Below are 144179 nucleotides of genomic sequence, written 5' to 3' on the forward strand. Positions count from 1 at the left end.
CCATCGTCACAGCCACCCACCTTTGGAGCACCAATGGTCAAGGAAATAATTTCTCTTTTACAGTGACAACAAACCCACAGTCCACATTATCAACAAAGGATGCTCTTTCTTCCCCCTCATCATGCAACTTCTTTGATGTCTAATTTGGATCTCAGTCTCTTGCAATTTCATAATTCAAGCCCACCATCTTCCTGGTACCCATAATAACACTGCTGATGCTTTTTCTTGTCTACAGATGTCCCATTTCCACCAACTGGTCCCTTCAGCATCTCTATCCCCTCTGCAAACCCCACCTTTCCAACTAGCCCATACCATCACTCAACCTCTGCCATGTTTAACACTGGGCATGATAAAGCTTTCTTTAAATTTTTCTCTTCTCTTCCTCCAAACATATGGTTGCTTGGTGAAAAAAAAAATTGGATTCTTCTGACCATAAAATTTGGTTGAAGAAATAATCAGGCTTCTTCAAATATTCAGTGGAAAACTCTTTTGTGTATTGGTTTTAGCAAAAGGTTTGCATCTTGGTTTTCACCCATGGACATTCATCTTGTTATGGCATCATTGAATTGTTAATTTGTGAATTTCTTGATCATATTCTCTCAATTCTTGTGTTAAATCTTCTGCAGTAATCTAAGGATTTTGCCAGGCTGCTCGAGCGATTATTTTTTCAGATTTTGCAAAAAAATTTCTTTGTCTTCCACACCTGGAGCTACACTGAACAAAAATATAAATGCAACATGTAAAGTGTTGGTCCCCTGTTTCATGAGCTGAAATAAAAGTTCCCAGAAATTTTCCATACGCACAAAAAGCTTATTTGTCTCAAATTTTGTGCACAAATTTGTTAACATCCCTGTTAGTAAGCATTTCTCCTTTGCCAAGATAATCCATCCTCCTGACAGGTGTGGCATATCAAAAAGCTGATTAAACAGAATTGTCATTACACAGGTGCACCTTGTGCTGGGGACAATAAAAAGCCACTCTAAAATGTGAAGTTTTGTCACACAACACAATGCCACAGATGTCTCAAGTTTTGAGGGAGCGTGCAATTGGTATGCGGACTGCAGGAACGTCCACCAGAGCTGTTGCCAGAGAATTGAATGTTCATTTCTCTACCATAAGCCGCCTCCAACGTCGTTTTAGAGAGTTTGGCAGTATGTCTAACCTGCCTCACAACCACAGACCATGTGTAACTACGCCAGCCCAGGACCTCCACATCTGGCTTCTTCACCTGCGGGATCGTCTGAGACCAGCCACTCGGACAGCTGATGAAACTTTGGGTTTACACAACCAAATAATTTCTGCACAAACTTTCAGAAACCATTTCAGGGAAGCTCATCTGTGTGCTCTTGGTCCTCACCAGGGTTTTGACCTGACTGCAGTTCGCCATCTTAACCGACTTCAATGGGCAAATGCTCACCTTCGATGGCCACTGGCACACTGGAGAAGTGTGCTCTTCACGGATGAATCCCAGTTTCAACTGTACCGGGCAGTTGGCAGACAACGTGTATGGTGTCAAGTGGGAGATCGGTTTGCTGATGTCAACGTTGTGAACAGAGTGCCCCATGGTGGTGGTGGGGTTATGGTATGGGCAGACATAAGCTACGGACAACTAACACAATTGCATTTTATTGATAGCAATTTGAATGCACAGAGACACCGGCATGAGATCCTGAGGCCCATTGTCGTGCCATTCATCTGCCGCCATCACCCCATGTTTCAGCATGATAATGCATGGCCACATGGTGCAAGGATCTGCACACAATTCTGGGAAGCTGAAAATGTCCAAGTTCTTCCATGGCCTGCATACTCACCAGACATGTCACCAATTGAGCATGTTTGGGATGCTCTGGATCGACATGTACGACAGCATGTTCCAGTTCCCGCCAATGTCCTCGCACAGCCATTGAGGAGGAGTGGGACAACATTCCACAGGCCACAATCAACACCCTGATCAACTCTATGCAAAGGAGATGTGTTGCGCTGCATGAGGCAAATGGTAGTCACACCAGATACTGACTGGTTTTCTGATCCACGCCCCTAACTTTTTTTTAAGGTATCTGTGACCATCCATAGATTAAGGCCTAATGAATTTATTTCAATTGACTGATTTCTTATATGAACTGTAACTCAGTAAAATCTTTGAAATTGTTGCATGTTACTTTTATATTTTTGTTTAGTATAGTTGCAGTAGTTCCTTTTCTCCTGTGTTTGTCAATAATAGCCCACTGTTGCAAAGTGCTCTGCCCCTGTGTTATTTGTTTGTGTTGTATGTTACGTGTAATGTGTTAACGTTGGTGTATAGTCATTGGTACACAGGATATAAACGGGTCTGTGTAATACGAGTGGTTTAAAATGTATATTTGTATTTAAGCAAAAGGACAGCACTTTACGTGCAGGTAAAATGTAATAATATGTGAGCATGGGGAATTGCACTTAATTAATTCACGTGCAGTTGTACCGAGACTCCAATTGAATGATTGATTAGCAATCGAGTCTCAGTACAGCTGCATAAAAGCATCATGTTTTCTCTCACTCTGGGTTGTGTGTTCGGTGAGTGGAGAACGGGATTGGATATGGAGGTAATAATAATAGTTAAAAAATAATATCAGCTCACCGTGTTTGTCTGTGTAGTCCGTTTTCACACACTACACGTAACATACAACACAAATAAATAACCCAGAGGCGGGGCACTTTGAAAATTGGTTTTCAAACATGATAATTGTCAATAATTAGCAACAAATGGGTTTCAAAATTATTTTTTGCATAGAAATCACTTTGTGTTTTTTCAATTTTTTTTAAACAAAATACTGTGTTTGCGACTGTGTGTGTGTGTGTGTGTGTGTGTGTGTATATATATATATATATATATATATATATATATTATATATATATATATATATATATATATATACTGATGCACAATGAAAATGCAACAGTCTAAGTTTTACATCAGTAGCTCATTAGGCACATATATATAATGTTATTTATATTTTAAATATAGAAGTAAAAATAATAGTAAGCAGATAGGTTTGTTTATTGTTTGTGTAGCATTGTTCCTTGGGATAACAAAATACTGAGCTGAAGTCATGTAATTTCATAAAAATGCCACATGCTCATTATTTGGTATTTGAGTTGTTAAAATTTCCCAAATTAGTTGATTAAGAATCTGTATAATTATCCATTAGAAGGGCATGATTTTAGTTAACGCAAGAACAGGGATTACAATTGCACGACTTCAAGAAAACAATGTTTTTTGCCGTGGCCAGCTTTTTCTCCTGACCGGAGTCCAACAGAACATCTGTGCAACCAAATCACCAGTGCCACCCACAGAAGAAAATAGTGACCAGCTAACCTTCACCAGCTGGCTGAAGCTGCACAGGAAGAGTGGCGGAACATCCCACAACAGTCTATCCAGAGGATGATTAGGTCCATGCATCAGCGCTGCCAGGACTGTTACGCCACCTTTAGCACAAATAACTGCAACCAAACACTTCTTGTAGTTATTGATCAGTCTCTCACAGCACCTTGGAGGAATTCTGGCCCACTCCTTCATGCAGAACTACTTCAACTCAATGACATTTGTGGGTTTTTGAGCATAAACTGCTCGTTTCAGGCCCTGCCACAACAGGGGTTTAGGTCTGGACTTTGACTAGGCCATTTCAAAACTTTAAATTTCTTGTTCTTCAACCATTCTGATGTAGACTTGCTTGTGTTTCGGATCATTGTCTTGCTGCATGAACCAGCTGCGCTTCAGCTTCAGCTCACGGACAGATGGCCTGACATTCTCCTGTAGAATTCTGCTCTGTACCAGGTCCTGATGCAGCAAAGCATCCCCAAATCATGACACTACCACCACCATGCTTGACCGTTGGTATGAGGTTCTTATTGTGGAATGCAGTGTTTGGTTTTTGTCAGACATAACGGGGCCCGTGTTGGTCAAAAATTTCCACTTTTGACTTATCTGTCCATAGAACATTGTTCTAGAACTCTTTAGGATCATCAAGGTGTTTTTGGCAAACTTGAGACGAGCATTTATAGTCTTTTTAGTGAGCAGTGGTTTCTGCCTTGCTACTCTGCCATGAATCACATTTTTTCTGATGGTGGAGTCATGAACACTGACCTTAACCGAGGCGAGAGAGGACTCTAGATCCCTGGATGTTGTTCTAGGGTTCTTTGTGACTTCCTGGAAGATTTTACGCCTTGCTCTTGGAGACATTTTGGCAGGACGGCCACTCCTGGGAAGATTCACTACTGTCCTAAACTATCTCCATTTGGACAATATGGCTCTGTGGTTTGATGGCGCCCCAGAGCCTTAGAAATGTCTTTGTAATCCTTTACAGACTGATAAGCATCAACAATATTTTTCCGTAGGTCTTCAGGAAATTCTTTTGATCGTGGCATGATGTGCCTCTAGAACCTGTGTGATGACAACTTCAATATGATGGTAAGGGCCAAAGTTAGTCAAATTTATATTGGGCAGGGCTGGCCCAAATCAGGCCTGATTGTTAACCAAAGTATTCAAACAGCTGACTCTAATTATCCATTTAATTGGGTTGCGTTAACTAGGGGGGGCAATAACTTTTTCACATCCATGTCTGTCTGTTAATAACATGTTAATAGTAAGCAGCGGAAATGTTTTCAATTCTTTGTCGTGTTAGCTTGACCGTGTCAAGGAAATTCATGGTTAAATTAATTTTAATACAAGCATTTTCCAGATTTTTAATTCACACTATTGTCTGTGTGTTATGCTGTGGGGAATGAGTTGTTACTTCAAAGCTGATTAGATAAGGCAGAGAACACAAACTGTATTAACTCTTTGAAGCTCGCCTTCCAAAACGCTATCTGATTGATTGTCTCCTAAGGTGTCATAAAACTTTCCAAGTGACAATGCAGTTGCACCATGATTGTGTTAAAAGTTAGTTAAAATGCTTTAACAATCATTTTTAATTACATAACTTGTGGGCACAAGTTTCACAGTTATTTTAAGTTTCCCAATAAACCTGAAGGTTTACTGTGTTTTAAATGAATATTATAAACTAATAACTATTTAAAAATATTATTATTTGATTGTATTATGATGTGTTGTATATTCTTGTAATCATAATTGTGTGTAGAAAATGAAACTGAAATTCGTATGCTTCTCCAATGAATGTAACTAAAGTTATATTGAATAGGAGGTTTAAATAATAAATGTAAAATCCTTTGATAACGAAATAGGCAGATACATTCCATTTCTAACACACCCGGTTTGTGTGACAAGCAACTGTCTCTCAAATACTGTAAACCAATGGAAGGACCGACAAGGATTTGTTTACAGTACAATGGAATGCCAATACAGAGTGTTATTTAAACTTGAAACAAGGATTTTCACTTTCTTAGCTGGTCTCTCTTCTCTCTGGATGCTCTGGATTTGCGCTCTTTCTTCAAAACATCTAATCGCTCAACTCATTAAACTCTGAAGTTCTTCAACAAAGACGCAATAATAATTTAGATTGTAGGTTTATTTTTGTTTTCTAACAAACACACATTTGCAAGTATCAGATACTTGAACGCAGTTAATAAGGGCAACACAAGAAAAGTGGATTTAGGATTTACTGGTTACATTACTGGTTACATGACAGTGTGTGAAGCTTTGGAAATACTACAAGGCTGTAAATCTACCTCTTTCAGTAGATGTCCTTATTTGACAGTCAAACAGAATCTGCCTGGAGATAGTTCATTGTAATTCTACAAACACTAAACTACAACTACGACTACTAATAGTATTCAAAAGGCAAGCACTGCAAGTATACCATATTAAACATATATTGGCAAAGGGATACCTTGATGTATGTAGCCTTTCCTTGCTGCTGAATTCTACAATAGCATTTCATAATATTTTGCTTTATTAATGTAAGATGCACATTCCCTCTGATCCTTCAGCCTAGTTGAGGAAAGGGCTGCCACCTCTAGGCTTTCAATATGAGATCTTCAATGGCCAGCTGGGACAATAGGGCGTTCTTTTGGCACAGGATGGCTTGAAAAATGTAATTTCTGGAAAACACTTCGTATTTATTTAAATTTGCCAGTTGAAAATATTTTCTATACACAAAATATTCATTTGACGTTTGTCTACAGCTCGTTAATTTGAAGACGCCCTTCTTGGATAATAAACAATGTACAGTGTCTTCTATACGAGTGTCTGTTAGAATAGGGCCACAGCTTTGCCACTATGATACAAAACGTGATACAAAACGTGACTGTGTTCAGCATTCATAAATATATTGTATTTCTTTAAAATGTACAGATTTGGTGACATAAGTGGACATCAAAATGTTTTTTTAATAAACAATAAAGTACAGTTTCAACGTGTGTCAAGCCGATTTCCCGCTCCTCTCAGCAGTGAAGGTGTGTTGGAGGGAGGGTCTTGCCTCTTTCTCGGCCTCACGGTTTCTTGGCTCTCTTATCCAAGGCCAGTTGCAGTGCCTGCAGTAGGGTGTCCTTGTTATTTAGCACGTTGTACTGGTTCAGCTCCACCAGTCTGCTGTACTGCTGCTTAGAGTAGGTGAAATTGCTGGTGCAATAGGGAGAGTCCGAGCACTCCACCACAAAATCACCCCAGTCCTTCTCTTCCGGGGTCACCCTTGGGACACCTGTAAAACAAACGAGACACTGTCATTCATCTTGCTTTACCATGGCTGACATGGTTAGCCCTTTTATTTATCTAGAAATATATATTGTTTTATATGATAAAGACTCGGTATAAATTAAAGCGGTATGTTAAATCAGGAGCTGCAGCATTCACCTTAGCTGTTTCATGCTAGGTCTGTATCATTACAGTTCGATATTCATTTCCTGAAAGGAAAATAAATGATGTCTGGCTGTCGCTGTGTGTGATGGGAGTGCTTGCAACGTGTGTGTAGAGTGAGGAGCTCAGAGTGAGTGAGGGGTTTTCACCCGTTATTTTCTCTTTTTCTTCCTTTATTTCTTATGTGTTAGGTTTTGTTAAAACAAAAAAAGGTTTAACAGTTGGGTGTTTTATAATTTTCAGCCGTGATGGCCAAAGTCGGGGGAATTCCGAGGGGTTCAGTTCCTAACTTTGAAAATATAACACAGAGAAATGGCATAAAAGTTGTAGTGGATGTGTCTGTTCCGGTTGAGAAATGTGTGGTTGAACCTGGAAAAGTAATTGGGTGTGAGAATATCAAGTCTGCATTGCGTATGAATAAGGTTGTTGGGGTATTTCTGAGTAATTAAGTTTCGGAAATGGTTCAGCAGGGTTTGGTTATTGACGGAGTGTTGGTGTCTGTTCTGCCTCTTGCGAGTCCTGCCAGGAAAATAACAATTTCAAATATACCACCTTTTCTGGACTCATAGAGAGAGAGCTAAGCCATCATGGTCAAATAATGTCAAGCATTACAATGATTCCTCTGCGTTGCAAATCGCCGGATTTAAAGCACGTCGCTTCTTTCAGAAGACATTTATATATGCTTCTGAATGACCTGACTGGAGAGTTAAATGAAGCGTTTAGGTTTCAGGTGGACGGTAGCGAATACGTAGTGTTTGCTTCTTCTGATTTAATGAAATGTTTTAAATGTGGCCGTAAAGGGCATATTGCAAAGAACTGCAAGATTGTAGGATAAATTGAAAGCGAGGTGGAAGAAGCCATTGAGGTGAGAGAGAGCGCAGCTGAACTGGAGAGCTAGGTTGCTGGTCCTTCGGATCACAGCGCTGTAGATGGAGGAGCGGAGCGAGAGGCTGAAAAGTTCCAACCTGGTTTGGTTGAGTCTGGTGAGGTAGATGGGGAGAGTAAGCTGCAGGAATCATCTGAAATAGACAGGAAGACAGGAGAAGCTGTGATTGAGGCTGAGGCTGGAGGGATACCTGTGGTAGCTGACGGACAGGGTAGTGAGGGGAGAAAAGGAGATGGAAGTGGGTGAGCTCAAATTCCCAAAAGGAAAAAGAAAAATTAGACACAGTTTTGCAGCAAAACGCAGCCTCGTTTCTGAGGATGGAGTCAGTCAGGCTGGTGAATCAGTGAGCGAGCTACCTGTGAGAGTGGATTGTGCTCAAACATACAGCACATCGGTCAGTGGTGGCGATTTTAGTGAAGACGAGGGCAGTGATACTGACTCATCGATTAGCTCTGACATGTCGGTGTGGCAGGGTGATTGCCCTGCACAATGGTAAATTAGTGTTTGTGTGTTTATATGTGGGAATGGGTTTATTTTGTGTCGTTTTGGGAGTTGATTTGTTTGATTGAATTATTGTTTACAGACGGGTGCTCGATTGAGACTTGCTGCCTGCTATGTGTGGTTGAAGGGAAGGGCAGCAAGTGATTGGCTGTGCTGGTCCTCAATCAGCAGGTGTGCGGGTCTTGACCGAGTGTCCGTCAGGTTAAAAACATCCGTGGGAGATAACTCGGGGCTGCTGCAAGGCCTGCCGTTTTCATGGCACCTTTTGATTTATAGTTTGTTGTATTGTGTTTTATTTTGCACAGTTTGCTGTATTAGTCCTCTGTGCGTTACCATCGCTGGTAATGTCACATGACCACCTTTATTTTACTTTTGTTTTCTGTTTGTGAATAAATCTTGCGCGCCTGTGCCGGCGTTTCAACACCATGTCTGTCTCTCTGTATGCTTGAACAGCAGCTACCCACACGCGTGACACGAGCAAGACTCTGTCACAGTTGGCTGGTCAACAAGTGAGAGGGGGGTATAGTGCTGAAAGCATTCAGGCATTTCTGAGCTCCACTAAAGGGAAAAGAGATTGAAGTGATTGAGTATTTCCCTGATTTAAAATTGTTTTTAAGTTCGGCAGAGCAAATTAGGCATAATGCAGCTGTACTGGGAATGGAGCAAAGAGAAAGAGATCAATAAAAAATATAATAAGCAAATTTTGTGCCTCTCTAAAAAAGTAATGATGGATAAGTCTACACAAGCATTATTTATTTTTTATGTGTGCATTTTTATTGGTGTTTGTAAATTCCAGCGTATCTCTCTGTGGAAGGGAAGACCCCGTTCTACAATAAACACTGTGCAGGGCTGCTCGCCCTGTTACATACCCCCCCCCCCCCCCTTGTGCAAAGCACACATGGCCATAATGGCCACCTCCCCCCTCAGTCTCAATGTCCTGGAAGAGGGGTCTGGAGTAATCATGGGGGTGGCCAAGGTGGGATGTCCTCCTCCTCCCATGTCTTCCTGGCTGGTAGCTCCCTCTTCCGGGGCTTCAGCCACTGTTCCTCCTGCCACGAAAGTGCGGCTGGGGGCGCTGGTCTCCTGACCTCCCCCCCTTCTCTGGCAGCGAAACTGCTGCAGTGGGAGCAGGTCTCCTGACGTCCCCCACAATCTCCGGCAGCGAAACTGCTGCTGGGGTTGGTGGTCTCCAGACCTCCTCCCCCTTCTTCGTGGCCGGCAGCTCCCCTTGGTGGGGTTCCTGCCACAGTACTTCCTGCTGCGATGCGGAGCAACAGGCAGCCCCCGGCGATGCGTAGCGGCTGGCAACCCCAGGTGACGCAGTCCCAGCGACCCCAGGCGACGCTGAGCGGCAGGCAACCCCAGGTGACGCTGAGCGGCTGGCAACCCCAGGCGACGCTGAGCGGCTGGCAACCCCAGGCGATGCTGAGGCATCCTTGGGCGAAGCGTGGCAGGCATCCCCGGACGAAGCGTGGCAGGCCTCCCTGGGCGAAGCGAGGCAGGGAATCAGGACAAGCTGGGGTACGGGTGATGTCCCTCTTTTCGGCCACTGCGGCCGGGCGGTTCTTCCCTGTGCTTCCCTCAGCAGCCTATACAAGGGCTGCTGAGGACTGCCAGCATCTAGTCCTGGTCCTTCTGGTGCAGGGAGAGGCAGCTCCTGCTCCTCTCCCCCTGATGACGATGGAGACAGAGGCAACTCCAGCTCCTCTCCTTATGATGGTGGGGGAAGTGACAACAGCAGGCATTCACCCTCTGCTGGTGGACGGGGACGTGATACCAGCAGGCATTCAACCTCTGCTGGTGGGGGAAGTGATACCAGCAGGCATTCAACCTCTGCTGATGGGGGAAGTGATACCAGCAGGCACTCACCCTCTGCTGGTGGACGGGGACGTGATACCAGCCGGCATTCACCCTCTGCTGGAGGACGGGGACCCAGTAGCCATTCACCCTCTGCTGGTGGACGGGGACCCAGCAGCCATTCACCCTCTGCTGGTGGAGGAGGCAGAGGCAGCTCCTGCTGCTCTGCGCCTGCCGATGGAGCGCGGAGGGACCCCTTGGTGGAAACGAGCAAGCCAACCACCTCTGACGGCGTCGATTGTTTGAAAGCGAGACCGTTGCCCCACCACTCCCGCCCTGGTCGTTCGTGAGAGGGGGGGAGACGACCACCCTTACTCGTATGGTCGGACAGGCATAGCCAGCATTGCCTCGCTCTGGAGGGAGGGGATAGTTGAGTGTACCGTGCCCCCACTCCCCGCAGAGGTAGAACACTGTGGTCACCCCCAAAGTGTGGAGGAAGGCTTCCCAGCTGCTCTCCTCTGGTGGCTGTGGTGGAAGTTGGGGTACGGGTGATGTCCCTCTTTTAGGCCACTGCGGCTGGGCGGTTCTTCCCCGTGCTTCCCTCAGCAGCCTATACAAGGGCTGCTGAGGACCGCCAGCATCTAGTCCTGGTCCTTCTGGTGCAGGGAGAGGCAGCTCCTGCTCCTCTCCCCCTGATGGCGATGGAGGCAGAGGCAGCTCCAGTTCCTCTCCTTGTGATGGTGGGGGAAGTGATACCAGCAGGCATTCACCCTCTGCTGGTGGGGGAAGTGATAGCAGCAGGCACTCACCCTCTGCTGGTGGACGGGGACCCAGCAGGCATTCACCCTCTGCTGGTGGCGGAGGCAGAGGCATTTCCTGCTGCTCTGACCCTGCCGGTGGAGGTGGCGGAGGAAGAGGCAGCTCCTGCTGCTCTGCGCCTGCCGGTGGAGGTGGCGGAGGCAGAGGCAGCTCCCGCTGCTCTCCTCTTGATGGCAAAGGCGGCAGGGGCTCCTCCCCTTCTGGCGGCGAAGGTGGCAGGGGCTCCTCCCCTTCTGGCGGCGAAGGCGGCAGGGGCTCCTCCCCTTCTGGCGGCGAAGGCAGCAGGGGCTCCTCCCCTTCTGGCGGCGAAGGCGGAACCAGCAGCCATGCTCCTTCTGCTGGTGGAGACGGCCGCAGCAGGTCCACTTTCTCTGCTGTGGGTGGTGGAGGCGGGACCAGCAAGCACTCTCCCTCTGCTGGTGGGGATGGGCACAGCAGGCATTCCTCTGGAGGGAGGGGGCAGTTGAGTGTACTGTGCCCCCACTCTCCGCAGAGGTAGAACTCTGTGGTCACTCCCAAAGTGTGGAGGAAGGCTTCCCAGCTGCTCTCCTCTGGTGGCTGTAGTGGGACCAGCAGACACTCTTCTCTTGCGGGTGCTGGCTTGGGCTGTGGCTGTTCGGACTCCTCCCTCTTAGGTGTTGGCTGGGTTTGGTCCCTCACCCAGAACCACTCTGCCGCATCCCCAACGAGGCCCTGGTTCCAGGCTTCCTCATACTGGGGGTCACCGTAAGGGCAGTCCTCCCGGACGTGCCCAAACTCACCACAGGCACCACACATAGGAGCCCCTTCCATTCTCCACTGCTCCTGTTCGGCTGCCCAGTCCGGGGATCCAAATTGCGTTGGAACCCGAGACCACCACCTCTTGCCCAGCTGTTCTGGCTGCTGCCGCTTGTGCTGCTGCTTGCAGCTTTTTCTTCCCATCCTTCTTTCCTTCACTCCAAAAAATAACGATTAATTTAAAAAAACAAACAAACTGAAGTACCCCTCTGCAGTACCTCTTCTGGCCTGAGTTCAGGAGGCGCTGGTGATCCCACACTGGACACCATGTGAGGCAGGAAATGGCTTTGCGGGGACCCAGACCAGAAGAAAGCACAACCAGAACAGAGGTACGGTGCAGTGGCGCATGCGCCATTTTATTAATTAACAAAAAAATAAATAAAATATTTGAACAAAAATTAACACTTGCTCGCAGCAGAAATAAAACAATTAAACAGAATAAATCATGAACACAAAATAAATGCTAAGGTCTGGCTGGGCAGTAGCCTTCACGGATCCTTATTCTTTTTAAATCTCTCTTGCCTCTCGCTCTCCCGTTCTCCACTTCTGAACACTCCTTTTCTAACATGGAGAGAGCTGCAGGTATTTATACAGGTGACCATCTCCCGATTAGCAATAAATTAATCACTTAATTCAGGAGATGGCCACCTTCTGCACGGGTTTTATATAAAGGTGGATGGGGCTTCCCATCCACACTGCAAAATAAAACGCAAGGCAGTTCGCCGTCATTTATAAACAAATACATTTTTAAAACAATAACACAAAAATGCACGGCTGCGCCGTCATACAAAATAATAAACAAATACAAAATAACACAGGGGCGGAGGGGAAGACCCCGTTCTACAATAAACACTGTGCAGGGCTGCTCGCCCTGTTACACTCTCCTTTAAACCCTAAAATGCAGACTCTAATTATAGGAACACTAAATATTAATGGCGGTAGAGATGGTGCAAAGAGAGCAGCTCTGTTTGAATATTTAAATTAAAAGAAAGTTAATGTTGCCTTGCTCCAGGAGACCCACAAAGATGACAATAATAAATCTGAATGGATTCAGGATTGGGAAGGGGGGGTTATTTTTAGTCATGGGACGAATTTTAGTGCTGGAGTTGCCATATTATTTGCAAAATGGTTTAAGTATGACTCTATCAATGTGAATGAGATCATTAAAGGGTGCTTGTTAAAAGTGCAAGTATCTGTAGAAGGTAGAAATTTAGTATTTGTTAATATTTATGCACCAAACGATGGGAGCGAGAGGGTGCTGTTTTTTCAGACTCTCAATGGAGTTATTGCCCAGAGTCAGGCTGAAGAGGTGGTTTTATTAGCTAATGATTTTAACTGTACAGTTGACAACAAGCTAGACAGAAATGGCCCAGAGCCTCACCCCAGGTCAATTAAGGAGCTGGTTACTGTTCTAACAGCACAGGATATGGAGGATGTGTGGAGAGTAATGAATCCTAATGTGAAGCAGTATACCTGGGCTAAGGGGAGTGATAGGAATATCTGTTTAGCTCGACTAGATACATTTTATGTTTTTAAGCATCAATTAAATAATTTTTCTGAATCTACTATTCACCCCACAGGTCTATCTGATCATAGTTTGGTCAGTTTGAATATAATTATCCCTATTGCACGTGCCCATCTTATTGGCATTTTAATACTAAACAAAAAAATAGTCATTTTTTAAAAATGTTTTAGATTCTTTTGGGAAAGGTGGAGGAGGCAGAAAAAAGTGTTTTTATCTATCAATAAGGCAATGGTGGGACGTAAGTAAAATTCAGACCCAACTGTTTTGTCAACAGTACACTATGAATGCTACAAAGAGCATTAGTGAGGCAATGAGAGAGCTGGAGGAGGAGATTACTGAACTCCATAATGGATTGGAAGCTACATATAGTGACAGGCTTTATCAAGTCCTGAAGCTCAAAAAGAGGAGTTTGGCTGAGTTGTTGGACTCACGGGTACAGGGAGCGCTGGTACGTTCACAGTTTTTAAAACTTTCTCAGATGGATGCTCCAACTCAATATTTTTTTGCATTGGAAAAGAAAGTAGCTCAGAATAAGACAATACACTGCCTTAGAACAGCAAATGGTTAGTTGCTGTGTGAGCCTCCGGCTATCAGGGAGCATACTGTGGGTTTCTTTTCACAGCTGTATAAGGCGGAGGATGTGGATGGATCTGAGGGAACTGAGCAGTTCCTCCAGGGGCTAACACAGGTTCCAGAAGAAGAGAAAGAGAAGCTGGAGAGTGCACTGACGTTGCAAAAACTTTCTAATGCTCTGGAAAGGCTCAACACAGGCAAAACACCTGGAATCGATGGAATACCTGTTGCGTTTTATAAGACCTTCTGGTCTGAGGTGGGAAGTGACATTTTGTAAGTGATGGAGGAATGCATTGTGGAAAATGAACTGCCACTGAGCTGCTGGGGTGCAATACTGACTTTGCTGCCGAAGAAAGGGGACTTGTTATTAAGAACTGGAGACCTGTAAGTATTCTTTGCACTGACTATAAAATCTTGTTAAAGGCACTGACAAATAGACTAAGCAGAGTAATGGGCACTATTGTGCATTCAGATCAAACGTACTGTGTACCTGGCCAAACAATATTTGATAATATATTTTTAGTGCGGGACTTAATAGTTGCCTCCAAGCTCTTTGGTTTTAAAGCTGGTTTGCTTTCTCTTGATCAAGAGAACGCTTTTGACCGGGTAGACCACCGGTATCTTTTTGATGTTATTAGGTTATTCGGCTTTGGTCCCATGTTTCTGGAAAAAATTAAGTTGCTCACAGTAGCATTTTTAGTGTACTTAAAATAAATGGTGTATTATGTTCTCCTTTTAAAGTTCAAAGGGTAATTCGCCAGGGTTGTTCCCTATCAAAAATGTTATACTCTCTGTCATTTGAACCACTGATGGTAAAATTGAGAAAGATATTGAATGGGTTGTCTATCCCTACTGTGACAATGGAGCCTGTTAAGGTGGTGGCTTACGCTGATGATCTTGCTATCTTAGTAACAAATAAGAGACATTCACATCATAGTGGAGAGCTTGAGGGTATTTGAAAGAGTGTCCTCAGCTCGGGTAAATTGGGACAAAAGTAATGCCTTTTTAATTGGAGAGTGGGAGGGCAGCAGACCACCAGATTTACCACCAAGGCTTAAATGGAATAGGGAGGTTTTCCAAGCCTGGAAAACTGCAGAATCACTAGCAAGTGAGCTGGGTGTGAAGTCAGTGCATGTGATGGAGGGTTAGTGCAGCTTAAAGCTGTTTTGCCTGAAGAAGGGTTGCAGAAGTTGAGGCAATTTTTCCTAGGAAAAAGCCAAAAGTTTGCAGAAGGGTATAAGGTTCAGTTTGGGGGGGATACAAAAAAAAAAATGTATCGGACGTGTGATTTGTTTAGTGAATTGTGTCCGAGTTTTACTCAAATTATTTTTATTTTTGGGGTGAAGAACACTATAAAGGAAATAAAAATCTGTGTCAATTGGCAAATTTTCTACTGGGCTAGGCAAAAATGGCAATTCTGAAAAGTAGGAAAAACAAAATGAATGGAGTTTTAACTGATGCGGTAGTACCTATTTTTAAAGTGTTGGTAACCTCAAGGATTAAAGTTGATTTTACTTTTTATAAATTGGTGCACCAGCTAGAAATGTTTCAGACAATTTGGGCAATTGGGGAGGTGGTGTGTTTGGTGGAAGATAATAAATTAAGAATGTGTTTGTAAAGATTGTAATAGAGAGTTTTGTATGGACATCTGTGCTATTTATTAATTTTGTACTGTTAATATTGATTGATTGAAATAAAGGATATTTAAAAAATATCTATCTTAAAATCCCCATTCATAAAAAACTTGTGCAGAAGGTGACCATCTCCCAAATTAATTCATTGATTAATTGTTGCTAATCAGGAGATGGTCACCTGTATAAAAGCTGCAGCTGTCTGCATCAGGAGGAGAGTATCAGAGGAGCGAAGTAAGTCTGTGAAAGAGGTAGTAAACTAGAGTAAACAATTACTATACATGCTGGTTTATACACCAGCATGATACTTGTTTGTTATTTGCTTGTTTATTTGTTTGGCCAACACACATTTTATTTTGCAGCATTTGGTGTTTTGCTTAAACTGTTCTTTTTATTGTTTATTTAATAAAACGCTGAGCGCCGTTGTGCTTCAATTTCATCCGCCAGTCATTGTTTGGAGTCTGTGTTTCTGGTCTGATGTCACCCCTGCAAAGCCATCCTGTTCACAGTTCCTCTTTGGTGTCTATGCCTTAGGAAGACAGACAGTGGGAATGGGAAAGATATACAAACCTGACACACACAGGCGGTGTCTGATCCCTGTGCCGATGTAGAGTGCAGGCTGTAGGTGGAACCTTAGCTTGATTTTAGAACCCTTACTGTACCTGGGGCCTTGAACTTCCTGAAGGACTGGTTGATGAGAGGGAAGTGCAGCACTATGGGGATCTTGGGGTTCTCCGTGTCTGTGAAGATGTAACACTCCTTGGGGTTCTTCAGGTCCTCCTCACTCAGGGTGATCGGAGGGAAGGGAATGCTGCGCTCACTACAGTACTGCTGCGTCAGCTTCAGCACCTGGGGGGTGTCACAGAGGGGAGGCTTAGCCTTGGAAGGAGCCCATGCCCCAATCCTTCCACAGATACACCATGATTCAAATTTACAGTCACCCACCTCCACCCTGCAAAAGCTTATTAGTGAATACATCTGACAACTTCACAAGTTTGACTCACGTCAAAGTGTCCTCCCCAGGAGTAGTCGAAAGACAGGATAAGGTCCACCTCCCTGGCGGCGTGCAGGACGAGTGGGAAGGCAGAATTGATGGAGAGGCCGCTGTCCACCAAGTTCAGAACGGGCTCGGAGGGGGTCAGCTTGCTGGGGAAGGTGTCTGGGTGAGAATCTGAAAGCCAGAGCAGAGTGGATCTCATCATAGCAGAACAAGAACATACATGATAGTAGGCCGGAATGTCATGAAGTAAGTAGGCAAGATAAATGCAACATTACATAATCAAATACAATATAATAAATAAGAACCAACAGTTTAGTGAATGAAAGGCATAAGAAGTCAAATTTGGGTCATGCCGTGTCAAATCAACCAGAGCTTCCCACCACAGGACTTTGATTTTGCTTACATGCTGTGTAGTGGAAGATACAGGTCAGGTAAGAAAACAAACCAAATATTTAAGCTCAATGTTAAACGAGGCAGTCTTCCCAGCGACAGCGAGTGGGAGAAGTACAGGCGTGGAAAAGTACAGAGCAGTTTAGAAGCAGTAAGGAGAAATTGCATCTTGAATTGCTTTAATCAGAAAACACAGGACATTGGGGAAACACAGCAGCAGCTCAAAGTCAAAACAGCTGCGTGTGTTTTTCTGATAACAATCAAGCTGAAACTCGGAGCAGCTGATTCAAATTCAGCGCCGTTCTGAGACACTGGCGAGGGGAGGAGCCAACAGCACAGCAGAACAACGCAGTTAAACGAGGCAGTCTTCCCAGCGACAGCGAGTGGGAGAAGTACAGGCGTGGAAAAGTACAGAGCAGTTTAGAAGCAGTTTGAAAGCAGGTTGACAGCTGCAGAAGAAACTAAACTTCAAAAAAAAAAACCTCAACATGGTCTTCAAGCCAGTAATCTGTGACACCTGCTTGATGTGGGAAATCCGAGAAAACCCAGCAGAGCTAAACCAAGTGTGCGTAAAGTGCCGCGCGATCCAGGATTTGCATAAACTAGTAAGTATGCTAGAAATGGAGCTGGAAGAAGTGAGACAGCAACAGGATCTTGAGGAACTGGCACACCCACAATTCATGGAAGTCTGCATCACCCCTAACAGACTGAAAGCCACCAGGGAGATAGAAGGTCAGAACAGCTGGGTTCAGGTAGGCAGAAGCAGGGAAAAAAAGAAACTTCCTCAAACACAACCACCAGAAATCAAAACAACCAACAGATTTGAGTCACTTCAGAATTTTGATGAGCAGAACCAACAACAAGAGAATGAAAGGAACAACATCCAGGACCCTACTGACAGTGGTGACCAGACAGCAAAAAGAAGAGAGGTCATGATTTTGGAGCCACCATATTGAGAAACACAGCAAGTTCAATACGCAGTTTGGACCCCCTTACTACAACAGTGTGCTGCCTTCCGGGAGCCTCAGTCAAGCACATTACTGAGAACGTGGACAGGCTCCTAGAACGAACAGGAGACGACCCGGTAGTAGTCGTCCACATCGGTACAAACAACATTGGAAGAGACAGACCAAAATCCCTGCAAAACAAATTCAGAGAGCTAGGAAGGAAATTAAAAGAGAAAACCAAAACTGTGGTATTTTCTGGTACACTACCGGCACCTTGCAAAGGACCATATGGACAGCTGGAAATAATCAAAACGCATGGCTGAAGACGTGGTGCACACGGGAAGGCTTCACCTATCTTGATCATTAGACCACATTCTACAACAAGGACTATCTGTATAGACGGGATGGACTGCACTTAAATAACAAGGGAACCAGTCTACTTGGAGAAAAAATCCTCGAGCAGGTTCAGAAGCATTTAAACTAGAAAGGGGGGAGAAATCAACAAAAAAACAGAAGGGAGACCGCATCAAAACAAGGACAACAACTCAGGTAAGACAACCATTAAATGTATTTATCTAAATGCTAGAAGTATCAGAAACAAAATTCTAGAACTTGAAGCTACTGCACTAACAAGTAACTATGATGTGATAGGTGTTACTGAAACTTGGTTGTGTGAGAGTGATGGGGACGAATATAATATTTGTGGGTATACACTGTATAGGAAAGACAGGCAGGACAGAAGAGGAGGAGGGGTAGCGCTATACATAAGAAACAGTTTTGAAGCCCAGGTGTTAAACCTGGACAAAGAAAATAAAGCCGAATCAATATGGGTCAGAATAACAGACAAAAATTCAAAGGGCATAATAATAGGAGCATGCTATAGACATCCAGATTCAGATGGTGAGCAAAATAATCTGTTATACAATGACATTAGAAATATGTGTGTAGCAAAGGAGAGGCCATACTAATGGGGGATTTCAACTTCCCCCATATAAAATGGGAAAACCCTGTGGGTAGCACGAAGGATGAAATTGAAATGGTGGAAATGACAAATGCCTGCTTCCTAACACAATTTGTCAAGGCACCGACTAGAGGGGAGGCATGCCTTGATTTAGTCTTTTCAAATAACGAAGACAGAATAACTAAAACAGAGGTCAGAGAACCACTAGCAAACTCAGACCACAACATGGTCTCATTTGAAGTGTTTTTTAAAACCCCAAAAGTAAAGACTAAACTAAGGTTTACAATTTTAGAAAAGCAAACTATGAAGGTATGAAACAGAGACTAACAGAAGTAGATTGGAGTAAAATAGAGAAAACACCCACAGAAGAAGGATGGTTGTTCTTCAAAAATGTAGTACTAGAGGCGCAAAACAATTATATCCCTAAAGTAGACAAATCTAAATGTAAAACTAAATTGCCAAAATGCTTTAATAGATCAATTTAAAAAAATACTCAGCGAAAAAAGGCACTTTACAGAGCATTACAAAAGGACCAAAAAGAAAGTACGCAGAAAGAGTACACGGAACTGCAAACGCAAGTCAAAAAAGAAGTTAGAAAGGCCAAGAGAGAAATAGAAATGAACATTGCTAAGGGAACTAAAACCAATTCCAAAATGTTTTTCCAATATTACAACAGCAAGAGAACATTCAAAGAGGAGATTAAATGTTTAAGAGATACAAATGGCAAAATCGTAGATGAAGAAAAAAAATAGCAAATATATTAAATGATTACTTTTCACAAGTTTTTACAAAGGAGGATACAGACAACATGCCCCACATGTCATCCAGTTCCTATCCAGTTTTAAATAACTTTAGCATAACTGAGGCAGAAGTGTTAAAGGGACTAGGAGCTCTTAAAATAAACAAATCCCCTGGGCCGGATGAGATCCTCCCAGTAGTACTCAAAGAAATGAAAGAAGTAATTTACAAACCGCTAACCAAGATCGTGCAGCAGTCTCTTGACACAGGGGTGGTACCGACAGACTGGAAAATTGCAAACATAATACCGATCCACAAAAAGGGAAACAAAACTGAACCAATTAACTACAGGCCAGTAAGCCTGACTTCTATTATATGCAAACTTATGGAAACTATAATAAGATCTAAAATGGAAAATTACCTATGGTAACAGCATCCTGGGAGACAGTCAACATGGTTTTAGGAAAGGGAGATCGTGTCTAACTAACTTGCTTGAGTTTTTTGAGGATGCAACATCCATAATGGATAATTGCAAAGCATATGACATGGTTTATTTAGATTTCCAGAAAGCTTTTGACAAAGTCCCGCACAAAAGATTAATTCTCAAACTGAACGCAGTTGGGATTCAAGGAAACTGGAGCTGGAAATAATAAATCAAAACCAATGGTTGAAGACGTGGTGCACACGGGAAGGCTTCACCTATCTTGATCATTGGACCACTTTCTACAACGAGGACTATCTGTATAGACGGGATGGACTGCATTTAAATAACAAGGGAACTAGTCTACTCGGAGAAAAGATCCTCGAGCAGGTTCGGAAGCATTTAAACTAGAAAGGAAGGGGGGAGAAATCAACAAAAAAACAGAAGGGAGACCGCATCAAAACAAGAACAACAACTCAGGTAAGACAACCATTAAATGTATTTATCTAAATGCTAGAAGTATCAGAAACAAAATTCTAGAACTTGAAGCTACTGCACTAACAGGTAACTATGATGTGATAGGTGTTACAGAAACGTGGTTATCTGAGAGTGATGGGGACGAATATAATATTTGTGGGTATACACTGTATAGGAAAGACAGGCAGGACAGAAGAGGAGGAGGGGTAGCGCTATACATAAGAAACAGTCTTGAAGCCCAGGGGTTAAACCTGGACAAAGAAAATAAAACCGAATCAATATGGGTCAGAATAACAGACAAAAATTCAAAAGCCATAATAATAGGAGCATGCTATAGACCGCCAGATTCAGACGGTGAGCACAATAATCTGTTATACAATGACATTAGAAATGTGTGTAGCAAAGGAGAAGCCATACTAATGGGGGATTTCAACTTCCCCCAAATAAAATGGGAAAACCCGGTGGGTAGCGCGAAGGATGAAATAGAAATGGTGGAAATGACAAATGACTGCTTCCTAACACAATTTGTCAAGGCACCCACTAGAGGGGAGGCATGCCTTGATTTAGTCTTTTCAAATAACGAAGATAGAATAACTAAAACAGAGGTCAGAGAACCACTGGCAAACTCAGACCACAACATGGTCTCATTTGAAGTGTTTTTTAAATCCTCAAAAGTAAAGACTAAAGCTAAGGTTTACAATTTTAGAAAAGCAAACTATGAATGTATGAAAAAGAGACTAACAGAAGTAGATTGGAGTAAAATAGAGAAAACACCCACAGAAGAAGGATGGTTGTTCTTCAAAAACGTAGTACTAGAGGCGCAAAACAATTATATCCCTAAAGTAGACAAATCTAAATGTAAAACTAAATTGCCAAAATGGTTTAATAGATCAATTAAAAAAAATATTCAGCGAAAAAAGGCACTTTACAGAGCATTAAAAAAGGACCAAAAAGAAAGTACGCAGAAAGAGTACACAGAACTGCAAATGCAAGTCAAAAAGGAAGTTAGAAAGGCCAAGAGAGAAATAGAAATGAACATTGCTAAGGGAGCTAAAACCAATTCCAAAATGTTTTTCCAATATTACAACAGCAAGAGAACATTCAAAGAGGAGATTAAATGTTTAAGAGATACAAATGGCAAAATCGTAGAGGAAGAAAAAAAAATAGCAAATATGTTAAATGATTACTTTTCACAAGTTTTTACAAAGGAAGATACTGACAACATGCCCCACATGTCATCCAGTTCCTATCCAGTTTTAAATAACTTTAGCATAACTGAGGCAGAAGTGTTAAAGGGACTAGGAGCTCTTAAAATAAACAAATCCCCTGGGCCGGATGAGATCCTCCCAGTAGTACTCAAAGAAATGAAAGAAGTAATTTACAAACCGCTAACCAAGATCATGCAGCAGTCTCTTGACACAGGGGTGGTACCGACAGACTGGAAAATTGCAAACGTAATACCGATCCACAAAAAGGGAAACAAAACTGAACCAGGTAACTACAGACCAGTAAGCCTGACTTCTATTATATGCAAACTTATGGAAACTATAATAAGAGCCAAAATGGAAAATTACCTATATGGTAACAGGGTACTGGGAGACAGTCAACATGGTTTTAGGAAAGGGAGATCGTGCCTAACTAACTTGCTTGATTTTTTTGAGGATGCAACATCGATAATGGATAATTGCAAAGCATATGACATGGTTTATTTAGATTTCCAGAAAGCTTTTGACAAAGTCCCGCACAAAAGATTAATTCTCAAACTGAACGCAGTTGGGATTCAAGGAAACACATGTACATGGATTAGGGAGTGGTTAACATGTAGAAAACAGAAAGTACTGATTAGAGGAAAAACCTCAGAATGGAGTGTGGTAACCAGCGGTGTACCACAGGGATCAGTATTAGGTCCTCTGCTATTCCTAATCTACATTAATGATTTAGATTCTGGTATAGTAAGCAAACTTGTTAAATTTGCAGACGACACAAAAGTAGGAGGAGTGGCAAACACTGTTGCAGCAGCAAAGGTCATTCAAAATGATCTAGACAAGATTCAGAACTGGGCAGATACATGGCAAATGACATTTAATAGAGAAAAGTGTAAGGTACTGCACGCAGGAAATAAAAATGTACATTATAAATATCATATGGGAGATATTGAAATTGGAGAAGGAATCTATGAAAAAGACCTAGGAGTTTTTGTTGACTCAGAAATGTCTTCATCTAGGCAATGTGGGGAAGCTATAAAAAAGGCTAACAAGATACTCGGATACATTGTGAAAAGTGTTGAATTTAAATCAAGGGAAGTAATGTTAAAACTGTACAATGCACTAGTAAGACCTCATCTTGAATATTGTGTGCAGTTCTGGTCACCTCGCTATAAAAAAGATATTGCTGCTCTAGAAAGAGTGCAAAGAAGAGCGACCAGAATTATTCCGGGCTTAAAAGGCATGTCATATGCAGACAGGCTAAAAGAATTGAATCTGTTCAGTCTTGAACAAAGAAGACTACGTGGCGACCTAATTCAAGCATTCAAAATTCTAAAAGGTATTGACAGTGTCGACGCAAGGGACTTTTTCAGCCTGAAAAAAGAAACAAGGACCAGGGGTCACAAATGGAGTTTAGAAAAAGGGGCATTCAGAACAGAAAATAGGAGACACTTTTTTACACAGAGAATTGTGAGGGTCTGGAATCAACTCCCCAGTAATGTTGTTGAAGCTGACACCCTGGGATCCTTCAAGAAGCTGCTTGATGAGATTTTGGGATCAATAAGCTACTAACAACCAAACGAGCAAGATGGGCCGAATGGCCTCCTCTCGTTTGTAAACTTTCTTATGTTCTTATGTTCTTATGAAACACATGTACATGGATTAGGGAGTGTTTAACATGTAGAAAACAGAAAGTACTGATTAGAGGAGAAACCTCAGAATGGAGTGTGGTAACCAGTGGTGTACCACAGGGATCAGTATTAGGTCCTCTGCTATTCCTAATCTACATTAATGAGTTACATTCTGGTATAGTAAGCAAACTTGTTAAATTTGCAGACGACACAAAAATAGGAGGAGTGGCAAACACTGTTGCAGCAGCAAAGGTCATTCAAAATGATCTAGACAAGATTCAGAACTGGGCAGACACATGGCAAATGACATTTAATAGAGAAAAGTGTAAGGTACTGCACGCAGGAAATAAAAATGTACATTATAAATATCATATGGGAGATACTGAAATTGGAGAAGGAATCTATGAAAAAGACCTAGGAGTTTTTGTTGACTCAGAAATGTCTTCATCTAGACAATGTGGGGAAGCTATAAAAAAGGCTAACAAGATGCTCGGATACATTGTGAAAAGTGTTGAATTTAAATCAAGGAAAGTAATGTTAAAACTGTACAATGCACTAGTAAGACCTCATCTTGAATATTGTGTGCAGTTCTGGTCACCTCGCTATAAAAAAGATATTGCTGCTCTAGAAAGAGTGCAAAGAAGAGCGACCAGAATTATTCCGGGCTTAAAAGGCATGTCATATGCAGACAGGCTAAAAGAATTGAATCTGTTAAGTCTTGAACAAAGAAGACTACGTGGCAACCTAATTCAAGCATTCAAAATTCTAAAAGGTATTGACAGTGTCGACCCAAGGGACTTTTTCAGCCTGAAAAAAGAAACAAGGACCAGGGGTCACAAATGGAGATTAGACAAAGGGGCATTCAGAACAGAAAATAGGAGGCACTTTTTTACACAGAGAATTGTGAGGGTCTGGAATCAACTCCCCAGTAATGTTGTTGAAGCTGACACCCTGGGATCCTTCAAGAAGCTGCTTGATGAGACTCTGGGATCAATAAGCTACTAACAACCAAACAAGCAAGATGGGCCGAATGGCCTCCTCTCGTTTGTAAACTTTCTTATGTTCTAAGATTTGGAGACACACCCCATTTTGTAGGGGTCGGGGGTGGGGGGTGATGGGTAAGTCATACTAGAAACGCATGTCATTTTGGAGTGATTTTGAGAATCTAAAAATGATATTTAGAATGTCATTAGCCCTATGAATGCTTCTGTACAGATAGCAGGGAGGTCTTCTGTAGAATTCATGCACAATAAGTAACACCGCTTTAGTATTTCTGTGTTGCTGGGGGCCTTAAAATTGAAAAAGTGCATGTTCCTTCTAAAGTAGATTACATATCACTTTCAAATTGCTTAGGTGTGCTCATAATTTAACTAACTTTCTGTATGCAGCTCTGCTACTGTCTACCTACTTTAGCATCTGATTTAATGACCCCACAAAAAGGCTTCTGTACGAGCGGTTGGCATGTAATATTTTAATCATGTCAATAAACTCTGAGCTTAAACCCATACGATCCAACACCAACCAAAGATAACCCCATTCCAAGCAACCAAAGACCTTCTTTGCATCAAGCACAGGGAGCAGCAATGTGTATAATATGAAGTAGGCGATGAACATTATCAGATGCCAGACGGATCCTAATGGACTGAACTATACTGGTCACATAGGCCTCGAGACGGCATGACAGAACCACAGCATATACTTCAGTGTCTGAATTTATCAGAGCTAGGGGACGATAACTTGAGCTGAGAGTAGAATCTTTATTTTTTTTTAGTAAAGAGAAATAATAGCGGTATTCACGTCTCTATGAAAAGAGTCTCTATCTGTGGCAGTTTACATCATATTAAGCATGCGAGGACCCAATTGAGCTCAAAGGGTTAAACATTATTCAGGTGGAACACTGTCAATGCCCTGGGGATTTCCCCTTGCTCATACTCTGTAATGCTTCTTATAGTTCAATGGGGAGGACCCAAGCTCTGCAGAGTCATTGGATGGCATGACATTTAGAGATTTTGGGGAAAACATTTCCTTATCAAAGCAAATATCGGACCTGTACAGGTCACAGTAAAAGGAACAGAAAGTGAAATTTATTTGGGAGAGATCCGTTATATTATCTGTGTGGATTTAAAAGCTAAAATAAAAGCACTCATTTTTACGCAATCTCAGAGCAAGTAAATGGGAAGGTCTGCTACCGTTAAAGTAATAATGTTGTCTCAACCTATGCATAACAAACTCGGCCTGCTGTCTGAGCAGTGAATGAAGTCCTCTTTTAATAAGGCTGCGATAAGCACAGAGGATCAGAAAGTATTCAGATAACTTCAATAACAAATTGGTTTACACAACAAAAAAAGTTTGAATCGAAGACCAAAGGGGTATACACTGAAATAAAAGCCACCTTTATCGGAAATTATGGATTTTAAGTAAGATATCCTCCCTGTTTCTCCCCCAAAACTATTAACGTACCTTTAGTCTTATCAATGGAAGAGGAGGCCATTACGTAAAAATATATATTAGCGAGTCTGGAGACGTCATGTTACAAAAATCCAATACGGTTAGAGCTAAATATTTTTAAAAAGCTAGATATTTACCTTAGCTTTGTGTCGTGAAATGATAAGAACACAATAGGGCACAGCCAAGATACCATAGAGAAAGATTGAACTAATGCTGAACAATAAAGAGAGGAAATCCAAAGAAAAAAGTTCCTTTTTCTTTTTCTTTTTCCATCTTTCCTTACTTTCATCTTTAAAAATAAAAACAACAATTCAAGTCCAAAACAGTCCAAATTAGCAATGACCTCATGACAGTAACAGGTGGCCCCCGATGTCATAAGCAGATTTCCACCAAGTGAAAGGACCCAAGGACCGGGAGATTGATCGGCAGGGCTGAACTTCTTCATTGCATCAAGCCTCGCCAGCAGGAGAGGGAGAAAGACCTGGGATGGGTCCGGAAGGTTAAGAGTAACCCAGGAAGACCTGGGCGTCACCTGGTGACTGGAACAGGTGAACCACAGAGTTGTGGTTGACCTTAAGAGTTGCAAGATAAATTAGAAATGCCTGCAGACCACGGGAACTGGAAAAAATTAGAGATTGAGAAAAGGCCCTGTGGTGCTGAGCTGCAAAGTTGCTATAATCCGGGAAGAGTTTAAGTTCCTAGTGCACTCCATCCCAGACAAGGTAGGAAACCACAATGGGAGTGATTTGGTCAGAAAATGTCTGCTCCCTCAGTTCCCTCTCTCAGACAGGCAAAGGTTACTGCATTGGTTTCTATCTTCCATATCCGCCATTTTAGATTCAAATCGGTTGACCTTGGTCTCATTAGCTATTATTAGCTTTTCGGGTGAGACGTTGCTGTAAGTGACTCTGCAACTGATGCATAGTTCACACACCCTAGTCTCATATTTTGTAAAGCGTTTTGTGATGGTTGTCCACTATGAAAGGCACTATATTATTATTATTATTATTATTATTATTAAGCTTGAATCACACGTTAACCCTTTAAGGACCGGGATCGTATTAACACAATCACACTGAAGAGGGCTTCTAGGACCGTGATCGTGTAAACACGATAAAAAAAAGCACTTCATTTTGATGACTTACACGGCACCGCACTTTGCAGTACAGGCTTGAAACACAGATCAATGGATAGGGGAGGGGCTGATGATGACTTACTGATATTTTGTGTGACATCATGAGAGGGGCATTTAGTGTTTAAAGGCCAGAGACAGTTTAAAGCAGCCCGGCACAGACAAAAGCAGAAACAAAACATTACAGGAACTTGTTTAGAGCCAATTAAAAAATGAAACACTGTAAATCTGATGTATTTGACTCAATTATATTAACACATGTATTCTGTCTCATGTGTTTTAATATATGTTTTTACAACATTTATAAATATCAAAAAAGAAGTGGATATAAGCAGATACTATTTCATGAACTAAATGGTAAATCAGGTTCATGTTTATTCTTTATCACTGATAATAATGGAATGAATAACTATTTTATTTATAAATATTTATTTTGAGAAAATTAAATCGAGAGTAGGGTCCATTATTGCTTAAGACCCTGAGAACAATCATGTATTGTCATTGCAATCACTCAAGTGAATCAATGTCTTGTAATTTGCCCAAACAACATTTTCAGGAAGTACTTAATTGTAGGTCCCTTGGGTCACAGAATAATGTGTTTATATACATGTATCTCTATGCAGAATACACCTAAAAAAAACACACAACAAAAGTAGTGAAACAGTTTGTATGGTTCTGAAGTACTTCATAATGTTCCCCAGAGTTCTGAAAAGGACACCAAGATGCTACTGTAAAAAATAGATTTTTAGTGATTTTTTACAGGAAAAGAGTCAACTTTCTGTCGGTTGTATCCAAGTTAAATTAGTACTACAGGTACTATCTAGCACAGCCACCTTGCTTCAAGCAACCAGCTGCTTATTTTTTTAAACAGTTATAATTTTTGACCTGAATAGGAACATTTCCTTTCTTTAATAAAATTAATTCCTGGATGGGGCAAACAACATAACAATGAACGTGCTGTGGCAATTATTAAAGAATGCCAGATGCCCTTGAGAGTTTTGGGACTGTTTCTAATCGATTTCCATCTCTGTATAACTTGACAAAGCTTTGCCTTACACTTCCAACCAATTCAGTGGATGCAGACATGAAGTCTCAATGAATGGGCAAGTCTAAACAAAACAGACAGACAGAGAATGCGGCAGCAACTGCAGAGGGATGCTGCATGCTTGCCTTTAACAAATGACAGCACTCCACTTTAATAAGGAAGCAAGTACCACAACTTTTAGGCTTTTACAGTGCTCTGAACTATTATCTACTTTGGTTTATTTAATGTTTAACCAGGTCCAGGAAATGTCCGCAAAATCCTAATTTTATTCCATAACTTACCCACAAACATATGTAAATTCTCCGCGATCAGTAGACCCCCACTTATAAGGCATCAATCACATTTTAAGAAGGAGGAGATCTAACTGTTTCCCTGACAGAGACCCTGCAGCCTGTAGCTTTCAGACAGTGCACACTTCAAGCAGCCAGTATGAAGAGGAAATACGACTGTACCTGTGTCCGTCATGAACTCATGGCTGGTGTGGTACTTGCTGTGCAGGTTGAGGCCATGCAGGAAGTTGTGGCTCTGGCAGGAGCTGAAGCGGGAGTTTAAGAGCTTGTCGAAGAGATAAGATATGGGGCTGGATGGAGTGACCACTTGAGTGAGCAGGCCATCGGAGCTTGGGGTCTTTGAGCTCTTCTTGATGTCATCTGCGGAGCGGGTGGAGTGCGTCAGTGAGGGTGAGATAGAGCAATGATCTCATTACAACTGTGAAGGAACAGTGAAGCCATCTCCTACCTGGTACCTACCCATCAGTTTTTACCATATACTGTGTTTTAAAACTAGCACAAGTTCCCCAGACTGCTCCCATTTACCTGCCAGTTCAACACCATCTTCCTTGTTGTTGAGCCACTCCGGCTTCTTCCCAGTCACCTCCTTCCAGATCTCATCCAGGCTGGCAGCAAACGCACTGCCCCACATTCCTGGGGAGACCAACAAAACCTATGCTTTATATTCCGCTGAATACTTTCTTTAAAAAAATGATTCCCACTGTGTTTCTGCATGGTGGGTTTGAAGGTTAAGGATCACTTGATGCTTGACTGAAGGACTGAATTCTACGACCCAATACACGTACTCCCTTAAGCCCATGAAACACGAGGCAACTTATGTGCAACGTTTTCTGGTAATATATAAACTTGTTGTATGGTGTACATGTTTAAGCAGTTATCAGCATGTTGATAAAGCTGCAATATCTGAACAATCTATATTTCAGCCTCATAATCAAAACTGGTCAAATATCCATAACAAGCTGTTGCTTTAAAAGTTGCCTGAAAGTCTGAAATGGTGTTCCGCTGTTACTGGGCTATACTGTAGCTATGCCTGACCTAGCAGATTCCCACGCTGTTACTGGGCTATACTGTAGCTATGCCTGACCTAGCCCTTCCCATGCTGTTCATTCTGCAGGATGCTCACCCAGCAGGTAGCTGATGCGAGGTTCTGCCATCCTCTTGATCAGGTGGCCCTTGTTGAACTGGCTTCTAAAATCCTCAGTGCGGACAAAGGCTCCGTACTTGGAGAAACCCGCCTCGTAGGGAGTGAACTCACACCATTCTGGGAAACAGAGGGAGAGAGACTGCTGTTAAAGGGACATCCTTCACACCAGCACACACTAACCCCATTCAGACAAGGCAGACAGAAGCACACTTTTGTACCGTCAGTCACGCCCCCTTTGGTTAATGAGTGCAACCGTTTCTCCTCCAATGTGCGGCTGCCACATTGCTTCCCTTTTGGGGCGATGACTTGGTGTACGGTGGCTCCACCCCCTTTCAAGATGGCAGACTTCCAACTTTCCCTGGAATGAATTGTCAGACCAACCAGTCCGGGGCCATCTGTTCCCTTTACACAGCGTCCTCACAGGTCGAGAGGGAGATTTATAACCAAGATTCATTCTTTCTCTGTCACAAGCACACCTTATTTCAGGTATTACTGCACTTCCTTGGTTATTTTTTTTAATACCTTCTTTCCTGTCATTAACCAACCAGCTGGTATACAATGGTAAAAACACAGCAAATAGCAGTAAAGCACTGAACACAGACAATAAAAAACACAGCAAAGAGCAGTAAAGCACTGAATACAGACAATAAAAAGCATTAGAAACATACTGATAAACTATGGTGAACGCATGGCAAACAGAAAGATTACTGTGCTGTGCTACTATTGTAAGAAGCATGCAAACAAATGCATACATACATACTGTGGCAGGGAAACCCTGCTGCTGTAAACAGTGTGTGTGTGGGAATGTAAGGTTGGCAGGGTTGGTGTATTTGTGTGTGTGTGTGTGTGTGTGTGTGTGTGTGTGTGTGTCTGTCTGTCTAATAAATAATATTAGTGGTATCAAATATATATGTTTATTGGTATAGCGTAGAATAGACAATTGTATTGAACAGAGTCGCATCACTCTGGGCTGCAGTGAGATTGACAGAATTGAGCACCAGACAATATATTCACTTTAGTTTTGCAGATTCCAAAACACACCCCTTTAAATGATCTCATTTATGACCCCTCCTTCCTATACCTGTGTACTCGTGGCAAGTTTCCAAGCCTCACACACATCCCTTTATTTCACCAATACCACAGACAGGCAAGCAAGGCCCCTCACATTCCTTTGAATCTTATCTCTGAGATTCTCCCATCCCCCATGCAACAAACATAGCAGAGCTCAAAATACCACACCCAGATTCTGTTCAATGCAACAGAAAATAACATATTATAAAATAATAATTAGTTCCAGTACAAAAACTTTTACAAAATTCCTACAGCACCTCTGTTTATTTGTGTCTGTTTTTGTGTATTGTGTGCAACAGATTTTCTTGTCTCCGAGTCTCATTATTGATGCTATCCTGCTACACCTATACTCCCAGACATTTTCAGCACCCCCCTCACACACTGAACTCCCACCTGCAAATTCTTTGGCATTGAGGTCTGTCTTCACATTGATCCCAGCGTAGATTGGCAAAGGGTTCTGTCCACACGCTACGGCCTTCTTCTGGTCACTCAGTCGGGCTGGTTTCTCCTGGAAAGGATGAATGAGGTTTCACTAGGATGGCTTGAGAGAGGGGCTGGTTCTGACATTCAAACTCAGCACAAAATCTAAATCCAAACATACATTATTATTTTTTTTAAACAATTAGTTTGATTTTTTGCTTTGGAAACTATTTTAGAATCGGGAAACTCCTAGTATATAATATACAATAGGCCATGATATTGATTTATAAAATGGCTTGGACAAATTAAGTGTTGTGACTGGCTGAAGAAAATCACATGCCGTGCGGTAATAATTGTCTTACCGCATGGCTATGACATCATAGACAAACTTACCTGATCTATTAATATTACTACGCCTTAATAGTAACAATGATCTAAACAGTGTTTCTGTGGGTAAAAATGTCAACATACAACTGAAACAGCATTTAAATCACTCAATCTTTTTTTTTTCATCTTCGTCACTAAGAATTACAGAAAAATGGTAAAATATACTGTGGTATTTATTTAGTCAAAGAACAGAACAAAGAAAACTCAGAGGCAAGCAACAGTAGTAGATCTATTCAAAAGCCATCTGAGAAATCACCGCGCAAGTCTCACTCAGCATGTTTATATATAATATATATATATATATATATATATATATATATATATATATATATATATATATATATATATATGCATGCAGCAGCGGCATCTACTTATTAAACTAAATAGTGCCTTATAAAATTGATTGGCGAGTATGCAATATTTAAACTCAACACAACAGAAACATCTCACCATTACTCTCTGATTTCAGAAACATATTTAAAACAAAATTAAAATCTCTCCTGCTCTCAGCTGACACAGTCGTTGGACTTTTAAACAACGTCGGGTTCAGTATAGAATTCTATTGTACTCGCCGTGGACGGGAAGGACTGGGGCACTGCCAAACTGACACAGGAGCCATTTAGACCACATATCATCTAATGCTGGTTTACAATCTCGGGAAATTACGCCGGTTATTGGCATCGGTGTGAAAACAGCCTAAGAAATTATTGGTCAGCTTCTCTTGAAGACCGCAAAGCCTGAAAAGGATTATTTCCTACAAAAAAAACAAAAAAAACAAACCAAAAAAAAAAAAAACCAAAAAAACCCAACAACTCAGAAGCCCCTCCCTCGAATGCCAGTGCGTTGCAGTGTTTGGCTGTTCCGTGAATAATCCCTCAGATGTGGGAAATCAGTCTGTTTTCAATTCACAAGTTTAATCTCGAAAATGTTACTATAAATGGCAATGTTCAATCTAATGTTTATGGCAAACAAAAAAAAAAAGGGACTATTTTTTCTCTGTGGAAGGATACATATGTTTGTTATTTTTTTCCTTAAAAAAGCAGTTTGTGAAATTATTTTCAAAACATTTTTTAGCCATTTTATAAGCAAAATAACCCACTTCAGGGTGTATGGCAAGACAATTCCTACTGTACTTCCTGGGTGGTGCGGTAAGAATTGTTTTCCCGGACACCCCATCGTGGTTTAATTCTTACGTAAAATAGCCATCCGAAATGCCTTTTTGTATCAGATGGAAATTGCATCACATTCAAATTAGCTATGCTGCTCAAATATTATTATTTAACTATAAATTACACATACACGTTCAATTACAGTGAATCAATATATTATAAATCTTTAAACTTAAGGGGAACTTATCAATCAGAAAATCAAAACGGGACTGTGGCAGCGCAGAGCTCTACCCTTTATAAATTGGCAGGGATGGGGTTAAATTCCCTTACCTGCCTGGGTTTATTGTGTTCAGGTGACTGGGGTTGATTGGAGTAATTAACAATCAATCAGCACCGAGCCACCTGACATAAAAGGAGGCCTCAGCTTCCCATTAGAGAGAGAAGGGAGCTGAGAAAGCAAGCCGGTGTTTGTATTTGCTGTTTTTGGTTTTGTGGTTTTTTTGAATTCTCATCCAGTGAAGGCATCGCCCAGCCTGGAAACTTTTATTTTTGTAAGTCTTGTTTTGTGTCTTTCTATTTGTGTTTAATCCCTTAAAAAGTATAATTTTTTTGAATCTCAGTCTGTCTCTGGGCCTCTATCCACTCGCCAGCCTGTCACAGGGACATTTTCGGTTAAACATTTAGTATTTTATAATTTACGATTTTTACTTCCGTTTGCTGTTTAAACATTTAAAAATCTTTACTGTTTTAACTGCAAGGAAGAAGCCCACCTGTCTGTACAGGAAGAACTCAACAACAAGGCCCCAAAAATCTGTGAGGGAGACGTTCTGTTCCTCTGCCTGCATCCTGCGCAGCTCCTCTGTGTAGTAGCTAAGCCGACTCAAGGAGTACGCAGACATCTTCTCACCCGAAGTGCTGATAAGCGCCTTGGCGATCGGGCCTGATAGGGACTCACAGCTCCAATCAGCATTCTCATACAGCGCCGACATGCACCTGCAGCGACACAAACACATCCAAAAAAAAACCAGTGTCTGAAACAGGGACCAGGTGATGCCATGTCTCACCAGAGACCCCAGGTGATGCCATGTCTCTCCTGCCTAAAACTTCTTGGTTCACATCTGAATGACAAGCGCTTGATTTGGCCTGTTGAGTTCAGTGAGACATACAGATGGATGGATTCGATAAACGGACAGATGCCTGCATATATCTGATACTCTAAATAACTTAAACTAACTAACATGAATCCTATATAAAGATTATAATATAAGGAACAACGTGAAGCTTAATGTACATACCTATTAACCCAGTGGAGCGTAACGTTTGGGTGTAAATGGCTAGTATTCATTCCCGGAAGCAGCATATAAATAGATAGCTGTATGTTGTGGTGTAGTTATCTGTTTGTGTGCTGCTTTTGTTTTTTGTGAACAGTAAAATGCAAGTTTTAATAAGTAATTTGCAGTGGTCATGTTCTTATTGTTATATGATAAATGTGCAACCAAGACATCTCTAAAAGGTCTACCATTAAACTACAAGCTACTGCCAACAGCGATACAAGTATTTGGATCTTTATTGAACCTTTTTTAAAATTTATAAATTGCCTTGGTTTGCACCACTAATAACAAGCGCTGTGGTGCTCTTTATGCCTTTTAGGTTTGAACGAAGGTACTGTTTAAAGTCAATTTTACAACCAGCTCAAAAGAGGTATGTGGCAGTGTCCCCCGCCCATGTGTGTGTTATGTGTGGTGTTGCGTGTGGTGTGTTAATGTTGGTGTATAGGTATTTGATTTAGTTAAGAACATAAGAAAGTTTACAAACGAGAGGAGGCCATTCGGCCCATCTTGCTCGTTTGGTTGTTAGTAGCTTATTGATCCCAAAATCTCATCAAGCAGCTTCTTGAAGGATCCCAGGGTGTCAGCTTCAACAACATTACTGGGGAGTTGATTCCAGACCCTCACAATTCTCTATGTAAAAAAGTGTCTCCTATTTTCTGTTCTGAATGCCCCTTTTTCTAAACTCCATTTGTGACCCCTGGTCCTTGTTTCTTTTTTCAGGCTGAAAAAGTCCCTTGCGTCGACACTGTCAATACCTTTTAGAATTTTGAATGCTTGAATTAGGTCGCCACGTAGTCTTCTTTGTTCAAGACTGAACAGATTCAATTCTTTTAGCCTGTCTGCATATGACATGCCTTTTAAGCCCGGAATAATTCTGGTCGCTCTTCTTTGCACTCTTTCTAGAGCAGCAATATCTTTTTTATAGCGAGGTGACCAGAACTGCACACAATATTCAAGATGAGGTCTTACTAGTGCATTGTACAGTTTTAACATTACTTCCCTTGATTTAAATTCAACACTTTTCACAATGTATCCGAGTATCTTGTTAGCCTTTTTTATAGCTTCCCCACATTGCCTAGATGAAGACATTTCTGAGTCAACAAAAACTCCTAGGTCTTTTTCATAGATTCCTTCTCCAATTTCAATATCTCCCATATGATATTTATAATGTACATTTTTATTTCCTGCGTGCAGTACCTTACACTTTTCTCTATTAAATGTCATTTGCCATGTGTCTGCCCAGTTCTGAATCTTGTCTAGATCATTTTGAATGACCTTTGCTGCTGCAACAGTGTTTGCCACTCCTCCTACTTTTGTGTCGTCTGCAAATTTAACAAGTTTGCTTACTATACCAGAATCTAAATCATTAATGTAGATTAGGAATAGCAGAGGACCTAATACTGATCCCTGTGGTACACCGCTGGTTACCACACTCCATTCTGAGGTTTTTCCTCTAATCAGTACTTTCTGTTTTCTACATGTTAACCACTCCCTAATCCATGTACATGTGTTTCCTTGAATCCCAACTGCGTTCAGTTTGAGAATTAATCTTTTGTGCGGGACTTTGTCAAAAGCTTTCTGGAAATCTAAATAAACCATGTCATATGCTTTGCAATTATCCATTATCGATGTTGCATCCTCAAAAAACTCAAGCAAGTTAGTTAGACACGATCTCCCTTTCCTAAAACCATGTTGACTGTCTCCCAGGACCCTGTTACCATATAGGTAATTTTCCATTTTGGATCTTATTATAGTTTCCATAAGTTTGCATATAATAGAAGTCAGGCTTACTGGTCTGTAGTTACCTGGTTCAGTTTTGTTTCCCTTTTTGTGGATCGGTATTACGTTTGCAATTTTCCAGTCTGTCGGTACCACCCCTGTGTCAAGAGACTGCTGCATGATCTTGGTTAGCGGTTTGTAAATTACTTCTTTCATTTCTTTGAGTACTACTGGGAGGATCTCATCCGGCCCAGGGGATTTGTTTATTTTAAGAGCTCCTAGTCCCTTTAACACTTCTGCCTCAGTTATGCTAAAGTAATTTAAAACTGGATAGGAACTGGATGACATGTGGGGCATGTTGTCAGTATCTTCCTTTGTAAAAACTTGTGAAAAGTAATCATTTAACATATTTGCTATTTTTTTTTTCTTCCTCTATGATTTTGCCATTTGTATCTCTTAAACATTTAATCTCCTCTTTGAATGTTCTCTTGCTGTTGTAATATTGGAAAAACATTTTGGAATTGGTTTTAGCTCCCTTAGCAATGTTCATTTCTATTTCTCTCTTGGCCTTTCTAACTTCCTTTTTGACTTGCATTTGCAGTTCTGTGTACTCTTTCTGTGTACTTTCTTTTTGGTCCTTTTTTAATGCTCTGTAAAGTGCCTTTTTTCGCTGAATATTTTTTTTAATTGATCTATTAAACCATTTTGGCAATTTAGTTTTACATTTAGATTTGTCTACTTTAGGGATGTAATTGTTTTGCGCCTCTAGTACTACGTTTTTGAAGAACAACCATCCTTCTTCTGTGGGTGTTTTCTCTATTTTACTCCAATCTACTTCTGTTAGTCTCTGTTTCATACCTTCATAGTTTGCTTTTCTAAAATTGTAAACCTTAGCTTTAGTCTTTACTTTTGAGGATTTAAAAAACACTTCAAATGAGACCATGTTGTGGTCTGAGTTTGCCAGTGGTTCTCTGACCTCTGTTTTAGTTATTCTATCTTCGTTATTTGAAAAGACTAAATCAAGGCATGCCTCCCCTCTAGTGGGTGCCTTCACAAATTGTGTTAGGAAGCAGTCATTTGTCATTTCCACCATTTCTATTTCATCCTTCGCGCTACCCACCGGGTTTTCCCATTTTATTTGGGGGAAGTTGAAATCCCCCATTAGTATGGCTTCTCCTTTGCTACACACATTTCTAATGTCATTGTATAACAGATTATTGTGCTCACCGTCTGAATCTGGCGGTCTATAGCATGCTCCTATTATTATGCCTTTTGAATTTTTGTCTGTTATTCTGACCCATATTGATTCGGTTTTATTTTCTTTGTCCAGGTTTAACACCTGGGCTTCAAGACTGTTTCTTATGTATAGCGCTACCCCTCCTCCTCTTCTGTCCTGCCTGTCTTTCCTATACAGTGTATACCCACAAATATTATATTCGTCCCCATCACTCTCAGATAACCACGTTTCTGTAACACCTATCACATCATAGTTACCTGTTAGTGCAGTAGCTTCAAGTTCTAGAATTTTGTTTCTGATACTTCTAGCATTTAGATAAATACATTTAATGGTTGTCTTACCTGAGTTGTTGTTCTTGTTTTGATGCGGTCTCCCTTCTGTTTTTTTGTTGATTTCTCCCCCCTTCCTTTCTAGTTTAAATGCTTCCGAACCTGCTCGAGGATCTTTTCTCCAAGTAGACTAGTTCCCTTGTTATTTAAATGCAGTCCATCCCGTCTATACAGATAGTCCTCGTTGTAGAAAGTGGTCCAATGATCAAGATAGGTGAAGCCTTCCCGTGTGCACCACGTCTTCAGCCATTCGTTTTGATTAATTATTTCCAGCTGTCCATATGGTCCTTTGCAAGGTGCGGGTAGTATACCAGAAAATACCACAGTTTTGGTTTTCTCTTTTAATTTCCTTCCTAGCTCTCTGAATTTGTTTTGCAGGGATTTTGGTCTGTCTCTTCCAATGTTGTTTGTACCGATGTGGACGACTACTACTACTACCGGGTCGTCTCCTGTTCGTTCTAGGAGCCTGTCCACGTTTTCAGTGATGTGCTTGACCGAGGCTCCCGGAAGGCAGCACACTGTTGTAGTAAGGGGGTCCAAACTGCGAACTGAACTTGCTGTGTTTCTCAATATGGAGTCCCCAACAATCATGACCTCCCTTCTGTTTACTGTCTTGTCACCACTGTCAATAGGGTCCTGGATGTTGTTCCTTTCATTCTCTTGTTGTTGGTTCTGCTCATCAAAATTCTGAAGTGACTCAAATCTGTTGGTTGTTTTGATTTCTGGTGGTGTTTGACGAAGTTTCTTTTTTTCCCTGCTTCTGCCTACCTGAACCCAGCTGTTCTGACCTTCTATCTCCCTGGTGGCTTTCAGTCTGTTAGGGGTGATGCAGACTTCCATGAATTGTGGGTGTGCCAGTTCCTCAAGATCTTGTTGCTGTCTCACTTCTTCCAGCTCCATTTCTAGCACGCTTACTAGTTTATGCAAGTCCTGGATCGCGCGGCACTTTACGCACACTTGGTTTAGCTCCGCTGGGTTTTCTCGGATTTCCCACATCAAGCAGGTGTCACAGATTAGCAGGTGTCACAGATTAAGCAGGTGTCACAGATTAGCAGGTGTCACAGATTAGTTGTATTTAGGCATAGGGATTGCACTTCACGAGCAGATAAAGTATGTAACAGTATGTGAGCACGGGGTTGCACAAATGAGTTCACATGCTGGGGTTCAAGCGAATAATTAATTAGTAATTGAATCCCAGCACAACAGTATATATAGATGCACTTTTGAATCACTCAGGGTTGTGTGTTCGATGAGTGGAGAAAAGATGTGGAGAGGAGAAAATAAAAAGTAAGCAAAAGAAAGTAACAACTGCTACAGCGTGCTGGAAGCACCAGCACGGTTGTTGCTTTAGTCAACCCCAAAAGTAATGACTAAAGCTAAGGTTTACAATTTTAGAAAAGCAAACTATGAAGGTATGAAACAGAGACTAACAGAAGTAGATTGGAGTAAAATAGAGAAAACATCCACAGAACAAGGATGGCTGTTCTTCAAAAATGTAGTACTAGAGGCACAAAACAATTATATCCCTAAAGTAGACAAATCTAAAATGTAAAACTACATTGCCAAAATGGTTTAACAGATCAATTTAAAAAAATATTCAGCGAAAAGGCACTTTACAGAGCGTTAAAAAGGGAACAAAAAGAAAGTACACAGAAAGAGTACACGGAACTGCAAACGCAAGTCAAAGGAAGTTAGAAAGGCCAAGAGAGAAATAGAAATGAACACTGCTAAGGGAGCTAAAACCAATTCCAAAATGTTCTTCCAATATTACAACAGCAAGAGAACATTCAAAGAGGAGGTTAAATGTCTAAGAGATACAAATGGCAAAATCGTAGATGAAGAAAAAAATAGCAAATATATTAAATGATTACCTTTCACAAGTTTTTACAAAGGAGGATACAGACAACATGCCCCACATGTCATCCAGTTCCTATCCAGTTTTAAATAACTTTAGCATAACTGAGGCAGAAGTGTTAAAGGGACTAGGAGCTCTTAAAATAAACAAATCCCCTGGGCCGGATGAGATCCTCCCAGTAGTACTCAAAGAAATGAAAGAAGTAATTTACAAACCGCTAACCAAGATCGTGCAGCAGTCTCTTGACACAGGGGTGGTACCGACAGACTGGAAAATTGCAAACATAATACCGATCCACAAAAAGGGAAACAAAACTGAACCACGTACAGACCAGTAAGCCTGACTTCTATTATATGCAAACTTATGGAAACTATAATATGATCCAAAATGGAAAAGTACCTATATGGTAACAGCGCCCTGGGAGACAGTCAACATGGTTTTAGGAAAGGGAGATCGTGTCTAATAACCTGCTTGATTTTTTTGAGGATGCAACATCGATAATGGATAATTGCAAAGCATATGACATGGTTTATTTAGATTTCCAGAAAGGTTTTGACAAAATCCTACATAAAAGATTAATTCTCAAACTGAGCGCAGTAGGGATTCAAGGAAACACATGTACATGGATTAGGGAGTGGTTAACATGTAGAAAACAGAAAGTACTGATTAGAGGTGAAATCTCAGAATGGCAAATACTGTTGCAGCAGCAAAGGTCATTCAAAATGATCTGGACAAGACTCAGAACTGGGCAGGCATATGGCAAATGACATTTAATAGAGAAAAGTGTAAGGTACTGCATGCAGGAAATAAAAATGTACATTATAAATATCATATGGGAGATACTGAAATTAGAGAAGGAATCTATGACCAAGACCTAGGAGTTTTTGTTGACTCAGAAATGTCTTCATCTAGACAATGTGGGGAAGCTATAAAAAAAGGCCAACAAGATGCTCGGATACATTGTGAAAAGTGTTGAATTTAAATCAAGGGAAGTAATGTTAAAACTGTACAATGCAATAGTAAGACCTCATCTTGAATATTTTGTTCAGTTCTGGTCACCTCGCCATAAAAAAGATATTGCTGCTCTAGAAAGAGTGCAAAGAAGGGCAACCAGAATTATTCCAAGTTTAAAAGGCATGTCATGTGCAGACCGGCTAAAATAATTAAATCTGTTCAGTCTTGAACAAAGAAGACTACGCGGCGACCTAATTCAAGCATTCAAAATTCCCAAAGGTATTGACAGTGTTGACCCAAGGGACTTTTTCAGCCTGAAAAAAGAAACAAGGACCAGGGGTCACAAATGGAGATTAGACAAAGGGGCATTCAGAACAGAAAATAGGAGGCACTTTTTTACACAGAGAATCGTGAGGGTCTGGAATCAACCCAGTAATGTTGTTGAAGCTGACACCCTGGGATCCTTCAAGAAGCTGCTTGATGAGATTTTAAGATCAATAAGCTACTAACAACCAAACGAGCAAGATGGGCCGAATGGCCTCCTATCATTTGTAAACTTTCTTATGTTCTTATGTTCTTATGGAGGAGCCAGCCGGTGCATGGTCAAACTGGCCATGGCTAGTGTTGGGTTGGGAGGATGCCTATATTAAAGAAGACGAGGTTCAGCAGTATAGTTTTTTTTTTTTTTTTTTTTTTTTTAAACGTAGTGTTTTAGTGCTGTACAGACGTTCTGTCATTATCCGTTTCTCCAGTTTCTCTGAGATACAAATGTACCAGCTTTACATCTTTTTCTTTTTACATTCTCATTTTGCTGATCATTAATGAACATTTCTGTACTGTGGGTGATGTCGAGTAATTGAAAACAAGACATTTTGTGTTTGAATTGCAAGTGATGGTTGTGAGGAGTCGAATGGATCAAAGTTCAAGTATATTTTCCTCTAGAGGAATGATCACTTTTTGACGTCACTACTGTGGTATTATGCCTTTTTTCAAATGGCTCAGGATGCAAATATAGCCTTCATCCATATATATATATATATATATATATATATATATATATATATATATATATAGTGACCAGGCTTGGCCGTAGTTTGGGTTCGTGCCCCTTTAAGAATGTGACCCAGAGAAGAAAACTTTGTCTTTAGCGCTTCCGCGCATTTTTATTCACAATACAAACAAAGAAACAAAACAAAACCCTAGCTCTCATTGAGCACTCACTAAACACATGCAGGTCCCGGATGAACACGCAGGACAGCTAAGCTGTTTACCTAACATATAACACCACAACAAAACACTACTACAAACTTCTACAAAACCAAACGTAGGTTTTACGCGGACCTTTATGACTTCCAGTCAGGCTCTTCGTTCTACATCAGCAGCCTTGAGCAGACTGACTGCTTCCCTTTTAGCTAGCCCTACACCTAGCTCTAATTTTTAGTAATTGCCAGTTTCAGGTGATAATTAATCATTAAACAAAACAAATAAATTAAACAAAAGCAATTACCTTGGCAGGGAGGCTTTAACTCTGTCCCTGCCATAAACAAACCATTCTTCGGTTTGCAGGCCCCCTGTCCTGCTACATCCGTTACTATATATATATATATATATATATATATATATATATATATATATATATATATATATATATATATATATATCTGTATGCTTCACTCACAACCAACATCAGAGTCCTGGAGAAGGTGTTGTGGTCTCCAGTAAATGTAATCTGCCCTGTATATTAATGTTATATTAATGTCTGTAACTATTTTTTCCCTCCACCTGCCCAGACCTGTAACTTCTTACAGTACTGATGTGATTGTGTCCGGTATCTCCCACACTATTGTTTCAGGGCTCAGAATCCCTCCACCTGCCCAGACATGCAACTTATCTTACAGTATTGTTGTGATTTGTTCTTGAATAAACCTCTTTTGACTGAAGTTACCTGAAGACTGATTAACTATTTTAGGAAGAAAACAAACCTTACAGGAGGATATCAACATGCACATTGAGTCCTATTTGCATGTTTCAGATCACTAGCTTCTCTAGAGCCTCTTACCAGGTAGATCCAGACACTCCAGACAAGTAGGTCACACAGTCCAGCATCCCCAGATCCTGCAGTCCTAATAGGCTTCCATAGAGTGATGTCATCGCTCTGGTCCCGCCTCCAGATCCCAGTACTGCCACCACTGGAACCTAGGGGGAAACAACTTCCTGGTTAGATAATGGAGCGCTGGCCAGCAATGGGATTCATTTCGACAGCAGTTAGTTATGCTGGTTTTCAGCTTGTCAGACTGGTTCAAGGCATTGAAATGCAAGCTTGAAAAGCTTTGAAATCCACTCCACTGAGGAACTGTAAAGCAATACACTGATGTGTATGGCAGTTTCTCTCCAAAAATGACAACCCTGTTTTCTTGCAGCACAATATTTTAAAAATATATATCTTCATTTTGTAAAGCTTTGTAATACACTTCAGATGAGTCAGAAACCAACTTATGAGACATTTTAAAACCAACAATAAAATATAATGTTCCCTGAATGCAAGATTTAACAATTCAGACACACTGCAAAGCCAATTTTCAAGCACAGTTCTCAGTATTGTTCTTAGTGGCTTCAGTTAATTAAAAAGAAAACTTTGGGAACGAGAAAAGTCTGTTCAGCCCATCAAGACTCGTCCCTTGTTATCACACCTACTGAGGGGTCTAATTTAAAAAGGACAGGATCTAGTCATTTCGTAAATGTTCCCTGTGTTGTACATGCTGCTAATTCTCCTGATGGGCTATTCCATGGATTATAACTCTCTATGTAAAAACAGTGCTTCCTATGTTCCGTTCTAAACTTACTTCTACTGAGCTTCCATTTACTGTAGGCCCCTGGCTATAATTTCTGTGCTATACTTTACAGTTTGATATAGTGTCTTCGGTTAGCTTTATCTACACCATTTAGGTTTTCATAAACATCATCCCCTCATTCACTTCTTATTTCTAGGCTGAAGAGACACACATATTTAGGATGTTACACAACATCTTTCATAAAACAGCCTGCTCAGTGTTCAGTCTCACAGAACAGGGCCTATGCTCAGTGTTCAGTATCATAGAACAGGGCCAATGCTCAGTGTTCAGTCTCCTCTCAGGCACAGCACTACCACTCCAGTCACTTCCATCCTACCTGTTTGGGATCCAGGTCTGCCTTCAGCCCCAGTGCTTTCTTTAGAGCCCGAGCCACCAGCGGCCGCCGCAGCTCCAGGAAACGGGTCTCCTCTTGGCACAGGCAGGTCCTCAGCCTCACGTCCATTAGCTCACTGCTGTCAGGGAGAACACAAGCACTCGGCTCAGGAGCAACAAACCCCCTGGGTTCAAACCAGGACAACATCACTGTGGACTGAGTCATTAGAGCCATCTCTCAAGAACTTTCTGCTGAGCACAGTAGATGCAGCACCTCATGAAATGAGCCGTAAGTGTGCATATGTGTGTGGGGTCAGTATTTTTGCTGTGCCTTTAACATAACTGGAGAGCCCTATTGTGTAGCCCTAACATGGTTTGATGCTTTAGCATTAAGGGAGGCCACAGTTCAACGAAGCCTCTTGAAATATAGTTTGGATAAAATGATATTTGAGCCTGTTATAATACATCAAAAAAACTTTAAAAAAGTGGAATTGAAAAAATAGAATAAAAATGAAAATAATGTAAAACCATTAGCCTTCATGCATTACAAAAAATCCTCATCTCAACAAAAACATAACTCACCTTTTCAAGGTAGTTTCCTTCTTCTCATCAGAAATATCAGAAGAGATAAAGACAAGAGTAAGTGAGAATGATTCTGTGACTGCAGTAGAATATAATGGAGTTTAAAACAACGCACATAAAACAGTGACATAAGGGATTTGACCTTAACAAGATGATCTCTGTAACTGATAGAAGTAAATCCATTCCCTTAATCAAATTATTGTTGGTAAGCAGTTAAATAAATAGCTTCAAACTAGGTGTTCTCAGTAAGCGACAGGTAGATGTAATTGTATACCAGATAAACTGTACAAGTATCCTGTTGTAACAATGTCAATACACAGCTGTGCACTAGAAGGTGCTGGTGTTCCAAAGAACCAAGCCTGTGTGGAACCATGCCTCCCACACATCTTCTGATAATTAGTCATGAAACCACGCCTCCCCTAACTAAGGGTGTGGCACTATTGTTACTAAACTGGGATTTGGGGAAACATCCACACAGTGAGCATAATGTATGTGTCTCACTCCTTTACTTAGGAGTGGCACTGATGGCTACATATTGCCCAGTTATACCTGGTATATGTACACCCCAGTCTTTACATTAATGTAATGTTGTAATAAACACTAATATAAGGGGAGTATAACTAATAGCCTACATATAATAAGAACCGGGAAATACCTAGACGTAGCCTATATTGATACCTGGGGACAGGAAATCGTGGTGGGGTGCGTGCTATAGCAGGTTTTAGATGAAGGATAGTAAACTCAAACGTTTATGAGTTATTTTGCATTCCCTTGCCTTAGTTATGGTTATTTTGAGAAGACATCACATTTTCAGAGAGCGCATGAGTCTCGCTGTCTCTTTTCATAAGATCTGTGGTTTATGTAAGAGTCTGTACATGTATGAAACATTGTGTTTACTGTTAAACTGCTGTTTTGGTGAATGGAATGGTTAAAACAGGCCACACAACACTGCATAAAACGGCGTGTCGCTGTTTCAATTGTGTGTCTTTTATAGTGAGTAAATTAAATAATTATCATTTTCCAAAGCATCATATTAACATCATTGAGTGTCTGCTTGTAATGCATGAGATGATACAGACAGGAGAGTGGCTAATCAAAGAGAGTCTGCTTGTAATACATGAGATGATACAGACAGGAGTGTGGCTAATCAAAGAGAGCCTGCTTGGCTTGTAATGCATGAGATGATACAAACAGGAGTGTGGCTAATCAAAGAGAGTCTGCTTGTAATGCACGAGATGATACAGACAGAAGTGTGGCTAATCAAAGAGAGTCTGCTTGTAATGCATGAGATGATACAGACAGGAGTGTGGCTAATCAAAGAGAGTCTGCTCTTCCACTCACCGCCAGGACTCCATTGGTAAGAATCTCACCCGGGGTATCCGTACTACAAGGAACAACATCATCAGGGAAATCTATCCTCTAACACAACTCTATCTGACATTTCCAATATCTGCTGCTGAATAATGTTAGTACCAAGTTTCAAGAGAAGTGGTCCTCCAGATATATGGAAAAGTGTGCAAAACATGACAGTGTACAGACAAACAAGACCCCCTCAAATATCCACAGAATCTAATATTATCAATTACTTCTAAATAATGGCAACTATCTCCATTAAACACCTTGCTGGAGTAATAAGAGAGTCTATCAGTGTTGCAGTGTTGTATCCCAGCATGTTTGACAAGGACAAATTCCACAGCTTCCAAGACAAGTTTTAACAGAATCAATTGTAAAAGGACATGTTAGAGCACTCCTATACTTAAATATCACACCCACTGTTTTTCTGGGGGAGTGGGGGGTGGGAGGTAGATCACAGTATCTCAGTGTTGAATAGTAAACAGGAAAGTCCACTTTTCCAGGCTGTGTTTGTAGAAGGGTGTAGACAGCACTCACCACTCATGCAGCTCAAACTCTACCTCCAGCTCCTCATTGTTCTGCAGAGACAGAAAGGAAAAATGGCTGAACTCAGTGTGTTGTGTGGACCCACAGTGCACTTACAGTCGCAGACAAAAGTATTGGCACCTTTATTATACCATAATTTAAGGTAACAGGTAAAGGACAAGAATTTAGCAAGCTTAACCACTTATTAATAACACAAAGCAAAATCCACAATTTCTAGCAATTTAACAAATAATCTTTAATAAACTTGTGTTATTTAAAGTACTCGTTCAATGACAAAAGTATTAACACCCTTACTTTAATATTCCTCCTTTTGCTTTTATTATCGCTTTCATACATTTATTGTCATTCTTAACCAGTATTTTATATCAAGTTGGTGAAATCTGGGACCATGCTGTCCTGCAGATTTCTTTCAGCTCAGACAGATTGGATACACAATGCTTGGCTACAGCTTTTTTCAGATCAGTCCAGAGCATTTCAATTGGATTGAGATCTGGTGATTGCGAAGGCCAATCAACAACATCTATCTTTGTTTTCTTCAAAAATTCCAGAGCTGACTTAGCGGGTCGTTATCATGTTGGAAGATAAATCTTCAAATCACATGAATGTCTCCAATCCCTGAACTGCTAAAACACCCCCATATCATGATAGAACCACCTCCACGTTTAACTTTAGTACAAGATTTTCTTCATTGAAGGCTTTCCATTTTTTCTCCAAACATACAGTGGTCCATTTTGGTGAAAAAGTCATATTTTAGTCTGACTGGATGTCACAGACGGCTGGAGTGGTGGATGTCAGACCAGAAATAGGAACCAGGAAATAAAATGGAGTGGAGTGACTTTTAAAGTGGAGTTTGGAAGAGCTGAGTGAATGGTCTCGCTCAGCATTTAATAGTGCACAGAAAGACAAAAATAAGAGGTTGCAAGACAAACAAAACATAGGACAGGGTAATTTCTCCAAAACAAAAAGAGAAACGAAACGGACGATACAGACAAAACACGGTGAGCAGATATTTTTAACTACTAATATTATTACTCTTCTTATTATTACCTCCGTCTCTAATCCCGTTCTCCACTCACCAAACACACAAACCCCGAGTGAGTGCAAACATGTTGCATTTATGCAGCTGTACCGAGACTCAATTGCTAATAAATCATTCAATTGGAGTCGCGGTACAACTGCACGTGAATTAATAAAGTGCAATTCCCTGTGTTCACATATTACTTTTTACTTGCACGTGAAGTGCTGTGCAATCCTCGTGCCTAAATACAAATATACATTTTAAACACTCGCGTTACAAAGACCCATTTATATCCCGTGTACCAATGACTATACACCAACATTAACACACAACAAACACAAAATACACACAGGGGCAGGCACTTTGCCACACTGGACCAGAGAATTTTGTTGATGAATGCTCCAGATTCCTGTTCATATTTCTTGGCACATTTTTGTTTCTTTTATGAATTTTCTTTAAAAGTGGTTTGCACGTACTGTACCTGTAATTTTGTTTGGAGGTCCACTTCTTTCAAGCGTTTCAGTTGAATTTGTTCTGTGGTACTTCTTGATTATAGCTCTGATTTTGGTATTTTTGTATGCTTTTCTCAGACCAGAATTGATTATCTTGACCATCATCTGCTGTGCTGCCAAAACATTCTTCTTCAACAGATGTTGGAAATAATGATCTATTTTTTTCTGGCTATTGACTTTATAATGCAGCTTAGTTACTGGACTTTATCAGAACGCCAGCATGGAAACTTAGGGTAGGGTAGTGCCGCATGGGTGTGTGCATTCGCTGTTGAGTGACAGGCAGGAGATCAAGACGGAGGTTGAAGTTGATATGCCCCGCAGGCAAACAGAATTTATTTACATACACACGTAACACTACCAGCAAAGGTAGTGCACTGAGTCCATACAATATAGTGTACAAATGCTATCAAATAAAAGGGGCCATGGAGGTCCCACATATTCATTTTGCTCTCTATACTGGGGTGGGATCTGCAATCTCTGAACTAATCTCTTAATAAACAAACACAGACTCTGGCTACTCGCCCAGTCGTCGGCGGTTTCGACTTGCTTACTCTTCAGTATCCAACTCTGGTTCACACACACAGCCGTCGGTGAATTTCAGCTTCTTTACATTCTGATCCCAGGTCATTCTCATAGCGATCAGAGGATTACAGCAAGGTATTTACGTCTCTATGTCCGGGCAGAGTGGACGATGTTCAGCTCATTGGCTTTGGCTTGCAGCAGCCCCGTGGTGAATAAACGAGACCTTTTTATACCTAACGCCCCGCTGGAACACACCTACCTGCTGATTAGATTCCACACCTGGTAATCACACACAGCAGGAACACCAGGTACTTCATTCATTAATTACAATAAATGTACACACATTTTACTCAATACTATTTACAATTTCTACAGACAAAACAAAGATCGCTCCCTGACAGAGTGCTACACAGCATTTCTGGCGCATGAACACATAGTACCAGGTAGAGTTAGTGCAAGCTGCAGATGAACGTTAGCAATGCTCCCCCAAAAAAACAAGCTTCCTCAAAACAATTCCTTACCATGTTTATTTCAAATCAACAAGCACACAGTATTTTGAATAAAATACTAGAAGCAGAAAAAAAAAATTGTCTAGTTGGCTATTTTTCTTGAAGTTTAATCTGAGCATGGAAACCTTTATAAATCTTTACCGCAGTAAATTTGCAGTTTTCCCATGTAATTTTCATGGTTATACTACGAGTCTACTATAGGTTACCATGGTTTGCCATGGTTTTTAATATGCTCTCTTTGGAATTTCCAATGCTTACCTAAACTTCACCATGATTTCACTGTGCTTTATGACACTGGTGTATACTACCCTCAATTAGTATTTGAGTGAGCAGTAACTTAGCTGGCCAGGGCTCACCTCTCTGTTCAGGGTGAAGGTGCGCCTCACAGGCTGTCCTGGACTCAGGGTCCCCACGTCAAACAAAACAGAGGCACAGAAGTCATCAACAATGTAGTCCTTGTCATACAAACTGAGCTCCAGCACATTCTGAATAGAGGAGAGGAGCAGGTTGACAGAGTCTGAGAATGGCCCAGTCTACAGACCAGGATTACAGAGCATGAGACAGATCAAAGGTTACATTTCATTATCTGATGAATGCCTCCCTGAATATCCCCTCGTATCACAGAAACATTAGTTAATGCAGTGTTCCAATTCAGTGCATTGCTGTGTACTGCTGTGTATTACCAGCAAACAAAGGTAAGCTTGATCCAAAGAGGCAGCTCACTAGGTAGCACTGGCTCTTACATCTATAGACACACTGTGGATGATCTAGCCTGTGTTACACAGGGCAGACATGAATAGGATGATTTAAACTAACCTGTGTAATATGATATACTCTTTGTCAATAATTATACTAATAATGTATATGTTCCTTTAAAAAAGACCTGTATACTCGGTAGAAAACAATGGATAGATGTTGTGTTCAGTCTATGAAAGCTCCTGCTGGAAGGAGTCAGACTTGGCAGGCTCTTATCATAAGGCCTTGTTAGTATATTCCAGTTTTATGAGAAAAAAGTAGCCAGTTTCTTTTGTTACTTTACTTTCATTGCTTTTGGATAACAGAAGGTAGGAGTATTAGAAAATGCTTACGGTCGTGTCTCATACTAATCAACACCAAACAAATTGGCAATAGGCTAGCATGTCTTAAAACCTGCTTCAGCTGGATTCTGTATGAACAGAGAAAGGGGTCAGGCTTAATTCAGTAAAATAATATTTGCAACTCTTATACTGAAGTAACTGAATTAGAAATACATGTTATAAAATAATTTAAAGTTAAACTGTTATACAAATAACAGTATTATTGTTGAAAGAACATATTACAGTTAAAAATGATAGTTCAGTACTAACTGACAGAAAACTGTAATAATTGTACTGTGTTTTCAGAATATAAAACCAGCATAAATAATATTGCAGGAAATTAACAACAGGTTACAATGCTTTGAACTAAGAAAAGTTAACAAATCTTAATTTGTACAAAATTTTAAAAAGCTTGTCTATGTGGCTTTGTTATTTGTACACATACGCTTTTGGAGGCCGGCCAGACTATTGAGGGTGGAAGCCTGTAACCCTTTTTAGGCAGAATGATATTTAAAACCAAAAATACCTATTTGATTTTATTTGATTGTGTTGTTACTAAGCATACAGGTTTAAAAAAAAAAAAAAAAAAAAAAAAAAGTATTCTGATCTGATAATACAGTGACAAAACTCTCTGAAGAGAAATAATGTTTTAGGTATTTTGGTCTAATAAGAAACATCATTTTTAAACTAACAAGTGTTTTTGCTTGTTTAAGACTCTACCAAAATACAAACAGACTATAAAAGCAGGAGCTTAAGTATAAGTTCTGTTTCTTTCTCCAACTAAACAAAAACTATTTTAGACATTACAATATCCATTGTGTAGTTTATATAAAGTTTTACTGCAATAAAAAACAGGAACTGTTAGGTCAAAAAATTAGACAAAGTGCAAAATTTATTCAATAATTTTAGTACACAAAAAACCTACATAAAAATAGCCTTGTCCTTATCTGCTTGCAAGCAGAGCTGTGCTAGATATGGAAGGTTCTTTTTGGCAGTTTTTACTTGTAGTCCGTAGTTTTGAATCCAGGGTCTTTCTATGATAAGAGGATCAAATAAGTAACAACTCTTGGGAGAAAACAAACTTAATGCAGTGAATTTGGAGAAGTGCTTACAATGGTGTTTCATATTAATCAAAACAATAGTCTTAACAAGAAAACAGGGTGTCTGAATCCTGCTGAGCTGCAACTTTTAGAAACAGAGAGAGGTCAGCAGAGAGAGATCAGACACAGTCAGAGAATGGCACAAGCTAATATAAGGCTGTTATATTTAACATGTTTTATTATAGGCTGATTTTAAATGCAACTAACTGAAGTGACCACAGTGTGCTTATTCATAGGCAATCTTTGTCTCATACTTTGTTAACACACGTTTGTATATGAAGTTAAACTGTCCCATTGACAACGCAGCTCAATATAATCAAGTAGAGCTATTGTTACATATTAAAACATCTCTCATATATACACATATACTTGTATTATATTATAAAAGGATTCTGTGAACTTTGGTTCAACTGACTTTAGAAAAAGGAGGTGTTTGAAAAAAGAGCGATGAAATCATGTTCTAATATTTTTTGGCAAGAAGTCATATCCAACCAGTTTTGACCAAATCCTTGTAGAATGTATAATTAACTGAAAGATAAGAAATGTCAAAGCTGAGTGATGATTAGATTTACTTGGAACTTCTGATGTATTCAATGGAGCCAAATCCTATATAAGCCCAAAGCAAGACCCCATTGGCTAACTACAAGTTGTGTGGTCCATGCTGGGGATCTCTAAAAAACTGATTGCTGTTTGGTCGTATTCACAAGTTTCTGCCTTTTGAAGACAGTTCTTATTTTTCAATATATCCTACCATATATCCTTCCATATACTGGAAGGTAAGCATATATTTGAATGTAATATCTCTTTTATATTTATGCATTGCTATAAGGTATAGAAATTATGTTTTAGTGATTAAGATATATATATATATGATATATATATATATATATATATATATATATATATATATATATATATATATCAGTGTCTATAGAAAGTCTACACCCCCTTTCAAAATGTTCACCTTTTGTTGCCTTATAGCCTTGAATTAAAATGCATTAAAGTTTTTTTTTTTCCATTTATCTACACATCCTACCCCACAACTTCCAAGTGAAAAAATATCCTACTAATTTGTAGAAAATTAATTAAAAATAAAAACTGAAATAGCTTGGTTGGATAAGTGTCCACCCCCCTTGTAATAGCAATCCTAAATTAGCTCAGGCGTAACCAATCGCCTTCAAAATCACACACCAAGTTAAGTGGCCTCCACCTGTGTTAAATTGTAGTGATTCAGCAATTCCTGTAGGTTCCCTCTGGTGGGTAGTGCATTTCAAAGCAAAGACTCAACCATGAGCACCAAGGTGCTTTCAAAAGAACTCCGGGACAAAGTTGTTGAAAGGCACAGATCAGGAGATGTGTGTATAAAAAAATATCAAAGGCCTTGAATATCCCTTGGAGCACAGTCAAAATGATTATTAAGAAGTGGAAGGTGTATGGCACCACCAAGACCCTGCCTAGATCAAGCCATCCCTCCAAATTGGATGACAGAGCAAGAAGGAGACTGATCAGAGAGGCTACCAAGAGGCCAATAGCAACTTTCCAAGAGATATAGGCTTTTATGGCCACGACTGGTCAAAGTGTGCATGCGACAACAATATCCCAAGCACTCCACAAAACTGGCCTGTATGTTAGGGTGGCAAGAAGGAAGACATTATTCAAGAAAGCGCATCTTGAATCCCGTTTGAAGAATGCAAAAAACACACTCAGGAGATTCTGTTGCAAAAAGTTTTGTGGTCTGACGAAACTAAAATGGAACTTTTTGGCCTAAATGCAAAGCGTTGTTTCGCGCAAACCCAAAACAGTGCATCACCCAAAGAACACCATCCCTACTGTGAAGCATGGTGGTGGAAGCATCATGTTATGGGGATGTTTCTCATCAGCAGGGACTGGGCCACTTGTCAGGATAGAAGGGAAAATGAATGGAGCAAAATACAGAGAAGTCCTTGAGGAAAACCTGTTGCCCTCTGCAAGAAAGCTGAAACTGGGACAGAAGTTCAGCTTTCAGCATGACAATGACCCAAAGCACACAGCCAAAGCTACACTGGAGTGGCTAAGGAACAAAAAGGTAAATGTCTGAGTGACCCAGTCAGAGCCCCGACCTAAATCCAATCGAAAATTTGTGGCATGACTTGAAGACTGCTGTCCATCAACGCTCCCCAAGGAACTTGACAGAGCTTGAACAGTTTTGTAAAGAAGAATGGTCAAATATTGCCAAATCTAGGTGTGCAAAGTTGGTAGAGACCTATCCCAACAGACTGTAATTGCTGCCAAAGGTGCTTCCACCAAGTATTAACTCAGGGGGGTGGAGACTTATCCAGTTATGATCTTACAGTTTTGTATTTTTAATATATAATTTTTTTTCTCAATAAAAACTTTTTTCTCCTTAACAGTGTGGAGTATGGTGTGTAGATAATTGGGAAAAAATCATCATTTAAATGTATCTATCTCTGAGACACTGACACAACAAAAATGTGAAAAAAAAAATCAAGGTAGTGTAGACTTTCTATAGGCACTGTATATTGAATGTTCTAGAATTTAGCAGTGGGCGTTTTTAGGTTTTTGCATTGTATAGACTAAGAGCTAAATATATGATAACCATATTCATATTACTGTGTTGAAGTAATGCTGTTACACCTGTAAACGCACTGGGAATGCCCAGGCTGCCTATTAGCAGGGGTCCAAAGCAGTTTGTAACTACTCGATCCATTTAAAGCATTTAATAAACCGAAAAGAGCACTTGTAATGCTATGATTCATCAACACTTCAAATTAAAAGAGTCTGTGTTTTTTGCTTGATTATTAAAAAGTAATATGGATATGTTGCAAGCCCAGTGCACGAAGAAAACCACTACAGGAGTTTAAAACATCTCTGTCCTCCTTGAATGTCTCCCCTGAGTTTAAGAGTGTGCTCAGAGGATATATATCAATAAAAAAGAATATGTGTGAAAAATTTGACAACACCCTGATAGCTTTTTAAAGTTTAAACGCAGCCATTGATCTCAATAGAGCTTGCAATTGCATATCTATCCTTTTAGTACATCTGGTCCAAAGTGTTAACCTGTCTCCCGTGCAACTGCCTCTAGCTGATGTCAAATGTGATGCTGTGAACAGGCTGACTGGTGGTGACGTCAGACCCGGAAGAACACACAGCATTGAGCTGCGCCGGTTTATTGTAACACTGACCCAAAAGTAGTGGGCTGGTGCAGACCCAGTACACATAGCAAATTATTCAGTAGCATGATTTTCTCCTTCTCTCATTCCCGTACCACCTCACTGTACACCCAAACCCGAGTGAGTGACTCGTGCATCTATACATACAGCAGTGTTGAGATTCAATTACTAATTAATCATTTACTTGAACCCCAGCACGTGAACTAATTTGTGCAATCCCTGTGCCCAAATACTAATACACATTTTAACTGCACATGAAGTAATTGTTTTGGGGAGTATTGTCTGTGGGACACGTGGGAATGTGGCTGGAGCCGTGTATTGAATGAATGATTAAATGATTAATTAAGACTCCAGTCATAGTTGTATAAATAGAGTGATCACGGGTGTTAGTTTCAGTATTGTTGTGATGGTGAAGGCAGTTGGTTTTGTTGTTTTCCATTGTGTAAAATGTATTGTAAATAAATGCGTGTGAGTGCTTAACTGCAGTGTTTCTGGTCTCCGAGTCTCCTTGTCGACGCGCCCCGTCACATACGCCCACAGCCTGACACTCTTTAAATCCAGTGTTTCAGATGGATTATTATCATTATTAAAGGGGAAACTACAACTCACCTTGATCCCCGTGTAGATGTGGTATTTGAAGGTGTGGTTCCAGACGGGGTTGCTGCTGTTGTTCACGGTGACTGTGCACTGGGGTTGGCTGGAGGCTGTGGGGATGTGAGCCTGCACATAGCAATCTGACTCCGACCCTGGGGGGAGAGTTACATGGAACAGGTGAGCACTAGCCTTCCAACCTGTAACAGCAGTTCATTAATACTGAATGCAGCGCTAAAGAAAGGCAAGAGCACTGGCTACACTGAGGCACTACGAGAGTTTCCCCTCACTGTCCAACAAGCTGCCATTCAGATCTGGAGCTGAACTGCATCCACGGGGGCCAAGCCAAGACCCACACAATGATTCAGTGGAATTAGCCTGCTACCCACCAGGAGCAAAGTGTATTCGTCAATCCACTCATAATGCCTGATCTTCTCAACTCTATGTGATGTATTATTATCAAACAGAACAGCACTTACCAATATCTCTTGACCGGATGTTTTTTGCCCCAATAACTTTCACCAACAGGTTCTGATATGGATGTCTTTCCTTATGATATAAAAAAGAAGGTTCTTTCATGAGTATGGGAACATTCTTGCATTGATTTCACTGAATTATTTATCAGTATGTTGTGCTTGTAAATGAATCTTCATCTATTGCTATGAGGCATATGCTGTTTGATTTTAATGTCGGACAGAAGACAACATCCAGACATTTCCCATAGTTCACCCTGGTTTGCCAGGTTTATAATATGCTTTACCACATCTCTCTGGGCTTTACATTGCATACCGATGCTTTACCATTCTTTCACTTTGCTTTAATACAGTTTGGTATGCCTTTACTATGAGACACTTTTACAAGAGTTCAGTCATTAGACTACAGTAGGATACTGTATGAATGTTATATACTGGATAGATTCTAAACTGCAGCAAATCTGCTAATTGTAATCATGGCTACACTTTGGTTATTGTGAAATTGGCCGTCTTCTGTTTTGCGTTATTACCACACTAATGAGAAAAAAAAAAAATGTGTTCAACTTACCCTTCCGTGTGTGTGGTCTTATTGTAAGAGTTATTATTGGTGTATAAATAAAGAAATACACAACGGTGGTGATGAGGATTAACAGCAGTTGATCTCAAAGTGAAGAAACAGCAGCCAGAGAAAGGCGAGTACAGCAGTTATTAAATGATAACAGGCTATATTGGAAAGACAAGCTTCTGACAGCTCTGCATTTCATAATGACAGGCTGCACCAGTATTTTAAAGTTAACAACATTTACGAAACTAAACAAGTCCTTGCGCAGCTTCATGGCTCCAGGCAAGCTAGCTGACTTTACTTTTGCAGTTAGTAAAAGTTAGGAGGATCATCTCGCACCTAAACCGCTGTTACTGCAGAAAGTATCTATTGTGAGCAGTATCTATCATCTTGCTCAAATATTAGTGTCTATGGAGGCTGCAGTGGAATTGCAATCCAGAGTTAAAGCAGACACATTGTGCATACTGAACAATGTGGCCGCTGTAATCCATTTGAATGTAGACTGTGTGAAGTTTGCAGAAAATGTAATAAGATAGGGCACATAGAAATAATGTTTGAAGACATAGCAAAACAGAGATCACCTCCCAGAGACAGTAAAAGAAATAAATCTGCATGCAGTAAATCAAGAGATAGCGATGGGGAGAGTGGAAGAGCCAGTTTAGAGAATTTCAGCATTACTGGAGATGACAAGAAGATAATTAACCCTGAAGTGGAGAAAAGATTGTTCCTCTTGGTGTGATGCAAGTAAATGTGTACGGAGGTAAACAGAAACATGTATTAGACCTGCAAAGCCAGCATTGTGGGGACGTGAATGGCTGCAGAAAATACAGTTGGACTGATGTTCAATTAAAACACTACAGTCACTGCCTCTGACCACTGCTGAACAAAAAATGAACATGTTGCTGGAACAGTCTTCAGAAGTATTCAAGGAAGGAGTTGGAACCAAGAAACACATCAAGGGCAAGGTGCTAACTAAAGATGACAAACCCAAGTTCCATAAGACCAGTGCCATGTGCTATTCAACCATAAGGTGAAGCAGAACTAGATCAGCCAGAAAAGGATTGGATACTGTCGAAGGTGGATTGGAGTGAAGAGGCTACATCGATAGTGCCTGTTGTGAATAAGAGTGTGTCACTATAAATCCAGTGCTCAGGATAGAGAAGTATCCACGTCCGAGAATGAAGAACATCCTTGCAATGTTTGTGGGGGGAAAAAAATAGCAAATGACTAGGATTCCCAGTACACAGCGCTAGCTAGACGACATTCATGGAACAGGAGCTAGAGCCTCGTGGCGTAAATCTCCGGGACTTGAAATAGGAATTTAAATAGGATATCACCTTGGCTAGCAGACAGCCGCCCTCATGGAGGTGAGACCGAATCGATCAGCCTCAAAGGCTGGGAAACATTGATGCTTCCCTCAAGAGAACAAGATTGTTATGGTAGATTTTGCTGGAATTCCCTCTGCTTCTCAGAAAACCTTCCTGGCTGAGAAGTGAGCTTCACTTGCCCCCAAAAGAGGACCTTGGATCACAGCATCTGTGCTACTAATGCAAGAAGGTTAGTAAAGAGAAATACAGGTGAATTAGTTACCATTAACAATAGTCAATACAAATATATGTATTTATTTATTTTGGACTAATCTCACCACTTGGCCGACAGGAAGCACGGTATTATGCTCCTTAAGCAGGACGGTCCAGTATGGTACTATGCTCCTCATGCTGGACGGACCAGCACGGTACTTTACTCCTCGTGATAGATGGAAGAACACGGTACTTGTTTTGGGTGGAGGGAAATTTTTTGGTGTTGCGAGATTTGTTTTTGATCAAACCTTGCACCAGTGCTTTCAACTCACAGTACCTGTGTTTCTCTGTCAACTTCCTGGTTTGAGTACAACACAACAAAGCTGACTTGCCATGAACCCTTTTGTTTAAAAGTGTGCATACACACATAAATGATACACGTTTAAACTGCAGTTCTTCACCTCTGGGTCAACTTCCTGCCAGTAACCAGCCTTGGCCATTTATGCTACCCTTTCACATGTACTCTAAAAACAAAGGACTCATTTGGGATATATATATAAAATTTGTATTATTCATTATCTGTATTTATTTTATATGTTGTGGCAAAGTGGGGTATGCATTGCCATGTTTGGGATGTTTATCACAGTCTTCTGGTTTTAAAAGAAACACTTCTACCAACCATAGATGAGTTTAACACAGGGCCTGTGGTTTTTTTCATACAAAATAAAAAAAACAAAAGCTTAACTACTCTAAAGAGCACCAACTAAACTTATAATTCTTAAAGTATATCCGGCAATCAAAGCCCAACGCATATACACAAGCATTTAAACAAAACACCATTTCACAATCATACACACGCATTTAAACAACACCATTTCACAATCATACACACGCATATAAACACACCACCGTTTCACACACTCTTATACACAAGCATTTAAACACAGCATTGTTTCACTCTCTTATACACAAGCATTTAAACACAGCATTGTTTCACTCTCTTATACACAAGCATTTAAACACAGCACCGTTTCACTCTTATACACAAGCATTTAAACACAGCACCGTTTCACACACTTTTATACACAAGCATTTAAACACAGCACCGTTTCACACACCTTTATACACAAGCATTTAAACACAGCACCGTTTCACACACCTTTATACACAAGCATTTAAACACAGCACCGTTTCACACACCTTTATACACAGCACAGTTTCACACACCTTTATACACAAGCATTTAAACACAGCACAGTTTCACACACTTATACACAAGCATTTAAACACAGCAGTTCACTCTCTTATACACAAGCATTTAAACACAGCATTGTTTCGCACTCTTATACACAAGCATTTAAACACAGCAACGTTTCACACACCTTTATACACAAGCATTTAAACACAGCACCGTTTCGCACTCTTATACACAAGCATTTAAACACAGCATCGTTTCACACTCTTATACACAAGCATTTAAACACAGCACAGTTTCACACACTTATACACAAGCATTTAAACACAGCAGTTCACTCTCTTATACACAAGCATTTAAACACAGCAGTGTTTCACTCTCTTATACACAAGCATTTAAACACAGCACCGTTTCACACACCTTTATACACAGCACAGTTTCACACACCTTTATACACAAGCATTTAAACACAGCACAGTTTCACACACTTATACACAAGCATTTAAACACAGCAGTTCACTCTCTTATACACAAGCATTTAAACACAGCACAGTTTCACACACCTTTATACACAAGCATTTAAACACAGCACCGCTTCAGTCTTATACACAAGCATTTAAACACAGCACCGTTTCACACACCTTTATACACAAGCATTTAAACACAGCATCATTTCGCACTCTTATACACAAGCATTTAAACACAGCAGTTTCACTCTCTTATACACAACCATTTAAACACAGTATTGTTTCACACACTTTTATACACAAGCATTTAAACACAGCACCGTTTCACTCTCTTATACACAAGCATTTAAACACAGCACCGTTTCACACACCTTTATACACAAGCATTTAAACACAGCACAGTTTCACACACCTTTATACACAAGCATTTAAACACAGCAGTTTCACTTTCACACACACAGTTTATACACAAGCATTTAAACACAGCACCACAAGTTTCACACACTTTTATACACAAGCATTTAAACACAGTATTGTTTCACACACTTTTATACACAAGCATTTAAACACAGCACCGTTTCACTCTCTTATACACAAGCATTTAAACACAGCATTGTTTCGCACACTCTTATACACAAGCATTTAAACACAGCAGTTTCACACACTTTTATACACAAGCATTTAAACACAGCACCGTTTCACACACTTTTATACACAAGCATTTAAACACAGCATTGCATTTAAACACAGCACTTTATACACAAGCATTTAAACACAGCATTGTTTCACACACTTTTATACACAAGCATTTAAACACAGCATTGTTTCACACACTCTTATACACAAGCATTTAAACACAGCACCGTTTCACACACTTATACACAAGCATTTAAACACAGCATTGTTTCACACACTTATACACAAGCATTTAAACACAGCACCGCTTCACTCTTATACACAAGCATTTAAACACAGCATTGTTTCGCACACCTTTATACACAAGCATTTAAACACAGCACCGTTTCACACTCTTATACAAAAGCATTTAAGCACAGTACGGTTTCACACACCTTTATACACAAGCATTTAAACACAGCACCGCTTCACACATTTTTATACACAAGCATTTAAACACAGCACCGTTTCACACACTTTTATACACAAGCATTTAAACACAGCACAGTTTCACACACTTTTATACACAAGCATTTAAACACAGCAGTTTCACACACTTTTATACACAAGCATTTAAACACAGCATTGTTTCACACACTCTTATACACAAGCATTTAAACACAGTATTGTTTCCCACACTCTTATACACAAGCATTTAAACATAGCAGTTTCACACTTATACACAAGCATTTAAACACAGCACAGTTTCACACACCTTTATACACAAGCATTTAAACACAGCACCGCTTCAGTCTTATACACAAGCATTTAAACACAGCACCGTTTCACACACCTTTATACACAAGCATTTAAACACAGCACAGTTTCACAGTCTTATACACAAGCATTTAAACACAGCACCATTTCACACACTCTTATACACAAGCATTTAAACACAGCACAGTTTCACTCTCTTATACACAAGCATTTAAACACAGAATTGTTTCACACACTCTTATACACAAGCATTTAAACACAGCACAGTTTCACTCTCTTATACACAAGCATTTAAACACAGTATTGTTTCACACACTCTTATAAACAAGCATTTAAACACAGCACCGCTTCACACACTTTTATACACAAGCATTTAAACACAGCACAGTTTCACACTTTTATACACAAGCATTTAAACACAGCACAGTTTCACACTCTTATACACAAGCATTTAAACACAGCACCGCTTCACACACTCTTATACACAAGCACTTAACACAGAATAGTTTCTCAGGTCTCATCTCAAGCCTTAGCCTTCATACAGACAGCAACCAAACACTTCAGCCCTGTTTATAGAGGGTGTGGCCTGGGGTCATGGACAATCAATCATTCAATTATCACCTGGCCACCTTCCACACAATAAAGCACGTGGTGATGTGAATACAGAAATAGTTATTGAAACTTTTTAGTACTTTGCCATCTCTTTGCCTTTTTATTTTCCAGCATCATCTGAACTGTGTAAATAGTTACTGTGAAAAAACATGTCTTCATATGGATACAGATCACTGCTGTATCTCTTGTGTGACATTCCTGTATCTGCTGCACCAGCAATGGGGCCTGGGACACTGACATGGGAGAGGAGGGGGATAATGTGTTATGGGGAAACTTTTTCTTTAAAAATTAAAAAGACCTGACTTGGAAAGGGTTAATTGTTGTTTAGTTATCCAATAAAAGGTCTCATTTTCTTTGTATAATTGAAGAAATGATGAAAACTGAGACCCTTAAAACATGAAATACAGTAAAGCTTTGCTGCTGGGTTAGTCCAGATTCCACTATGTCTTTAAGACTAGTGCACAAGACTACTACTGTATTCAAGCTGTATGAAATATTAAGCAGTTTACATCTACAATGTCATGTTACAGTAAAACCTCTATTGTGTGGTTAATCAAATTTAAAATGTGAAACTGTATAAATAACTTTCCAAAGTATCTCCTAAAGAGATAGAATGCAAACATTTACATAACATACAGCACTGCACTGTCCTGTAAATACCAGAGAATGATGTTTCAAGGTGTTCTGTATATGAATTATAATATAAAACAACAACATGCACGATTCAAGCATTTGTTGTTTATAGCCTGTGAAAAGTGTAACTGACACATCTAGTTTAAAAAACACCCAGATCCTGATCAAACTGCAGTCTGACTACATTCACATTGAATCACATTTTAAATAATCCGCAATAAGAATCACACCAGTTATTAATTTAACAAAGAACACATTTCTCTGTTTTAATGGGAACTATGTGTGTTTCTGAAAGGAAAATCCACCCCTAACCACATACGCAAGCAGAATGATTCTATAAATGAGCCCTCTGCCCATGCCTCCTTGTCGTTATATAGCAGATTGTTAAGTATCTGGAAAGTGAATTGAATGCATCGATTGCTAAATTATTATTGCTAGTAATCGGATAAGTTGTAACACAATCCTGGCAGCGTTGACCCATAGACCATGTTCCACCGCTCTTCCTGTGCACTGCAGCCACCTGGTCGCGGTTGACCCAATGGTTGACTTGAACAACGCAAGAGTCAACATAATGGTCTTGGGCCAGTGTGGTGACCCTCTGCTTTCCAGGTTGTGACCTGTCCCTCACAGAGCTGGTTTCTCTGGACTAGTCTGCTGATTCTTGAAGCAGAACATCTCATTCTCCAGGAAACTTCTCTCACAGACAGGCCGTCTTCAAATCATGCCGATAGCACCCAGGGTCGTATCATTCGTGCACTAATTGATGCACTGTTTGTGTATTAACTAAAATCATGTATTTTCAAATGACTATTCATACAGATTCTTAAACAACTCATTTTGGCAATTTTAACTCAACTTTAATAACAAACACTGAGCACCTGGCATTTTGATGAAATCACATGACTTGAGCTCAATATTTAGTTATCCCAAGGAACAACACTATTCAAAACAATCAACAAACCTATCTGCTCACTATTTAAAATATAAATAACATTATGTATATACCCTATGAGATATTGATGTAAAATTTAGACTGTTGCGTTTTCATTGTGCATCAGTGTATATATAAAACAACAGCCAAAAATGAGTGGCATTTCACTTTAATATATTTGGGGATGAAAATCCACATAACTGGTACAACACCAGCTTTCTGAGTGAAGATAGCAGGCCATCTGAATAAAATAAATAAATAAAATAAGTGCACCAGCAAGAACAAACACATAAAAGTAAATGAGGAACCAGCTAAATGAAATAGAAGAAAACAAAGATTGAAAAAATACTGAAAAAAAAATTTCAGCATGGGCTGGTTAATGTACTTAAAAAATATGGACATTCATTTTAAGGAAATAAAAAAACAAAAAAACCCCCACCAACATAAGGGAATTTTATGCCAGTGCAAAAAGTTTAACTGGGGACCAGTATTCAGTCTCCACTTTTATAATCCTGTGCTGGACTAAACAGATATTTTAACAGTAGAATAATGTATTCCTGTCAGTCAGGAAAACTCTTAGAAAAGCAGCTAAAGACAAGGCCAGACACAACCCCCTGAATTGCCGGCCTGGGTTTTAAGCGTCTGCAGGAAAGTGAGGCACTGTCCTGACACCACGGCTGGCTTGTTGCGTAAAGTCAAAAACAGAAGACAAGTTTCAAGAAACCATTGGGCAACCTTGCCCAGCACAAAGCAAAGAGGCACAACTGTAAAACCCATGTGGGCCATGGTTGCCCCAATTGTTTCTACTAACTTGGCTTGTGCTTTTGATCTCTGCCAAGTAATTATGGGGAAGTGATATAGGTAACATGGAGAATAAAAAGAGAATATGAGGAAGAACGTTCAATTTTATAACAAAAAATCTACCATGCAGCGGGAGTTGCAAAGGAGACCATTTTGCCAAGTCAGCCTTCATTTTAATCAAGGTTCCTGTCAAATCGTCTTTGCAGATCTGGTGAAAACTGGATTGTATTTTAATGCCCAAATAAGTAAAACTTGAAGTCTGCATTAAGACTTCAAGCTTGAAGGGGCATTAAGACAGACTTGGACCAGTCTACCTTATACCCCTATAAGTGAGCCAAAATTGATTCTGAATTGATGTCAGAGAAAAAAGGCGGATGTCATCAGCATAAAGAGATGTGATGTTTAGAGCCCTGCATGACATAAAGAGATATGTGATGTTTAGATCCCTGTATGACAAAGATATGTGATGTTTAGAGACCTGTATGACATGTGTAGAGCTCTGTATGACAGATATGTGATGTTTAGAGCCCTGTATGACAGAGAGATATGCAATGTTGAGCCCTGTATGACAGAGATATGTGATGTTTAGAGCCCAGTACGACAAAGAGATATGAGATGTTGAGCCTGTATGACAGAGATACGTGAAAGAGCCCTGTATGACACAATTATGTGATGTTTAGAGGACTGCATGATATAAAGAGATATGTGATGTTTACAGCCCTGTATGATAGATATATGCAATGTTGCACCCTGTATGACAAAGATATGTAATGTTCAGAGCCCTGTATGACAGAGATGTGATGTTTAGAGCCCTGTATGATATAAAGAGATATGTGATGTTTAGAGCCCTGAATGACAGAGATATGTGATGTTTAGATCCCTGTATGACAGAGATATGTGAAAGAGCCCTGTATGACAGAGATATGTGATGTTTAGATCCCTGTATGACATAGAGATATGTGAAAGAGCCCTGTATGACAGAGATATGTGATGTTTAGAGGACTGCATGATATAAAAAGATATGCGATGTTTACAGCCCTGTATGACAAAGATAGAGCCCTTTATGACATCGAGATACTTTGTGTCATGTTTAGAGCCCTGTTTGACAGAGATGTGATGTTTAGAGCCCTGTATAATATAAAGAGATATGTGATGTTTAGAGCCCTGAATGACAAAGAGATATGCAATGTTGCACCCTGTGTGACAAAGACATGTGAAAGAGCCCTGTATGACAGAGATGTAATGTTTAGAGCCCAGTATGACATAAAGATATGTGATATTTAGAGCCCTGCATGATACAGATGTAATGTTTAGAGCCCAGTATGACCAAGAGATTTGTGATGTTTAGATCCCTGTATTACAAAAATATGTGATGTTCAGAGCCCTGTATGACAGAGATATGTGATGTTTAGACCCCTGTATGACAGAGATAGTGCCGAGAAAAAGTTTGTGAACCCCATAGGATTTTCACATATTTCAAACCTAAAATGTTATTAGATCTTAATCTAAGCCCTAATAATAGATAAAGATAACCAGATTGAACAAATGACACAAAAATATGAAACTTTTTCAACATTTATTTATCCACAAATGATTCAACATTCAATATCCATGTGTCAAAAAGTATGTGAACCTTTAGATTTAGTAACTGGTGGCACCCCCTTGAGCAGCAATGACTTCAACTAAGCATTTGCTGTAACTGTTGGTCAGTCTATCACATCGGTTTTGAGGAATTTTGGCCCATTCCTCCTTACAGAACTGCTTCAACTCGATGACATTTGAGGGCTTCCTTGCATGGACAGCTCGCTTCAGGTCCTGCAACAACATTTCGATGGGGTTTAGGTCTTGACTTTGACTAGGCCATTCTAAAACGCAGAACTTCTTCTTCTGCAGCCATTCCTTTTTTGATCTGCTGGTATGTTTAGTATCATTATCTTGCTACATGACCCACTATCAGTTCAGCGTCAGCTCACAGATGGATGTCCTGAAATTCTCCTCTAGAATCTTCTGATACAATATAGAATTCATGGTTGGGCCAATGATGGCAAGCTGTCCAGGTTCTGAGGCAGCAAAGCAGCCCCAAAACATCACACTCCCACCACCATGCTTGACGGTTGGGATGAGGTTCTTCTGTTCAAACGTAGGGTTTGTTTTTTTCAAACCATAACATTTCTCATTGAGGCCAAAAAGTTCTACCTTTGACTCATCTGTCAAGAGAACATTGCTCCAGAAGTCTTGTGGATCATCTATGTGCTCTTAGGCGAACGACAGGCAGCAATGTTCTTTTTAAATGAGCAGTGGTTTCCTTCTGGCTATCCTTCCATGAACACCATTCTTGTTCAGTCTTTTTCTGATAGCTGAGTCATCAACACTCAAATTAGCCAAGGAGAGAATGGCCTGCAGATCCTTGGTCTTACTCTGGGGTTCTTTGTGACTTCTTTGATGATTTTCTGGTTTGTTCTTGGAGAGGTTTTGGAAGGACAACCACTCCTGCGTAGAATGACTGTGGTCTTGAACTTTCTCCATTTGTAGACTGACAGTGGATTGGTGGAGCCCCAAATCCTTAGAAATGGTTTTGTAAGCCTTTCTAGACTGATGAGCATCAATAACTGTTTTTCTGAGGTCCTCAGAGACACGTGACATGTTTCCACACACCTGTATGGTGAAGACCAAACTCACAAAGTTTCTAATCTTTATATAGGATGGGGTCTCCCAAACTCAAACCTGAAACTCCACCTAATTATTGAAACACCTGGTTCTAATTATCCCTTAATTGAGCTGATAAAACCAGGGGTTCACTTACTTTTTCACATACCCTGAATCTTAAATACTCATTGTTTGTCTAATTCATACATCATTTTGTTTCAAAAGATATGGAATTGGTTAATATAAATCCTATTGGATATTTAAGAAAAGACTGGGTTTAATTCAAGAAGGCTATCATGATAAAACTACGGCATTTCCACAATTATCATTGGGGTTCACAAACTTTCTCGGCACTGTATATGATTGCAACAGAAAGACAATGATTCTTGGTGGTAAATCTCCCTCCCGACTAATGAGGGCACTAAGTAACAGGAACAGAATACTCTGATATTGCTGCTGATATTGCTGATATTGCTGCTCTAAAAAAGATATTGCTGCTCTAGAAAGTGCAAAGAAGAGCGACCAGAATTATTCCGGGCTTAAAAGGCATGTCATATGCAGACAGGCTAAAAGAATTGAATCTGTTCAGTCTTGAACAAAGAAGACTACGTGGCGACCTAATTCAAGCATTCAAAATTCTAAAAGGTATTGACAGTGTCGACGCAAGGGACTTTTTCAGCCTGAAAAAAGAAACAAGGACCAGGGGTCACAAATGGAGTTTAGAAAAAGGGGCATTCAGAACAGAAAATAGGAGACACTTTTTTACACAGAGAATTGTGAGGGTCTGGAATCAACTCCCCAGTAATGTTGTTGAAGCTGACACCCTGGGATCCTTCAAGAAGCTGCTTGATGAGATTTTGGGATCAATAAGCTACTAACAACCAAACGAGCAAGATGGGCCGAATGGCCTCCTCTCGTTTGTAAACTTTCTTATGTTCTTATGACTACTTGACCTGACACTTCATTCCTAGGGTTAAAAGGGGTCATGAGTGAAGGTATAAATAGCGGTCGAAGCAATGTTATCTGTTCCTTCGCTTTGGTTGGTTTTAAGTAACCTGGAAGGACCTGTATTGTTGTTGGATCATGTTTGTTTTGTTTTGTCTATTTGTTACGTGTTATCACTAGACAGCTAACACATTCCGGAGCTGTCGCCAGGGGCCAGCACAAACCCGGAACAGCACTGCACTTGTATCACAAATAACTGTATTTGCACCACTAGCACTAATTCACCCACTAACAGACTTGTGTGTGTGTTTTTTTTGGGGGGGGGTTTGGATGTATAATAAGGATTATTATTTGCGTGGCAACACAGGGATTATAAATTAAGTAATACACGCCGCTATATTACTCACCTCCATTATTATTTAATGTTTATTTTGCCGTCAGGCACTGGACTTACAAATAAAACAAACCTTTTCACCTGGATTACAATATTCTGTCTGTTCTTTAAATCACCTGCACACTATCAACCACTTTGTCACAGAGATGTTTAGAGCCCTGTATGACAATGAGATAGGATGAATGTATACGGTGTATTGTATAGGGTGCATGTCATGTTAATAAATGAGGGGCCAAAACCAAAACTGCCCAGAAATAATTCCATTTCAAGCGATCAAACATAAAGAGAGCGTTGTCCAAGAGACCGATTGATGGGGCGGAGTCAAACATATGTAAAAGCCGGCGCATGTTGTCAGATGCAAGCTTGCCCTTCATAAAATCTGTCTGGTCAGAATGAATTTAATCACCTATGTAGAATTCTAGTCTTTTGGTCAGTACCTTTGCAAATCATTTTAAATCTGCATTCAAGAGCAAAAGGGGCCTATACCTGGAACATTCAACCTTTTTAATAAGCAATGAAATTTCTGATCTCTGTGAAAGGAACAGGTTTGTATGGAATAATTCATAGAATTTAAACTTAATAGACCAACCATATACCAGACTGTCAAAAGAAGTTCAGGCGAAATGCCACCTTATCCTGGAGACGTGTAAAGAACAAGCTGCAGTTTTCAATTCCACCAAAGTGAGAGGCACATCCAAGTGCTCAGCCTGGTCAGCGGAGAGGTTAGGCAAATCCAGTGGGATTCAAGAAATCCCTAATTTTAATAAAATCAGCAGCAGCTTCAGATTTGTAAAGTTGAAAATAAAAACTTTTAAAAGACTTTATTAATTTCAAAGGGTTGCAAGAGCAGAGTACCATTGCAGTCCTTAATTTAAGCCAGACGTTCAGGTTGTTTAAGTCTTAAAGCCAAGAGCCTGCTAGGTCGTTCAACATGTTCACAGTACAGTTGTCTGGTCTTATGAAGCAAAAATTCTGCTTTGGTCTTTGTCACGATTTTAAATTCTGCTTTTAAAAGCAGCAAGTTGTCTGGCTCTACTTTCCAGAAAATTACATTTTTGCAATGTTTCCAGCTGTAGTATTCAAGCCTCTAATTGGGAAATCTGCTTTTTCTGAGTTTTACTTAGGTTGGATGCAAATGAAGTATAACTACCACTGATAAAACACTTGGTGACTTCTCATAACAAATGGGGATTACTATCCGGTTCGGCATTTAATTCTAAAAAGTTTTTAAAATCATCAGACAGCTACTTTAAGAACTCTTTGTTCTGGAGTTAAAACACCCCTCCTTGGCACAGGCTGCTCCAGGGGCAAAAATAAATTAATATAAGACTGGGGCATGGGCCGAAATCAGGATCGGCAATACAGTGCTGTGAAAAAGGATTTGCCCCATCTGATTTTCTGCATTTTTGCCCATTTTTCACATTGAATTTGGTCAGATCTTTTTGTGGGTTGTAGCAGTATTTAAATGGAGTCTGAGAGAAAAAATGACACCAAAGTCTGGCACTTCTTTCATTTGTTTGGTGTACAAGGTAATCAAACATGCAATCTTCAGGTGTGAAAAAGTTATTGACCCCCCCCCAGTTAACTCAACCCAATTAAAGGGATAATTAGGGTCAGCTGTTTGAATACTTTGGTTAACAATCAGGCCTGATTTGGGCCAGCCCTGCCCAATATAAACCTGACTAACTTTGGCCCTTACCATCATAGTGAAGTTGTCAGCATACAGGTTCTAGAGGCACATCATGCCACGATCAAAAGAATTTCCTGAAGACCTACGGAAAAATGATGTTGATGCTTATCAGTCTGGAAAGGATTACAAAGCCATTTCTAAGGCTCTGGGGCGCCATCAAACCACAGAGCCATATTGTCCAAATGGAGAAAGTTTGGGACAGTAGTGAATCTTTCCAGGAGTGGCCGTCTTGCCAAAATCTCTCCAAGAGCAAGGCGTAAAATAGTCCAGGAAGTCACAAAGAACCCTAGAACAACATCCAGGGATCTGGAGGCCTCTCTCACCTCGGCTAAGTCAGTGTTCATGACTCCACCATCAGAAAAAATGTGATTCATGGCAGAGTAGCAAGGCGGAAACCACTGCTCACTAAGAAAAACATGAATGCTTGTCTCAAGTTTGCCAAAAACATCTGGATGATCCTCAAGAGTTCTGGAACAATGTTCTATGGACAGATGAGTCAAAAGTGGAACTTTTTGGACAACATGGGCCCCGTTATGTCTGGCGAAAACAAAACACTGCATTCCACAGTAAGAACCTCATACCAACGGTCAAGCATGGTGGTGGTAGTGTCATAATTTGGGGATGCTTTGCTGTATCAGGACCTGGACGACTTGCCACCATTGAAGGAACCGTGAATTCTGCTCTGTATCAGAGAATTCTATAGGAGAATGTCATGCCATCCGTCCGTGAGCTGCAGCTGACGTGAAGCTGGGTCATGCAGCAAGACAATGATCCGAAACACACAAGCAAGTCTACATCAGAATGGTTGAAGAACAAGAAATTTAAAGTTTTGGAATGGCCTAGTCAAAGTCCAAAGTCCAGACCTAAACCCCACTGAGATGTTGTGGCAAAAAACCTACAAATGTCACTGAGTTGAAGCAGTTCTGCACGAAGGAGTGGGTCAAAATTCCTCCCCGGCGCTGTGAGAGACTGATCAATAACTACAGGAAGCATTTGGTTGCAGTTATTGCTGCTAAAGGTGGCGTAACCAGTTATTGAGTCAAGGGGACAATTACTTTTTCACACTAGGGCATTGGGAGTTGCATAACTTTCTTTAATAAATAAATGAAATAAGTTTCAAAATGTTGTGTTATTTGTTCACTCATAGTCCCTTTTATCTAATATTATATTTTGGTTGAAGATCTGAAAACATTCAGGGTAAAAAATATGCAAAAATGCAGAAAAAACAGAGGGGGGGGGCAAATCCTTTTTCACGGTACTGTATGTAGATAGAGATAAACTGCAAGATACTTGGCAAGATAAATATAATTAATGCAAGAGTATGTCTTGTGACGATGAGAAAAAAATAAATCTTTAACATCCCATGCACTTAAATCAGTCTGGAAGAAGGCGAGAACGTATTGACCCGGAAGGGAAACGACGTGGCAGCCGGAGATTGGGGAGGCGGTTGCATTCATTTACCAAGGGGTCATGTGTGACAGCATAAAAGGGGACAGAGAATCATAATCTGTTCCTTCGCACTGGTTTATATGGAGAGAACTGAGAAGGACTGTGAGAGAACCTGTGATAAATATTGTGAAACAGTATTGTGAGTATGTTTTGTTTGTTTTGCTGTGAGTGGAGTGGAAGCGACAGCGAGTGGGAGAAGTACAGGCGTGGAAAAGTACAGAGCAGTTTCGAAGCAGAAAGGAGAAATTGCATCTTGAATTGCTTTAATCAGAAAACAGAGGACATTGGGGAAACACAGCAGCAGCTCAAAGTCAAACAGCCGCGTGTGTTTTTCTGATAACAAACAAGCTGAAACTCGGAGCAGCTGATTCAAATTCAGCGCCGTTTTGAGACACGGGCGAGGGGAGGAGCCGACAGCACAGCAGAACAAAGCAGTTAAACGAGGCAGTCTTCCCAGCGACAGCGAGTGGAAGCGACAGCGAGTGGGAGAAGTACAGGCGTGGAAAAGTACAGAGCAGTTTCGAAGCAGTTTGAAAGCTGGATGACAGCTGCAGAAGAAACTAAACTTCAAAAAAAAAAACCTCAACATGGTCTTCAAGCCAGTAATCTGTGACACCTGCTTGATGTGGGAAATCCGAGAAAACCCAGCGGAGCTAAACCAAGTGTGCGTAAAGTGCCGCGCGATCCAGGATTTGCATAAACTAGTAAGTATGCTAGAAATGGAGCTGGAAGAAGTGAGACAGCAACAGGATCTTGAGGAACTGGCACACCCACAATTCATGGAAGTCTGCATCACCCCTAACAGACTGAAAGCCACCAGGGAGATAGAAGGTCAGAACAGCTGGGTTCAGGTAGGCAGAAGCAGGGAAAAAAAGAAACTTCGTCAAACACCACCACCAGAAATCAAAACAACCAACAGATTTGAGTCACTTCAGAATTGTGATGAGCAGAACCAACAACAAGAGAATGAAAGGAACAACATCCAGGACCCTATTGACAGTGGTGACCAGACAGCAAAAAGAAGGGAGGTCATGATTGTTGGGGACTCCATATTGAGAAACACAGCAAGTTCAGTTCGCAGTTTGGACCCCCTTACTACAACAGTGTGCTGCCTTCCGGGAGCCTCGGTCAAGCACATCACTGAGAACGTGGACAGGCTCCTAGAACGAACAGGAGACGACCCGGTAGTAGTCGTCCACATCGGTACAAACAACATTGGAAGAGACAGACCAAAATCCCTGCAAAATAAATTCAGAGAGCTAGGAAGGAAATTAAAAGAGAAAACCAAAACTGTGGTATTTTCTGGTATACTACCCGCACCTTGCAAAGGACCATATGGACAGCTGGAAATAATTAATCAAAACGAATGGCTGAAGACGTGGTGCACACGGGAAGGCTTCACCTATCTTGATCATTGGACCACATTCTACAACGAGGACTATCTGTATAGACGGGATGGACTGCATTTAAATAACAAGGGAACTAGTCTACTCGGAGAAAAGATCCTCGAGCAGGTTCGGAAGCATTTAAACTAGAAAGGAAGGGGGGAGAAATCAACAAAAAAAACAGAAGGGAGACCGCATCAAAACAAGAACAACAACTCAGGTAAGACAACCATTAAATGTATTTATCTAAATGCTAGAAGTATCAGAAACAAAATTCTAGAACTTGAAGCTACTGCACTAACAAGTAACTATGATGTGATAGGTGTTACAGAAACGTGGTTATCTGAGAGTGATGGGGACGAATATAATATTTGTGGGTATACACTGTATAGGAAAGACAGGCAGGACAGAAGAGGAGGAGGGGTAGCGCTATACATAAGAAACAGTCTTGAAGCCCAGGTGTTAAACCTGGACAAAGAAAATAAAACCGAATCAATATGGGTCAGAATAACAGACAAAAATTCAAAGGGCATAATAATAGGAGCATGCTATAGACCGCCAGATTCAGACGGTGAGCACAATAATCTGTTATACAATGACATTAGAAATGTGTGTAGCAAAGGAGAAGCCATACTAATGGGGGATTTCAACTTCCCCCAAATAAAATGGGAAAACCCGGTGGGTAGCGCGAAGGATGAAATAGAAATGGTGGAAATGACAAATGACTGCTTCCTAACACAATTTGTGAAGGCACCGACTAGAGGGGAGGCATGCCTTGATTTAGTCTTTTCAAATAACGAAGATAGAATAACTAAAACAGAGGTCAGAGAACCACTGGCAAACTCAGACCACAACATGGTCTCATTTGAAGTGTTTTTTAAATCCCCAAAAGTAAAGACTAAAGCTAAGGTTTACAATTTTAGAAAAGCAAACTATGAAGGCATGAAACAGAGACTAACAGAAGTAGATTGGAGTAAAATAGAGAAAACACCCACAGAAGAAGGATGGTTGTTCTTCAAAAATGTAGTACTAGAGGCGCAAAACAATTACATCCCTAAAGTAGACAAATCTAAATGTAAAACTAAATTGCCAAAATGGTTTAATAGATCAATTAAAAAAAATATTCAGCGAAAAAAGGCACTTTACAGAGCATTAAAAAAGGACCAAAAAGAAAGTACGCAGAAAGAGTACACGGAACTGCAAACGCAAGTCAAAAAGGAAGTTAGAAAGGCCAAGAGAGAAATAGAAATGAACATTGCTAAGGGAGCTAAAACCAATTCCAAAATGTTTTTCCAATATTACAACAGCAAGAGAACATTCAAAGAGGAGATTAAATGTTTAAGAGATACAAATGGCAAAATCGTAGAGGAAGAAAAAAAAATAGCAAATATGTTAAATGATTACTTTTCACAAGTTTTTACAAAGGAAGATACTGACAACATGCCCCACATGTCATCCAGTTCCTATCCAGTTTTAAATAACTTTAGCATAACTGAGGCAGAAGTGTTAAAGGGACTAGGAGCTCTTAAAATAAACAAATCCCCTGGGCCGGATGAGATCCTCCCAGTAGTACTCAAAGAAATGAAAGAAGTAATTTACAAACCGCTAACCAAGATCATGCAGCAGTCTCTTGACACAGGGGTGGTACCGACAGACTGGAAAATTGCAAACGTAATACCGATCCACAAAAAGGGAAACAAAACTGAACCAGGTAACTACAGACCAGTAAGCCTGACTTCTATTATATGCAAACTTATGGAAACTATAATAAGATCCAAAATGGAAAATTACCTATATGGTAACAGGGTACTGGGAGACAGTCAACATGGTTTTAGGAAAGGGAGATCGTGTCTAACTAACTTGCTTGATTTTTTTGAGGATGCAACATCGATAATGGATAATTGCAAAGCATATGACATGGTTTATTTAGATTTCCAGAAAGCTTTTGACAAAGTCCCGCACAAAAGATTAATTCTCAAACTGAACGCAGTTGGGATTCAAGGAAACACATGTACATGGATTAGGGAGTGGTTAACATGTAGAAAACAGAAAGTACTGATTAGAGGAAAAACCTCAGAATGGAGTGTGGTAACCAGCGGTGTACCACAGGGATCAGTATTAGGTCCTCTGCTATTCCTAATCTACATTAATGATTTAGATTCTGGTATAGTAAGCAAACTTGTTAAATTTGCAGACGACACAAAAGTAGGAGGAGTGGCAAACACTGTTGCAGCAGCAAAGGTCATTCAAAATGATCTAGACAAGATTCAGAACTGGGCAGACACATGGCAAATGACATTTAATAGAGAAAAGTGTAAGGTACTGCACGCAGGAAATAAAAATGTACATTATAAATATCATATGGGAGATATTGAAATTGGAGAAGGAATCTATGAAAAAGACCTAGGAGTTTTTGTTGACTCAGAAATGTCTTCATCTAGGCAATGTGGGGAAGCTATAAAAAAGGCTAACAAGATGCTCGGATACATTGTGAAAAGTGTTGAATTTAAATCAAGGGAAGTAATGTTAAAACTGTACAATGCACTAGTAAGACCTCATCTTGAATATTGTGTGCAGTTCTGGTCACCTCGCTATAAAAAAGATATTGCTGCTCTAGAAAGAGTGCAAAGAAGAGCGACCAGAATTATTCCGGGCTTAAAAGGCATGTCATATGCAGACAGGCTAAAAGAATTGAATCTGTTCAGTCTTGAACAAAGAAGACTACGTGGCGACCTAATTCAAGCATTCAAAATTCTAAAAGGTATTGACAGTGTCGACCCAAGGGACTTTTTCAGCCTGAAAAAAGAAACAAGGACCAGGGGTCACAAATGGTGTTTAGAAAAAGGGGCATTCAGAACAGAAAATAGGAGACACTTTTTTACACAGAGAATTGTGAGGGTCTGGAATCAACTCCCCAGTAATGTTGTTGAAGCTGACACCCTGGGATCCTTCAAGAAGCTGCTTGATGAGATTTTGGGATCAATAAGCTACTAACAACCAAACGAGCAAGATGGGCCGAATGGCCTCCTCTCGTTTGTAAACTTTCTTATGTTCTTATGTTCTTATGGTCTTATCTTGTTTGTAACATTAGATGGCTAACACAATTCCGGAGCAGTTGCAGAGGACCAGCACTAAAACCGGAACAGCACTGCACTACTGTCACAAAAATAAACTATATCACCCACCACAAGCACTACTGCACTCACCCTGGACTGGTGATCGTGTATGTATAACTCTGGGGCAGATACGTGTGGTTTATTATTGGTTGGGTCTGCAAAACCCGTTATTGTTTATTGTTATTGTTACTGGTCAACAGACCTGCATATACAGAATAAAAGACCCTTTTCCAAACTGGATTAAGTCTCTGTTTCATTACCACACAGCATCACCCTTGCAACTGCATCCACTCAGCCACTTTGTCACAATCCGAAACAAAGCCCTTGGCGTCCTGGGGGGTACTGTAGACACTGGATTGGGCATTGTGTACAATTGTAAGCTTTGTTGGAGTATAAGAGAAAGCTCTGAATACCCAGAGCTCTGGATAGCCATGTGAAACTGGAAGAATCAGGGAACAGCAGCAGTTTGGACTGACCCTGTGATATTTGAGTGCCGGACTGCCTGTATGCTTTCAGGATAGCTTGTCTGTCTTTGTACAGAAGACATTTAAATATCAGTGAGCACGGCTTGTTTTCTTGGACAATGGATCCATTATAAATGCAATGGACCCTTTCTATCTCGATTGCACCTTTGAAAGGCAGGTTGGAAAGCCATACTGACAGACTGCGCTGAAGATAAGAAGTTGAATCATTGCCCTCCCCTCCCTCAGAAAGAGACAAGACAAAGTTTAGAACAACAATTGCGGCCTTCCAATTCTGATGGACCTGTAGTACAGAAATACCAGCAGTTGCATCTTTAAACCTTTGTGGTCCTATGTCAGACCAGGTCTGACATTACAATTTTCCATTTCCAGTCCAATGTCGGACCCTGTCCGACATCATCAAAAAGACGTAAAGCATAGGTCTCTAGTCATTTCTCAGGAAAAAGCAGTAAAACCTTTAAAATGAACGAGTGAGACCGATAGGAGCCGAATGAAGCCGAAAAAAGGGCATATCTGATAGCCTCATGCACAACAGAGGTAACACAGACATAAACAAAGGAGAAAGCTGCTTCTGCATCCAGCGCTCAAAGAATATCACAGATATTTAGAAAGCTTATCGAGATGTTATAGTAATAAAATAATGACTGATCGCATTATTAAAGAGTTTGGTGACAAAACGAGTGATCAGGAGAGGATTTATCAGTATGCACGTCTATAAAGAGGTATGTGAAAAATACAGCGAACAAGGGGTGGGGCTTGGCTGCAGATGCAGTACTGAGTGTCCTTTTGAAATACCGGGCCTTTTAAACCGGTTTTACTCTGAAAAAATATTCCAAAAAGCATGTGTAAAATAAACAGCAAGTGTGAAAATAAACTGGACCTGATGTGCCTGACAAGCGCTGAATAAATGGACAGCAAAGGGCCTTTCTAAGTCATAAACCACAATATTAACCCAGCCACACATGATTTTTTCCACTCAGTGTCGCAACTTCTTATGAATATGACAGTAAAAGTAAGAAATCACGGAATCAGTGTCAGACAATGAAATTGAGGTGAAAGGAGGTTCTATGACTGAAGTTGCTTCTGAAACACACTGTAGGTGGAAAAGTATAGAGCAGTTTAGAAGCAGCTTGAAAGCAGGTTGACGGCTGCAGAAGAAAATAAACGTAAAAAAAAAAAAAAAAAATCAACATGGTCTTCAAGCCAGCAATCTGTGAAACCTGCATGATGTGGGAAATCCAAGAAAACCCAGCAGAGCTAAAACAAGTGTGCGTAAAGTGCCGCGCGATCCAGGACTTGCATAAGCTGGATGAAATGAGACAGCAACAGGATATTGAGGAGCTGGCACACCCACAATTCATGGAAGTCTGCATCACCCCTAACAGAATGAAAGCCACTAGGGAGATAGAAGGTCAGAACAGCTGGGTTCAGGTAGGCAGAAGCAGGAAGAAAAAGAAACTTCGTCAAACACAACCACCAGAAATCAAAACAACCAACAAATTTGAGTCATTTCAAAATTCTGATGAGCAAAACCAACAACGAGAGCAAAAGGAACAACATCCAGGACACTATTGACAGTGGTGACCAGACAGCAAAAAGAAGGGAGGTCATGATTGTTGGGGACTCCATATTGAGAAACACAGCAAGTTCAATTCGCAGTTTGGACCCCCTTACTACAACAGCGTGCTGCCTTCCGGGAGCCTCGGTCAAGCACATCACTGAGAACGTGGACAGGCTCCTAGAACGAACAGGAGATGACCCGGTAGTAGTCGTCCACATCGGTACAAACAACATTGGAAGAGACAGACCAAAATCCCTGCAAAACAAATTCAGAGAGGCAGGAAGGAAATTAAAAGAGAAAACCAAAACTGTGGTATTTTCTGGTATACTACCGGCACCTTGCAAAGGACCATATGGACAGCTGGAAATAATTAATCAAAACGCATGGCTGAAGACGTGGTGCACATGGGAAGGCTTCACCTATCTTGATCATTGGACCACATTCTACAACGAGGACTATCTATATAGACGGGACGGACTGCACTTAAATAACAAGGGAACCAGTCTACTTGGAGAAAAGATCCTCGAACAGGTTCAGAAGCATTTAAACTAGAAAGGGGAGAAATCAACAAAAAAACAGAAGGGAGACCGCATCAAAACAAGGGCAACAACTCAGGTAAGACAACCATTAAATGTATTTATCTAAATGCTAGAAGTATCAGAAACAAAATTCTAGAACTTGAAGCTACTGCACTAACAAGTAACTATGATGTGATAGGTGTTACTGAAACTTGGTTGTGTGAGAGTGATGGGGATGAATATAATATTTGCGGGTATACAATGTATAGGACCTATATGGACAAAGAAAACAAAGCCGAATCAATATGGGTCAGAATAATGGACAAAAATTCAAATGGCATAATAACAGGAGCATGCCATAGACCGCCAGATTCAGATGGTGAGCAAAATAATCTGTTATACAATGACATTAGAAATGCGTGTAGCAAAGGAGAAGCCATACTAATGGGGGATTTCAACTTCCCCCATATAAAATGGGAAAACCCGGTGGGTAGCACGAAGGATGAAATTGAAATGGTGGAAATGACAAATGACTGCTTCCTAACACAATTTGTCAAGGCACCGACTAGAGGGGAGGCATGCCTTGATTTAGTCTTTTCAAATAGCGAAGATAGAATAACTAAAACAGAGGTCAGAGAACCACAGGCAAACTCAGACCACAACATGGTCTCATTTGAAGTGTTTTTTAAATCCCCAAAAGTAATGACTAAAGCTAAGGTTTACAATTTTAGAAAAGCAAACTATGAAGGTATGAAACAGAGACTAACAGAAGTAGATTGGAGTAAAACAGAGACAATTACATCCCTAAAGTAGACAAATCTAAATGTAAAACTAAATTGCCAAAATGGTTTAATAGATCAATTAAAAAAAATATTCCACGAAAAAAGGCACTTTACAGAGCATTAAAAAGGGACCAAAAAGAAAGAAAGATCATGCAGCAGTCTCTTGACACAGGGGTGGTACCAACAGACTGGAAAATTGCAAACGTAATGCCGATCCACAAAAAGGGAAACAAAATTGAACCAGGTAACTACAGACCAGTAAGCCTGACTTCTATTATATGCAAACTTATAGAAACTATAACAAGATCCAAAATGGAAAATTACCTATATGGTAACAGGGTACTGGGAGACAGTCAACATGGTTTTAGGAAAGGGAGATCATGTCTAACTAACTTGCTTGAGTTTTTTGAGGATGCAACATCCATAATGGATAATTGCAAAGCATATGACATGGTTTATTTAGATTTCCAGAAAGCTTTTGACAAAGTCCCGCACAAAAGATTAATTCTCAAACTGAACGCAGTTGGGATTCAAGGAAACACATGGACATGGATTAGGGAGTGGTTAACATGTAGAAAACAGAAAGTACTGATTAGAGGAGAAACCTCAGAATGGAGTGTGGTAACCAGTGGTGTACCATAGGGATCAGTATTAGGTCCTCTGCTATTCCTAATCTACATTAATGATTTAGATTCTGGTATAGTAAGCAAACTTGTTAAATTTGCAGACAACACAAAAATAGGAGGAGTGGCAAACACTGCTGCAGCAGCAAAGGTCATTCAAAATGATCTAGACAAGATTCAGAACTGGGCAGACACATGGCAAATGACATTTAATAGAGAAAAGTGTAAGGTACTGCACGCAGGAAATAAAAATGTACATTATAAATATCATATGGGAGATACTGAAATTGGAGAAGGAATCTATGAAAAAGACCTAGGAGTTTTTGTTGACTCAGAAATGTCTTCATCTAGACAATGTGGGGAAGCTATAAAAAAGGCTAACAAGATGCTCGTATACATTGTGAAAAGTGTTGAATTTAAATCAAGGGAAGTAATGTTAAAACTGTACAATGCACTAGTAAGACCTCATCTTGAATCCTGTGTTCAGTTCTGGTCACCTCGCTATAAAAAAGATATTGCTGCTCTGAGACCAGAATTATTCCGGGCTTAAAAGGCATGTCATATGCAGACAGGCTAAAAGAATTGAATCTGTTCAGTCTTGAACAAAGAAGACTATGCGGCAACCTAATTCAAGCACTAAAAATTCCCAAAGGTATTGACAATGTCGACCCAAGGGACTTTTTTGACCTGAAAAAAGAAACAAGGACCAGAGGTCACAAATGGAGATTAGACAAAGGGGCATTCAGAACAGAAAATAGGAGGCACTCTTTTACACAGAGAATTGTGAGGGTCTGGAATCAACTCCCCAGTAATGTTGTTGAAGCTGACACTCTGGGATCCTTCAAGAAGCTGCTTGATGAGATTCTGGGATCAATAAGCTACTAACAACCAAATGAGCAAGATGGGCCGAATGGCCTCCTCTCATTTGTAAACTTTCTTATGTTCTTATGTAGCAAGTTAGGGGACCACAAGAGGACGCCAGCAACACACTCTTATTTAAAAGCACAGCAAATTCAGCACCACGAACAGCAACAACAGCACAGTAGCACACCAGACTGCAACCAAGCCTGTGTCAAACACTAAATACACACAGCCCCATGCATTAGTCCGCAGACAATAGTGTATAATGCCAGGTAGGGCAATACTTGGACAGAGTATCAGTGTGCAGTTAAAGTGACATGAAATAAATAAACCCATATAAATAAAGCAAACTCAACTGCCCAGTTTACACATTTACTACAACACTTCAATATTAAAAACAGTAATTTATTAGACATTTTCGTCTCAAAGTAAACATTAGGGGAAAAAAAAAATCAAATATATAGATTTCTTTTGAATGCTGTCGCCAAACAATGAATTTATGGATATAATTACGTCAATTTCTTCTAGCACATGGCACTGGGGCCATTGCACACAAATACAAGCCATGAAAAGTAATAAAATTACCTACCGTAATCTGTGGATATTTTGGATGTCGTTGAACATTGGACAGATGAAAAAAAATGTTATTTTTTGCAATAAAACACTATGTTTTGCTTTTTAAATATAAACAAACTATAAACAATTTAAAAGCCCTGGTTCTTAGCTTTCTAATGAGCAGTTTAGTTTTATTCTATTCTTGGGTTTACCTACTTTTTTTGTATGATTTGTGCGAGCAGTGAAAATGACTATCCAAACGTCATGGTCAAGCTTTCATCTGTACTGCCCAGCCTGAAGCTTGCAGGCAGATCTGCTCTGTATTGTCAGAATCTGCACAAATCACTGATTTGGGGACATATTGTTTTTAATCTGTAGCCCTTTCCATGCCTAAGAAATTGACCTGTCCAAGTAGTGCGACTTGTTTGGGCCTAACAGGGCGAGTAGCTCTGTTCAGTTATTTTTAGAACGGAGTCTCCCCCTCCGCCCCTGTTATTTTGCGTTTTGTACTATGATTTATTTGTTTATATATATGACGGCATAGTCATGTGTTTTGTTTTGAAAATGTATTTATTGTAAATGACGGCGGTACCGTATGTTTTGTTTTTGTATTTTGTTGCAGTGTGGATTGGCTTCATCCATGTTAATAACTAAACCTTGTGCAGAGGGTGGCCATTTCCAGAATTAAGGGATTAATTTGTTGCTAATCAGGAGATGGTCACCTGTATAAAAAACTGCAGCTCTCTGCACTCCAGGTGGGTGTGTTCAGACTAGGAATGAGAGCGAGAGAGAAATTTAAAATTTAAAGAATATTTAAGGATCAGTGAAGGCAGTTGCCCAGCCTGACTTTAGTTTTAGTTATTATTTTGTGTTTGTGACTTGTTCTTGTTTGAATGTTTTATTTTCTGTGCTCTGTGAGCCCTGTTTTTGTCTAACTATTTACTTTATTTTTGTTCTTTAATAAACGCAGGCACAGCGCTTCTTTTGCCTGTAGTACCTTGTCTTTGTTATTCTTCTGCATTCTGGCCTGATATCACCACTCTGCCACTTTGGGGTAACTCTGAACAGAAATAGTTCTGCATAAGTACCAAGGATAATAAAATTATTATTATCCTTGATAATACATGTACTAACATTACTATACCACATACTACTTTACCGCATGACATGTGATTTTCATCTCGTCATTGATCATGTGAGGGTGTTAACATTAAATCTCACGATAAGAATTTCAGACTAGGAAATCTTCATAGCTGAAAGGCATTAGATTGCAGAGACTATGAATTGTTATATCAGGGGAGGGGGAAGACATTGCCATTGCACAGGAAAAAATTAATTTATCAAAACATATTGCAGCTAAACATCGCACTGGACTGTCAACTGAAAAACAATACCAATATATAAATAAATAAAATCACTACACATTCTTACCTAGAGTTGCCGTCTTCTGAAGAAACGTGTTATAGATTGTTTTTTTTGTTTCCTCTTTGAGCATGTACTGTACAGAACCATCTGCTAACTCAGGGGTTGCCAGACTTTTCTACCTGAGGCCCACCTGTTTAGCTGCATTAGGCACTGTGGCCCACTATTAGCACACCTTGGGAAAATGTCAAATTAAAAACATTTGATATTTTAAACCTGTAACATTAGAAATAAACCTAATCTAAACTGTCCTTTATTCATATTGTCTAAGATGGAAATCACATAGAATATGTACCGAGTGAAAATCAAAAAAAAAAAAAAAAAAAAGAAATACTAATTTTAGTAAACAAAATAAATTGCAAAAACTAAACAGATGTTTTTATCAAACCTTTAAATTAGGCACCTCCGTGTAAGTGAACATTTTACAAATGCAGTTAATTTTTCTCGGTCATCAAACAAGAAAGAAGTACATATCTCTTTTTATTCCCATTCATAAACACCTGAACAGGAATCACTGTGTAAAACTGTGTTACTAAAACGTCCAGCTGTTACCTCTCACACTGATCTGTCATGCAGAAAACAAAAGAGATACATTACCGTCATGTAACAAGATTTATGAGTTTGATTAATAACTTGATTTAGTTAATATTGAAACATATATCAAAGTACGTAACTAGAGAAACTGACCAATAAGAAGCGAACATGTCCGTGTGGCGTGAAGTTTCAATACCCCGGCTGTCAAATTTGAGATTACAGTAATGTTACGGGAAAAAAAAGGATATATGTTTCTATTCCATCTCAGACACAAAAATAATTAAACTGAATAAGTTAAAAACGAATGTTTCTAGGTTCTGTGGCGGGGTGTCCCTATGCATATTGTTGTGTTTTATGTGGTGTGCATGTATTGGTGCACAGAGGGTGTGTTATGTAGCACGGTGATTTTAAATATATAGCTGTATTTGGGCACAAGGATTGCACAAATTAGTCCTGTGCAGGGATTCAAGTGAATGATTAAGTAGTAATTGAATCCTGGCACAGCTGTATATATAGATGTACAAATCACTCATTCGGGTTGGTGTGTTCAGGGAGAGAATGGGAGAGAGCGTGAGCAGAATGGAAAGGAAAAAAATAAAACAATTTCTACTTGTGCTGGGACTACCAGCACTATATTTGTTTGGGTGTTTTGTTTGTCTATTTATTTTGGCCATTGCGTCTTGTTTGTTCAACCTTTTATTTGTTCATTCATAAGAAACCAGAGCAACAGCGCATTCACTAAACATTCTGTGTCCATGAATTTCCAGCCCAGACGTAACCACCAGCCAGCCTGTTCACATATACTTTAATGAATCTCAAAAAATAAATCAATCAGTGCAAGACCTCACAGGCACCTTGGTAGAGATCTGCTTTTGCGCTTGTAACTGCTGGGCCCTCTGGATACATATTTGATTTGCTTTTTCACATTGTAACCCTTAACTACTGACATTGCACAATACTCACATTGGCTTTGTGTTCAGTACAGCTGATAAAAAGTATTTATTGGTCCACTTGTTGTTGTAATAAAAAAAGTGTGTTCTAGAAAGTTCTAGAAATGTGTTCGAGTTCATCTTTGCCCTTGCCCTATAATAACCCCGTATCTTATAAGACTTGTTTTTGTCACGTTTATATAACTTGTTTTGGTTAGAATGTTCTAGGGAAAGGAATGGTTTATTCAGAGGGCCGAGCCTCGAGGGAGTGATCTGGCCAATTACTCTTTCGCATGCAAAAGCCTAACTTGGTAAGTTATAAAGGACGGGGTTCTCCCCTGCTCTGATGAGAGTCAGCCGTGAGGATTAGCGCGCAGTCCTGCTCGGTAATTTCTTGGAGACAGCTGCTTTCTCTTACCAGGGTCGAAGGGCTCTCCCAATCCGCTTGGAAGGGTAAGAATTAGTACAGTTGCGTCTCATGGATTGTATTGATCTGTGATTAATATAATCTTTGTATGTAACCTTGTTGGGTTGTGTCCCGTTAGGGATATTGTTATTCGCAGTATAGCATCTGTGTATGTAACTGGGTGTGTGTGTGTGTGTGTGTGTGTGTGTGTGTGTGTGTGTGTGTGTGTGTGTGTGTGTGTGTGTGTGTGTGTGTGTGAAATAATAAAGGACCTTTTAAAATTACTCTGTGAAGTAATTGTCTTATTTACTTCCACATCAACTTCCTTTTAAATTTAAAGTAAATAAATTTCACACAACAGTTGTATATACAATTTTCACCATTGTTTGCTCTTTTTGCTAGCTAAAGCTAAGAGCGCAACATATGTATCACTTTATATACATATATAGCAACACGAGTAAAAAAAAAAACAAAAAAAAATCACCCACAGAGTACGCAAAGGGGAGTGCAGTAGAACTGGCTTGCGTGCCCGCCTAGTGACTGAACATGCGCAGTGTGATGCGCGTGCTGCTTTGCCGGATACAAAAATGAAACACGTCTTAATCAAAAATTGATTTACAATGTTGCTGTTTTTATTTGCCATATTTATTTTAGTTAATTTTTATAATTATTGCTGAGTGTCGGTGGGCTAATTGGTTGTCCCTTGCGGGTCGCCAGTTGCAGACCTCTGCAGTACATAATGCAGTCATCTCTGGCTAAAAGAACACCCCTCGGGAAGCCGAAGTACTGTTTAGACGGAGTTAGCCACCAGATGCATTATGAATCAATAAATAAATACATACTTATTACTTGTCATGGTGCACGTACATCAACATATGAAACTAACTGAATAAGTAAAAGCAAAACAACAGGCAAGAGTACGTTAATAAACTAATAAAGTAACAAACAAACTAAAGTTAATAAAACTGAAGCAAACCAACACTGCCAAAAAGCTTTAATCGCTATGTAGTATGAAATTAGCTGGCGGGTGTGTTTCAGTCTATCACAATGGCAGGAGGCACAAATAATAGGAGTTACTTAGTTTATTAACTGTTAAACTAAATTAACACAGCGCCACTACACGTTACAAAATGCAGTAGCAATATACAAAACCTGCAAGTTATTTAACAGAATGGTCAGCGACTCGCCAGATTGGGAAACACCAAATTGTCAACGACTTGTGTACAATCCTGTTTTTTTTTTTTTTTTTTGGAACAATTTCCAACTTTGTGTAGCAAGAGAAACTGCAGCACATTTTGCCGTTTGTTTACATGCTACTTTTCAGTGATGAGGTGCACTCGTGGAAAACAATTACGGGGCTCATGTCCGGTAAAGGCACTCTGGCCAGTGTGCAGGATGCACCCTATAGCTTGGAGGTCACCAGTACGATCCATTGTGAAGGAATCAGCATCAGTCCCAAAAAGGTGTTCTTTCAAGCAAAGCTCCTGTTCCTTTATATGTACTTTTAAATGTCAGACACAAAACTATATAAAAAATATATTAAAAAAAAACTATATAAAGTTTATACAAAACTATATAAAACTGTATAACTGTAAATCTCGAAAAACTACTCACTTCTAAATCTTCTGTAGTCATCTTGTATTACTTTAGTATAAATACATGTTAATTTGGATTCATATGTTGTTTTTTTCTGACTTTATGTGAATGAAAAGACACACATTTGCCCATTTTCCCATTGGAAATAGTGATATTTTGAAATATCACTGTCCTGGTAACAAAAGCAAAGTTTGTGGGGAATAATAGCCATTTTCTATACTTTTGAGGCATAAGCAATTAGGAAATAACACTTACTACCCAGGAACAAAAACTGTGTTACATAGTGTAATTAACTAGTGGCAGCAGTCCTTTCGGGGTTCCTTACTGACAGTGGAAAGTGTGCTGGAATAGAACCCCATCAAGACTGTAGCTTTTCAACTGGCTCTACCGATTCATTTTCATTGAATTACCTGCAATGGTCTTATATGAACTGTGACACTGAAAAACTGCTGCCACTGTACTACTGTACCTGTATTGCATCTATTTAATTGAGGATACGCAAACTATACGAGCTCTAAATAAACGCTGCTGTGTTTATTCATTCAAGTAGTTTACCAGGTGTGCTGTACGCTAAACCGCCTGCTTCAAGGTGGCTATAGACCTCACCGACTCTTACCTTTTCAAGTTTAAAATCAGACGCACTTTGTACAGAGGTAAGCGTTCACTGCCAAGATATGGGCAGAAACAACGAAATAGGCAACAAGATCAACGAAGCACTAAAGTGACTTGCGTATTTATTTATTACCTTTACGCTACGCATTCACTATAATACGCATCCAATGTTATTGTAACGTCCTTGCCAGAACTTCTTACTACATGTTTTAAGTGGTAATTAATTGTTATGTTACACCGAGATAACCATTATTGTACTTACAACAGTGACGGGATTCATAGTGATCAATTAGTGAAAAACGTCTTCATCAAAACAGCAAGAAAAGTTCAACTGGCAGTTTACAGCACAGGTTCTTCTCCAGCGACCAGACCTGTTTTGTGTGAACTACAGAAATGCTGTGAATTAAATCTGCCTTGAAGTGAAGAATAGACTCCATGGTGATTGGTCTAACAGTGAACCAATAGAAACGATGTCATGTACTGTAAATATAGCAATGAATATACAGGCCGTACCTACACGTAGCAAATTAATTTGTCACAATAATTGTATGGAATGTTTAGAAATGTTTGTGCTGTTTTGAATGAGTAATCGTGTATTGTGTTATAGGTAAGCAGGTTGTTTACAAAAACGCCCTGCAGGTAGACAGACGGAATTGTTTTCTCACCAGTAGTACTAGACTGGATACAAACTAAGAGGCTGCAGCTGCGGTGATTCGCTTTATTCAAACAGAGGCCATGTTGGATTTGAAAACCAGACATGTGATGTGGCAGCCACTGATAATTGACCCAGCTGAAGTTAGACACTGATGGATATTTGGATGTGACTGAAACATGAACTTATACATATTCATTATTTAGTGTTTATTGTTTAACTGATTATTTGGTATAGAGCGCTTTCTGAAGCATCATGTATATATGATGTAATATATCAAAAGCAACTGCCCCCCCCCCCCCCCCCCCCACACACACACACACTTTATTGCCATTGCTACCATCACTAAAATGCATTTTTTCATAAAATAATGATATTCAAATTCCTTTCTTAGACTTAACCACATGAAAGTGCACGCCACACAAAATATTGATACCACATTTATTGTCTTTGACCCAGGAAGAGGCCCCCAAAATCACAGGCAAATAACCTGCCCCCTGACAGTAAAAAGGGATGTTTCTTAGACAAACGAGCAGCTATCAGTGGTGGAGGAAGAGGAAGATGGGCCCCAGTGCAGGAACTTATTGTGGACCCCCCTCCACAAATGTTAATTTAACCCTGTGACGGAGAGCGAATGAATCCGAATCAAAAATCTCCCTCTCGACCAGTGAGGGCACTGTACAACAGGAGCTGCGGGCTTCCTACTGAATGGTTGGGCAGTTCATCCTGGGGACAGTCGGGAGCCGGCCATTCAGGAAGAGGGCGGCGTTACGGTACCTGGAGTCATCGCCCTAGTACGGTGAGCGAAGTTTCAGTCATGAATTGGAGGAGACGTGATTGAACTAGCTATCGGAGGGGGCGGGGCTTAGGGTACTTTAGGGGGACGTGACGCCGTAATCGGCTCCTTTGTTGTGGTTAATGGGAGGAGACAAGGACGGAATCTTGAATGAAGTGTGGGTTGATTGAGGAGTATTGTGTTTGTTTTGCCAGACGGCTGATACGAAGCTGGAGCTGCAGCAAGAAGCCCGGACCTGAACGCGCACGAGCACCAGCACTAGCACTCAGAGCACCGCACCTGCACCAGAGCACCCAGTTTGGAGACGTGTTTTTGTGTTCATTATTTCAGGACTGCAACCCCTTTGTTTTGTAGCTGGTAATACCCATTGCTGGGTAGAACCAGCTTTATTATTTTGGGTCCAGTTTTCACTGGCAATACCCATTGCTGGGTAGAGCCAGCTTTATTATTTGAAACCCGGTTTAAAAAGGGCATTAAAAGAAACCTGACTGGTAGACTTTGTGTTTGGCCTTTGTTGGAGCACCTCAACTCACCTATACACCGGAGCACTACAAACCACTTTGCCACAAACCCTTATTTATAAACATCAAACACACCAAATCAAGTGTTCAACACTGAACTGTATTTAACTGTCAGAATGTTAGCATGTATGAAACAGTATGCAATAAGAACGTGTTCTACTCCCCTACTTTATTTTATTTTGCATACGTCTTTACATCCAGCCCTACACTATTTTATAATCATAAACAAACAGGTTTAATCACCGATGCTACCAGGATTCCCCAATTCTGCGATCACAGAAATGATTACAGAATTCACAATTCTACACAGGCATTTGCAGAAATGGTCTCAAATAGGAAACTGTTAGTTTATTATTATTATTATTATTATTATTATTATTATTATTATTATTATTATTATAATATTATATTAGCAGCCTCCAGGGGAAATTAAGAAAATAGAGATACCTGTTGAAATGAGGGAGGATAGAATCTGAATTACTGGCACCGCACATCAGCAGCTACAGTGATACAAATGTGTAACATCTGCAAATATAAATATGAAGGATATATATTATATAGATTTAACTTCCAAAGATGTGGTTGTAAGATAGTTTAGGTTGAGGGGGATGAAGACACCATCAATAAATGATAAAGAACAAAAATAAAACCAGTTACTTATTCACAAATCACAAACAAACATTGCAAATTGTTTGTTGCTAATTACAAGTTTGTTTTATTTTTTCATAGATTGTGTGAATGATTGAAGTTGTGAATTAAATTTAATTACTATGGTTTCTGAATAAGCACTTAAACGTCAGTGGGATCTCCGAGGGCTGGCCGTGTAACAGCTGGCACAAAATCGAAAACCAGATTCGCCTGGGCCACTTGGGGGCCACTAGAATGCTTCCTCTAATTCTACCTTCATCAGCAGGGGCTTCGCCTACCTGCATTTCAGAGGAGAAGGTGGCCTCCTCCCCACAGGCCGCTATAGAAAGCATGTCCTCTTGCACTAGCTGGGACACCCCATCCAATCTGAACCACCCTGGGGGGGTATGGCAATTGGCGCTGCAACGGAGCTAGGACTGCGGCCGGGGCCACAGGTGCCTGTTAGGACTTGGGACATCTGGGCTTTGAGGTCCATAATGTTCCTTTCCTGCCTAGAATACTTCACCCTTCTTGCTGAGGAGATGCGGAATGACTACCGGGATGTTCAGTAGTGGGTCCTGGGAAGGATCATGAAGGAGGGGCTCTGGGGCTCCAAGCTAGCTTCCTTCACCTAGGGCTGAAAAGGGTATGTTTATCCTCCTGCGGGATATTTGCATTGCAGGCTGTGCAGGGGTGGAACCCCGACTTGCCTGACATGGGTCTGGTGTTGTGCATTGGTTGTGCACTGAACACCACTTGCACTACGCTCAAGCACTGATTAATAGTGCTATGCCATCCGCTCACCCACTAGCGCTGTAGCAGAGGGTACCGAATACTGTATGCACCGTGCGTACCGAGCACCGTACGCACCGAGTACTGTGGTCACTGAGTACACCACGTACCGTGCAGCACCATACTCCCGTGCACTAGTGTAGCAGTGGCACCAAGCAATGTGTGCACTGTGCGTACTGAGCATCATGCGCACTGAGTACCGTGGAGCTCTGTGCACTCTTGCGCTAGGTCTTTGGCAGTGGCCAACCACCGTGTAAACCAAGCACCATGCGTACCAAGCACTGTGCACCATGTACCATGCAGTACCATGTGCTCGGGCACTAGTGCTGTAGCACTGGGCACCAAGCACCATGCATACCAAGCCCCGCGTGCACTGAGTACCATGCAGCGCTGTGACTGTGCACTGACAAAGTAGCACTGGGCACAGTGTGCCATATGCAATAAGCACATTGAACACCAAGATACCAAAGTACCAAGGGCTATGCGTGCTCCGCAGTACTGAAGCACCGGAGTGAGCACTACAGAATTGTGCCTACTCTAACCGTGCAGTCACACACACCTGGACAGCATGTAGCGTGCACCAGGGGGACATAAGGGCTGAAGCCACAGTGGGCGAGTTGAACCAGATAGCAAAAACTGTGGCTGAATAGATAGTATAGGGGAGAGCACACTGTTTGTTTACAAGGCCCGACTCACCAAGGTGGTCGGGCCTACACTGCCGGTGAGGAAAACTCGACAGCAGGGATGTGGCAAGGCCTAGCCCCATGGAGGAGTACACGGCTGGAAGAGTTACTCAACAGTGGGGATATGGCAAGGCCTAGCCACGTGGAGGAACTGTGTACTCTCAAAAAGAAATAGACAACCACTCGAGGGTGACTGCACAGGCAGTCGCTCACACACGACAGACAGATAACAAAGAGAGGCCGACCACACAAGTGAGGAGGCCACTGATGGACAGAAAGGGAAAGGGCTCTGTCTTTTTCAGAGTTGTTGATTCTGGGAAATCGGCGAGCCAGCTTTCAGCACAAATGCAAGGGAAATATGAGGAACTCTTTTCTATCAATATGCTCAGCTCAACACAGAGGTCTTACCGTACCGTCTTCAGAAGGAAAAAGAGAAATGGCTTCCTCGGGATGACAGTTTTATCCCCTCGGTGGGCGGGACCAAGTGCATCTTCCCAGGAAGGGGCCTATCAGCAGCTCTGGTATAGAGAGCTCAGCGATACCTATCCAAAGAGCAGGCATATCCCATACATATTGTCATTGGTGGTCGTCTTCGAATTAAAATGGAACGTTAGGTTACTTACCGTAATACTGGTTCCCTGAGAGAGAAAACAACCACCACCCACGAGGTCGCATCAGTCACCCTCACAGGTTCAATGGAAAATGAGAAATGGTTTCCTCGGGATGACAGTTTTATCCCCTCGGTGGGCAGGACCGAGTGCATCATACCAGGAAGGGGCCTATCGCAGCTCTGATATAGAGAGCTCAGCGATACCTACCCAACGGGCAGGAATATCGCATACATAATGTCATTGGTGGTCGTCTTTGAATTGAAAGGGAACCAGGGTTACTGTAAGTAACCTCACGTTTTCTTAAATACGGGTGGTTAACTATATTTAACTTGGACAAGTCTTGAATATACAGTCACGGCATGGGGTTTGCACTTTTCAATAAAAACAATAGATATTCAATTATAATTTAAAACAAAACGCAGTGCTATTACGGAGATGGGGCTTACTAAAAACAACAATAAAACCAATACTTTAAGAACTCCCTGTCTCCAGCTCTCCTCTAAAACATCAATGCCTTTAAAATTCTAATTTCTAAAAATGTAAAAAATATACATACACATGGAGGGAGACAGGAGGCACAGCAGGAGCCTCGCTATAAATGTCGGCGGCTGTTTCTTTCATTTTTCTCGCCGATCACAAACAAGTCGAATTCATTCTCTGCTCCTGCTGACTGTGCGTCCAGCCTCCACTCCAGACAAACCCCGGTTCATGTCACAATGACAAAATCCCATCTCTCGAATGGATTAAATCAGGAGCTTTTATATCAGGTGTTCAGCTTCTTCAAATTATTCAATTCCTAGCTATGGGGGCTGAGAACAGGAGAGCATCAACGTGCCAGTGAGATCTGTGCAAATCTACAAAGTAATGTGCCAAAATAAAAGTGCTTTATAAACGTGTTAAAATAAAGCAAACTAAATAACATGAAATCAATGTGACAAATTAAAATGTGAATATACTACAATAACAAAATCAATCATTTCTAAAGATTCTTTTGGCACTGAAAAGGCCGTTTAATGCAGAAGTGAATTGGCGCTGATAATGGCTGTTGTTTTTGGAAAATTGTCTCTAGCTCTTGCTGCAGTCACACTCTCACTAACAGCACCTTACAGTGGCTTGCGAAAGTATTGACCCCCCCTTGGCATTTTTCCTATTTTGTTGCCTTACAACCTGGAATTAAAATGGATTTTTATTTGGATTTCATGTAATGGACATACACAAAATTGATCCAAATTGGTGAAGTGAAATGAAAAAAATAACTTGTTTAAAAAAATTCTAAAAAATAAATAACGGAAAAGTGGTGCGTGCATATGTATTCACCCTCTTTGCTATTAAGCCTCTAAATAAGATCTGGTGCAACCAATTACCTTCAGAAGTCACATAATTAATTAAATAAAGTCCACCTGTGTGCAATCTAAGTGTCACATGATCTGTCACATGATCTCAGTATATATACACCTGTTCTGAAAGGCCCCAGAGTCTGCAACACCACCAAGCAAGCGGCACCATGAAGACCAAGGAGCTCTCCAAACAGGTCAGGGACAAAGTTGTGGAGAAGTACAGATCAGGGTTGGGTTATAAAAAAATATCCGAAACTTTGAACATCCCACGGAGCACCATTAAAGCCATTATTAAAAAATGGAAAGAATATGGCACCACAACAAACCTGGCAAGAGAGGGCATTAATCAGAAAGGCAACAAAGAGACCAAAGATAACCCTGAAGGAGCTGCAAAGCTCCACAGCGGAGATTGGAGTATCTGTCCATAGGACCACTTTAAGCCGTACACTCCACAGAGCTGGGCTTTACGGAAGAGTGGCCAGAAAAAAGCCATTGCTTAAAGAAAAAAATAAGCAAACATTTTTGGTGTTCACCAAAAGGCATGTGGGAGACTCCCCAAACATATGGAAGAACGTACTCTGGTCAGATGAGACTAAAATTGAGCTTTTTGGCCATCAAGGAAAACGCTATGTCTGGCGCAAACCCAACACCTCTCATCACCCCGAGAACACCATCCCCACAGTGAAGCATGGTGGTGGCAGCATCATGCTGTGGGGATGTTTTTCATTGGCAGGGACTGGGAAACTGGTCAGAATTGAAGGAATGATGGATGGCGCTAAATACAGGGAAATTCTTGAGGGAAACCTGTTTCAGTCTTCCAGAGATGGGCAAAAATCCCAGTGGCTAGATGTGCCAAGCTTATAGATACATACCCCAAGAGACTTGCAGCTGTAATTGCTGCAAAAGGTGGTTCTACAAAGTACTGACTTTGGGGGGGGTGAATACTTATGCACGCTCAAGTTTTCTGTTTTTTTGTCTTTTTTCTTGTTTGTTTCACAATAAAAAATATTTTGCATCTTCAAAGTGGTAGGCATGTTGTGTAAAACAAATGATACAAACCCCCAAAAAACCCATTTTAATTCCAGGTTGTAAGGCAACAAAATAGGAAAAATGCCAAGGGGGGTCAATACTTTTGCAAGCCACTGTATACTACATTTTTGAAGAACAACCATCCTTCTTCTGTGGGTGTTTTCTCTATTTTACTCCTCTCTACTCTCTCTCTCTCTCTCTCTCTCTCTCTCTCTCTCTCTCTTTTCTAAAATTGTATATATATATATATATATATATATATATATATATATAAAAATATACTTAAATGAGACCATGTTGTGGTCTGAGTTTGCCAGTGGTTCTCTGACCTCTGTTTTAGTTATTCTATCTTCGTTATTTGAAAAGACTAAATCAAGGCATGCCTCCCCTCTAGTGGGTGCCTTAACAAATTGTGTTAGGAAGCAGTCATTTGTCATTTCCACCATTTCTATTTCATCCTTCGTGCTACCCACCGGGTTTTCCCATTTTATTTGGGGGAATATTGAATATATATATATATATAGTATATATATATATATATATACATATGTGTGTCTGTGTGTGTGTGTGTGTGTGTGTGTGTGTGTGTATATATATAGAGCTCACCGTCTGAATCTGGCGGTCTATAGCATGCTCCTATTATTATGCCTTTTGAATTTTTGTCAGTAGATAGATAGATAGATAGATAGATAGATTCAGTTTTATTTACTTTGTCCATTAGGAACACCTGCTCTTTCAATGAAATAGACTGATGAGGTGAATCCAGGTGAAAGCTATGATCCCTTATTGATGTAACCTGTTAAATCCACTTCAATCAGTGTAGATGAAGGGGAGACAGGTTAAAGAAGGATTTTTAAGCCTTGACACAATTGAGACATGGCTTGTGTATGTGTGCCGTTCAGAGGGTAAATGGGCAAGACAAAAGATTTAAGTGCCTTTGAACAGGGTATGGTAGTAGGTGCCAAGCGTGCCGATTTGATTGTGTTAAGAACTGCAATGCTGCTGGGTTTTTCACACTCAGCAGTTTCCCGTGTGTATCAAGGATGGTCCACCACCCAAAGGACATCTCCCCAACGGCAGGCCAGTGGTCGAAAACGGCTCATTGATGAAAGAGGCCAAAGGAGGCTGACATGAATTGTGCTGAACAACAGACTGGCTACAGTTAGTCAACTGACAGTTCAGTACAACATTGGTGCCAAAAGACCCATAAAAGAATGCACAACTCGTCATACCTTGACAAGAATGACGACCACTTCTTTCAGCAAAACACAAGAAACTGCGGTTGCAGTGGGCTAAGGAACGAAAACACTGGACACTGGAGGATTAGAATAACATTGCCTGGGCTGATGAATCCCAGTTCCTGCTGTTTCACGCTGATTGGAGGACTAGGGTATGGAGAAAACCACATGAGTACATGCATCCAATATGCCGCGTGTCACCATTGCAGACTGGTGGTGGTGGTGTGATGGTATGGGATGTGTTTTAATGGCACACATTGGGCCCCTTGATAAAAGTGGAGGAGCTTTTGAATGCTACAGGATATCTGAACATCACTGCCAATCAGGTGCATCCCTTCATGTCAGCAGTGTATCCATCTGATAATGGATTTTTTCAGCAGGATAATGCCCCATGCCACAAGGCTAGGATTGTCCAGGAATGGTTCCACGAACATGACAGTGAATTCAGCTTACTGCAGTGGCCTGCCCAGTCACCAGATCTCAATCCAACTGAGCATCTATGGGATGAGATGGAGCGAGCTATTTGGTGTAGAGATCCACTACCAGCCAACTTGACACAACTGTGGGAAGCATTGGAGTCAACATGGGCCAGCATCCCTGTGGAACGCTTTCGACACCTTGTAGAGTCCATGCCCTGACGAACTCAGGCTGTTCCAAGGGCAAAAGGGGATGCAACTTATATATATATATATATATATATATATATATATATATATATATATATATATATATATATATATATATATATATATATATAGTGCCTTGCAAAAGTATTCAGACCCCTGACCAATTCTCTCATATTACCAAATTACAAGTGGTACATTGAAATTTTGTTCTGTTTGATATTTTATTTTTAAATACTGAAATCAATTATTGTAAGCTGACATTGGTTTTATGTTGGGAAATATTTTTAAGAAAAATAAAAAACTGAAATATGTTGCTTGCATAAGTATTCAACCCCTGTGCTGTGGAAGCTCCCTGCACCGATGAAAGAAATTGCCCTAACGAGGACACAATTACCTTACCATTGGCCTCCACCTGTGAACCATTAAAGTTGCTGTAACATTTTCTGGAAAAAAAACCCACTGTTGAAGGATCATTGGTAAGGCTGTGAATCTGAAGGAAAATGAAGACCAAAGAGCATTCTACAGACGTTAGAGATAAAGTAATACAAATGCATAGATTAGAGAAAGGGTACAAAATAATATCCAAGTGTTTGGATATCCCAGTGAGCACAGTTGGATCAATAATCAGGAAGTGGAAGCTGCATCACACCACCCAGGCACTGCCAAGAAAAGGCCTTCCCTCAAAACTCAGCACTCAAACAAGAAGGAGACTTGTGAGAGGAGCCATGGAAAGGCCAACAATCACTTTGAAGGAGCTACAGAGTTCAATGGCTGGGAGTGGAGTAATGGTGCACCAGTCACCAATATCAAGGGCTCTGCATAACACTGGCCTGTATGGGAGGGTGGCAAGAAAGAAGCCGTTACTCAAAAAGTACCATCTGAAAGCACGTCTGGAGTTTACCAGAAAGCATGAGAGTGACCCAGCTGCGATGTGGGAAAAGGTTTTGTGGTCAGATGAGTCCAAGATAGAGCTATTTGGCCAAAACTCAAAGCGCTATGTGTGGCGCAAACCTAACACTGCCCATGTCTCAAGACACACCATCCCTACAGTGAAGTATGGTGGTGGCAGCATCATGCTGTGGGGATGATTCTCATCAGCAGGGACTGGGCATCTTGTTACAATTGAAGGAAGAATGGATGGAGCAAAATACAGGAAAATACTGCAAGAGAATCTGCTTTAGTCCGCTAAAAAACTGAAGCTTGGGAGGAAATTTACCTTTCAGCAGGACAATGATCCCAGGCACAAGGCCAAAGCAACATTGGAGTGGTTCAAGAACAAAACGGTGAATGTCCTACAGTGGCCCAGTCAAAGTCCTGATCTCAATCCCATTGAGAATCTGTGGCACTATTTGAAAATTGCAGTCCACAAGCGTCGTCCAACCAACCTGAACAACTTGGAGCAAATCTGCCAAGAAGAATGGGTCAAAATCACTCCGACACTGTGTGCAAAGCTGGTACATACTTACCCCAAAAGACTTAAAGCTGTTATTGCAGCGAAAGGTGGCTCTACCAAATATTAATGTATGGGGGTTGAATACTTATGCAAGCAAGATATTTCAGTTTTTTATTTTTCTCAAAAATATTTCCCAATATAAAACCAATGTCATGCCAATGTCAATTACAATAATTGATTTTGAGTTTAAGTGTTTTAAAATAAAATATCGAACAGAATGAAATTTCAATGTACCATTTGTAATTCAGTAATATGAGGGGTCTGAATACTTTTACAAGGCACTGTGTATATAAATATATATATATATATGTATTAATCACGGCTGCGTAGCCTATAGCCTATATGTAATTGTCTGGACTGTATGGTGCATAAAACTATTTTATAAAAAAATTCTGTGTTACCTATTTACAGACTATTAGCTATAGAATGCCTTGATAAACATTTTGTACTAAAGTACTATAGGCTACATAGAAACATTTATTATAATCATTATATACATGTATATAGACGCATTTCAGTTAAAGTGTTTTTTGGATTAGTTTTTATATTATAGGGTGCACTATGTGCGTTTTAGTATATAAACCCAATTATTTTCAATGTTGTCTTATTTACAGTTTTGGTTCTGTATCACACTCATTTCTGTTCAGTTGTTTGGGCTATTATAGTTTTTTCAGTGTTTTTTGCAGTTGCACTTTATGTATTATTTCACTGGTCACTTACAAGGGCTTGTGTAGTATAAAAAGGGGTTTGATTTGAGGAATGGAGGAGCTTGTGTAACAAGGAATGAGACATAAAGCTGGACAGCTTGAGAAGAAAATAGCTGGACAAAACGTATGATGTAAAACTCTCACGTCTCACCGGGTCAGGCCGCATACTCAGCGCTGAGCGGCTATTGAGAATGAGAGACAGAAAAAATAAAGACAAAGCTCTCAGTCCAGGTCATTAGCCAGGCAACATCTCTTAGCTGCTGGTCGAACAAGGAGAATGAGAAGACAAACATAAAAGACACTCTTGATGAGAGACATAAAAGACAAAGGGATAGATCCGTCACTACTCAGTGCAGCATCCTCAGGCAACGTGGCTAGCAGCTGGGAGGCGTCGAGAGTTAGGATAAAGTGTCTCAGGTCCGTGATGGAGAGACGAAAAATAGAGAACCCCCCGCTCGGCAGGTGGGGACTCGGCCAGCCAGAAGGGGCAGAAAGGTGCTTGGACCTGAAAAGAAAATAGGGAGATGGGATAGCAAGGTCGTGGCCTTGGTGAGGCTAGCGCATTAGCTGTGACAGGATAGTTGTGGCAGGGGGTCCCCTCTAGCTGGCGAGGAACTGTCGGGGACGGCAGTGACTTTGGCAGGAGGCCGACCCGGACGGTCAGAGAAGTGAAACTCCACCCCCCACAAATGAAGGACCCCCTGCTCCCTGCAGCACCGCGCAGTGAAGATAGGGAAGAGACTGCTGAGCCACACTCATAGATAAGAGAAAGCTGTAAAGAAAAGAAAATACAGGGAGAAGTTAGTATGACGGGCTTTGGATTGGAGGCCATCCGCTCTGTGGAGAGGAACCCTCCCCCCCCTATTGGGAGGAAACCTTTAGTGAACCTGGTTGAGAGGGTGCCCCCACTTCGGGCATACTAACAAAAGACTTTTGAGCTGCAGCAATGTCTGAAGGGGAGGATCTGATGTACAACTCGACTGCTGAAGAGGACCAGCACCCCATGTTTTTTATCAGGTGCTGATTCACTCCTGCTCGTGCTGCGGATGTGGCTGCTCCGATCCAGAAAGAATGAGAGGAGTAGAGACTTGAGGATAGCCCAGGCCGAGTCAGGAGGGAGTGAGAGAAAAACTAATGTCTCATAATGATTGTTCTTGAGGAGTCAATAAAAAGAGGATAAAAAGAGACAGGAAATCCTGGAGGCGAGGTATTTGGTTTGCGCAACTAGGACAGAGAGAAGAGTCAATTTTTGAGAACTGAACGTACTGACCCTCACGAAGCTGATCTGTTTTGGAAGATCTGATAAAAAGAATATAATGTCCCCCAGGAATTTGGGTGAGGTCAGAGCACCACAATCCTAAGGCTGAGAAACTTGCAGATGTTGGCGCAGAGAACTCTGAGCAGGGAAGGAATCTGAAAAAAGCAGCTAAGCATAGTGCCTTCATAATGATGTCATCAAAAGGAGTGAAGCGACTACAGCAAAGAGTGGAGATGAGAAGAAGAAGAATATCCAAAGAAATAGGCTGTCTAGAAGTGGAGGTAGGAGAGAGGCTCTTCTCCATGCCTCGGATCATCAAGCGAACCTCAGGTATTGAAAGGAGAGGGGGGAAAAGGAATGGACTGAAGGTGAAACTGATATTGAATGCCTGATAGGTAGTTTCTGATGAAGGAAGGACGAGGTTGCGAGACAGCCTGAGATATGCAATAAAGTCCAGCAAGTGTTGAAGATTAAAGGTGGAGTGAGAGATCCGATTCTGGGCTCAGAAGGAGGTGAAGGAGAACCAGGCAGTACAGTAAGCTGAGCTTTAGATGGGGCTAGAGTGCTCACCATAAAACAACGGGCAGACTGGAGGAGACCAGAGAGAGAGAAGTTTAGAACAGAGGCATCTGCTGAGGGTTGGGATCTCCTCCTGGAAATAGGCTGTGAAACCTTGGGACCTGCAGACGAGATAAAGCATCAGTGACATTATTAAAGGAACCGGGGGTGTGGTGGGCCTGAATAATGACGTTATTAGTCATTGAGATCCAGACCAGCCGGTGGAGAAGCTGCATGATTGAGGGGAATGATGAGCGCCCTTTGTTCACTATATGAACTGTAGAGGAGTTATCACTGAAGAATATGATTGATTTTCTGGGCCATAGGTGGCTCCAGAGCAGGGAGGTGACTACAATAGGATAAAGTTCCAAAAGGGGGGGATGAAGTAACTTACAAAAATAGATGGTGATTAAGTAGATTCAAGAAAATGCACAGAGTCCTTTTCTTCAATCAGTTGCTAGGTTTATTGAAATATGCAGGGAGTCTGGTCCCAGGTACAGGACAAGCAATACTCAACATTACAATGTTTGCATGACATTAAATACCCTTCTGTATAGATGGCCCACCTCCCCTTTCTCTTACACTTAACCAATGGTCAAGGTACAACACATTATTCTGTTAATTTAGTGTGTGTGTGTGTGTCTGTATGTATGTGTGTGTGTGTGTAGTCTAATGTGACAACCTCTGAACTCAGTGCATTCTTCACACTCCTGGAGACAAAAGGTCCATACATCTGCCTTTTGTTATCTCCTTGCGACCCGCTTTGATGCCAGTGGGATTATCTCTTTTGATCTCTCTGAAGTCTTTATAGCCTCTTCCCTTCTAGTCCACAGCATTGTTATCTCGTTAGCTTGCAGTCATTGTTGGGCAGTTTGTAGACGCATCGTCTCTATCAGTGGTTAGCAGTACATGCAATTTGAACCAAACAGTCTGCTATCTGCAATATTAGTCTCTTTTCAGGAAAAAACACCAGTATAGCTCTGCCAGTCCACATGCGTAGCAAACTGCTAATCAATTCTCAATCCATGTTTTCCAACAGGGGAAGATTTCAATTGAGACAGGGAATGAATTTCCTGAGGCCAGGGAATTGAAAACCATTGTCATCGAAAGAATCCTGCAAACCCTGTGTGAGAGGCATCTGTAAACAGGATCATGTCCAGAGCTGATATGGCATCATCGTAAAACAGAGAAAGTCCATTCCAGTGGTTAAGAAGGCTGGATCACATATCAATGTCTTTCCTTGTTTCATCTGGGATGATGATGGAGACATTGAGAGACTTCGTAGTGGTAGAAAGAGCGAGCAAACGGGAGATGAAAGTGCGACCTTGAGGGATGATGCAAATTTCATAATTGAAATTGCCCAAAAGAGAGAGATGGTTACACTTTGAAACGGAGCTTGAGATCTGGAAGGAAGAAATCAGCTGACAAATCCAAGTGAGTTTCGATATAGGAAGGCAGGCCTCGAACTTAACAATGTCGAGAGTAATGCCTAAAAACTCGAGGAAGGTAGTGGGGCTGACAGTTTTCTCAGCAGGGAGGGGGATGCCCAGGGTACTAAACAAGGATTTGAGATGTAGAATACTTTGAGCCGGGGATGAGAAGCTGGAGATATCAGGAAAAAGTCATCGAGTAGATGGAGCAGAATGGGATCCAGCACAATGCTTCAGAAAGAGAATCAAAGATTTTTGGGCTGCTACGGCATCCAAAAGTGAACTGAGTGGAGAAGAAGAATGAGCCCTGCCATAAAATATCGAAAAGATGGCGGAGGGAAGGGTGGATTAGCATAACTTTGACCGCATCTGTAATATCCGCCTTCGAAAGCCAGACTCCGTGACCAGCAATTTTTATGAACTTGATAGCACCTGTGAATGTGACATAATGAAGAGAGAATTGATTCAGCGGAATTAAAGAATTGATACTGCTGGTGGGTTGTCCTCTGGGAGCAGAGAGGTCTATGATTAGACATTTCTTTCCGGATATTTTTCTAGTGGCGATGCCAATTGGATTAATCCTAAATACTGGGAATGGCGGGGCTCAGCTCTGATAAGACAGGTGACTGCTTCCGGGTCTGAAATAGCTGAATGGAGATTAAGACAGGAAAGTGAAGAAGAAGGAATGATAGATAACCCGGTGGAGAAGCCGTAAAGGAGGCCGTTGATGAGGTATGAAACAAATTGCTTATCAGGGTGAAGGCAGAGTGCTTTGGTTAAGGCAAGGATGTTCACAGGAGAAGAAAAGGTCAGGGCTGAATTTCATTTGCCATGCTTCGAAGGGCAAATGGATTTAGCTTGTGTATCACTGCAAAAAGAACAAACGTGAAAGAAACAGAAGGTATTGTTATTGCAAGTAGTGTCATTGAAATTATTACAAATTTGACAGCCCCCTGTAAATCTGATGAGGCGACCGAGCCTTTGGTAGAAGAAGAGGTGTCTGGAGGGGCTGAGGCATGGATAGGGTTGGCGGAAGAAGTGGCCCTGCTGAAACTGGAAGAGGTCCTAGGAAACCGTGAAGAAAAGGCAGTTCCGGTGGTGGCAGCTTTTGGACAAAGGTGAGTAGAATGACTTATTGAAGGGCAAACCCTGCAAGTGTAGGCTCTCAAAAATCATGTGAAACAGATCATTTGGTTGTCAGAGGGAGCAGCAGAAAACAGAGTGAAGGAAGGAGTAGGATCGGTGACCTCAATGGCGGAGGAGGAAAGTGTATGAGCGGGAGAAGGGACTGGTACAGAGCCAGTCTCCAAGGAACCGAGACAGGCATTCATGTCCAGCATGGAGTCGGAGATAGGCTGAAGAGAGGCCTTCATGTCCTGCATAATGGAGATCTTGAATGAGTCCGGGTTACCACACAAGTCCAAAAACAAACACAGACGGAGGGCTGAAGCAGTGCTGAGTGTATAAATAACAAAGACATTGACAATTGGAAGCCGCATACAGCTATAAAACTTGGAAGCTCCGCGAAGGAGCGCCCTCTACAGTGTCCACCAAATTACACTTAAAGGTTAACATGTCCATAGCCTAAATACTGATGCGTAACAAGTTTAGAGTTAATTTACTAAGCAGTTGGCAGTCTGCCAGTTACAGTCTAAAGAGAGGTCTAATTTATACACCTCTCCCTAATCAAAAATTAACGTAGATTACAATATTATATTAAAGTACTGTTAGCAAATTAGCTATGTTTTTTTACTACGATATTGCTGGAATTGCACACTTTTGACAATAACCGGTAAAACACTTCATTAAAAGGCAAATCTCTGCAGATCTCAAATATCTGTAATCCTTAAACACAATAAAATGCTAGTTTTTATTTTTTTACTGTATGATGTTGTAATCAGATACTATTGAATGTTAGTTTGTTTTAATTACACACAGTAAGGTTGAATGTAAGAACGCAAAAGCATTAGTCACACACACTCTGGTACACTTGACAACAATCTAGTTGTAGTGTGAGCCCAAACTGAGGGGAGTCAAGCTCTGTAGGATTTAGACCAATCTGTGAGATTTGATAAGAATGCCTTACTTTCTATAGGTTGCCTGCTACAGAGACGGAGCGGTGCGGTAAAGAGCGGCAGCGGATCCAGCGTGTGAGCAGAGTGAGAAGCCAGCGATTCCTGAGCCTGAGACAGAACAGGCGGCGATGCAACTCATCGGCAGCATATCCAGCGTGTGAGCAGTGAGGCAGCAATTCCTGAGTCTGAGATGGAAGAGCGCCCGGTGCGGTTCTCATTAGCAATACAACACAACACAATAAGCAGCAGATCCAGCGTGTGAGTGGTGAGGCAGTAATTCCTGAGTCTGAGATGGAACGCCGGCGATGTGGTTCTCATCAGCAACAACACTCAATAAAATAATATAACTAAATACACCATATCTAACAAAGATGTCCAACTACAATTGACGAGCCAGGCAAATCTGCTGTGAACCGAAGGAGGATCGAGGGTGCGCACATGTTTGAAGAGGAGATTGAGATGTTTTATTGCAGGTCGAAAAATCGCAGATTCGAGTTTTCGTTGACACTGCTTCTAACTTTCTTCTGAGGACATAAGTAGACAAACTACCTATCGGATGTTATGTGAGTAAAAAAGTTATATTGTTTAAATGTTCAATAGTAAAATGTTTATGAAATACAATTAAATTGTTAAATACCCAAGTCACAAACAGGCATAATTTCACGATTGGATATAGGCATTCTCTGTTTAAAAACTCATAGAAAAAGTGTTTAACATGACTGAATTCGGGTCAAAAAATAAATACAAAAATCATTCATTTAAAAGGTAAATCCAAAACAGTTAATTGCATGGTATAGAGTATCATAAACCAAAAAAAAAGCTGGTAGTTTTCCCTTTGTACAGAATTGAAAGAAAGGGACACTGTAGTCCTTGGAACTGTCGTTCTGTACGAACACAATTTCGGTTCATTGTTAACCCACGTGGTGTTGCCATATTTGTTAAACTGTTAACCTGAAATCTGCCATCACCCAAGTTCTATAAACTAAAGCCAGTGTTTCATCATAGCGTAAAGTCCACGCGCACAAGCCTATAGGGAAACTCAACCTCCTGTTTACAAAGGTTGCTATACAACACATACCACAACTTGATAAACCAGCCTTTTCCCTGCACACCTGTTAAACAAAACGTACGGTTGTTTAATTTGAGTTTAGGTAGACAACGTTGAGTTTAACAAGTGAAATATGCAACTTCCTTGATGTATTAGCAGTCTGTAGTTACAGTGTTTAAACGGCACATTTATTTTTTGTTTTGGCATAAGAATTTTGGTATAATACACATTTTATATCTGGTCTTATATTAGTTTTATTTATTTTATTTTATTTATCTTTTGCATAAGCATTCATATGTGTTTATTTTGATTTTATTGTTAAAGCATTCTTTATATATTACATTTAATAATCTGGTTTACACTGACAGTTTGTTTTTATCTCGTATTTTCTTTAACTGTTTAATCATGTTTAATTTTTATTGTTTGTTAATTTTAACATTTTTGGTATTTTTGTATTCCATATTTCTTCTAAAATAATCATGTATTTTGAATAGATTTCATTTGTATTCTTTTTTTGTCTTAAATAATCAAACCATATGTTTTATTTTAGACTTTGTTGAATATATGTCTTTCAGGAGTATTTCAGTTTTATTAATTGGGTACTCTTGAAGCATAATTGTATTTGTCATGCCTTAACCTTAAAAACTAAATCAGTTTGCACATTGGTGTAAATTCTAGAGATTCATTGTTGTGGAGCAGAGCACACATGCACATTTTGATAATTGTGTGATAATCAGTAATGAAGGTACTGAAGGGCGTGAAGAAAAAGATACAGGTAAAGCAAGACTGGTAGAGATAGGGACAAAACTGAGCACGAGTAAGAGATGTGCCTGGGAATATTTTATTCAAAATATTTTCCTGAATGAATGTTAAGTGTTTGTTTGTTTGTTTGTGTGTGAATTAAGTGTGCTAGCAGTGACTTCACAGATTGTGTGTGTTTGCGAGTTCTATGTTTTGAAGACATGGGTGAATTTAAAATTTGCCTTTGAATCATTGTCACAAAGATGGCTGGAGTGGGTGGCGTCAGACCAGAACCAGGAAATAAACAACAAGAGAGAGGTGGAGTTTGGTGGAGCTGAGCGAATGGTCTGGTGCAGCATTTAATGAATGAACAGACAGACAGAAAATAAACGGTTGTAACAAACAAAAACAGGACACGGCACATTTGCCAAAATAAACAGACAAACAAAACGGACTAAACAAAACACGATGACTATTATTATTATTATTATTATTATTATTATTATTATTATTATTATTATTATTATTATTATCTCCATCTCCAATCCCGTTCTCCACTTACCAAGAAAACATGCAGCTTTTATGCAGCTGTACCGTGACTTGATTGCTAATCAATCATTCAATTGGAGTGGCGGTACAACTGCATGTGAATTAATAAAGTGCAATTCCCCGTGCTCACATATTATTACGTTTTACTTGTACATGAAGTGCTGTGCAATCCTCGTGCATAAATACAAATATACATTTTAAATTGTGTTACACAGACCTGTTCATAAGAACATAAGAAAGTTTGCAAACGAGAGGAGGCCATTCGGCCCATCTTGCTCGTTTGGTTGTTAGTAGCTTATTGATCCCAAAATCTCATTAAGCAGCTTCTTGAAGGATCCCAGGGTGTCAGCTTCAACAACATTACTGGGGAGTTGATTCCAGACCCTCACAATTCTCTGTGTAAAAAAGTGCCTCCTATTTTCTGTTCTGAATGCCCCTTTGTCTAATCTCCATTTGTGACCCCTGGTCTTTGTTTCTTTTTTCAGGCTGAAAAAGTCCCTTGGGTCGACACTGTCAATACCTTTTAGAATTTTGAATGCTTGAATTAGGTCGCCGCGTAGTCTTCTTTGTTCAAGACTGAACAGATTCAATTCTTTTAGCCTGTCTGCATATGACATGCCTTTTAAGCCTGGAATAATTCTGATCTCTCTTCTTTGCACTCTTTCTAGAGCAGCAATATCTTTTTTATAGCGAGGTGACCAGAACTGCACACAATATTCAAGATGAGGTCTTACAAGTGCATTGTACAGTTTTAACATTACTTCTCTTGATTTAAATTCAACACTCTTCACAATGTATCCGAGCATCTTGTTAGCCTTTTTTATAGCTTCCTCACATTGTCTAGATGAAGACATTTCTGAGTCAACAAAAACTCCTAGGTCTTTTTTATAGATTCCTTCTCCAATTTCAGTATCTCCCATATGATATTTATAATGTACATTTTTATTTCCTGCGTGCAGTACCTTACACTTTTCTCTATTAAATGTCATTTGCCATGTGTCTGCCCAGTTCTGAATCTTGTCTAGATCATTTTGAATGACCTTTGCTGCTGCAACAGTGTTTGCCACTCCTCCTACTTTTGTGTCGTCTGCAAATTTAACAAGTTTGCTTACTATACCAGAATCTAAATCATTAATGTAGATTAGGAATAGCAGAGGACCTAATACTGATCCCTGTGGTACACCACTGGTTACCACACTCCATTCTGAGGTTTTTCCTCTAATAAGTACTTTCTGTTTTCTACATGTTAACCACTCCCTAATCCATGTACATGTGTTTCCTTGAATCCCAACTGCGTTCAGTTTGAGAATTAATATTTTATGCGGGATTTTGTCAAAAGCTTTCTGGAAATCTAAATAAGCCATGTTATATGCTTTGCAATTATCCATTATTGATGCTTGCATCCTCAAAAAAATCAAGCAAGTTAGTTAGACACGATCTCCCTTTCCTAAAACCATGTTGACTGTCTCCCAGGACCCTGTTACCATATAGGTAATTTTCCATTTTGGATCTTATTATAGTTTCCATAAGTTTGCATATAATAGAAGTCAGGCTTACTGGTCTGTAGTTACCTGGTTCAGTTTTGTATATCCTGTGTACTAATGACTATACACCAACATTAACACACAACACAAAATACACACGGGGCGGACACTTTGCCACATATACCCCCCCTTGTCCACCTTTCCCCGCAACAGTTTCGCTGCCGGAGATCTTGGGGGAGGTCTGGAGACCACCAACCCCAGCAGCTTTTCCGCTGCTGGACTTGTCCCAGCTGAAGGAGTCAGTCTGGGAGCCCCAAATTCTCACTCAAAGTCCTGGGCCAAGAACAAGGACTTTAAGGCGTTAATGGGCAGCAATGTTGCCAGTAGCCAGGCTGCTACTGGCCATGCTGTCAGCAGACGTGCTGACAGTGGGGTGAATCTCTCCTCCCGCTATACCACTGGCAGCGGAAATTCTGCCAATGGTGTGGCTGTCAGCAGACGTGCTGACAGCTCCCAGACTGACTCCTTCAGCTGGGACAAGTCCAGCAGCGGAAAAGCTGCTGGGGTTGGTGGTCTCCAGACCTCCCCCAAGATCTCCGGCAGCGAAACTGTTGCGGGGAAAGGTGGTCTCCTGACCTCTCCCCCCTTTTTCATAGCCGGCAGCTCCCTCTGGTGAGGCTCCCTGCGACCAAGCAGAGCTGACTGCGACCCCTGGCGAAGCAGTTCCAGCGACCCCTGGTGATGCGGAGCGGCAGGCAACCCCAGGCAATGCGGAGCGGCAGGCAACCCCAGGCGATGCGGAGCGGCAGGCAACCCTAGGCGATGCGGAGCGGCAGGCCACCCCAGGTGATGCCAGACAGGCATCTTTGGGAAAAGCGAGGCAGGCGTCCTTGGATGAAGCGATGAGGTCATCCTTGGGCAAAGTGAGGCAGGGAGTCAGAACAAGCTGGGATGCGGGCATTGGCCCTCTTCTCGGTCACTGCGGCCGGGCGGTTCTTCCCTGTGCTTCCCTCAGCAGCCTATGCAAGGGCTGCTGAGGACCACCAGCATCTAGTCCTGGGCCTTCTGGTGAAGGGAGAGGCAGCTCTTGCGCCTCTCCCCCAGATGATGCGGGAAGTGATACCAGCAGGCATTCATCCTCTGCTGGTGGGGGAAGTGATACCAGCAGGCATTCATCCTCTGCTGGTGGGGGAAGTGATACCAGCAGGCATTCACCCTCTGCTGGTGGATGGGAACCCAGCAGGCATTCACCCTCTGCTGGTGCACAGGGACCCAGCAGGCATTCACCCTGTGTTGGTGGACAGGGACCCAGAAGGCATTCACCCTCTGCTGGTGGACGTGGTGGAGGCAGAGGCAGCTTCTGCTGCTCTGCTCCTGCTGGTGGAGGTGGTGGATGCAGAGGCAGCTCCTGATGCTCTGCTCCTGCCGATGGAAGTGGCGGAGGCGTGTAGTCTCCTGCTGGTGAAGGTGGCAGAGTCTGAGGCAGCACTTGCTGCTCTGCTCCTGCCGATGGAGGTGGCAGAGGCGGGTAGTCTCCTGGCGACGGAGGTGGGAGCGACATGTCTTCTACTGGTGGAGGAAGTGGGAGCGGCATGTAGTCCTCCCTTATTACAGAGGACTGGTGCGGCTCTCCCTCACTTGCAGGGGACTGGTGTGGCTCTCCCTCACTTTCAGGGGGCTGGTGCCTTGGCTCCTCTTCCTCTGGTCCTGGAGACATTGTTGGGGCTTCTCCTGATGAGACCAGAGGCGGGGCCCCTCCCATATCGGCAGCAAGTTAGTTGAACACCATGGCTGCAATGTCTCGGAGGGACACTGGGTGGTGTTGATGTTCCCAAGTTTCCCAACGCTTCCCATTTCGGGCCCACAACAGGTTCATCACCTCTTGGAAATCTCTTTCCAGGCCACCGTCAGGGTCTGCCAGCCAGTCTCGGATCTCCCTCGATGGTGGCCCTCCAGCAAGCAGGACTTCTCCCACCGACGCTGGAGATGGAGCCAGCAGGCACTCTCCCTCTGCTGGTGGAGACTTGGGCTGTGAACACTCTGACTCCCCCTTTGCGGGCTGTGGATGCTCGGCCTCCTTCCACACAGGCTGTGGAGGTGAAAGCAGCAGGCATTCTTCCTCTGTTGGTGGAGACTTGGGCTGTGGATGCTCTGCCTTCCTCTTCCCCTTTCCCCTTCTCTGCCTCCTTCTCCTCACCTTCCTCTCCTGGGCCAGTTTCTCCTCCTCCTCTTGGAAGGGGCAGACAGCCACCAGGTGCCTGAACTCCCCACAGGCAAGGCACCAGCCTTGGTCCTCTAGACCAACGAGGAGGTCCTCCAGATCTTGGCAGCCATCGCTCCAGCTCCAGCCTTCCATTTCTTTATTATTTTTTTTATTTTTATTTTTTATTTTTGTTGTTTTTTTAAACCAGAAACTGCAGTTCCTGCTCTGGTCTGCATCTAGGAGGCACTGGTAATCCTGGTTCTGACAACCACGTGTTACAAAGATGGCCAGAGTGGGTGGCATCAGACCAGAGCCAGGAAATAAACAACAAGAGAGAGGTGGAGTTTGGTGGAGCTGAGCGAATGGTCTCGCTCAGCATTTAATGAATGACCAGACAGACAGAAAATAAGCGGTTGTAACAAACAAAAACAGGACACGGCACATTCGCCAAAATAAACAGACAAACAAAACGGACTAAACAAAACACTACTATTATTATACACACAACCCCGAGTGAGTGAAAACATGCAGCTTTTATGCAGCTGTACCGTAACTCGATTGCTAATATATCATTCAGTTGGAGTCGCGGTACAACTGCACCTGAATTAATAAAGTGCAATTCCCCGTGCTCACAAATTATTACGTTTTATTTGCACATGAAGTGCTGTGCAAACCTCATGCCTAAATACAAATATACATTTTAAACACTTGTGTTACACAGACCCGTTTATATCCTGTGTACCAATGACTATACACCAACATTAACACACAACACAAAATATACACAGGGGTGGGCACTTGCCACAGTCACGCATACATATTTGGATTACATGCAACATTGAGGGTATTGTTAATTTGGCTAAAAGGACAATGTGAAAAGCAGCTATCAGTGATGTTGCATGTACTGTATTTCTGAAGCCACAATGTTTTAGCTATCATTAATCTTTCTCCTCTCACTGCTTTCCCTCAGAGAAATAAAGTATACATTATACTTTCTAACTCTATGCTACACATTACACATGCATGTAATTCTGTTAAAAACAATTTAAGGAAAACTTAAACATAGAGAGACCACAATAACTTGCATAACAGTCTACTGTTTTATCAGATTCCAGAGGGAACATTGTTCATTTCACCAGTGGGGTTGCGGAATGATATTTTATAATGGAATGATATTAAAAAAATAAAAAAGGGGAGGGGGTAGGATGCGAACTGGAAAAGTTCCATGTCAAATTATGGACAAAGTTGGAGAAGACAATTTTAAAAACATTACCTTTTGAATGAATATAGAAGAGCTTAGTTTTAATTGTGCTCAATCTTCAAGCATATGAAAAGAGAATGAAAACTGTCTTGGAAACTAGCTTCACTGATAAACAAGTCTGCTGGACAACTGAAATTCCTAAGTGCACTGTTAGTCTAGTGTGGTAATTGTGAGCAGTGAGTGAGATGTTTTGCCAATAGAGAAACAAATGCATCCTATCTGTGATTGATAAAAGGGAACAACACTCCCAGTGGAGGTTTTGGGAGGTTCATAATCTTTTAAAAGAGAAACAAACCAACAGACACAGACCTGGGGCTTTCTCTTCTCCTACAGGTTCATTTGGAACTGATCATTTATACTGCAGTATGTTTACAACATGATGTGGACATGGGCTCTAAAATACCCAAGATAGAATTTAGTAGCATTTTGGCGGTGACTGATGGAACTGCAATAACATTAATATTAACTTGATTTTTTTTTCAAGTCTGGGGGATGTACTAATTATAACAGAGATATCTGTTTGTATGGAGACAAAGGGAGGATTTGCACTTAATATATCTCGGTAGAGATCTTGGAAGTGGATAGCTTTCATAGCAAAACAGATCATTGGGATAAAAGCAGCAAATGTTCTCTCATACAAACTGCATACAGGCTACACATTCCCAGACAAAATAAAGAAAATTCAAGCAGAGAATGACGCTTTTATTCAAGCAGAGAATGACCCTTTATGAAAGTTGAAATGAAATCAGATATTATCAAAAGAATAAATACCACACTTGTTCTCCACAGGTCCTGAGATGACATTGATGGTGTTTATGTGGATTGGAAGCATGGTGTGGTTCATCAGAACTGAGGGGACCATTCCTGAGGTGTTCAGGCAGCCAGTTCCAGTACACTTGTGGGACAATTCGGAACCTGCATAACTTTACAATGCTTGTCCTTGATATATGTAGTAATCAAGCTCTACCATGTATTTGGAACAAGAGGAAGTAACTGAAACCACAGAGGATGTTCTTACATATGGGGAACCATATCAAAAGAAGAAGAATGTTTATGGTGGTGTTAAAGTGACATTTGGGGGCTGTTAATTGAACTATATAGTAGAGCAGCTTAACATTTTGAATGGCATCTTACAGAAGGTGGCTAACCAGTCAGTTAATATTCCTGATAATGAAACTACATATTATAAACATGGGGTACAGATTCATGCAGTTTAAGATATCAAAAGTAATATGTCAGAGGTCCTGGAGTGCCAAGATGGGAGAGCTGTATGAATGAAGTTGGTGGGACCTGATCTTTAGAGGGGCAGGTGTACTGATGATTGCAATTTCTGTCAACTTTATTTATTTAAAATGTTTGATCAAGAACTATAGATCGGAGTTGGTCATCATTTGTTTGTTGTGCAAGGTAATCAAGCATGCAATCTTCAGATATGAAATAGTTATTGCCTCCCTAGTTAACTGAACCCAATTAAAGGGACCCCCCTAATTAGGGTCAGCTGTTTGAATACTTTGGTTAACAATCAGCCCTGATTTAGGCCAGCCATGCCCAATATAAATCTGACTAACTTTGACCCTTACCATCAGTGAAGTTGTCAGCAAACAGGTTCTAGAGGCACATCATGCCACGACTAAAATTTCTAAAGACCGTTGGAAAAAAGTTGTTGATGCTTATCAGTCTGGAAAGGGTTACAAAGCCATTTCTAAGGCTCTGGGGCTCCACCAAACCACAGTCAGAGCCATATTGTCCAAATGGAGAAAGTTTGGGACAGTAGTGAATCTTACCAGTAGTGGCCATCCTGCCAAAATCTCTCCAAGAGCAAGGCGTAAAATTCCCCAGGAAGTCACAAAGAACACTAGAACAACATCCAGGGATCTGCAGGCCTCTCTTGCCTTGGCTAAGATCAGTGTTCATGACTCCACCATCAGAAAGACACTGGGCAAAAATGAGATTCATGGCAGAATATCAAGGCGGAAAACCACTGCTCACTAAGAAGAACATAAATGCTCGTCTCAAGTTTGCCAAAAAGCACCTGGATGATCTTCAAGAGTTCTGGAACAATGCTATGGACAGATGAGTCAAAAGTGGAACTTTTTGGCCAAAATGGGTCCCATTATGTCTGGCGAAAGCCAAACACTGCATTCAACAGTAAGATCCTCATACCAATGTTCAAACATAGTGGTGGTAGTGTCATGATTTGGGGATGCTTTGCTGCATCAGGACCTGGACGACTTGCCATCATTGATGGGACCATGAATTCTGCTCTGTGTCACAGAATTCTACAGGAGAATGTCAGGCCATCCATCCCTAAGCTGAAGCTGAAGCGCAGTTGGGTCCTGCAGCAAGTCAACGATCCGAAACAAACAAGCAAGTCTACATCAAAATGGTTGAAGAACAAGAAATTTAAAGTTTTGGAATGGCCTAGTCAAAGTCCAGACCTAAACCCCATTGAGATGTTGTGGCAGGAACTGAAACAAGCGGTTTATGCTTGAAAACCTACAAATGTCACTGAGTTGAAGCAGTTCTGCCAAAATTCCTCCACGGTGCTGTAAGAGACTGATTAATAACTACAGGAAGCATTTGGTTGCAGTTATTGCTGCTGAAGGTGGCGTAACAAGTTATTGAGTCTAAGGGGGCAATTACTTTTTCACACGCGGGCATTGGGTGGTGCATAACTTTCTTTAATAAATACATGAATTAGTGTTATTTGTTCACTTGGGGTCCCTTTTATCTAATATTAGATTTTGGTTGAAGATCTGATAACATTCAGGGTCAGAAATATACAAAAATGAGGAAAATCAGACAGGGGGAAAATACTTTTTCACGGCACTGTATATAGTTTAGTACTATTTGCATTTACATCTAAAGTATATGAGAAACAGCAGACAAGGTAATAACTTACACCTATTGTAGAAAATACAGTAAGAGGATCACACTTTTTACTAATATCACACTTCCATAATTATTTAATTTAATCAAATGATGTAGTGATCAGACAGTGTTGTGGTCAATACATTAATGAGTGTCATTTAAGCTATTTTTGGAAGACAAAATAGAAATATCGCACATGATTTTAAAGGTCCTGATTCAGCAAACTGCAGGTGGAAGGCATCACACCCCAACACGAGAAGGTGGGGGAAGGAATCCACCCTCGAGCCAAGAACAAAAGAGATCTAGAGAGGCTTGCTGTCAATAAAGGGTTGGCAGAACTCTGATTGCAAAAAGCATGTAGTGAAGCGCAACCCGATGGAGCTCAGTCCACTTTCAAGGATTAACGGAGCTCAGATTGCATAGCAAGTGAGAATGGTGATCCTGATTTTCAAGGGTGACCAATGGTGAGAGGCTAAAACAAGGGAGCAAAATCCTGCAAGCAATATGCTCTTAAGAATGCCATAGCGACCTAATTAATTCTTAAGTACAGCAGTCTCTGTCTCATTACAAAGCATAATTTTGTGTAAATTGTTTTCTTAAGCTTAGGAGGTACTCTCTCAGCTTAAAGGGGTGTTTGTAAGGAAATTAGCTGTTCCCTTTCAATGGAATAACAACCATTACCTAAAGAGCCCTCTCTGACCGTCAATCGCTGAACATATATAAAAAAGCTGCCCTATCAGGGCCCTGCTGTGAGAGGGAAGTCCCTCCCACCTCCTACTGAAGAGGGAAGTCCTGACTGTAACATGTTGGCATTTTCTCTCTCACTTCACTGAGACAGGCCACAGATTGCTTTGTGCTTTCTTGTCTGAATTTGGCTGATTTGTTGGTTTTAACCTTCAAATTTATTAACATCCATGGTAAAATCACGCTTTCGAGCATTATTAAGAGTGCTCTTGTCTTGTTCTCCCATCAGTTTACTGACTAGAGCTGGTTTCAACCCCTCTTGCAAGATTGGCGAGCGGCCATTACTCTTTTCCACTACACATGGCCTTGTGTAGTTTGAGATACCGTGTTGGGAGCTGTTCTGGTGCTGTATGGAGACTCTGCGGGCTCACTGTGTTGTCTTCTACACTGATTTAATCAGCCACAGTGACAATCTGACTGAATCGGCTGCATAGCCCGGCATTGACCGTGGTTCTTCCCGCCAATTTCAGGCTTTGGGACAGAGCTTACCTGGCCCCGTTTGACTCGGAACTAGTGTAACCATCTTCGGCGCCACCCACAGCCTGGTGGCGACTGCTCCCACCGTCGGCAACGACCTCGGCCCCGTTTGACTCGGAACTAGTGTAACCATCTTCGGCGCCACCCACAGCCTGGTGGCGACTGCTCCCACCATCGGCAACGACCTCGGCACCGATTGACTCGGCACCGACCACTGGGCAGCGACAGCGCTCTCCTCGCCACCGATTGACTCGGCACCGGTGAACATCTTCGGCGCTGTCTACAGCCCAGCACCGACCATGCTACCCATCGGCACCGATTGACTCGGCACCAACCACAGCCCGGCACGACCTCTGTGCTGATTGACTCGTGTAATAAAAAAGTGTGTTCTAGAAGGTTCTAGAAATGCGTTCAAGTTCATCTTTCCCCTTGCCCTATAATAACCCCGTATCTTATAAGACTTGTTTTTGTCACGTTTATATAACTTGTTTTGGTTAGAATGTTCTAGGGAAAGGAATGGTTTATTCAGAGGGCCGAGCCTCGAGGGAGTGATCTGGCCAATTACTCTCTCGCATGCAAAAGCCTAACTTGGTAAGTTATAAAGGACGGGGTTCTCCCCTGCTCTGATGAGAGTCAGCCATGAGAATTAGAGTGCAGTCCTGCTTGGTAATTTCATGGAGACAGCTGCTTTCTCTTACCAGGGTCGAAGGGCTCTCCCGATCCGCTTGGAAGGGTAAGAATTAGTACAGTTGCGTCTCATGGATTGTATTGATCTGTGATTAATATAATCTTTGTATGTAACCTTGTTGGGTTGTGTCCCGTTATTCGCAGCATAGCATCTGTGTATGTAACTGCGTGTGTGTGTGTGTGTGTGTGTGTGTGTGTGTGTGTGTGAAATAATAAAGGACCTTGTCTTATTTACTTCGACATCAACTTCCTTTTAAATTTAAAGTAATTAAATTTCACACAACAACTCGGCACCGAACACTCGATCTTGGCACCGAGCACAGCAGCCTCGCCTACTCACACGCCATGTCAGTGCGGTGAACTGGGTCCTCTGCTGGTTTCCACCATTGTGACCAATGTGCGGCAAAGCTGCCCAGACAGGACGAGCACCTGTCCTGTGCCAGATGCTTAGGGCCAGACCATGTGGCCAAAGCACTGGCGGGTGACTTGGACTGCTCTCCATGCAGGAAGTTCTCGAAAAGAACTAAAGGCAGGAGAGCAGCCCTCTCTCCCCGAGCCATAGGAGAATGAGGTCAATGGTCCAAGGTCCTCCGCAGAGATCCTCTAGGACCCCCCCCCCCCCCCCCCTCCCCCCACTACAGTGACCAGGGAGCTCACCAGGGGACAAGCAGTCACTGCTCAGGTATCACTCTCCTTCCCCACGCAAGCACAGACGATCCCCATCACAGACATGCATAGCTTCCAGGAGTTAGCGGAGACTGTGAGGGCTCAGCAAATTATGCTGGAGACCCTACTTAAGTCACAGGGCAACTGCCCCCTACCACCGGGCAGCCCCAACTTCCACAGTATTGTTCCCAATCCCCAGCACCCCAGACCTCCTAGCCCAGGCGCGCTGTCAAGGTCAGATGTCTCAGACCCAGCCACTTCCATTGGGCAGGCCACAGTGGGGGCCTCCTTACCGACCCTGCCGCATGTGTCGCAGAGGAAAGAGTTCCGACACTAATGCAGCTGCAGCCACAGACGTTCCCTGGCCGGTAGAACAGGAGGGAAAGGGGAACCGCTTCCTCCAACAAAAAGGGCACCCACAGCAAGCCCTCCCTTTGTGCCAGGACTTCCTGGAATTGGTGCGCTCCTCTTCGAGCAACCCAGCGTCTGTACCATCAGCCTCCAGAACAGCAGAGTCTCTGCTGCACACTGCAGGAGCCCAAGAAGTGGGCCTAGGCATATTCCCCACTATTGGGGACACGGTCACGGTATTGGTTCCCAAGGTTCCACCCAACCTGGACCCAACCTGTCCATCTAAGCCTTCCAGGACAATGCTAGGTATACCTTCAAAGTGGATGCTGATTTTCCTGCATCAAACACATCACTAGCACTGTCAGTCAGAGCAGCGAACGCCATCGATATACTGGTGCTCTACCAGACCAAGTTAGCAGAGAGGCTGCAGGAAAGGCAGACGTAGGGGAGCTCCAGGCGCTAGCATGGGCGATGACTTACCTAATGGGGGAGTTAGGTCAGGCATCAGGGACATCACTGGCAGCAATGGTGGCAACTCACCGACATTTGTGGCTGACGCAAGCCAAGGTCATGGAGACCGAGAAGGTGGCATTACTGGATGCCCCCATTACACCGGGGCAGACATTTGGGGTGACCATTGATGTGAGCCTTGAGAGGTCCCACAAGGCCACAGAGGTCGCCTCCAAATTCTCGCCCCTTCCGGCTTACCGTCAGTGCCTAAGATGGTATTCATAATCTACTGGGGCAAAAGGGGCTGAACACCACCCTCCAACCCAGAACAGACAAGCAGGCAAAGGAAGAGTCGGCAACAAGAGACCACCACCAGCCAGGGGTAACCGGTTCTCCGGCTGGAGACAAGGCCGGGGCCTAAGAAAGACCCGCCCCCTCCCAAGCCCAAGGGAGACCACCCCTGCGGTGCCCTGGCTGCCACCAACCCCCCTCACAACCAAACTGACCAATGGTAATGACCCATGGCAAGGTGTCCGTGTCTCATATCGACAATGAGACATGGATGCACTCTATAATTCCTCTTAGGTCCGCCACCCTTCAAGGGTGTGCTCCTCACCACCGTCGAAGCAGCAAGCACGATACTCCTTCAACAGGAGATCGCCAATCTTCAACAGAAGAACGCTGTGGCAAAGACGATGAATGAACTAATGAACAATTCCGGATAAGTCCACCACCCTTCAAGGGTGTGCTCATCAGCACTGTCGAACCATCGAGAGCGATACTCCTGTAACAGGAGATCACCATTTTTCAACAGAAGAACACTACGCTTGGTAAGCCCAAGTGATGCCCTCAGCGGCTTTTACTCCAAGTACTTCCTGGTGCCCAAGAGGGACAGAGGTTTCAGACCTATTCTGGACCTCAAGGTCCTAAATTTGTTCCTCAAACGGAGGAAGTTTAATATGTTGACAGCACAGCGTATTCTCCAGTCCGTCCAACCGGGCAACTGGTTCATATTGATCGACCTGCAAGACACCTACTTCCATGTCCCGATCTTTCAAGGCAACGCGTATGAATTTTGCGTGCTGCCATTTGGCCTCTCGTTGGTGCCCCTCTCACAGATGCAGCATGAATGCAGGATGCAGGATGCAGTGCATCAATGCAGCACTGGCTCCACTCAGGCAGCGGGGTATTCAGATCCTGAACTATCTGGAAGATTGGCTAGTTTGCGTGCATTCCAAAGCACGCAAGAGGCGTACACAAAACAGGTCATAGATCGTGTGACGAAGTTAAGGTTCTCAATCATCAACAGAAGAGCAACTTTGTACTGTCTCGGTCCACAGTGTTCCTGGGGATCAAACTGAACTCAGTGAGCATGCTTGCCTCACTGTCGGAAGACAGGATTCGGTCATTGGAGGACACACTCTCCCTTTTCAGAGAGGACACTCTCCTAAAGGTCAAAATATATCAAAGGTTGTTGGGGCTGATAGCAGCCGCCCCGAGAATCCTTCCACTAGGGCTGCTGAGAATGCACCCGCTTCAAGCCTGGGTAAATACGTTCATGGTACACCCAGTCTGAGATCGGTACCGGCTGGTGCTAGTGTCCAGACAATGCCGGAAAACACTGGAGTGGTGGCTCCATCCTAGCAATCTGCACCTCGGATCTCTCCTCGGATCTCCCCTCACAGAAGGGAAGTGGTCACTGCAGACGCCTCCCGCCTGGGCTGGGGAATGGTCTGGAATGGGAGAGGAATAAGTGGTCAGTGGAAGGGACATTGGCAACAAGCGTGCCTAAATGCCCAAGAGCTGCAAGCAGTGAACCTAGCGTATCTCTCCAGATTTGGGAGAGGCTCCGTACTGCATGAGTCGACCCCTTTACCACAGCCTAGTCCACTCGTTGCCCCCTATAGTTCTCCATGGAGAGAGACGGGGGCCCCCTGGGAGTAGACGTGCTAGCTCACTCCTGGCCACAGAGGCTCTTGTATGTGTTCTCTGCGCTACCATTACTACCCCTGACACTAGAGAGGATCAGGGTGGAGAGATCACAGGTTCTGCTGGTTGCACCTAGATAGCCGAGATGCTCCTGGTTTGCTTTACTCTCTGACATGTTGTCGGGTCAGTTGTGACAGCTTCCGCTGCACAAGGACCTCCTGAGCCAAGCAGAGGGGCTATTAATGCACCCGAACCCAGCCCAGCTCCAACTGGCCATTGAATGGAGCCGTCTATTCAGACATGGTTTGCCAGATGCACTAGTGGAAAAACTACAGTCTGCTAGGGCACTTGAGCCCAGTACTCATACAAATGGAAAGCTTTCCAAGACCGGTGCATTGCTGAAGGTCACGCTCCTGTGACCTGCCCTATTGAGATGATATTAACCTTCTTGCAACACCTGTTTGATGCTGGAAAATCAGCATCCACTTTGAAGGTATACCTGGCAGCAATATTAGTGTGCCACGACAAAATTGACTCAGTGTCCCCTGGGGCACATTTCCTGGCAGTGCAATTTCTTAAAGGGGCTCAGAGGCTTCATCCTCCCATGAAAAGTATGGTCCCTAAGTGGGATGTAGAACTGGTACTGCAGGTCCTTATCGGTCCCCCATTCGAGCCCATGGCGTCAGCAGAACTGTTCCCTGTTTCCTAGTAGGTGTGTTTTTAATAGTCATGACATCTGCCAGACGAGTAAGTGAGCTTAATGCCCTGTCCATCGATGACACATGCATGAGAGTCAAGTGATCCTAATGCCTCTCCCCATCATTGGAGAGGGGAGCTACTCCTCGGTGAGTCTAGGGAGACCACACCGACCCCTGTGGCCAAGCAGAGCTGACGGCGATCCCTGGCAAAGACAGCAGCAAACCCTTGTGAGGCGAACTAGGGAGAGGAGCACCTGGCAATAGAGGCGGCAGCGGGAGCTCCGCTTTACCTTAGTACCCTGCAACCGGTGCCTCCATAGGCAATGTGGAGACACAGGCAGCCCCAGGCAATGCAGAGCAGCAGGCAACCCCAGGCGATGCCAGGCAGGCATCCTTGGGAGAAGCAAGGCAGGCATCCCCGAGCAATGACATGAAGGCATCCTTTGGCAGTGTTGTGCAGGCATTCCCGAGCGATGATGTGCTAGGAGTCAGGACAAGCTGGGGTGTGGGTTTTGGCCCTCTTCTCGGCATCTAGTCCTGGTCCATCTGGTGAAGGAAGAGGAAGTTCCTGCTCCTCTCCCCCTGATGGTGATGGAGGCAGAGGCGGCTCCAGCTCCTCTCCTCATGATGGTGGGGGAAGTGATACCAGCAGGTAATTATCCTCTGCTGGTGGAAAGGGACCCAGCAGGCATTCACCCACTGCTGGTGGATGGGGACCCAGCAGACATTCACCCTCTGCTGCTGCTCTGCTCCTGCCGGTGGAGGAGGCAGAGGCAGCTCCTGCTCTGCTCCTGGCGGTGGAGGTGACGGAGGCAGAAGTAGCTCCAGCTGCTCTGCTCCTGGCGGTGGAGGTGGTGGAGGCAGAGGCAGCACCTGCTGCACTGCTTCTGGTGGTAGAGGTGGCAGAGGCAGTGTGTAGTCTCATGGCGACGGAGGTGGGAGTGGCATTTAGTCTCCTGGTGACGGAGGTGGGAGCGGCGTGTAATCTCCTGGCAACGGAGGCGGGAGCGGCGTGTAGTCTCCTGGCAACAGAGGTGGGAGCAGCGTGTAGTCTCCCCCTGTTGCAGGGGACTGGTGCAGCCTTCCATTTCTTTTTTTACACTTCTCAGGTGCTCGTAATCCATATTTATATCCTGTGTATTTTACACATAAACACCAACATTAACACACTACAGACAACATAAAACACTAATAAACATAAAGGGGCGGGACGCTCCGCCACAGTCCCGCTCTAGAGGTCAGGCGAGAGTCTCCAGTCTAGACGTAGGTGCATTGGCACGGCAAATGCCCTTAGTACACCAACGACGTTGAGGATATTGCCGCCGTACTGTCGGTAATCTGGAGCCACGACAGCTTTGGTACAGCTTCCCATTTGGTAATGGTTGTCATTCCATTGAAAGGGAACGTTAGGTTATTACCATAACCCTGGTTCCCTGAAAGAGAATGACAATCATTACCCATCGAGGTCGTGTCTCCAGCTGACCTCTGATTTCGAAAGAAAATGGCGATATGTTATTGTGAGGATGTCCTTCTTCAGCAGGAGATGGGAGGGACTTCATCCTCACAGCAGGGCCCTGATAGGGCAGCTTTTTTATATATGCTCAGTGATTGATGGTCAGAGAGGGCTTTTTCCCATTTGGTAATGGTTGTCATTCTCTTTCAGGGAACCAGACATTTTAGTACTACTATGTTGCATACTTTTGACAATAACCGGTAATACACTGCATTAAAAGGCAAATATATACAATATTATCTGTAATCCTTGAACACAATTGAGTGCTAGTTTTCATGTACTGTATGATGTTGTAATCAGATACTATTGAATGTTAGTTTGTTATAATTATGTACAATAAGATTGAATGTAAAAACACAAAAGCATTAGTGACACACGCTGTGATACACTTGGCAACCATCTAGTTGGAGCCCAGACTGAGGGGAGCCAAGCTCTGTAGGATTTTTACCAGTCAGAGAGTTTTGATAAGGATGCCTTACTTTCTAAAGGTTGTCTGCTACAGGGAGTAGGGGCAGAACTAGGCTATTAAACCCCGGGAAATACGAATGAAAAATGGTACTGAGCTCAGTGCCTGGGGTCAGACCCAGGGATCCTTTTTGATTCCTGTATTGCAGATTGTTATTCTGTTATTCTGAAGATTGTTAGTCTGTATGTTTTGTCCACACCACAGTGTTTCTTGACTCACCATTTTTTCAACAGGTTAAGATGATACACCTGTTCTGGCTTTCTTCGTCCTGGCCGATGGATGAGGTAGTTCACGGGTCCCATTTTCCGCAGCACTTCATAGGTACCCCGCCATGTGGCCAGGAATTTATATTCTGTCGTGAGTACTAACACCATAACCCGGTCCCCTGGAGCGAACTCTCGGGTTGAGCGGGATGATTATACACTCACCTCTGGGCTTCTTGGGCTGTTCACAATGCGCATTACACTGCTTATGCATTCTATCATTTGTTCTGTGTTCTCTGACAGTGTTGTGGGGACTGGGCTGTTGTTTCCAGTTCTCCTTAGTCATGTCTTACAATCCCCTGCGCCTGTGGGAAAACAATAGCTCAAATGGTGAAAAACCAATGGATGCCTTGGGTACCTTTCTTATTTCTGAGCATGGATCGGTCTGGGGTGATATACAGAAGTGTGCAGTTGTTTGATTCGAAGTAATTTACATAAATCTTTAATTATCTTGGACATGAATGGCGTGCCTTGGTCCGTCAGGATTGCTTGGGGTAAACCTGCCCGGGGGAACATCTGTAGCAGCTCTCTGGCGATGCTCTTGGTGTTTGTACTATGCAGGGGTATGGCTTCGGTATACCTGGTGGCGTAATCTACTACAAGTATATATTGAAATCCTTTCGCAGAACGTGGAAATGGTCTGTGGCAAAGTACCCGCCCCTGTGTGTATTTTGTGTTGTATGTTGTGTGTTAATGTTGGTGTATAGTCATTGGTACACGGGATATAAACGGATCTGTGTAACACGAGTGTTTAAAATATATATTTGTATTTAAGCATAAGGATTGCACAGCAGTTCACGTGCAAGTAAAAATTAATAATATATGAGCACGGGGAATTGCACTCCAATGGGATTGGAGACAGAGGTAATAATAATAATTGTAACAATAATAATGGTAATAGTTAAAATATCTGCTTACTGTGTTTTGTTTAGTGTTAGTCCATTTGTTTGTCTGTTTATTTTGGCTTCCAGTGCCATGTGCTGTGTTTTTGTTTATCTTACAATTGTTTATTTTCTGACTTTCTGTTCATTTATTAAATGCTGAGCGAGATCATTCACTCAGATCCACCAAACTCCACCTCTCTGCCGTTTATTTCCTGGTTCCTGTTTCTGGTCTGACGTCCCCCACCCCGGCTGTCTTTGTGACATGGTTCTATTAAATCCATAGCAATTCTATCGAATGGCATGTATTATCACGGCAATGGGATTAATGGCTTTCATAAAACAGGAAGTGGAGAGGTTTTCTGACAGTCAGGACATCCCTGGCAATACCTTACCAAATCCACATACACCCCTGACCAGAAGAAATGTTGTAACAACCGTTCTTGAGTTTTTTCACTCCGTAAATGTCCTCCCAACAAATGACAGTGGGACAGGCTCAGCACTGTTCACCAAAACGGGGTTGGTACCAACAACTGCTCCACTGTGGCGTCATTGGACTTTGTGACCTGATACAAGAGATTATTTCTCATGGAAAAATCAGGAAAAGTGAGTACATAAGCAGGATTTATGGGTATACCAACTACTACCTTGACATTATGTCTTGCGTTTTGTAGTGTGGGGTCTTCCAGCTGAGCGGTGCCAAATCTTCCCCTGTACTGTGTTAAAGCAGGAGGGAAAATCTCATCAACATAAGAATTTGCAGGTCCCTTGCCCTGCTCTTCCAGTTCCTTCTCTTCCACCATTTCCAGACCATTCATCCCTTCCAAGTTTCCTGTCTCTTCCACATCATTTTCTTCCTCTTTCTCTCCCAGGAGGATGTCAGCGTTGGTCACGGGAGTTGGGCAGTTAAGTATCAATTAGTTAATTTTCCTTTTACAGGGTGGGGAGTTCTTTGGCACAGTTTTCATTTTCTTTTCACTAGAAAATGTAACCGGTACCTGGCATGCCGTATTACTGGCACAGTCGTCTTCTTTTCCTTGTAGTCCCTTCCATAATTCTTGTACATATGGACAGTCGCAGTCCAATAGCACTGGTCAATTTTCGATCAGCCCAAGGTTACCTCTAAAGCACCCTCTAGTGATGCTAATCTCCACATCTGCCATTTGATAAGATTCTGTGTACAAAGGTGATGTCCATTGCTGGAGCAACAGTAATCTGCGGCTGGGTTAGCATACCGAGTGGCCACGATGGGTAGACCAGCGGTATGTTGAGCAATTTTCACAGAAGTAATTTCAGCAGTCAATTTTTGCATGTCCATTGCATTTGACATTTCTTTTGTTCTTCCAATAACAAGCAATTGGTTTCCTCTTGTTGCCGATTTGCTTCCTGTTGCATGTTATTGGAAGTGACTAATTGCTTCAACAGGTCTTCCATGGTTGTCTGCTCTTAATTAATTTTTTTTTTTTTTTGGGGTATGTGTGTGTCCTCACAGCCTTGCCTGCATTCTCCACCAATGTAAACGTTTCCTGTGGTGGGTTCTTCACAGGGCGGGGATTTCACACAAAATGAGAGCAAAATGAGTTTATTTTAACAGGCTTTTGCAGGGTTCTTTCATATCAAGAGCTCTGCATAACACTGGCCTGTATGGGAGGGTGGCAAGAAAGAAGCCGTTACTCAAAAAGTACCATCTGAAAGCACGTCTGGAGTTTGCCAGAAAGCATGAGAGTGACCCAGCTGCGATGTGGGAAAAGGTTTTGTGGTCAGATGAGACCAAGATAGAGCTTTTTGGCCAAAACTCAAAGCGCTATGTGTGGCGCAAACCTAACACTGCCCATGTCTCAAGACACACCATCCCTACAGTGAAGTATGGTGGTGGCAGCATCATGCTGTGGGGATGATTCTCATTAGCAGGGACTGGGCATCTTGTTAAAATTGAAGGAAGAATGGATGGAGCAAAATACAGGAAAATACTGCTTCAGTCCGCTAAAAAACTGAAGCTTGGGAGGAAATTTACCTTTCAGCAGGACAATGATCCCAAGCACAAGGCCAAAGCAACATTGGAGTGGCTCAAGAACAAAAAGGTGAATGTGGCCCAGTCAAAGTCCTGATCTCAATCCCATTGAGAATCTGTGACACTATTTGAAAATTGCGGTCCACAAGCATAGTCCAACCAACCTGAACAACCAGGAGCAAATCTGCCAAGAAGAATGGGCTAAAATCACTCCGATACTGTGTGCAAAGCTGGTACACACTTACCCCAAAAAACTTAAAGCTGTTATTGCAATGAAAGGTGGCTCTACCAAATATTAATATGTGGGAGTTGAATACTTATACAAGCAAGATATTTAAGTTTTTAATTTTTCTTAAAAATATTCCCAACATAAAACCAATGTCATCTTACAATAATTGATTCTGAGTTTTAGTGTTTAAAAATAAAATATCGAACAGAACAAAATTCCAATGTGCCATTTGTAATTCAGTAATATGAGAGAATTGGTCAGGGGTCTGAATACTTTTGCAAGGCACTGTATATATATATATATATATATATATATATATATATATATATATATATATATATATATATATATATATGACAGGAAATGGCTGAGCGGTGACGTCAGGCCAGAAGGAGGAACAATAGACAGGTAGGTACTGCAGTTCAAAAGGACATGGCATGGTGCAACCCTAGGAGAAGCAGAGGAGAGACAGGCAACCCCAGGTGATGCGGGACCTTTGGTAACCCCAGGCAAATCGGGACCCTCTGCAACCCCAGGCGAAGCGGGACCCTCCGCAACCCTAGGGGATACAAGAGAGACACAGGCAGCCCCAAGTGATGCGGAGCAACAGGCAGCCCCAGGCGATGCAGAGCAACAAGCAACCCCAAGCGATTCCACTTGTGCGGTGAAGCACCGTCTGCAACCCAGGTGATGCACGTGGTAACGTGGCTGGCATCCATGGACGGTGCAAGGCAGGCGTCCTTGGGCGGTGCGAGGCAGGCATCCTTGGGTGGGGTGAAGCAGGGCAGCAGCGGTCCCTCGGAAGGCGACGGCTGCAGCAGACCCTTGGGAGGTGACGACAGCAGCGGACCCTCGGCAGGCGATGGCGGCAGCGGACCCTTGGGAGGCGATGGCGGGAGGAGAGCCAGGCCTAGCTGTGGTGCTGGGGTTGGCCTCTTCGCAGCCACTGTGGCTGGGCAGTTTTCCCCGTGCTCCTCTCAGCAACCTATGCAGGGGCTGCTGAGGTCCGGCAGCATCATGCCCTGGTCCTTTTATGGGTGCAGGGAGAGGCAGGTCCTGCTTCTCTCCCTCAGGCGGTGGTGGAGACATAGGCATCTTCTGCTTTGCTCAAGGTTGCGAAGGTGGCAGGGGCTCCTCCCCTTCTGGCTGCGAAGGTGGCAGGGGCTCAGGGGCTCCTCCCATTCTGGAGAAGCAGGGGAGCTCAACTCCCCGTCTGGTGGCCGAAGGCAGCAGGGGGCTACTCCCCTTCTGCTGTCCCAACGGAGGAAAAGGGCTCACCTCCTTTCTGGCGATCACAGGGGCTCCTCCCCTTCTGGCGACGAAGGCGGCAGGGGTTCCTCCCCTTCCAGCTGCAGTGGGGGAACCAGCAAGCAAGCAGTCCTCCCACGGCAGTGGAGGTGGAACCAGCAGGTATTCTCCCTCTGCTGGTGGAGATGGGAGCTGCACACAGTCCTCCCACAGAGGTGGAGGTGTAACCAGCAAGTATTCTCCCTCTGCTGGTGGAGGTGGGAGCGACAAGCAGTCTTCCAATGGCGCTGGAGGTGGAACCAGCAGGCATTCTCCCTCTGCTGGCAGGTACCTGGGATGTGGACGTTCGGCCTTCCCCCTCTTGGGCTGTGGATGCACCGACTCCCCCCTCTTGGGCTGTGGACGCACCGACTCCCCCCTCTTGGGCAGTGGATGTGCAGGCTCCTCCCACTCAGGCTAATGACGTTCGGGCTCCTCCCAATCAGGCACAGGACGTTTTGGGCTCCTCCCATTCAGGCGCAGGACGTTCGGGCTCCTCCCACTTGGGTTGTGGAAGCTCCGACTATTTCCACTTCACGTCTGTGTCCCCTGTCTGCCTCCTTCTCCTCACCTTTTTCTCTCCTAAAATATTATAATAAGAAAAAAAAAAAAAAACTTCATTACCCTTCTGCAGTACCACTTCCTGCTTGCGTCCAGGAGGGGTTGGTGAACCCACAATAAACACCACATGTGACAGGAAATAGCGTTGTGGTAACGTCAGGCCAAAAGGAGGAACAGGTAGCTACTGCAGTTCAAAAAGACACAGTGCAGTGTGCCGTTTTATTTTTAACACAAAAATAAATAAAAGATTTAAACAAAAATAAACACTTGTTCACAGAGCACAAAATAAATAGTTGAACAAAACAAATAATGAACACAAATAGGTCAGGTTGGGCAATCGCCTTCACTGTTCCTATATGCTTTAGTTTGTAAATTAATCTCTCCTTACTCTTGTTCCGCCTCTCAAACACCCCACCCTGAAATGCAAAGCTGCAGGTATTTATACAGGTGAACATCTCCCGATTAGCAACAAATTAATCACTTAATTAGTTTGGGTGATGGCCACCTTCTGCACGAGTTTTAATTATTAACGTGAATGGGCTTCTTATACACACTGCAACAAAATAAAAACAAAACATACGGCCTGCCATCATTTACAATAAATACATTTTCAAAACAATATTTTTTTTTTTTTCAAAAAAATATAAAATGTGAAAACCCGGTGGGGAGCACGAAGGATGAAATTGAAATAGTGGAAATGACAAATGACTGCTTCCTAACACAATTTGTCAAGGCACCGACTAGAGGGGAGGCATGCCTTGATTTAGTCTTTTCAAATAACGAAGACAGAATAACTAAAACAGAGGTCAGAGAACCACTAGCAAACTCAGACCACAACATGGTCTCATTTGAAGTGCTTTTTAAAACCCCAAAAGTAATGACTAAAGCTAAGGTTTACAATTTTAGAAAAGCAAACTATGAAGGTATGAAACAAAGACTAACAGAAGTAGATTGGAGTAAAATAGAGAAAACACCCACAGAAGAAGGATGGTTATTCTTCAAAAATGTAGTACTAGAGGCGCAAAACAATTACATCCCTAAAGTAGACAAATCTAAATGTAAAACTAAATTGCCAAAATGGCTTAATAGATCAATTTAAAAAAATATTCAGTGAAAAAAGGCACTTTACAGAGCATTAAAAAGGGACCAAAAAGAAAGTATGCAAAAAGAGTACACAGAACTGCAAACGCAAGTCAAAAAGGAATTTAGAAAGGCCAAGAGAGAAATAGAAATGAACATTGCTAAGGGGGCTAAAACCAATTCCAAAATGTTTTTCCAATATTACAGCAGCAAGAGAACATTCAAAGAGGAGATTAAATGTCTAAGAGATACAAATGGCAAAATCGTAGAGGAAGAAAAAAAAATAGCAAATATATTAAATGATTTTCACAAGTTTTTACAAAGGAGGATATGGACAACATGCCCCACATGTCATCCAGTTCCTATCCAGTTTTAAATAACTTTAGCATAACTGAGGCAGAAGTGTTAAAGGGACTAGGAGCTCTTAAAATAAACGATAAAACTTGCTTGATTTTTTTGAGGATGCAACATCGATAATGGATAATTGCAAAGCATATGACATGGTTTATTTAGATTTCCAGAAAGCTTTTGACAAAATCCCGCACAAAAGATTAATTCTCAAACTGAACGCAGTAGGGATTCAAGGAAACACCTGTACATGGATTAGGGAGTGGTTAACATGTAGAAAACAGAAAGTACCGATTAGAGGAGAAACCTCAGAATGGAGTGTGGTAACCAGTGGAGCACCACAGGGATCAGTATTAGGTCCTCTGCTGTTCCTAATCTACAATAATGATTTAGATTCTGGTATAGTAAGCAAACTTGTTAAATTTGCAGATGACACAAAAATAGGGGGAGTGGCAAACACTGTTGCAGCAGCAAAGGTCATTCAAAGTGATCTAGACAAGATTCAGAACTCGGCAGACACATGGCAAATGACATTTAATAGAGAAAAGTGTAAGGTACTGCACGCAGGAAATAAAAATGTACATTATAAATATCATATGGGAGATACTGAAATTGGAGAAGGTATTTATGAAAAAGACCTAGGAGTTTTTGTTGACTCAGAAATGTCTTCATCTAGACAATGTGGGGAAGCTATAAAAAAGGCCAACAAGAGGCTCGGCTACATTGTGAAAAGTGTTGAATTTAAATCAAGAGAAGTAATGTTAAAACTGTACAATGCATTAGTAAGACCTCATCTTGAATATTGTGTTCAGTTCTGGTCACCTCGCTATAAAAAAGATATTGCTGCTCTAGAAAGAGTGCAAAGAAGAGCGACCAGAATTATTCTGGGTTTAAAAGGCATGACCCATGCAGACAGGCTAAAAGAATTGAATCTGTTCAGTTTTGAACAAAGAAGACTATGCGGCGACCTAATGCAAGCATTCAAAATTCTAACAGGTATTGACAGTGTCGACCCAAGGGACTTTTTCGACCTGAAAAAAGAAACAAGGACCAGGTGTCACAAATGGAGATTAGACAAAGGGGAATTCAGAACTGAAAATAGGAGGCACTTTTTTACATAGAATCGTGAGGGTCTGGAATCAACTATAATGTTGTTGAAGCTGACACCCTGGGATCCTTCAAGAAGCTGCTTGATGAGATTCTAGGATCAATAAGCTACTAACAACCAAACGAGCAAGATGGGCTGAATGGCCTCCTCTCGTTTGTAAACTTTCTTATGTTCTTATGTTCTAAACTAATAAATAAACAAACACAAAATAACACAGGGGCAGAGGGGGAGACCCCATTCTAAAAATCTGAATTGGGCGATATACTATATATATCTATATAGATATATATATATATATATATATATATATATATATATATATATATATATATATATATAATATACACACACAACTAAAATACAGATAAATGTGCTTTGGATCAGCGAACGTAATGTAGAAACAATACAAAGTGTTGTTGGGGGTGGGGGGGAGGTGAATATGTCTTGGCTCCAGTAAAAACCCAACTGTATAAATAGGTACTAAAATTTGAACTCAATTCAACTGTTTGTCACAATGTTACAAGATTAATCAAGATTCGTTGTTACAACATAACTTCCCAACTTTGTTAAAGCCAGAATGAACCTACAGAAAAATGTTCATTGTACTCTTTAGTTACAATTTAGTAACTATATTTAAACAGTGGCAATGGCATTTAAAGGTTGTTTGGGTAGGTTTTCTCAGTAGTATTATGTTATACTCACTTAGGCCCAGATTTATAAAAGGATTGTGCATGTTGTACGACTGTAAAACATGCACTGAGGGTTCTGAATTCTTGGATGGGATTTATAAAGCACACGCAATGGCATAAACATGCAATTAATATGTGATTTGCAGGGGCAATGTCTCTGTGTGCTTTAGCTCTTGATGCGTACTGTATGGAATTCGATATATGCATATGTAATTCTGGGGCATTTCTGAACGAAACCACAAAACTTTGGAAGGGATTTTGCAAATTAGGTCTATTTAATATTCTGTATAATTTATTAAAGCTCCCGGTAATTGCGGGCCTCGTATTTGCATGATTATTTTAAGAACTCTGAAAAGCAGCTGTTAATTTGCCACAGTCAGACAGTAGGCTATATACAAGGCAATGTGATGTGGGAGACTTGTCTGCAGCAAGGAGGAGACAAAGTTTTCAAGGACAAAGAAACATTTAATAGCATTTTTCAAAGAGCTAATTTTTTAACCCTTCTGACAAAATCAGTTTGTAAATTACGGTTTATAATACCAGTACTGTATTGTTTTGCAAACTCCAATTATAGAATCCATGTAAAAAATGTTCTTAGAAGCACCTAAAAAGGTCTCCCCACAATGGCAAAGCAAGGTTCTAATGAGAGCCTTTACTTCTAGAGTGTAGGCATTATTATAAGTGTTATGTATTTTGGGTCCAGAAAAAGTGAGCCCAGACAAGAAGAACCGTACAAAATCAAACCTCATTTATTAAGGCAGTTATACACAGGACACACAAATAGAGAACCCCTTTTATATTGCAGCTAACACAAGGACTTACCCGTGTTAGCTAGCATGGGGCCTTACACTTGTCAATATACATTGTAACTATTTTATGCGTGCTGTGCACATGAAGATGCTCTGCACCTGCAGAGTTATATATAACATCTCCTCCCCCTTAACACTTGCCCAACAATGCAGGGCCATTTCCTTTAATAACTGCAAGAGCCAAACCATAAATTTCTTCTCGGTATGTTACAGTTACTTGTCTTTAACACACAATCAGTCGGCTGGAGCTTAACCTTAGGAAACTTTTGTTTGTACACTTTTTTCCGAAATCAAAGTTACAGCAGCTCCTGTGTCTATTTCCATTCTCACGACTACATCATTAACATTTACATTTACGAAGGATGAAATTGAAATAGTGGAAATGACAAATGACTGCTTCCTAACACAATTTGTCAAGGCACCGACTAGAGGGGAGGCATGCCTTGATTTAGTCTTTTCAAATAACGAAGACAGAATAACTAAAACAGAGGTCAGAGAACCACTAGCAAACTCAGACCACAACATGGTCTCATTTGAAGTGCTTTTTAAAACCCCAAAAGTAATGACTAAAGCTAAGGTTTACAATTTTAGAAAAGCAAACTATGAAGGTATGAAACAAAGACTAACAGAAGTAGATTGGAGTAAAATAGAGAAAACACCCACAGAAGAAGGATGGTTATTCTTCAAAAATGTAGTACTAGAGGCGCAAAACAATTACATCCCTAAAGTAGACAAATCTAAATGTAAAACTAAATTGCCAAAATGGCTTAATAGATCAATTTAAAAAAATATTCAGTGAAAAAAGGCACTTTACAGAGCATTAAAAAGGGACCAAAAAGAAAGTATGCAAAAAGAGTACACAGAACTGCAAACGCAAGTCAAAAAGGAATTTAGAAAGGCCAAGAGAGAAATAGAAATGAACATTGCTAAGGGGGCTAAAACCAATTCCAAAATGTTTTTCCAATATTACAGCAGCAAGAGAACATTCAAAGAGGAGATTAAATGTCTAAGAGATACAAATGGCAAAATCGTAGAGGAAGAAAAAAAAAATAGCAAATATATTAAATGATTACTTTTCACAAGTTTTTACAAAGGAGGATATGGACAACATGCCCCACATGTCATCCAGTTCCTATCCAGTTTTAAATAACTTTAGCATAACTGAGGCAGAAGTGTTAAAGGGACTAGGAGCTCTTAAAATAAACTTGCTTGATTTTTTTGAGGATGCAACTTCGGTAATGGATAATTGCAAAGCATATGACATGGTTTATTTAGATTTCCAGAAAGCTTTTGACAAAATCCCGCACAAAAGATTAATTCTCAAACTGAACGCAGTAGGGATTCAAGGAAACACCTGTACATGGATTAGGGAGTGGTTAACATGTAGAAAACAGAAAGTACCGATTAGAGGAGAAACCTCAGAATGGAGTGTGGTAACCAGTGGAGCACCACAGGGATCAGTATTAGGTCCTCTGCTGTTCCTAATCTACAATAATGATTTAGATTCTGGTATAGTAAGCAAACTTGTTAAATTTGCAGATGACACAAAAATAGGGGGAGTGGCAAACACTGTTGCAGCAGCAAAGGTCATTCAAAGTGATCTAGACAAGATTCAGAACTCGGCAGACACATGGCAAATGACATTTAATAGAGAAAAGTGTAAGGTACTGCACGCAGGAAATAAAAATGTACATTATAAATATCATATGGGAGATACTGAAATTGGAGAAGGTATTTATGAAAAAGACCTAGGAGTTTTTGTTGACTCAGAAATGTCTTCATCTAGACAATGTGGGGAAGCTATAAAAAAGGCCAACAAGAGGCTCGGCTACATTGTGAAAAGTGTTGAATTTAAATCAAGAGAAGTAATGTTAAAACTGTACAATGCATTAGTAAGACCTCATCTTGAATATTGTGTTCAGTTCTGGTCACCTCGCTATAAAAAAGATATTGCTGCTCTAGAAAGAGTGCAAAGAAGAGCGACCAGAATTATTCCGGGTTTAAAAGGCATGTCATATGCAGACAGGCTAAAAGAATTGAATCTGTTCAGTCTTGAACAAAGAAGACTATGCGGCGACCTAATGCAAGCATTCAAAATTCTAACAGGTATTGACAGTGTCGACCCAAGGGACTTTTTCGACCTGAAAAAAGAAACAAGGACCAGGGGTCACAAATGGAGATTAGACAAAGGGGAATTCAGAACTGAAAATAGGAGGCACTTTTTTACATAGAGAATCGTGAGGGTCTGGAATCAACTCCCCAGTAATGTTGTTGAAGCTGACACCCTGGGATCCTTCAAGAAGCTGCTTGATGAGATTCTAGGATCAATAAGCTACTAACAACCAAACGAGCAAGATGGGCTGAATGGCCTCCTCTCGTTTGTAAACTTTCTTATGTTCTTATGTTCTAAACTAATAAATAAACAAACACAAAATAACACAGGGGCGGAGGAGGAGACCCCATTCTAAAAATAACTGAATAGAGCCGCTCGCCCTGTTACACTATATATATATATATATATATATATATATATATATATATATATAATATATATATATATATATATATATATATATATTACACACAACTAAAATACAGATAAATGTGCTTTGGATCAGCGAACGTAATGTAGAAACAATACAAAGCGTTGTTGGGGGTGGGGGGGAGGTGAATATGTCTTGGCTCCAGTAAAAACCCAACTGTATAAATAGGTACTAAAATTTGAACTCAATTCAACTGTTTGTCACAATGTTACAAGATTAATCAAGATTCGTTGTTACAACATAACTTCCCAACTTTGTTAAAGCCAGAATGAACCTACAGAAAAATGTTCATTGTAACTCGTTAGTTACAATTTAGTAACTATATGTAAAAAGTGGCAATGGCATTTAAAGGTTGTTTGGGTAGGTTTTCTCAGTAGTATTATGTTATACTCACTTAGGCCCAGATTTATAAAAGGATTGTGCATGTTGTACGACTGTAAAACATGCACTGAGGGTTCTGAATTCTTGGATGGGATTTATAAAGCACACGCAATGGCATAAACATGCAATTAATATGTGATTTGCAGGGGCAATGTCTCTGTGTGCTTTAGCCCTTGATGCATATGTAATTCTGTATATGCATATGTAATTCTGGGGCATTTCTGAACGAAACCACAAAACTTTGGAAGGGATTTTGCAAATTAGGTCTATTTAATATTCTGTATAATTTATTAAAGCTCCCGGTAATTGCGGGCCTCGTATTTGCATTGATTATTTTAAGAACTCTGAAAAGCAGCTGTTAATTTGCCACAGTCAGACAGTAGGCTATATACAAGGCAATGTGATGTGGGAGACTTGTCTGCAGCAAGGAGACAAAGTTTTCAAGGACAAAGAAACATTTAATAGCATTTTTCAAAGAGCTAATTTTTTAACCCTTCTGACAAAATCAGTTTGTAAATTACGGTTTATAATACCAGTACTGTATTGTTTTGCAAACTCCAATTATAGAATCCATATAAAAAAGGTTCTTAGAAGCACCTAAAAAGGTCTCCCCACAATGGCAAAGCAAGGTTCTAATGAGAGCCTTTACTTCTAGAGTGTAGGCATTATTATAAGTGTTATGTATTTTGGGTCCAGAAAAAGTGAGCCCAGACAAGAAGAACCGTACAAAATCAAACCTCATTTATTAAGGCAGTTATACACAGGACACACAAATAGAGAACCCCTTTTATATTGCAGCTAACACAAGGACTTACCCGTGTTAGCTAGCATGGGGCCTTACACTTGTTAATATACATTGTAACTATTTTATGCGTGCTGTGCACATGAAGATGCTCTGCACCTGCAGAGTTATATATAACATCTCCTCCCCCTTAACACTTGCCCAACAATGCAGGGCCATTTCCTTTAATAACTGCAAGAGCCAAACCATAAATTTCTTCTCGGTATGTTACAGTTACTTGTCTTTAACACACAATCAGTGGGCTGGAGCTTAACCTTAGGAAACTTTTGTTTGTACACTTTTTTCCGAAATCAAAGTTACAGCAGCTCCTGTGTCTATTTCCATTCTCACGACTACATCATTAACATTTACATTTACATAGTAGGGTTTTTCAAAAACAGTGCTAGAATTTACAGTGTAAATTCAACATCGCAGTCAGACTCATGGTTACATTTATCAGAATCTGCACTTAGTGCTTGGAGACACTGGGACTTCCACTGGCATATTTGAGAGGCAGCGAAACCTGCCAGTGGCCCATGTCTTGCGATGTTCTCTAGCAGCCTCTGCTTTCTTCTTCAGTGCAGTTGAACGGCAAGCCCGCTGTGCGTGTCCTGTTTTTCTGCAACCCCGACACTGTAAGTCCTTGAAATAGCAAGACTCTGTTGCATGACTCATTCCTGAACAACGAAAACAGGGGCTTCTCTTCACCATCAGTGCCGTCTTTCCCTTGATAGCGTTTGTAGACAAAGTTGGCCTTTGAGAAAACTGCTTTGCATTTTTCTTTGTGCTTTCGTACACCGAGGCCATCTCCGTAGCAGCAGCCAGCGTTAGGTCCCTCTTAGAAGCAGCATTCGAGTTAGAGTCCAAAAACCAACCAGAGAGAGCTTCCTCCAGAAATGTCCCAAAACGGCAATTTACAGATAATTTCTTTAACTGCGCCAGAAACTTACTTACTGCTTGGCAATAAAGTTATTTTTTGGTACGTAAAAACCCTTCAGCACAGCCTTTAAAGCTTTTCACTAGGTTTGTCTAGAAACATAAGGTTGGTGACCACACCATGTGTCTTTCGGCCCACCACTGTTAGTAAAGCTGCCTTCTTTTTACCCTCATCTGTGATTTTGTTAGCACAGAAGTACTGCTCAAGCCTATCCAGGTACACTTCGAAACTTTCTTCATTTTCGTTGAACTTGAAATCCTCGTCTCTTCCAATAGCAGCCATCCTTTTGCTCTTTTCTTATTTTTAACTGTGCTGAATGCTTTTTAGCAATATCCCATCCTCGTCGCCAAATTTGTTATGTATTTTGGGTCCGGAAATAAGTGAGCCCAGACAAAGAGAACTGTACAAAATCAAATGTTGTTTATTAAGGCAGTTACACAAAGAACACACCAGCACAGAACCCCCAAAACCCCCTTTATATTGCAGCTAGCACACCGCCTTACTCGTGTAGCACGGGGCCTTACAGGTGTTAATATACATTGAAACTATTTTGTGTGTGCTGTGCACATGAACACGCTTTGCACCTGTAGAATAATATATAACAATAAAAACGTTGGAGGAAATGAAAAAAAAAATAAATGATATACCGAGGCGCACAAAAGAAAAAGTCTCAGTGAGGGCTCATCCGCCACCGTTATTTTAATAATGCCTACAGAATATATTTTTGTAATATGGCATTCTGGTATTTAACAGTACTGGTTTAGGCAGTATTGTTAAATCTGAGTTGGAAAGAAAACAGTAAAAAAAAAAAAAAAAAAAAAAAAAAAAAGGACAAAGGGACAGATGACGCAGTTAGTTTGTAGCTAGAGCAAGTACAGTTTTTCAACCATATATACCATACAGATATGCTTTAAAATCATACATAGAGTAAGAAATACAGACAAACATAAGAAATAGGAGAAATCCAACTGCATAAGGCTTTAAGAAGATATAAGTCGTAGTTAAACTGAAGACTGTTCGTATGCAGCTGTATCGAGTTATTGCTGTACAACAATGGAAGGATTATCCACCCGTTTGACTGCCATAGATGTAAGTAAATAAAACGTATTGTTTCTGAAGTTTGAAAAGTCTATATGCCTGGAATTATTCTATATTAAATAAGAAGTTGAACTAATATACGAAGCATAGTAACTGGATGATGCGTCGTAATGTATAAGCAACCTACTACAAACTCTGAAGTGGTACATTTGTTTATTAAGAAACCACCGCACATTCCGTATTTTATTCATTTGTCCTGGTGATGTATTTCGAGGTTGTAACACATCTTCAAGTGGGCAAAACAAGCAGGTAATTCATAGTACCGCTATGCTGATGATACTGATTTTTTACTAATATATTCCTGTTTTTTTTTTTTTTTTTTTTTTTTTTTAAAGGAGTGATTTCAAGATTTTAAATTTATAATTTGTATATAATTGAACAAGATCTACACATTACTCAAGTTGGTGTGTGTGTGTTTGGATCTCGTGTGTTGTGTGTCGTCCCTTTCGTGGCTTTATTGTGCAAACCAGTTGACACGCTTGCTTGTTTCGTGCACACCACTGCTTTGTCAACTACACCACGAATAAGGAACCGGGAATAACTAACCAGCTTCCAGGTGGTAAGGCGACAGTGTTTGCAAACCAGTAAAGATTCAGCAATCCAATTACAACGGTACCTGTGTGGAAATTACAAAGCGAGTAGGACTTTTATTACTGTCTTGCCGAAGGAAGCTGCTAAAGTGTATGCAATCTGGACTGAAGCTCAGCTGGTGCAATCGCTGAAGAAGCATCTCTACCTTGAGTAACTCAGACCGCAAGTTGGCGGTGCTTATTGATGCTTGGTTTTTAAAAAAGGAAACCGCGTTCTGTGTGCAGCTGTTTTAAAAACAAAGCCACAGTATGGACTGTTTTACTCACCTGCTCATTTACCTGGTGTGTGTGTGTGCTGCAGCAGTAAGTTAAATTGTCACTTTTAAACAGGCAATTTTAATATCAGTGAGTATGATGTGCATACGAAAGTCTATAGTTTATGGACTCTTTTTTTCTCTTTTGAGCAGCAGCCTATTTTTATAGAGTATGTTTCATTAACCAAGTCTGTGTTTAATGAACTGTATTAAAAGAAACGCCATCTAATTCTTATGGTCTGTGTGACCCTGAAATGGCTGAGGCAGTCTGGGGTTCAAATTAATGACTCAGACTTGGTTTTTGCTTTATTGTTGGACTTTTGTTTAATTAACTTTGTGTTTCAAAATACACAAATAATTAACCAAATGACATATACTGTGTAGTTGTTTGTTTTTGTCGTGAAAACAAGTCAGCCAGGAACCTGTAAAGCAGTAGACTGCACGTCATAGTGTTCACCAGCAGAGGGCGCCAAAAGAACCTGACACAACACAAGGCGCTGTTAGGTTATTACCATAACCCTGGTTCCCTGAAAAAATGACAACCATTACCGAATGGGAAGAGCTTCTCTGTCCGTCAATCACTGAGCATAAATAAAAAAAAAAACTGCCCTATCAGAAGCTGTCACCTCCTGCTGAAGAGGGGCGTCCTCACAGTAGCATATTGCCATTTTTTGAAATCGAAGGTCAGCTGGGGACACGACCTCGAAGGGTAATGGTTGTCAATCTTTTCAGGGAATGGTAATAATCTAACGTTCCCTTTCAAGTGGAATGACAACCATTACCGAATGTGAAGCTGTACCAAAGCTGTCGTGGCTCCAGATTACCGACAGTACAGCCTCATGGCGATAGCCTGAGAACCCACATGACGCGTAAGGGCATGCTGCCAACAACACCTTAGAGCCCAGAGAGGGCCTCGCTCGGTTTGCAACATCAAGGCAGTAAAAACGCACAAATGTCTGACTAACTGTCCATGTAGCAGCATTACAAATTTCATCCAAGGAGGCGCCATGAAAGAGAGCCCATGAAGTCGCTTGGCACCTGGTAGAATGGGCCGTAATGTCCCCTGGCATGGGGCAGTCCGTCTGTTCATACGCCAAGCGTATGGCATCTGCCACCCAGTGCGTTAGACGTTACTTCGATAGGGTTTGACCTCTAGAGCGGGACCCATAGCAGATAAACAGCTGGTTGGACTGTCTCCAGGACGCTGTCCTATTCAGGTAAAAGCGCAGAGCTTGGACCAGGCAAAGCGTGTGCTGTCTACGGTCCTCCTCTGACTTGTGCGGGGGAAGTCTGAAAGCTTCCAAAACCACTAGTTGGTTAATATAGAATGATGAGACCACATTTGCAAAAAGGCTGGGTTTGTTCTCAATGTCATTTCCAGTGAAAGCCATACATGTGTCATCAATGGACAGCGCATGAAGCTCACTTACTCTTCTGGCAGACGTAATGGCTAATAAAAACACCACTTTGAGGGAAACAGGGCGCAGCTCTGCTGAGGCCATGGGCTCAATTGGGAGACTGTGGCAAAGTGGCTGGTAAGGGGAACAGGTGTAGCGGTGATGCGGTGCAGGAGTGATAATCAGACAACGGTGATTCGGTGAACAAGTGCTTTTATTTCTCTTTTTCTTAGGTCTGGTGACCGTCAAATAATAAATCCCCGGCAATACACAACAATGTGTAAAGCACGGGGATGATGAAAACAAAGGCACGGTCACCAGTCCTGGGTGATCGAAAACATGCAGGTGCTCAGTTCAGTGGTGCTCTGGATAGTGCTTTCCTTTTGACAGCTCCAGAGGTGTGCAACAAAAAGACAGACAATGACTCACAGACAGAAATAACACACAACACGTAAATTCGTTTACACTGAGAGCTCCTCTCTAAGTCCTTCTCTCTCCCACCATTTAACCCAAATGAAGGAAAAGATCAGTGTTACCCTGGCCCCTATATGTAATCCCGCATGACATCTAGGTAAACGATTGCAGCTGCCCCTCGTTTACCTTTCAGGTCAATACGGTCTTACAACAGAGTCTCGCTTCTTTACAGGCTGACCCACTTCCCGAACTGTCAGACCAGCCCTTACAGATACTTGTCCTCCCATTCTTTAGCGCCCTCACAGGTTGGGAGGAAGATTTATCACCAGAACTCATTGTTGTATTTCTGTTACATATCCCACCGCTCAGAGTGGAGCCGAAGGAACACTTAGCTAAATCTACCTTTCCCATTACTCCCCCCTACCGGTAAAAATAATCCGCATTTTGGTGGTCTTTCCCCGCTTGGTGTACCATGTGGTACATGAAGGCCTGCAATGCCAGATACCACCGAGTTATCCGGGCATTGCTGTCCTTCATTGTGCTTAACCGCACAAGTGGGGCGTGGTCTGTGACCAGATCAAATGAGTGTCCCAGCAGGTAGTATCGTAAAGAGTGAGTAGCCCATTTAATGGCCAAACACTCTTTTTCGACTCTGGAGTAGTTATGTTCCCGAGGTAACATTTTTTTGCTCAGGTACAATATCGGGTGTTCTACTCCAGTTACTTTTTGGGACAAGACTACACCCAAACCTACATCCAATGTGTCGGTGTGTAGGATGAATCTCTTGGTGAAATCTGGAGTAATAAGAGTGGGGGCCTGGCAAAGTCTACGCTTAATAGTATCAAACGCCCCCTGACACTCAGCTGCCCATTTAATTAAATTTGGAGCACTCTTTTTGGTGAGGTCGACTAACGGGTTAACCACTGTGGCGTACTCGGGGATGAAGCAGCGGTAATAACCGGCTAAGCCCAGTAGTGACCTCACCTGAGTCTTGGTTTTGGGGATCGCTGCATCAACCAAAGCCTAGATTTTGGTGACCACAGGTCTCATCCTTCCATTCCTCATTAAAAATCCCAAATATTGAGTCTCTGTTTTGGCAAACGCACATTTCCTCAAGTTAGCTGTCAGCTGGGCTGCCCTTAGAGACTGAAGAACGGCTGCAACCCTAGCCAAATGCTCTCGCCAGGTGGAGCTGTAAATCACCATGTCACCAATATACGCTATTGCATATTCATGACGTGGGCGTAAAACCTGATCCATTAGTCTCTGAAAGGCAGCGGGAGCACCAAGTTGCCCAGATGGCATTTTAAAGTGGAACAGCCCTTCTGGTGTTGAAAATGCGGTTTTCTCTCTGGAGCTGCGGGTTAAAGGGATTTGCCAGTATCCCTTCGTCAGGTCCAGTGAAATAAACCTCGCTTTTCCCAGTCTGTCTAAAAGTTCGTCAACCCGAGGCATGATATGCATCGAACTTAGCAATAACGTTTACTTTTCTGAAATCCACGCAGAAGCAGTTGGTTCCATCTTTCTTGGCCACTATGACAATCGGACTGCACCACTTACTCCTGGAAGGTTCAGTCACCCCAAGCTCGAGCATATCCCATAACTCTTTGCGAATGCCACTTCGTCGACTTTCCGGGATCCGGCACAGTCTCTCTCACACTGTGACACCTGGTGGAGAGATAATGTCATATTCAGAAAAAACATCGCTGAACTCCTCAATAAGCTTACACAGCTCTCTTTGCTGATCCAGATCCAATTGTTCCCCCATAGAACTTGCTCTTGTGCTCAGGGTCTCTGGACAGGGGCCTAAATCATCCTTCATATTGCCTGGGGCCATAAATAAGACCTTCCTTGCCTGCCAGGGCTTTAATAAATTAACATTGTAAATTTCATGTTCATTCCGGCGATTGGGCTGTCTAATTTCATAATTTACTTTCCCTATAGCCCGAATCACTAAATACGGCCCCTGCCATTTAGCACACAGTTTAGACTCTGATGAGGGAAGTAGCAGCATTACCTTGTCCCCTGGTCGAAAGGTTCGAATCCGTGCATTTTTGTTGAAACGCTGCTGCTGTCGGTGCTGAGCCGATCTGAGGTTGTCTTGGGCCAAACGACCGACCAAATCCAGGCAATCTCTTAGTAGGAGCACATACTTCACTACATTTTTGGACGAGCCTCCCACCATTCTCTCAGCAGGTCGAGAATGCCGCGAGGCTGCCAACCGTACAGGAACTCAAAGGGGTAGAATCTAGTTGAACTCTGCGGTACTTATCTCGCCGCAAAAAGGAGGTAGGGAAGAAGCGATGCCCAATGTTTCTGCTCCTGTGTTACGAATCGCCTCAGCATTGACTTTAAGGTCTGATTAAAGCTTTCCACCAGACCGTCCGATTGTGGATGATAAATGGACGTCCTGATGGGACTTATTTTCAATATTTTGTACACCTGCTGTAACGTATTGGACAAAAAATTGGTTCCGTGATCGGACAAAATCTCCTTGGAGATCCCTACTCTAGCCATAATCTGCGCTAACTCGGTGGCTATTGCAGCGACACTAGTGGATCTCAATTGAACTGCATCCGAGTATCTCATTGCATAATCCACCACCCCTAATATATACATATACCGAGAGTCAAAAGGTAGCAAAGGGCCCACTATGTCCATTGCAATGTGCTCAAAGGAGTGGAAATATTCAGCAGTGGGACCAAAGGGGCGGGGCGCACGACCAGGCACTACTCGCTGGCAGTCTGGGCATGTGGCTACATATCTCAACACATCAGTATGCAGACCAAGCCAATAGAATCGAGCCAATATCCGTTCCCTCGTCTTCTCGGCTCTGAGGTGCCCCGCAAAAAGGATATCATGTGCCAGCCTCATGACCTCGGTCCGACAAGACGGGGGAACCAACAATTGTGTTACAGGCTGTCCTGTGCGTGTGGCTAGGTTTACCCTGTACAGTAATTGCCCCTTAATACTGAAATGTGGATAAACTAGCGCCCCAGCGCCATCAACATCCTTACCTTCAATGGACCAGATCTGCCCCCAAGCGTGCACCAGTGACGGGTCGTTATGTTGGCCCCACACTGTGTCCGCGCTTGAGTACCACGGGTCCGGTACATTGAGAGGGGCTGGAATAACCTCTGCCCTAGTCGGCCCAGTAACCTCGCTCTCTCGGTCACACTGCGTTCCCACTCCCTTCGACTGGCGTTTGTTACCATTGCAGCACTCTCCCACCAGACCCCAGCCTTGTCTCAAAGATGCTCCCTCCCATTTCTCTCCTTATTTGTTTTTTAGGATGGATAAGAGGGGAAAACGTTTCAGTATGAAAAGGAAACACATCACCAATCCGTTTTTTTTTTCTGCCACGTTTACGTGTGTGGCTGAGACTGCCATTATTTGCATCAATTCTTTTAATTTTTGCCAGTCTTGACCCAGAATAACTGGGTGTGGCAACCTTTCCGCCACCCCGACTACAAGGTGACGTTTTATCAGTCCTTTTATCAGTCCTTTTAATGTGGGGTATGCAGACGTGTCTCCATGGATACAGGAGATGGCTACCTCACCTTGTGGCCGCCAAGACACACCGCCCAAGAGAGCTGTCCTAATCAAGGTTTGCTCACACCCTGTGTCCACAAACGCAAGGGTTTTCGCAATCCCTAAAACCACGTCAATCAGACAGGGCCCCTCCAGAACATTTTCCCCATGCTTATCAGTTCCAGGTGCCCAGTTGCACACAGCCATGTCACACTCCATGGCAGTGGGGCATGACCTGGCCCTATGTCCTGGCTGGTTACACCTGAAACAGAAAGGGGGGACAGAGGGAACATAGGTTAAATATCTGTCCCGCTGCTGGTAGGACAACGGGGCAGGGGCAACACCTCTACCCCAGCAGGGGGCCAACCTTGGTCTCCATGGGGGGGGGGGCCAAGGGGGCCCAACGGAGTCGGCGGTCTTGGAGTTCTGGGTCCCTGGAACAAGGGTGATGGTGGTAGTGTTGGAGGAAAGGGAGGGATAGGTTGGCTACTGCAAAGGGCAGAGACTGACAGGATCCCGACCCGGGCCTACGTCAGGGAGTCCTCGTAATCTTCAGCCAGTCTGACCACCTCCTCCAGGGTGTCAGGGTTGTGGCGTCGTATCCACGCCTGGGTTTCAGCGCTGACCACATGGCAGAATTGCTCCACCACAATGGCTTCCCCCATTTGTTGAGCGGTCTTTTTCTCAGGGGTTAGCCAATGGACCATGTGGTCGCACAACTGCTCTGCGAACACCCTGCGCGTGTCTCCGGGGCTCTCCGGAACTCACGGAACCACGTCCGGTGGGTCTCCGCGGTGATATTGAGGCGACAGAGAATAGCCTGCTTGACCAGGTCATAATCGGTGGCGTACTGGTCGCTCAGGGCTTGGTAGGCTGCCTGAGCCTCCTCGATCAGGCAAGGTCCCACCTGGCTTGCCCAGAACTCCCTTGGCCATCCCGCCGTGGTCGCTAGCCGCTCAAAAGCCACCAGGTATTTCTCCGGGTCAGCCTCCGCCTTCATTTGCATGGCCCGTGCCTTCGGGGGCTACATCTGCGATGTTGTTGTAGGGGTCACTCCTGTGGAAACGGCCAGCCCTACCCGTTCAATGAGCGCCGTGTAGCGCTCCTCCCTCCGTCTCTCCTCTGCATCCCATCTCATCTCCAGTGCCTGCAGCAACTCCGCCAGTGTGTTGCGGTCCATCCCGGATCTGACACCACGTGTGGCAAAGTGGCTGGTAAGGGGAACAGGTGTAGTGGTGATGCGGTGCTGGAGTGATGAACAGACAATGGTGATTCAGTGAATATGTGCTTTATTTCTCTTTTTCCAGCTCTGGTGACTGTCAAGTAATAAATCCCCGGCAATACACAACAATGTGTAAAGCATGGGGATGATGAAAACAAGAGCACTGTCCCGAACAAAAACAATGGCACGGTCACCAGTCCTGGGTGAACGAAAACGTGCAGGTGCTCAGTGCAGTGGTGCTCCGGACAGTGCTTTCCTTTTGACAGCTCCGGAGGTGTGCATTAACTGTCTAATAGTGTGACAAAAAGACAGACAATGACTCACAGACAGAAATAAACACACAACACATACATTTGTTTACACTCTCAGTCCTTCTCTCTCCCACCGTTTAACCCAAACGAAGGAAAAGATCAGCATGACCCCTATATGTAATCCTGCATGACATCCAGGTAAACGGTTGCAGCTGCCTTATTACTTGCAGCTAACCCTCGTTTACCTTTCAGGTAAATACGGTCTTACAACAGAATCTCGCTTCTTTCCAGGCTGACCCACTTCCCGGTCCCGGAAACGAGGCCAGGCCAGCCCTTCCAGATACTTCTCCTCCCATCCTTTAGCACCCTCACAGGTCGGGAGGAAGATTTACCACCATAACTCATTGTATTTCTGTCACAAACACATATGGGACTGCGCGTTCGTGTACCTTTCTGTCCGTATGTATTAAATATTCTCACAAAGCATGAAACACGGGAGGCAGAAATAAAGGAGATATGTTACATTAAAGTCCCGGGAGCAGCCACACAGAAAACAATTGTACTTTGATTATACAGAACGATATTCGCTTTATTATTTTTATTTACCAGTCTGCAATGTGTTTAGCTGTAATCAGATTAGTCTCTACTCTCTGACTGAGTGAATGACTGACAGTCTATTGTTTTCAATCAGCCTTTTGATGGCTGGTGTCTGCTTGCCAGCTGTGCTGTTTTGGTTAGTCAATTAGCATCAGGACTAGTGTAAATAAATACTAGAGACCGTGGAGTTTTACTATGCAACAGAATCTGGAGTTGATGTTTTGGATCAGATGGCACGAAAGTATTATGTAAAAGCTGGCTCCAGACAGTAGTCTCCTCCAGCCAAGGCAATCCTGGCCACCACCCGGCTGTCTGTGGGGTTGGTCTCCTGACTTTCTCCCCCTTTTCTGTAGCCGGCAGCTCCCCCTTGTGGGGATCCGGCCGCCAATTCCCTGCAGCAAAAATGCTACGGGGGGAGGTGGTCTCCTGACCAATCCCCCCTTCATAGCCGGCAGCTCCCCCTTGTTGGGCTCCGGCCACAGTATTTCCTGTGGAAAAACAGGGCTGACAGCAACCCCAGGCGAAGCAGTTCCAGACGAAGGTAGCAACAGCGGACCCTCGGGAGATGACGGCAGCAGCAGCAGTGGACCCTCAGGAGGCGACAGCAGCAGCAGCGGACCCTCAGGAGGCGATGGCAGCAGCAACAACGGAGGCGAACTTGAGAGGGGAGCCCCTGGCCATAGAGACGGCAGCGGGAACTCCACTTCTCCCTTGTACTCTGTAACCCCAGGCAATGTGGAGCAGCAGGCATCCTTGGGTGGAGTGAGGCAGGCATCCTGGGTGGTAGAGATGGAACCAGCAGGAATTCATCCTCTGCTGGTGGAGGTGGGAGCATATTCAAACTCACTAGCAGTCAAATGGGCGGGAAGTCCGCTAACTGTAGTCCCAGCCAGACCCACGCGTTGTGATACGCCGGACTATATTTTGAAAATAAATTTAACAGCAGTTTATATACATAAAAACTGCACTTGTGAATCTGGCGTAAGCACACGTCCATCCACAATAGTCAATATAATTTGTTTAGAGACGAAAAGAAAAAAAAAATTGAACGTGTGCTTTGAACCCGGATGGAGCATTAAGCACAGCAGTCACTTTCACTACATCAACTACATTTCACTACACAATGCCAAGCTTGATCACTAAGCTTGCCTCTATTGCTTATCAACACATACAGCATTAAATTGATAGTCTCAGCAGTCCTCCAAACTGGCTTTTTAAGTGAAAATGATGCAACTTGCATATTTGCAGCAAAACATAAAATAATAAAAATGTATTGATACAATTGTCTATGAGGTTTCAGCAGCCATCCATACAAATGTTAGCACAAGGTGGCATTTGCCAACTATCGGCTGCCAACTATTTGCCAACGTTGAATCAGCGTTGGCAAAAATAAGTCATTTTTCCAACTTTTTGCCGATGTTGGGCCAACGTTGGAATGCTACCAGTGACCAGTGCAAATCAGTGACCATCGGGACTGATGCTAAATGATGAAAGCCAGAGGCTGTTGCATTTTACAACGCAACAAGTTACAGTGTGTATATACTGGATCAAACGGCATGGCTGTATTCTGTAAGTTGGTACTTGTAGGTGGCTTGTGGCTGTTTTTAATAATGT

At 41.8% G+C, this 144179-nt stretch overlaps 1 protein-coding gene across 2 annotated transcripts; it reads right to left on the reverse strand.

The window, feature by feature from the left end:
- Nucleotides 1-5504: 5504 nt before the first annotated feature.
- Nucleotides 5505-85147, reverse strand: LOC121323823 (cytosolic phospholipase A2 zeta-like). Of its 2 annotated transcripts, XM_041265079.1 has the most exons (17): nucleotides 85035-85147; nucleotides 54160-54229; nucleotides 53699-53835; nucleotides 48100-48228; nucleotides 45174-45214; nucleotides 44625-44667; nucleotides 43284-43303; nucleotides 42706-42841; nucleotides 41597-41733; nucleotides 32883-33105; nucleotides 30590-30704; nucleotides 29105-29242; nucleotides 28507-28614; nucleotides 28144-28341; nucleotides 16301-16467; nucleotides 15959-16145; nucleotides 5505-6632 (listed from the first exon to the last, which is right to left on the reverse strand). In XM_041265079.1, the coding sequence occupies exons 1-17, from the start codon at nucleotides 85050-85052 to the stop codon at nucleotides 6424-6426; spliced, it is 2076 nt and encodes a 691-aa protein (XP_041121013.1). In that variant the 5' UTR covers nucleotides 85053-85147; the 3' UTR covers nucleotides 5505-6423. The 2 variants fall into 2 exon arrangements, with proteins under 2 accessions (XP_041121013.1, XP_041121014.1); XM_041265080.1 differs by lacking the exon at nucleotides 48100-48228.
- Between the last annotated feature and the right edge of the window lie 59032 nt (nucleotides 85148-144179).

The sequence above is a fragment of the Polyodon spathula genome, chromosome 12 (genome assembly GCF_017654505.1).
Source record: "Polyodon spathula isolate WHYD16114869_AA chromosome 12, ASM1765450v1, whole genome shotgun sequence".
Classification (NCBI taxonomy): Eukaryota; Metazoa; Chordata; class Actinopteri; order Acipenseriformes; family Polyodontidae; genus Polyodon; species Polyodon spathula.

Bases quoted from the DNA above. Each gene is read 5' to 3' on its own strand.
- LOC121323823 (XM_041265079.1), bottom strand. The intron at 44,668-45,173 runs GTGAGTGCTGTC...TGTTCCTTGTAG, and splicing joins GAGTTTGAGCTGCATGAGTG to TACGGATACCCCGGGTGAGA. The intron at 42,842-43,283 runs GTGAGTTATGTT...TCTCCCTGACAG, and splicing joins AAGGAAACTACCTTGAAAAG to CAGTGAGCTAATGGACGTGA.